The sequence below is a fragment of the Ursus maritimus genome, unplaced genomic scaffold, assembly GCF_017311325.1.
Source record: "Ursus maritimus isolate PB19 unplaced genomic scaffold, ASM1731132v1 scaffold_4, whole genome shotgun sequence".
In the NCBI taxonomy this organism is placed as follows: Eukaryota; Metazoa; Chordata; class Mammalia; order Carnivora; family Ursidae; genus Ursus; species Ursus maritimus.
The window spans coordinates 7,053,472-7,197,650 of NW_024426552.1; the positions used below are offsets into that span (position 1 = coordinate 7,053,472).

At 44.4% G+C, this 144,179-nt stretch overlaps 1 protein-coding gene across 4 annotated transcripts; it reads right to left on the reverse strand.

Annotated features, from left to right (window-relative positions):
- Nucleotides 1-16,071: 16,071 nt before the first annotated feature.
- Nucleotides 16,072-90,043, reverse strand: KCNJ15 (potassium inwardly rectifying channel subfamily J member 15). 4 transcript variants are annotated; one of them, XM_040621902.1, is made up of 4 exons: nucleotides 89,137-89,497; nucleotides 64,435-64,540; nucleotides 23,118-23,218; nucleotides 16,072-20,633 (listed from the first exon to the last, which is right to left on the reverse strand). In XM_040621902.1, exon 4 carries the CDS (start codon nucleotides 20,624-20,626, stop codon nucleotides 19,499-19,501), a length of 1,128 nt encoding a protein of 375 aa, XP_040477836.1. In that variant the 5' UTR covers nucleotides 20,627-20,633; nucleotides 23,118-23,218; nucleotides 64,435-64,540; nucleotides 89,137-89,497; the 3' UTR covers nucleotides 16,072-19,498. The 4 variants fall into 4 exon arrangements, 3 of the variants coding, with proteins under 3 accessions (XP_040477836.1, XP_008700126.1, XP_008700129.1); XM_008701904.2 differs by lacking the exon at nucleotides 64,435-64,540 and having other exon boundaries at nucleotides 89,137-89,492; XM_008701907.2 differs by lacking the exons at nucleotides 64,435-64,540; nucleotides 89,137-89,497 and adding an exon at nucleotides 30,761-30,879.
- Between the last annotated feature and the right edge of the window lie 54,136 nt (nucleotides 90,044-144,179).

Below are 144,179 nucleotides of genomic sequence, written 5' to 3' on the forward strand. Positions count from 1 at the left end.
TCCTTTGCTCAGGAGACCAGGGAATATGGTAAGAAAGGAGTAGTCACATAATTAAACTCCGTGAACCTGATCTATGATGGATCACTGAAGCCCCTCCCCTGCAACCTTAGGTACGACACATTGTTCCATTCCCCTCAGCTACCCACAAAGCTGTCCTGAAGTGTTGGGGTGGGTGTTGTCTAAAATATGGCCACAGGGGCGCCTGGGTGGCATAGCGGTTAAGCGTCTGCCTTTGGCTCAGGGCGTGATCCCTGCGATCTGGGATCGAGCCCCACATCAGGCTCCTCCGCTAGGAGCCTGCTTCTTCCTCTCCCACTCCCCCTGCTTGTGTTCCCTCTCTCGCTGCCTGTCTCTATCTCTGTCAAATAAATAAATAAAATCTTTAAAAAAAAATAAAATAAAATATGGCCACAGATCCTTTGACACTCTCTTGAAAAGGTGGAGTCTATTCCCCTCCTCTTGAGTGTGGGCTGACTTAGTGACTCACTGCTAGCGAACAAGGAAACAAAGCACAAGTGACAGAGGGTAATGTCAGGGGCAGGGCAATTGAAGGCGTGGTGTCTTCTTGTTTGCTTTCTCTCTTGGATCACTCTCCCTGGAAGATGTTAGCTTTCATGTCATGGGAATCACTATGCAAAGGCCCATGTGGTGAGGAAGTGAGAACTCTAGCCAATAGCCAGTGAAAACTCGAGTGCTCCCATCGATGCTGTCTTCTTCGGTCCCAGCTGAGCCCTCAGATGACTGCAGCTCCTGCCAACACCTTGCCTGAAACCTCATGAGATACTTGGAGTCAGAACCACCTAACTACGTCACTCCCATATTCTTGACCCTCAAAAATATTGAGGTAATAAATGCCGGTTGCAATAAACCACCACCTTTCAAGGTAATTTGTCATGGAACAGCAGATTACTAATATAAGGCACCATTACATTTTCAAAAACTTCTAAGAATCTAGCATAAAATCACCAGTTTTATTAATGTCAGCGCATCATAATGACATGTCTTAAGTCAGAAACTCGAAGTTTACAGCTTGTGTTAGTCAGGCTAGTTGTTACCAGCTATTATAACAAACAAGCCTCCCCCGCCCACAAATCCCAGTGACTTATCAGAATAAAGGCTTAGTTCTCCTTTGCAAGAAGTCCAACGTAGCTAAGCCATCTGCACAGCCATCTGCAGTCCCAGATCACTGATTGAAGGGAAGGAAGGAATGGAAGAATTAACCGCCTTGCTCAGAAAAGGAGACACATGATTCGTGCTGGTACTCTGTTGGTCAGAACCAATCACATGTCCTCAACCCAGCTACAAAGAAGACTATGAAATGCTGGAAAGTCTAAGAATATTGATGACTGCTATTGCCACTGCAGCATGGCCCTGTTGGGGTCTTCTAACTTCAAAGCTGGAGTAAACATGGTTTTAAAGAGGTATGTAATCTGTATTTGCTCTTTGTACACAGCCTGGGGATTGAAATGGGGGACATATTAACCATAATAAACCTTATTATCTTATTCTTTGGATTTTGTCAGTATTCTTTGGATATTGTTTCCTGTATAAAGTCCCCACCACAAATTGTTTTTCTGAGAATCCCGTAGGCACTTGGGACAAACTTTATCAGATACCCAAGGAGTCTGCCATTGCTTTCCTTTCTCCTACTGGCAGCATCCAGCACTCCACGATCTGCTCAGGCCAGTAGGAACAGAAGTAGGTGCATTAGGGCTTGGTAAGTACTGTACCTTCAACAGAAGGCAAACCGACTGTTCCATGAAAGGGGGGACAACTGCCTGTCTCCCCTTTGTGTCATACTTGGTCTCTTGGAACCTCAAACTGAGCTTTAGATGAAAACAGCTCTTTAGGACTTACATGTGAGTCTTCGCTTGGAACCACATCTCTGAAACAAAGATGGTGCTGGCATTCCCCCTGCACTCCTCTCCCTTTGCACCCACCACCTCTAAAACATTTTCCCTACCATCACTGGTCATGCGTCCACTCCTAAGCAGTCCATAAGCAACTCTCTTATCACATGTTTTTTAAAACAAAGAGTTTCCTGGAGAATGGTGGAGATCCATGCTGGTGGGTGATGTTAAGATGCCATAGTTCTTTTTTTTTTTTTTTAAGATTTTATTTATTTATTTGACAGAGAGACAGCAGGTGAGAGAGGGAACACAAGCAGGGGAGTGGGAAAGGAAGAAGAAGGCTCCCAGCGGAGGAGCCTGATGTGGGGCTCGATCCCAGGACTCCGGGATCACTCCCTGAGCCGAAGGCAGATGCTTAATGACTGAGCCACCCAGGCGCCCCAAGATGCCATAGTTCTGCTTCATTCTCTTATGGCTGCGAGGGATACACAGCCTGACAGCTAGAGATGAGGGAACCTGGAGTGATCTGACACCACACTTTCTAGACTCCTCCAAGCTTGTCCCTATTGAACTTACCCACATTTCCCTGCACTTTCCAAGAGGTTTTTGAATAGACTCCTTTAGCACATTGTGACCGTGCACCTAATGGGTATGTAATTCTGGGCCCTAGAACTACCTAAAGTGTGACCTTTAACCCCAACCCACATTTTCTGGCATACAATTTTCCCAGACGTCCCCATCGTCTCCTTTCCAGAAGTTAGATATTTGAAAATAAAAGTTATAAAGTATTTCTCAGACCTCCAAGAAATCTTATTAAACATCTTGATGAGTGGAATATAAAGAAGTTGAAATATGCAGATCAAATTCTCTTTAAAATACGCGAAGACTCATATAAATGTGGAGAAACACGCTTTACAGAACCATGATGTTGGTTTTTCTGAACCAAAAGCACTTGAACAAAATAGTTTGAGACATTCAGTAATTCCAAACTGTGGCTGGGCTCACCCATCCCTAATTTCAAGGGAAATTAAATCCATGTGTTTCTCATTCATTTACACTCAGCTCACCAAAATACTGTTCCATAAGAGCGACGGGACTACCAGGAAGCTGCCCAGGCTGTTTTTAAGCCATGTCCTCAGCTGGGAAGTGGGCCTGGCCAACGTCCCCTTGGATCAGCTTCTCCGGCGGCTGATATTCCACTTTGTGGAACCCACAAAGTCTTAACAGACTCAAAACTCTCTGAGGTAGACTCGTAGAAATGTGAGGGCTTGGAGAGGTCAACAGACCAGGTCCCTGCCTCAGAGAAGACAGTTAGAGCCCTTGTTACTCCAGTTTGGTTCTGTCTTCCTTGCTAATCCGTTCTTATCAACAACAACCTTGCCCTTCAGGAAATGCCTCTTTCCAGCTGCCCTGACAGGCTCCTGTGCTATACTGGACACCGTCAAGGCTTCACTCAGATGCCCTTGGACACCGTCCCCAGTTCCCAACTTCTACAAGCTTTGCTGCTAGAGACTCACCCTGGGAGCTTGGAGCTCTCTTACCCTCAGTCCAGGCAGGAGAACCATGTATTGTAAGGAATAGTTATGTCAATTAAAATGGGTTTCTTTGGTGACTTATCTGGGTGGACACAGAATAACACAACAGAGAGGCATATGAAAGTAAAGAGGACTGATTATCCTTGCAGGTCCTGGAGGAGGGAGGCACAGCATGCAGCGGCCACATAGGCAGAACACCCGGGGAGTGGGCTCAACCAGGCAGGTGGGAAGCTCAGAGGGAATGCCACCCATGGACAAATGCCTTTAGTGGGGTCAGGTGGAGTACACCAGGGGGTTTTACTGGTGCATTTGAATGTCCCTAGGACACAGTCAGGGAGGACAAGGAAGGGAACTTGTGGCAGGGGCCAGCCTTATCACCCTGGTGCACCTGATCTCTTGGGTGGGGTACTCACAGCCTATTTGTGGGCATATTGAGACAACAGGAAAACAGGAAGTTTTAAAAATTTACAATCAAGAGGCTTCTTGGAGGGCAGATGATGAGCCCAGGGTGTCAGCTCTCTCCCTAGAAACTGACCCGATGGAAACGTTTGATAGGCCTCTAGAAAGAAACTCCAGAGTTTTCCCTGTCTTCTATCTCACCTAACAGTCTCCCTTACAGCAAGAATCTTTGATCAACACTCCATTCCATTGGTAGCAGGGATTGAAAGATCAGAAGTCCCCAGAATCTCATATCAAGGCTCTCTCACAGCCTGGGCTCTGGTCCGAGGAGACACTAGGGAAAAGCGTGGTGCTGATTCTGTTCTGACACAACACCAAGACTAGGGGAATGGAAGAGGGGTGAGGAATGTCAGTAGGCATTCTCAGCAAACTGCTCAAAGAGCAAACTGCCAACGGATGCCATGCTTTCAGGGGAACATGCCAAGATCACCACCATCTCGTGGATAAAGACTGACACATGGCAAGTGCTCAATAAATATTTGATGTTGAAATAGGAAAGCTCTCCACAAAGAATGACAAAGTGGGAAGATTCTTGGCACAGATCAGCAGCTCTGACTTTCAGGCCAGAACCTGTCACACTTGGAAAATGGTAGTTCTTTTGAGGAGAAGCCATAAAACACAATGATTACGTGAGCAATGCCTGGGGCTCACTCTGCCATTTCTGGGCATCAGCTGGTTGATCTTGGGCAAGTTCTGTAAACTCTCTGTGCTTTGGTCTTGACATTGATTGTGATGGGATAATAATAGTATCTGGCTTTGCACTGAGGATTAAATGAGAAAATTCCTGTGCAGCTGTGAGGACAGTATCCACACTTATATGCGCTTAATTAATACCAGATATGATTGTTATTGCTATTAGAGTCTCACAGATTGATAAGGCTGTATAGGAGAGGTTGTGGGACATGTCACAGCTCTACAAGAATGGAATTGGTGAGCCAATCACACATGAGAAAGGGATTTATAAAATGCTCCTTGACAGTATCTTATCTAGATTTAGTCAGGTAGTCTCAGGCTCCCTTAAGGGTAGAATTGGACTACCAGCTTCAGCATCATCTGGGAGCTGGTTACAAATGAAAAATCTCAGGACCCATGCCAAGTCTAGAGAATCAGAATTTTCATTTCAACTAGCTCCCAAGTGGTTAGCATGCACACTAATTCTTTAATCCTATTTATTGTGGCAAAATTAAGATATAATAACTTCATTCATTTAAGTTGTCCTGGTTGAGGTGTGTGTGTGTGTGTGTGAGTGTGAGTGTGCACGCACACACGCACATGTGTGTGTGTATTTAGCTTATTGAGATATAATTGACATACAAAACAGCATACATTTAATACATACATCTTCATGAGTTTGGACACGTGCACACACATGATACCATCACCACAGCCAAAGTTCTAAACGTATCCATTATCTCAAAAAGATTTCCTTATGTCCTATTTTATGGAGATTTTTTTGTAAGACCACTTAATGTGAGATCTACCCTCTTAACATATTATAAATTTCAGAATAGTGTATTGTAAATTATAGGTTCTATGTCATACAACAGACCTCTAAGACTTCGTTTTGAGATATAAAGACTATGAACAATCATCACAACAAAAATTCTGAATATTTCCATCACCCCCAAGAGTTTCCTCATGCCCTTTTGCTTTATGTTTCTTTATCCACCTTTGACCCCAGGCAGCATCTGATTATCTTTCTGTTAGTATAGATTATTTGGGATATTTTAGAATTTTATATGGAATAAAACAGTATGTATTCTCTTTATCTGGCTTCTTTTTTGTTCCTCACAATGACTTTGAGATCCATCTATATTGTCTTCATCAGTAGATCATTACTTTTTATTGTGTTCCATTGTACAGGTAGGTTACATTTTGTTAACCCACTCACCTATTGATGAACACTTAGGCTGTTCACAGATTTTCTGGCTATTACAAATAAAGCTTCCATGAGCAATGATGTATATATGTCTTTGAGTGGATATAGGTTTTCATTTCACTTGGATAATGCTTAAAAATGGAATGATTGGGTCTCTGCTTGCCTGTAAATTAGGCATTTAACATTATGCTACATGTCCCTGGGCTTTGTTAACTTTTTAAAAAGTCTTTTTTTGGGGCGCCTGGGTGGCGCAGTCATTAAGCGTCTGCCTTCGGCTCAGGGCGTGATCCCAGCATTCTGGGATCGAGCCCCACATCAGGCTTCTCCACTAGGAGCCTGCTTCTTTCTCTTCCACTCCCGCTGCTTGTGCTCCCTCTCTCACTGGCTGTCTCTGTCAAATAAATAAATAAAATCTTTAAAAAAAAAAAAAAAGGTCTTTTTTCTCTCTTTTCTTTAGTTTGGATAATTCTGACATATTCAAGTTTACCTATCCTTTCCTTTTTCACTTTCATTCTGCTATCCAAGCCATTAGTAAATTTGTTATTTCAGATATTTCCCTTTTTCAGTTACAAATTTTCAGCTTGGTTCTTATTTATATATTCTATATCCCTAGTGAGTTTTCTTATTTTTTCATTCATCACCATCATATTTTCTCTACCTGATTGAGCAGTTTTAATATTTTGAGTCATCTTAGGGTCAACCTCTGTTAATTGTCTTTTCTCTTGAGTACAGTTCACGCTTTTCTGGTTCTTCTGGTTCTTTAATTTTTTTTTTAAGATTTTATTTATTTATTTGACAGAGATAGAGACAGCCAGCGAGAGAGGGAACACAAGCAGGGGGAGTGGGAGAGGAAGAAGCAGGCTCATAGCAAAGGAGCCTGATGTGGGGCTCAATCCCAGAACGCCGGGACCACACCCTGAGCCGAAGGCAGACGCCTAACCGCTGTGCCACCCAGGCGCCCCTGGTTCTTTAATTTTGGACTGTATCCTGAACATTGTCAAGGACATGTAGCAGAGAATCTGAATTCTGTGTTCTTCTTATAAGGCGTGCTGATGCTTTTCTTTTAACAGGCAACAACTTGGCTAAGATTAAACTTCAAACTTGATCTCACCAGTGGTCATGCAGTGCCTGTGTTCTCAGTTTGGACTTTTTAGTCTGCCCCATGTGTGAATGGTTCAGTGGTCACCCACAGACTTTTCTAGATTTTATGAACAGAATTAGAGATTCCCATTCCATGCTCTCTCCTTAGATTTTTTTTTTTCCTCCTTAGATTTTTGCCACCCTCCAGTAACCCTGGTTGCCCTGGGCACCTTCTCTTTTCTCCTGGTGACTTTTCATACGAGTTTTAGTTGACCTATGATATACCACAACTGCAGTTGCCTTCGGGTAAGGCAGCAAAGATGGGAACTTCTCCCAAGCCCGTTGCTTCCTGTGAGTTTCAACTCTCTTTAAGAGTTTACGTGCTTCTGTTCACTTTGTAGAATCCTTGGGTAATTGATTTTATGTATTCTTTTCCCAGCATATGTAGCTGTTATCTGTGGGAAATTAAATTTGTTACCTCAAATAGAACTATTGTTTGTGTACTTTTTATTTCATTGATTTCTGTGTTGTTTTTTTATATTTCCTTCCTTCCATTTATTTTGGGTTCAATTTACTATTCTTTTTCTAACTTCTTGAGGCTAGAGCTTAAATCTTTGATTTTAGGCTTTTCTTCTCTAAAATAAAGACCTAAAGCTATAGAATTTCCTTTGAGCACTTTTGCTGATTCTATCTTTATTTAAATTTTTTACAGTTTGTCCATCACGGATTTTTTGCATTTTGATTTTAAAAAACATTGCTTCAAAATATTTGTCTTGATTACTTAGCCTTTCAGCACCTCTTACATTTAGCACCCAAGGCAAATGTCTCATTATCTTACCTCACCCCACCCTAGTATTATCAGAAGAATCCCTGTTGAGTCACTTATCTAAGTGACCCAAGGTCTGGAAACAGCCCAGTTGCAAGGCCTGGCTCTGGAGATACAGCTGGGCAATTGTGGACTGTTATCTAGAGGCGTGGTAAGTTCAGTCACGTGACAGGGAAACCTTCTGAGAGGTGGGAGCTCTGGGTTATGGGGAGTCAATAAAGTGGCCAGGAGCCCTTATTAGGGATATCATAGACATTGTCAGGAAAGCTATTCATATAAGGCAGTGAGCAGACCTAGCAGGACTTGGCCAGGGACATCCCAGACAGAGGGAAAAGCATAACCAAAAGCCTAGAGGCTAGAAAGAGGAGGAAGCATTCAAGGAATTGCAAATGGTTCAGAAAGTTTGAAGACAGAGTGCAAAGCAAAGGGATGACAACGCAGGAGGTTATCGGGAGCCACACCTCAGAAAGCCATCAGTCCCATGTTAGGACACTTGACTTTTATTTTGAAGAGTCAGGTTTGGTGTGAGGATGTAATATGATCAGATTTTACTGTCATGTATTCTAGAATGACCACCCTGAGTACAATGTGGTTGGTGGATTGGAAGGGAAAAAGACTAGATACAGTGCAGCCACTGCAGAACTTTATGGAAAAACCAGATGAGGAAAATGGCTGCCTAAGTGAAGGGTGGAGCGATAGAATGAGACCCATGTCTGGGTGCCGTGGACAGGGACTGGCAATGGATTAGATGCTGGTGGAGAGAGGTGGGAGAAGCAAGGTGGGTCTCAGGTTTCCAGCACTGGAGGAGGAAATGGTTTAGGAATGAAAACAATGTATAAGGTCATCATTCTCAGAACATGTGATGCCACTTGATTCAGCAAAATGATGCAATTCCAAGAACCCAGCAGGTGTCCCTTAGCTTCTAAACTGATGGTCCCTGTAGAGCTGACTCCATTAAGCATGCCTTAATTGAAAGAAGGGTTTTCCCTAGCCTTTGTGGTAGGAGACACAAAATGCCAAAAAATTATAGACACGGACTTATGAAATGCATCTAAAAATCAAGTACTTTCAAGTCTTGGGAAATCAGCAAGCTCTTCGTGATAACAGTAGGGGTGGCGAAGAGCCCAGTATATGATGAACTTGTAGAGGCTACAGCTAGCCTCTGACTATTTGAAAACCAGTGTCAAAAAGTCCTCCTGTGTATGAAGCAGTGGAGACGATTCCTAGGAAGAAGACTTTTTGTTGTCTACGCTGAGAACCAGAAACCCTCTCAGAAGGAGTGTCTAGGAGTGTGCCCTGCCATAGCTTGCACACTGCTGTGATCAAATCACCACAGAACATCTGCCAGAGGTCTGCTTTGTCTGTCTGTCATGCAGCACTGGGAGATCTAGGGCAGCCACTATAACCGAGGGGATCCTTCATCTCATCCAAGGAAGAGAATAAGAGGAGGGTTGAGTATAGACAAGCTGGTGATGAAGTCGATAGGAAAGAATAGTGTTATAGGTTGAATTGTCCCTTCAAAAAGATGTGTGGAAATGACAGTCTAAATTAACCTAAGGCTTAGATTCCAGGATGCATGATTTCCATGAACTTCCTCCAAATAAATAAAATACCTTTGCAAAAAAAAAAAAAAAAAAAAAAAAAGATGTGGCGGTCCTAACTTCTAGTACTTCAGAATGTGACCTTATTTGGAAATAAGGTCTTTATAAAGATTATCAAATCAAAATGAGCTCGTTACGTGGCCCCTAATTCAATATAACTTGTGTCCTTAAAGAAAAGGGAAAGACACACATTGAGAAGAGACAGTATGAAGACACAGGGAGAGGCCATGTGAAGACAGGGCAGAAGTTGGAGAATTGTGGCCACAAACCAAAGAATGTCAGGGGCTCCCAGAAGCTGGAAGAGGTCAGGAAGGAAACTGTCCTACAGGTTACAGAGGGAGCACAGCCCTGACCACTGATTTCAGACTTTTGCCTCCAGAATCGAGACAACAAATTTCTGTTGTCCTAAAGACCAAGTTTGTGAAAGTTTATTATAGAAGCCCCAGGAAAAGAATACGAAGAGCGTGGCTCTTTCAGGAAACTGCTTTTAACTCCTTAGAGCAAGGAATGTTGTCAAATCAATCGTAAGGTGGAGGTCATAGCACTGCAAGGATGTGGCTTTGTAATCAGGTGATTATTAAAGTGTCTGGCTTGGCTGAGCAAATATTAAGTGAAGCAAGGAACCCCTTATTCTGTCAGTAAACTACACACCAAGTCTGGAAGGGTGTGGCTTGCCTTCTGGCCTCCCAGCTTTGCCTTAGGGAGCACTGAAGCATGAGCTCTGCTTTCCAGCTCTGACTCCTCCTACTCAGGGAAAGTGAAGATGTGATGGGCCATTGGGTCCTTGACCCTGGTCCTCCTCGCTTTGAACTCTTCTTTCCGGGGAAGAAGCCACAATATTTTACCCAGTACCATTTCTATCTCAGCCAGCCTCTTTGTGCTGGAGTTCTAGCCTTAGGTTTTTTGTTCCAGAAATAAGATTTGCTTTGCTTTTCTTCTTCACTGACTCCCTCTTAGGGACAGGGTTCTGGTCCTGATTTGGAGAACCTGGGCCTGCTCCTGAAACTTCACTCTCTTGATCTCGTCCTCTGTTGTGGATTCATACCACCCTTCCCTCCCATTTGCCCATGAAATGGGGAGATTTGCAGACCTGTCTTCCCTGGTGTCGGGACCCATCCTTCGGAACTTCCCTCTGCAGTCAGCTTCTAGGAATTCCCTTGTGATCTTGTGCTTCTAGCTTTTCTTGGTGTCTAGGTCCTAATCACTCCCACTCCATGGTCATTATTACAGCAGTGATGGCATGTGCTGGGGCCATTCATTTGCCCCCAACAGGCCCCATCTACTCAGTATCAGATTCCAGAGAGGTCTGCTGATTCTGTAGTGTTTGCTCATATCTACAAAGCTCTCTTTGTCTCTTGCTCAATTAGCCAAGATCTTGAGTGATTACCCCCACCTTACAGTTCCACTGAAGATCCCAGTTTCAATCCTTACAGCTCAGGTCTGTAGAAGTCAGCAAAATAACCACATGGAAACATACTGCTCCATCCTCAGTAGGCAACTCTTGAGCAAAATCCTTGATTATCTGTGGTGTTCTTCAGCATTAATTCAGCACTCATGGGTCAGTTCTGTGGTGATACAGCAACTCAACCATGCTTTTGTTTTCACTTGGCAAAAACACTTGAGGGCCAAGCAAATGCTGCTTTGCTCCAAAAACATCAACCACTAAATCCCCTGGGTTCCTTTGAAGGCCTTGTGTAAGGGCCCACCCGGGATGCAGGATAGAGCCTGGGGAAGAAGACAGGCTTTCACTGTGGTCAGCCCTGGGTTTTACTTCTGGCTCTATCACTTACTAACTACGCAACTTTGGGCAAGTTACTTAATTTCTCTGAGCCTCCGTTTTATCTTCTGTAAGATGGGGCTCCTAGCAATGCTTACCTATGTTGAGATAGGATGCAATTATTCATTATGACAATGAATATGAAGAACTTTGAAAGAAACGAGGTACATTTGCTTGGTCACCATGACCTTCCTTCAGGATTTCTTGATTCTGGCCACTCCCACATCTATTCTTTGGCTGTTTGTCCCTACTTGGATGAGCAACAGGGCTGTGGATTCTGTTTCAGTCTTGGCGAGTGGCATCCATACCCCTCTGTCCTTTCCTTCCAGGATGATTGCTGCATGTCATTCATTTCTGCCTTCTAAATCCTTATCCTGTGTGCTCAGCTCCTGAATAATGGGCCCCTGGCCGCAGGCTAGGCCCTCATGGAATTCATCCAGACTCCCAGCCTTACGCTTTCCCTGAGTGATCCATTCTGCCCAATTTTGACCTATACCCCATAGACATCAGCTCTGTAATGACATTCCATGTTGTAAATTGAGCGGAACGTACACGAGAGGAGGAAGGAAAACTGTAGATGACTGCACTGGCTTGCTAGTCACTGGGTGAGGCTCTGTACCTCAGTGAGCAGTGGGGTCCTTCTCCTGTAAACTATAGGTGATCAGACATGTCCTACCTCCCTCACCAGGTATATAATGGACTAGTAAATGTTCGACATTGTTGAAGTGTTCAGAACTCTACAAGCATAGTATGGTTTGTTCTCTGCAAATTCAAGACATGGCCGGAAGTCATAAAGCATGTGTGTGTGTGTCGGGGGGGTGTTGTATGAGCAGAAGAAGCATACTGACAATAGAACATATGCTATGACACGCTTCATGTGTAGCAGGTCAACCAGATGCACTGGGTGGAGGGGTAAAGAAAAGCACACAATGTTCTGTGTGTCCTGGGATCGAGCCCCGCATCGGGTTCCCTGCTCAGCGGGAAGCCTGCTTCTCCCTCCCCCATGCCCTCTGCTGTGTTCCCTCTCTCACTGTCTTTTGCTGTCTCTCTCTGTCAAGTAAATAAAAAAAAATATTTTAAAAAATCACACGTAAAGGGAGTTTATAAGAATGTGTGCTACCAAGAGCAAGAGTTTCTGACAGATTCAGAAAGGCTAACGAAGAAATACAGAAAGCGGTCCTTGGGTGAAAATACATTTGGGACATTCAGATATGCTACAGGCTAGGCACTGTAAGGGGTATGTTAAACTCAAGTAAAGATATAGAAAATTTGGCGAAACAACTCAAATGAGTAAGAATTTCCAGGAAGAATATGGACTTTTGCATGAAACATTAAACCATTAAACTTGTTTGTCTGACATTTTTGAAGGCAGGTTACCAAAACCCAGGATTTCTGAGAAGAGAAATGACAGCTGCCAGGATGCCTTGTTTTCAGCCCAGAAGCAAAACTTCCCATGCTGCTGTGACAAATGCCCGTATTCACTGCCCCAGGGATATGGTGTGGTGAAGGCAAAGCTATCTTATGTCTTCAATTCTTGGCCAAGGTGACCCCACGAGGGCAAACAAATCCTTGAATAATGGCATCAAAAAAAAAAAATATATATATATATGGGTCTGAGAAATTCAGTGCAAATTGAAATTAGTAAAATGTTTCCTGCTCCCAAGCCTCATTACTTGTTCTAAATTACTGTGCACTTTCTGGAAAACATTTTGTTTTCTTGCCCAGACAGCATCCTCAGTTTGACTTCTTACTCTATGCACCAGTCTTTTTTATTTCCAAGTGTCATGTTCTTGCTCAAAGAACAGAGTCTTGCCACCACTGAGAACACTAGAGTGGATGAACCAAGGTCCCAAAAGAGAAGGTTCCAAAGAGAAACCTGTAGCAGGTTTGGAGCTATGGCTACTACTCTTTTGTGTGTGTGTGTGTGTGTGTGTGTGTGTGTGTGTGTGTGTGTGTGTGGTTTCCCCAGCAAGGTGATTCCAGGACAACAGCTGTCCCCAGTGCCCATCTCTGCTGTGTGGCTTTTAATAGTTGTGTTGTTCCACGGTTACCCCCAGACTGATGCCTTTAAGGATTATGTAACCATGTGTTTTCTTTCTTTTAATCCATCAAAGTAAAGAGCAATGGAACATAAGGCACATTGGTAAGGGATGAGGTGCCGAAAGAACGTTGTTAAATAGCTACTTGATCTTTAATCAGTGACGAAAATGAACTGGTCGCTAGAGCACCAAGGCAAAAGAAAGAGATGAGACAGGGGTTTCATTTTCTTTTCTTTGATTAAAAAGGAAGGAAAATACATTCTTTCAGGCCCTTACAGACAATCCCATCTTCGCAAGGTTTTAGGACCTACTCAGTCCCAAATTAATGTAGTTGCTGTCATCGGAAACAGCCTCTGAGCTCTCCAAGGAAATACTAGATCCTTCTTCACCAGAACCCCCTGGTGACACCATTACCATTCCAGTGAAATGCAAAGCAACTCAAGACCCTAAAATGAGCTTTACTGTATTTGCTATTGTTTCACAGACTAGAAGGATTCCGTATATAAACAGGAAAAGGAGGAGATACCTAGGAAAACAAGAAATGCCTTGACGAATAGAGGTGCGGGTTTCTGGAAGATGAAAGTACATATTTTGAGTTGATTGGTCATAGTCTGTTTGGGCTTGGTGGTGTCAGAGTTTACGTATCAGTTAGTGTGAGATTTCCAACATTCACCAGTAGTAACTCAATTCTGAGAAATGTAAGTCACGATTCTGCTTAGACAAAGCCAAGCGTAAGACCAGTTCAGAAGTCAGAGGGAAGCAAGGGCAATCACCTTGTGACACAGCGGAACAATCGGGCGTAGGGTCGTAGGGCTGTACGTAGCAAGAGACTGAGGCGAGATCGAGATTTCGCTATGCGCGTACTGCCAGGGTTTGTAAGTTGTGGGACTGTTTGCTTATAAAGTCTCCATGTCATTTGGAATTTTGATCTCCATAACATTCTCGTGGATTTGATTTAGTGCTATTTTGGAGTGGGTCCTTTTGGAATGGAGATGTCTGTTTACCAAAGCATACTTTTTGTAACTTACAATTCCATGACACCCTACAGAAATAATTCTTCCAAAATAGATCCAAGTTGGCTATTATCCTGCCTTCCTGTCCTGCCTGCTATTTAATACTCTGTCAGCACACACACACAGCTTCCTCTGGTGATCTGGAAGTTTGTTTTTGTAAAAAGTCCCTGATAGAGTCATACTTCCTGCAATGATTTGATTTAATACAACATCCTTAATCCTAAGATTTGATTGCAGATGAAAGAGTATAGTTAAATTACAGTGAATAAAAAGAAAAATCACTCTTTTGAACTCCCCTCCAATCACCTTCTTGGAAGCTTTTTAGTTTTTCCATAATATTGAGGACATTCGCAATAATAACAATAATAGTAATGATAAGTTAAGAGGTCATATTTCCGAGCTCAGAATCAAGAGCTTCTGATTTATTTTATTATTAATTATTATTATTATTATTTTAGGGAATAGGTACTTTTTAATCAATTGTGGTTGCTTCCTTGAAGTCTAATTTTGAGTGGGTTCCACCTTTACTTGAATATTTTTGAGGGGTGAAATTGGGTGTCTTCAGGGGGTGGGAATGCCTGGATATTAGGTATGGTTTGGCCTCGAATGAAGCAAAGCCCCCGGTGAAGTGAAGTACCCATCATGAAGTGGGGGCTGCCAAGCAAAAGCTGGTGATGGACTCTCCGGTTGACTCCCCCATCTTTGGCTTCGCCCACCCAGCGGTCATTGGGAATCCATCCTAACCATCAGCCTGATTCTCTAGCACGGGTTGGGAACCAGGACTCCTGTATACCATGTGGCAGAGGGCTTTGAACCCATTATTCTAGGCCTTTCCTCGATAGACAGCCTCAAAGAACATGCTGTTTTGTGCTGCACAGACTGTATCAAGGACCTCCGTGTTTTGCTGAAATTTACTTCTTTAATGGAGCAAGCCAGGGAAATATCTTTCTGGAATACTCCCTTTCCTTACTGCCAGCTGTATGAAAACTGTTGCTTCCAAATGAAGGGACATTTGTTTGCTGCTCTTCTAGAGATGGGCATAGCTTAGGATTATGTAAGTACTCTCTGCAGGGGTGTCAGACTTAGCAACTAAAAATACAAGACATTAAATTTGAAATATTTTCTAATTGGCTGTGCAATGTTGTAATTTTTTTTTTTTGGAAGGGGGAATGAATACAGGACATTTACGGCATCTTAATAAAGTCCCTACAGGATGCAGGACAAAAATCATTAAATACAAGACATATCCTGTAGACACAGCATGCTTGGCATTCCTTGCTCTGGTTTTATCATTATTATTGAGAGTTACATGGCTTTACCTACACATATGACGTCTTCGGCTTTTGTACTCCTGTATCATTATGTCCTTTGACTGCCACAATCAATTATTGTAATTTAATTAGGAATTAACTAGCTACTGCAATTTTCAGCTGTTTCTTGGTTTTCTATTTCCTATACACGGGCAACATACCAATTAAAAAATAAAAATCCTTGTCCCTAAATTTTGGCCACTTAAATGTTCCCAAGTTACTAATTTGACTTAATTCTTCTTAATCCACAGGATCATTTGATTTGGTAGAGTAGAGAACAAAGATGAAGAAGGGCCAGTGAAGCGCGTGTGAAACAGAAAGGAAATTGAGCTCGGCAGAACTGGCAGAAGATACAGCTGAAATGGACTGGCTGAAGCCTTATTTCTGCCTCCTGTTTCTTTTCCACTGAGTATTCATCGGAAAACTTTGGTGAAAAAGTTGGACTTCAGCCATCAGTGTTTCTTAAAGGCTAGGAAATTGCTGTCCACGGGCCCAAAGAGGGGTGGGCGGCCCATTCTGAGTAAAGATAAACTGAAGTTCACAGAGGGTGAAATGTAGGTAGTTAATCAATTGGGAGTGAAATGTTAAACTTTAGACTTTCAAGTGTGTCTTCCCAGAGGAAGAAAGCTAAGTGCATCTTGGACCTATCCAGAGTCAAATGCTGGAATTCAAGTGCACACCACGGAACATGGAAACCAGGAGTTGACATGCTAACATTTCATTAAAAAAAAAACACCATCCCAGTAGGCTTTGATAAAATAAATTGCATTCAAAATGACTTGCTTCAAATGTTTAACAGGCAAAGAAAATTCTAGCAAGAATGAAAAACCAAGATTGAGAGACTAGCAGTCTTCATGATGCCACGCGGTCAAATGTCTGACCCTTTGACTATAGTGACAAAATACAGAACCAAACCCGAAGGTGAGGATGATTCTTTACTGAGCTACCAAGGCAAAGGCCTAGAGCCTTCTTTGCTTTTTGACTCTCTTTCCTTCTTTCTCCAGATGACATGAGCACTGAGGATCCAACCAAGGGAGAAAGAATCATACAGGAGTAGAAGTGTCACTTATTTATATATCTTAATTTACATTTAATGGTATCAAAATCACCGTCAATTAAAATAGAAGATTCAATTCAAAGAAAAATCAAATGAATCATTGTTTAAAGTCATCTCAAATCTGGTCCACTGGTTCACGGCATTTTTCACCTTAAGCCAGTTATTTTACATTTCTGGAGTGCCGTCTGCTGCTGTGATTTCCCCTTGTGTGAGGAAGGGAACCAACATGTGACTCCGCCCCAACTCCAAAGGGGTCTTCTTGGGAGGATCAATGAGTGAATCTTGGCTATGCTGTGTGGGACCACCGACGACCAGGTACCAGGCACGTACAATATATTTTCTTATTGAAAGAAGACACAGCTTGCAGATTTACACTGATTTGCTGCTATTTATTTTGCGGTTTTTCAAACGGAACGGGGCATTCTTGAGTGGTCTAACTGAGAAGACCTGATGCATTGGAAATGTTTCAAAATGCAAAAGCCTTTTTGGGTCAACAACATTCCATTAGTTTGATTACTTCTTCGTTAGCTGTTGAGCGTGAGTCTGTTGCCGTCAGAAGACTGCCCAGATGTAATCAAACAAGTTTGCCACCTCCATCTTTTGTGAGTATGTTAACACCGGAGTATTGTGTACAAAGTAATAATAAGTAAGGCAATGCTAACTTTCAAACCAGATGCAAGTTTAGAACTATTTACAGAATATTATATTACAATATGATTTATTGACTTATACAAGTTTTGGCTTTTAAGATACTGCATATTTGTTTTGCATATAGTGCAAAAGATCAAATGATCAAGTCCTCCAGATTTGGCTGAAATAGTTATGCTAAATGAATAAACCAAAGATTTCTCCATCTCACGCTACATCAGTGTACCAAATACAATGTAAGTATGGAGATTCCTAATCTTGATCACATTCAAATTAGCACTGATGTAAATCGCGTAAAGAATTTAATAGTGCAACAGAAAACCTGTAAACATGCCTCTGGCATTATTTTCCTGTCGATTATAGCACAATAGACAAAAAAAAAAAAACCAAAAAAAAAAAACACCCCACATATAATAACTAAAAGAGCTAATGTCTAACTAAACTAACACAATTTCTTTTAAGAAATTAAAACAATCTGCCATTAAATTATCAACAGAATGAGAGAAAAAATTCCTGAATAATAAAAGAAAAAGCCTCTCGTGCATTGAAATTGCCCCTTCAACCTCTAGAACCAACTTTACCCCGGCTGTTCTTACATCTGTGTTAGATGGTCGGCTCCAGGTCAGAGGTATCAGCCACATCTTCTCTTCCATGGAAGGACATTTGAAAATGTGTAAGCATAAAGATAGGACCACATTTGCTTTAATCCATAGCATCATTTCACTGATAACCTGAATCCAGATTCATGTCCCCTTTTTCTGAGCCCCAATGTCCCCATTTTTATAGAATAAAACATATGTGAGCGTATTGTCGAGGACTTGCTCTCTTAATGGCAAATGTCTTTCAACTTCCACAATTATGCTTGAAAAGCCAGGGTGTGCACGCATGTGTGCGTGTGCCTGTGTGCACATGTATGTGGGCTCACGTGGACGTCTATGCAGTGCCGACCCACCTACAGTCACGTTCTTCTTGCGTGAATACACAAGTCTGTCCTGGTTTGAATGAAATGAGAATTCACTCTCTACACAGACAGCCAATCCCCACCCATGTATATTCTTTGCCCTAAAGAAATGTGGCTCCTGGCCCCTAAGCTCTGCCGGGAGCAAAATGTTACCCTGTACCACTTGGCTGCATGAGATTTATTTAAATACTGAGGGCATTCTTCACATAGCATCAGATTTTCAAATTTGGTTCATGCTTCAAGGAATCACCTGTATATGAATTCATTAACCTCAGCTGTTCTTGTTCCTCATGGCCCCGTCCAACCCTGTGGACGTCAACATCTGAGCAAATTTCCGATTATAATGCGACTTCATTTTTCTTTTGTGCTAACTCTAGTCAACAAGCATGTGCTTGGCATGAGTGAGACAACCATTGCTCTCGAGCAATTTTTCTCAATCTTGGGATATCAGTGGCAGTTCCTCGGCAGACAAGGTATTTTAATAGACAAGGAACGAAATGGCTGATGAGACTATTGGCCCATAATAATAAGCTGCAGAGAGAAGGACAGGTCTGGAGGCCATGTGGGTTTGGGACGCAGAGGGCGCTGTGGCTTCAGGAAGTTCCCTGGAAAACTTTCCAGAGTGGACATTTTTCAGACTTTCATTTGTATACATATGACTTGGCGGTCTCGTGAAGATACAGGCTCTGGCTCTCTAAGTCTGGGTGAAGCCTGAGAGTCTATATGGCTAATAAGCTCCCAGATGGTGTTGATGCTGCTGGTTTGTGACCTAAGGTTTGAATAGAAAATGGCTAGCACATTCCAACAAAAAATTACTGTGGACAAAAGAGTCAATTCCATTTGTATATGTTTTCACAACTGTTAAGTCCTGATTTGTTCAATTTCACTGTGTACAATTAAACCTGATGAAAACAGGTAAGAATGGAATTATTATTTTTGTGAGCACAGGGTCCCCTCGACTCTATTACCAGATAGCCTCCAATAAAGATAATATTTTCTGCTTGAAAAGAGGGTGTTGTGAAGCAATGACAAAAGGGATACTGAACTGCATTTCAACTCTCGGCTATAACGTCTTTCATACCTGTTTTGAATAAATACCTTAAGTTATAGCTGATATCCAGTATAGAAATGCATTTCCTTTCAAAACCAGCATTGCTAAATGCCTGTCCACCCAGAATGACATATTTCAATTGTCCTACACCAAGGTTTTGGAAATATAGCCCCATATTAGAAAATAGGAATTTTGAGAGTGTGCTTCAGACAAAGCATTTTAAAAAGGAACCTTCTCAAAGGTGGAAATGCTTGCTCAGGCACCAGATCAAAGGGAAAAAATGGATTTTATATGTCTGCACAGTTTTTTAGAGTGAATCCACACAATTTCATTTTCACAGTGACCTTTGCATTCGAAGGGAGCTCAGACGTGGAAACAGCTCACAGAGTTAAACCCGGGGCGACCACCGCCATCAGACGTTGCTCTGTTGTAACAAAAGTGTTCTCAGTTCCCTCTCCCTCTGATCCTCCTGCCTATACTTCTCCTCAAGTTTCTGCTTCTCGGAATCCGCGCAGTAAAAGGTACAATCTGGGCTCTTTCGGATCTGTTCAAACTGACTGAAATCAGCCACATACTTTCCATTTTTTGAGAGAGAAACCACAGGCACGAACTCGAAGCCCCAGTAGATCTCCTCTGGAATATAAGACGTGCGGCTCTGGCATACAGCGCTGGTGGATTCCACAGTGGCATTGAGGAGGACCACGAGCTCGAACTCCTTCTCCTTCAGGTTTTGGGGTGTGAGATCTCTCAGGGGGCTTGTCTCATCCAGTACGTGGTAGAATGTCATGGGCAAAATGAGGAAGGGGCTCTCTGAAGAGGAGTCCACGTGGAATTTGACGGTGGCTTGGTTGAGCAGAATCCGTTCCCCCTCCTTAGTGACGTGGGTCTGGAGGAGCTTGCCGGAGAGCTGGCACTGAATCAGAAGGCTCTTCCTCATGTTGGCCACCTGAATCACCAAGCACAGCTTCCCATTCTGCTTGGTGATGACCGCGCAGTGGCTGAACTTGATGGTCTCTGCCCGCTTTTTGGGTCTGGCGATCTTGGCCAGAAAGGTGCCCGTGATGAAGATCTCAATCAAGGTTGTGATGACCAGCTGAGCAACCAACAGGAAAATGGCATGAGGGCATTCTTCCGTGATGGAACGGACTCCGTAGCCAATGGTTGTCTGGGATTCCAGGGAAAAGAGAAACGCTCCAGTGAGAGAGTCCACTTTCATGATGCAGGGGGTGTGATTCGAAACATCCTCCCGCAGTTCTAAATCCCCATGAATAAAGGCAATGGCATAGTAGATCACTCCGAAAAGGAACCAGGTCATCACAAACGTGGCGGCGAACAGGGTGAGCTTGTATCTCCACTTCATGTCGATGACGGTCGTCCACAAGTCTTGAAGGTAGAGTAAGTATATGCCATCCACTTTGTCAATTCTCACGTTGCTGTGCCCACTCTTGGACATGACTCGGGGTCTGCTGGTCTTGAGTCCAGCTCCTGCAGTGTGCTTCACCAGGGGAGCACTGGACATGCCGATGTGAATGGCGTCCATTGTCAGGCTGTGAGAACCACCCAAGGAAATAGCAAAGAAAGATGTTCCATTACTGTCACATGTAGCAGAACATCCAGAAAACAGAAATAGGATAATCACGTGAAATACGTAAGAATGTATACAGACGTATGTAAGACAGGAGTATTTGGAAGGCAAGGTTGGTCTACTAGTACTTGAGGAAGATGGGAGGGTGGAATGGGGAGCATGGATTCTGGAGACAAGCCAACCTGGGCTAAATGCCAACTCTCCAATTTGTTTGCTGTGTGACCTGGGGCAAGCTATTTAACTTGTCTGGATCTCAGCTCCCTAATCTGTGAAATGGGAGTACAACCTACTTCTCAGGTTTTTGCGATAGTTAAATGAGATCATAGCTAGAGAGCCAAACAAAGCCTTATGCTCAAAAAATGATGCCAATCTTCTCATTGCGAAATCACACTCACATGCACCTAATCCACTGAGTATTATGAATATTTACGTATAGTCAGCAAGCACAGATTTCCAATTCTAGAAAATTTACACATAAGTTGAGCATAGGGTCAGTACTGATATAACTAAAATGTACTATCTATAAGATAATTTTGATATAGCAATAGAGAATATTAATACAAATTTTTAAAAGTTCAGTAATATTAATAAAATCTTTAAAAACTTACCCTTTCGTGTGACATTCTCTGCAACAGAAATTCATTCCCCCCCCCATCCAATGAATAATTTAGAACCCATGACCTCTTTAGTTCTTGAAGACATTAGAAAGGACTAAGTTATCAACCAAGCAACAACAAACAGATAGCAAAAACACAACCAATCAGTAGTTGGTTGATATGCTGGTTATCAAAATGTCACATTAGGTATGATGTTTAGGTATGTTACAAAATTTCTGCCTTACTCCTTTCGAACTGACTAGAACCCACATAGGAATCTCTCGTAGGGGCGCCTGAGTGTCTCAGTCATTAAGCTTCTGCCTCCCAGAGTCCTGGGATCAAGCCCCATATCGGGCTCCCTGCTCCGCTGGGAGCCTGCTTCTTCCTCTCCCACTCCCTCTGCTTGTGTTCCCTCTCTTGCTGGCTGTCTCTCTCTCTGTCAAATAAATAAATAAAAAATCTTAAAAAAAAAAAAAAAGCTAAAGAACAAGTAGGTAAGGACAGGCACCCAACATTATGGCAGAACAGACCCACCTAGAATCTGGGCTCCCACGCTGAGTGCCAGGGAACGCTCCCCTCTGCACCAGCAGACAGGAACAGGCTGGGCGTGAGGCCCTCCAGCGTCTTATACTACCTGCCTGGTGACTGAAATCAGTCACCCTACGTTCCTTGAAAAAGATAATGTCAGTGATTACAGGGTAACCCTACCTGGTTGGCATGGTTTTGTTCTGTTTGTTTTGTTTTTTCACCTCATTGGTATTTTAAGGATAAAGGAAAAATCCCCCCTTTAAAAAGGAACTGGATACAGTGGTCTGTGATTCATGCAATAATCTTTGCTGTTAGAGCAGCATTAGCTCAATAGAAGTTTTGGAAGTAATCTTCTGGGCAAACCCTTTCAAGGAAACTGAAACCATCCATCAGAGGCTAACACTTGTTGAGGGTGCAGGCAGTTGTTGTGCTTTTTAATTTTCCTGTTATATTAAGAGCGTGTCATTTACTGAATGGCCCTTGAAATGATTTTTTTTTTTCTTGGAAAGGAAAGTTACTTTTTCATTTGCATTGCAAAGAAGGACCCGAAGCAATTCAGAATTTATTTTCCTTGTTGAAGGCTATTCCACTTCCTTGGAGATCAGTTTAGAAGAAAAACACAGGCTGTAACTGATGAGCCTAGACTTTACCAGCCCCTCAGCAGCATTTCTCAGGAACCAAGAGGAAAGGGCCCACCACGGAAGCTTGGGAACGAAACGCCATGCGGCCATGCCCAAACGCCTAGGCAAGCTCAGAACACGAGCACCGCCAAAAACAAACGCATCTTATGCACAAGCAAATGCATGCACTTTTGAGAGAGAGAGAGAGAGAGAGAGAGAGAGAGAGAAACTGCTAAGGGAAAGTGCATGCCATTCAATCCACTGAATAAAAACAGAGACTTATGTTTTCAAGTGTGAGTGACACACAAGTGTCCTGAGGGCACGAGCGAAGCTCCAAGCTCAGCTGTCTGCCAGATTCTGGAAAACTTGGCCCTGTTTACGTGAAGGCAGTGCCATGAAGCTTCTGTTTTAACCTCTCATTAAAAGGGGCAATGGGCCAGGCTTGGGGTGAGCTGGATCTTTTCCCTCTTTCCGCCGAAAGCTCTTTTGTTGCACTTTTGCACGTCTAGTGTTGGAGGTAGAGACCCCAATAGCTACCCGAGGTTGGTGGTCTTACAGGGGGAACAGACCTAGAGCCTCTGGGGCGGGAGTCTCGGTTTTAGCATCTCTCTCTGTGGAAAAGAGTGGCTGCAGGACCACACTCAGAAGGTAAACACCTTTTCCCTCCCTCTCAACACCCTGTGCCCTCAGACTGTTTACTACCTGGTCACTCCCTCCGCGGGTCAGAAGGCGTCTTCTTCAAGGCAGGTAGGACGTCCTCGCTCCCCTTCACTCACCTGGCTACCATGGGATTCTGCTTCTGCCTGAAAGAAAGAGGCATGTGTGGAGTTCACAGGTGTTTACAAGGAGACCGACCCAGGGAAACTGACCCTTAACCGTTCCCCCAGGGCTAGAGCCCTAACATTCACCTTTCAATCCCTGATAATCTGGCATGCTGCCCGGAATAGACCAAAGGCTCAAGGAATGTTTTAAGAATCAAATTGAAGCCCCAACCACTGCCTTCCCTATAGAATTCCCACCCTCTGGAGGGATCTCAATAGTAAAACACCCTGGAAAGAGTGGGTTAACTCACCCCCATTGAGGCCCACTATCAACTGACCAGCAAACAGGGAGGCAGGAAGGGGAAGTGCAGAGGAAGTAAACAGTGAGCATTGGAAGGGAAGAGTCTAGAATATTTTTACCGCCTGTGGAAATGCATTATTACTGTTGAGTCACAGAACATCAGAGCTGGAAAGACTGTCAAACCCGAGGCATCAGACCCACATTTTTCAAACAAAGAAATAGACCTGGGAGGTTGGAGTGACTGGTCTGCATCACAAAGATGGTTCCAGGCAGAAAGAACAAGGTCCAAAGTCTTTAAAAGGTAGACCGGAGTTCTTGTCAGTACGCCACAAATGCCCCTTCAGCCTCCAAAGTTTAATGTAATGTCTTCTAAATTCAAAAGGCTCTTTTGCCTCCTCCTTAGATCTCCCCACATTTTTGTCTGTCTTACACATAGGGGTACACATACCTTTCACACTTCCTTTCTGATCCACCAATTATTGTAAATAGTTACAATAAATACTCTCTGATCATGCCAATAGTCCCCGTTACCAACCTGGGTAGCCTCTCGCACACTCAATTCCCCCAGTGTGTTTGCGGTCTTTGGCCAACGATGTCTCATCTATTTCCGGCTGCATCTATTATCACTGTAATCCTCATCTGTGAAGATCCAGCATCTCCTTCTATGTGCCCATCAATCTTCCCCATGTGCTTTGTCATTTACACTTCGCCATATGCTCTGAATTTACAGTATTGTGTTCTGCAGCACCCTTCCTTCGTGAAGTCTGCTTCATTGTTTATACACACTCTCATTTCATATAATTTTATGTCACTGCCTTAGATATTTTTTTCCTTAGTGATTCTTCAATCTACCTGGCTTCACTTCTAAAGCGTTAAGAAATAAGAGCAGTTTCCCAAAGCTAAGGATGGAAAGAACACTAAAAGATATTCCCCTCTCCTCTAAATTCCCCGATCCTATCTCCACAAATAAGCAATAGTCCCTAGAAACCATTACAGTTTTCTTTAGTCACTGGAAATTGTATTTATTTCTCCAGTGTTCATTATATTTGTTCCAGCCTGTGGGTTGGGATTGTAATCTTACAACGGTGATATCTTTATTGAAGTGAAGTCCTGGAAACTACTGAATGGAGAGGTCAACATTCCTCTCCTACTTCAAGCCAATCACACACACATGGAATGAAGTCATTGATTGCCTATGCTGTGGAGCATTTGTTTTCTAGAGATTAAGGAAAGAAAAACATATTTTGAAACAGAACTAAAGGGTTGGCACATTGAAAAAGGTATTTAGTTATATGAAGAACCGAACTTCCAGTCTTGGGGACAAAACAATGAGAATGAAAAAATGAACGAGAGTTCCCAACATTTCCTCAGAGAGGACAAAATTCTGTCAAAGAAAGAGGGTCTTAACGAGAAGATGATCAAAGAAATCAGCCACACTGAGCCCGAACACTCTGACCTATCAGAGAGAAATCGGTCTATAAATGACCAGGAAGCCACTGACCAATTAGAAGAAATATGCATGCCAATAATAAGCATGAATAGAATCAGAATAGAGTCAGAAGTGGTCCAATGTAGGAAAGATGTCGATGAATAATAACAATGACAACAATAAAATCAAGATTCTGATAAGTTATCATCATCGTCATTATAAAGAGATAACACTACAACACCGTGTGCGACCATTGTTTTCAATGCCTTCCGTGCGTGAACGTAATGAGCCCTCACCCCAGCTCCATGAGGCAAGTGCCATCATTATCCCCATGAGGAGGAAACAGGCACAAAGAGGTTAAGTGTCTCACCCAAGTTCCCAACAGCTGGTATGTGGCAGCAGCGCCCCTGTGAAGCTCCCAGGCCTACCCTCCCTGCCCCCTTGACAAAGGTGCTCAAGTTTTAGCTGCATCAGAATCACCTGGAAAGGTCAGAGTTTCCGATTTCAGTAGGTTTGGGATGGAGCCCAAGAATCTGTGTATCTAACAGCTTGCAGGTGATGCTGCTGTTCCAGGAACACACACTGAAAACTACGCACTGGGATACACAGTTCAGATGATAGCAATAGCTTTCCCTCTTGCTGAAGACCCTTAGCCCTCATTTCCCCTGAGCATCCTAAAATAGCACTGTTGCACATAGGTACGGAAAACGTCTGGTTGTTCATTTTCAGAAATGTCCTATCTCCACCATCCTTATAGATGAGTGCCAACTACCCCGTGGGCCAGTGATAAATACTGATTTTTTAAAGCATTAAAGAATGATTTTTTTTCCCCCTCCTAGTTAGTACAACACTGATTCCTTCTAAAAACTTAGTGTTCTGTTGAGTCAAACTTTGGGAGTTTTCAATTTGCCCGTCCTGATAAAAACTTCATTCTGTGTTCCCTGATGGGCAGAAAAATAACTCACTTCCATCTACAGAAAAATAGCTAATAACAAACTAGGGAGACGGCAGAGTTCCTCAGCCAAAGCTCGAGACATTATTCCACGTACCTTCACAGGGGTGGGGAGGCACTAAGTGATGAAATCCAAATCAAACCATAACTTTGGATTTCCAGATGCAAATTGCAATTTGAGGGGATCTGACTTTAAATCTCTATCGAAACAGTTTCCTGTTTGTAAGAAAAGTTGCTTAAAAAGCTTCTTTGGACATCAAGTATTTCTAACAAAACAGTCTTGGCATGATCTGTCTCTTAGCCATGGATCCCAAATACCTGGATTAAATTTCACTTTAAGGAACCATGGGTTTAACTAGTAAGTAGAAAAAGAAATGCTCGACAAGAATGTACTTGGGGTTCACTGAACTCAAGAAGTTTAAAAATAATTGAAAATAAAATCAGTGAGGCTTGGCTGTCCTTTCTTTGGATCCTGTGTCTGTGGCCACACAAATCTATGTGCTGGGACCTTTGGCTCTGGCCTCCCGCCATAGTCTTCCCTGCTCTTCAAAAGCAGTCTAAGACTTGCTTCAGTGCGGCTGGTCTGACTGTTCTTTATGAAGTCGTCAACTCCATCCATGTCAGCTGAGGACACGGTTGCCTGCCCAGGTGGCCTCAGAAATGGGCATGTCTACTGAAAACAAAGATGGTGGACAAAGTTGACTTTCAGCAGATTCCCAAAGGGTGGCTCTTGAGTTCTTATCTATTGGGGAAATGACTCTTTTCTTCTACAAACTCATTTTTCCCATCAGGCCATTGAGTACTGAGAATGTCTGGGAGTAATGACAGCTTCTGGGAAGCAGTGGAATCGGTCCTTCTTGTCGATAAGAATCTTAAGGATCTGAGGGGAAGCACCTGTCGAGATGATGGGAAATTTGCAATTGAGTTTCCTCTATCTTGCTCTGTATTTTGAAGTTAAGAACCTGGATCCCAACTGACAAAGTTAGGGTCATTGTTGGTTATTATAGCTGATTGTGGCTTCCAGTTATGCTGCTCTTCTCTGCTGGGTCCATCTATAAGGAATCCTTCCCTGGACCTGCCCTTGGGGGTGGAGGGTGGAGAATCTGTTTCCACCCTTTTGTGTCAGATGTAGTCATGTGACTGTGTTGGCCAATGGGGCATGAGCTGCAGTGACTCACGCCACACCTGAACAGAGGTGTCAGACTCCTGGCAGGGTCTCAGGTGGGTCTCAGATGGGCTGTTTCTTCTTCTGGGGAATGGGGAGGAGGAGGCACTGAAAGCCGAGCTGCAGCTGAGCCAAAGCTGACTTGCAACATGAGTGACAAAAAACTCTGGTTGCTTAAGCCACTGGATTCTTGGAAGTGATTGTTACTGAGGCAAAATCTAGTGAAAGCCTGACCACAAGGACACCCTTGCTACATGTTTTTGTGTCTTAGGATTATATGCCTGACCTAAAAGATACTGTATTTTAAACGAAATATGGAAAGTCTTGAAATACCCTAATGTAAACTCTGAATGTTGGTCTATGACTAAACACTGAATAGAAAAAGAAACTCAAATCTAACAAGATTCAAGTAGGAAGAAAGATCTGCCTGATCTCTAAGGACAACATAGGAAAGGCGAACAAATTCTCACTAAATTACTTCTAAATCAACATTTGAGTTTATCTTGACAAGACAGCTTTGCAGGGCGAGACAGAAGGGCCTTAGATGCTATCACTCTAATATTCTGTCGAACAGGAAGCCCTCAGTTAAGGTGATGAGAGACACACATTATCATTATATCCCTGACAACTTTCATTCGGGAAGGGGATACTTAAAAGGGAACAGGAACTTTCCAAAGCAATTACAGCATTTCATCCTTCTCTTTACCTTGTGAAGAAAGTATTTTCTCAATTTTCTAAGTGAGGAAACGAAGCTTAGAGATATGAGATAATTCACACATTTCGTAGAGTTAATCCATGGAGGGCCTTGTTGGCAAACCAGGTCTACCTGTCTCTATAGCTGTGTTCCTATCTGGCCACTGTACTCCTAGGTCATCAAATTCAACTCAAAAGAGCATCTCTACTCGTGATGAACTTTGGTGCAGCATAAGGTAAGTTCCTGCTCATTACATGTTAGTATCCGTTACAGAATAAGTTGTTATATTTGATTTATTGTTGATACCATGCTAGACATTATAGAGGTGCCATATATTACTTTAATTCTCACATCGATTCTGAAAGAGGTACTGCTACTGTTTGAGGATTCCAGGTTAGGAAACTATGATGCAGCACGAGGTTTGCTGGAGCCTGTACCCCATGCCTCTCATCTCTAATCCATGACTTCTCTAACTTCAGTGGGCGTCAGAATCACCCAGAGGCCTTGAAACAGGGCTGGGTCCCACCCAGAGTTTCTGATTCAGTAGGTCTAGAGTGGAGCCTGAGAATCTGCATTTCTAATGAATTCCCAGGTGACGCTGACCCTGCTGGTATCGAGACCACACTTGGAGAGCATGACCTGTGCTCTACTCCACTTAATGAATTATAAACATACGTAGGAAATTCATAAGCACATAAATTGGGTTGTCTCAAAGTTCAATCTCATTACCTTCAAACAAAAGACTTAGCCCTTTGGTGTAAGAAAGAAGAGAAAGTCAATGGGGTTAAACATACAAGTATGGTAGATGCCCGGTAGAGTTTTCAATTGCCGGAAGTGATCTAAGGGATAGAAGTTCAAGTATGTGATCGTGGGAAAAAATGAGAAATTTGGGGGGAAAGGAAAGCAACTGATTGAAAATTGCCCAAAAGTTTCATCCTTCGATGGTGGGTATCATCCTGGAGTTGGATTTCAGGGTTCACTGGCCAAGAACTCAGAGGCCTAAAGCATGAACCTGGCCTCTATGGCTGAGCGAGCTGGAGCTGAAGGGCGTTAGCAGTCCTTTGTTAAGGATTCTCCCAAGTGTGTGGTGCAGGCATTCCACAAATAAAAAGATTTGTACTCAGATAATTTTGGGAAGCTTTGCTTACCAAACACCCAAACAGCTTGCGGTCTGTACCCATTTGAGATGGATGCCTCATGGCTGTCTATTAAAGGGTCTGAGAAGTCCTGCTGAACTCTATCTGGCATTTATATAACATTTGAGAAGTGCTGATCTGGTCTAAGCTCTGCACTTTATATCTGGGGGAAAAGAGGATCAAAAAGTTGGGTGACTTGTTCAAGGTCACTGAGCTAGTGGCAGGATTTGGGGAGGAAGCAAGGCTTTGTGCTTCTCAATCCTTCTGACAGGCAGCTGTCTGTGTTTGTTGTCAGAAAATACCTTGAGATGAGCTGTCCTTCTCACTGGATACTGATGACAGGGGAGCAGAGAAGAGGGTGAACCCGCCCCCCCCCCCAACAACTGCAGCATCAGTACCACTTAGAAGCTCATTTGAAATGGCAATTCTTCAGTCTCACACTTCGGCTACTGAATCAGAAGCTTTGCAGGTGCTGCCCAAAACCTGTCTTAAAAAGAGCCCAACTTCTCCAAGGATTATGTGGCCAGAGCTTGTCAGTGATGGCTTGGTGGGTTGGAGAGGTCTTTCTTTTGGAAACCGATGAGTACTCCTTTAAAGACAAATCCCACATTTTGCATTGCATGTGAGTGTCTGATGATCCAATTTGCCTCTGCGGTCAAATATTTAGCCTTTTCCCTATGTTTCCATTCCATTATTATTGTTTCAAATTCCATAAGTACGAAAAAAAATCCTTTTCCATCTCTAAATGTGGTTTGCATAGTTATACCCTTTCTTCCTCAATGCAGGTTCTTTTTTTAAAAATTTTTTTCATTCCGTAGAACATCAACCTTTCTCTACGCGGCAAAAATAAGTTTAAACAGACGCAGGGTTCAACAGGAGACTCATTTTCCATTTTCCATGGCAAAGAATCTGAGCACTGGAATAAGGCAGAGGTATCATTTGCAGAATATTTTTGTAAAGACAGTTTAATTTCAAGCCCTTTATTTGTGAAAGAGCTGGCTAACCTAAATAAAACATTATACATCTGTCTGTTGTTACAAGTGACCAATTTCAGCCGAACGTTATTACTTAATAACAGCGAACTTTCCTGTAGAGTAAGAATGTGCAGCAGCTAAAATGGAAATTTCCTTTGGTGTACTGCCCTTCATCTCTCCGTGCCCCAACATGTGAAGAACTTGGGTAATAAGCATACTCTCCCCTCTAATCACAGCATGGCTTGGACATGCATTGTTGTGGAATGACTGGTAAAACAGGAAAATTTATGTCTGAGGGGAAGAAAAAAAAACCCAAGGCGAATTGCGTTGCGTTAGCCGCCCCAACGACACTGCCCCCGATTTTCTTTTCAGGGGACAGAGTTCTTTAACTAGCTCACGGACACTCGCTTACTATTCTTGTCTGGATTCGTTCAAACGTAACACAGAGAAGGTGACTCAACATTGTCCTCTTCAGATTTTAGATAAGGAGAAGAAAAGGCAGAGCTTTGGGATTGTCTGACCGTGACCTAGAATCATCAGAACGGAAGGCATCTGTCTTTGTAGACGGTGCTTGTAGAGGAACAAATATTTTATTTGGTGTATTCTGCTTAATAAAACTCAAACTGAGCGTAGCTGGAGCATTAAGAGAGGAAGAGAAACATGGGAAGCAAGCCAGGACGTTCGTTTTCTCTCACTTCATCTCCCTGCTTGAAAAGTCGCTTGAGACTAGAGCACTCTGTTATCACAACATATCATTATGTAATTTGCAAAATTTCAAGTTGATTTTCCCCTTAATAAATCTCTCACTCACCGAGACATCGAATCCACCACCTTTAGCCCCTCACATCTTGCTTTGCCGCACATCGGTAGTATTTTTTATTCTAATGAAGGCATAGAAATATAGAAAGAATATCACATTATAAATATACATACCGATTTCAGGCTGGCTTGTTTTTCCGGCTGCAAGCTGACGACTTTTTCTTCTGTTTAGAATTAATTTGGAATTGTTGGTCTCCCTCAGTTGGTGGTTAATGGCCTTTGGTGTGACTCACCTGGAGACAAATGTGGAATTCTTGTCCTTGGTGATTTCCATGCTCATTATTATCGTGATTAGAACCTCATCGCAGACAAAGGAAATTAGGACTTTTGCTTGATTTGGAACCAGGTTATTTAACAATGGGACAAGCGTCAAAAGGTTTTGAAATTCAGTTTCACTGTCGTTCTGAACCCTGACCACGTTCTCTGATAGAGAAACCGGCTATCACAGTATCTCAAGGGGACACCGTTTACACCCCAAATCTTGGATCTGTGGTCAGTTTACTTGAAGAACTGGTCATGTATCTGAGTTGTCCGCTGGTCCCAAAGTCGAAAACATAGATGCTTATGATCACTGAGTGATATTAAGAAAATCTCAAACCTCAAAATCCCTTCCCATTCAATCAAAGTCTTTGAGACTTTTGGAGGTTAATGAATCTCCATCAGTAAACAGTGTAAGGAGACATTTTCTAGCCATCCATAGTTCATTAGCTGGAGGACTACCGGCCCAGTTTTGGTGTTTTTAGGGTTGCTAGGTAAAATAGGAGATGCCCAGTCAAAACCAAATTTCGGGTGGACAACCAGTAATTTTCTAGTATAACTACACCCCATGCAATATTTGGTATATACTTATACTAAAAATTATTCATTTTTATCTAAAGTCCATATACATGTACTATATAGATATAGTATAAAGGAGACCTATATATTTTTTTAAAGGTATTATTGATTGATTTGTCAGAGAGAGAGTGCGCACAAGTAGGGGGAGCAGCAGGCAGAGGGAGAAGCAGGCTCCCCGCTGAGCAGAGAGCCCAACGCGGGACTCGATCCCAGGACCCTAGGATCACGACCAGAGCCAAAGGCAGATGTTTAACGGACTGAGCCACCCAGGGGTCCCAAGGAGAACTCTATTTTTATTTGCTAAATCTGGCATCCCTCGGGAAGAGCAAATGTATGCTCGTTAGTAGGTCAGAAGGTCAAAAAACGTAGAGACGGGGTTTCACGTACAGATGACATTCTTAGGAGGAAAACCACCCAGACTTTCCCAGTGCCGGGAACCCTGAAGACAAAGGTAATCACTGTGGGATGAGAGTGTGGCCATTTCACGCACGGCTCACCAGAGAGCTCAGAAAGCATAGCTAGCTAGTCAGTCTCATTTTTATCTTCCAGCTCGGGGTTCCTTGACCATTTTTGTGTTGTGGTCCTTCGGGTCGGACTGCCTTCTCAGAATGGGTTTAAATAGATAAAAATAAGCTCAAGAGGAGTACAAAAGACACCAGTAATAATAAAATGCACTCATTAAAGCATTAAAAAAAAAAAAACCCAAAACTGGGCTTGTCTTTAAGCATAAATAACTAAGGGCGGGCATTTTGAAGGTGTGCGAGCTGAAAGCTTATTTCAAGGTGTCTGAAACACATGCGTTGTGAAGTGGAAAACCATGATTGCTGCTCTGACCAAGTCACAGTTGGGGCTGGTAGGATTGCAGTGTGTTCCCCATTCATAGTAGAAAAAAGGTATACATTTTAGTTAGAGGTGATTGACAACAAACTGCTCCACCCCCTGCCCCAGCCTAGGTCATGGACATGCCTGAATTCTGCCCCCGATCTCTCCAGGCTCCATGGACCTGGGGGAAGCCCCGTTGTGAATGAGGCTCCAGAGTTCAGTGCCTGTGATCCCGTCAGAGAAATAAGGCCAGTGTCCTAAATCCTCCTTGCCTGATTGTAACATTTTTAGTGATCCTTGTTTCTCTTAGAGGAATAGCCGGGATCCCTAACAATTAGAACCACAGCTCGTTCTTTTCCAGTAGGACATCACTGCATGGCCCAGCGCTGGCAGTGACCATGCCACGGGGACTGGAACGACCGTACCCCTGGCGAGACAGCCCAACACCCCCTACTCAGAAGCAACGGTACACTTTCTTCTTCCATGGAAACAAAGGAGGAAAAGACAGCTCAGATACACACACCACCCTCTGTCTTCAGAGCCTGACACGTTGCACTTCTCAGAATTGTGAAGCTGGATTTTTACAGCAAATACACCGTTCAATCGCACCCAGCTTTATCTTGCCGTGATTTCCTCCTCATTCTTACCAGGAAGAAAGCAAGCTACTCATCTACAGAAGTAGTCATCCCGAGAACATTCCCCTTTGTGAATCCTCCAGCAGCCCTCACTGCTGACAGCACCGGTCCTACACACTTCTGCACAGCCAAGGACTCGAGGAAGCCGGGCTCTCTCTCCCTCTTTATCTTTGCTCCCTTCAGAATGTAGCCTGGGTGCATACTTGCCTTTTCCCTGTGCCCTCGATGCCCTCCGACCTCCTTGTCTTGCACATGCCATTCCTTCCTAGAGGTCCTCATTCCCCTTCTCCATTAACTTCCACCTCTGAATATTATGTCCGCTGTACTTGAAAAAACAAAAAATAAAACACAAGCCCTTCTTCAGAAGCATCCTAAAGGTTAAGAGTACAGAGTCCTGCTTCTGTTAATAGTAGCTGTGTGACTTTCGACAACTTACTTAACCCTTCTGTGCCTCAGTTTCTCACCTGCAGAATAGTGACAATAAGAACTCCTACACACGATAGGGTGGTGTGACGTTATAACACACAGAGCACCACGAAGCTGTCTGCTCACGCTAATTATTATATAAGCGCTATTATCATTATGTGTTTGCAAGAAACAAAACATACAAAATTTGACTTACCAAAAGGAATTCTGTTTAACAAACATAACAGCAGAGGGTTAATATTTTGGTTATAGAAATTCTTGCAAGTTAATAAAAAAAACATTGCCCCTCAAACAGCAACCTTTATAAACATACACCTCAAAAAAATTAAAAAGCTGAAAACTCTGAAGATACTTCGACAGTGTTTGTTCGTTCATTTGCACACCGAGAGATTACTGAGCACCTGTTATGTGCTGAGCCCTGCACTGGGTACTGGGGGTCCAGCAGAGAATAAGACTAGTTTGGTCCTTGCTTTTCTGTGGTTTATAGTAGAACAGGGAAGGGAGGTATTAAATAAATCATTAGATGAATTTTTAAAGATATTTGTGGAAAGAATTAGGGAGAAATTCAAGAGTGAATGAGAGAATAGAACATGGGCGTTTAATACATCCTAGTCTGCGGTCCCAGGAAGGCATTAAGGCGGAGACATAAAGAATGTGGAGCACCAGGCAGGTAAGGAGGTGGGCTAGGAGTGAGAAGAGTGTCCTGGGCACAGGGACACATGGCGTTTGCCAAGGCCCCAGGCAGCATGGAGTTCCCGCCTTCTAGGAAGTAGGGAAGGGCGTCGAGTAGGGGGAGTAGAGCAGGGTCAGGCAAGAGCTTGGGGCAAAGCCACACCATGCAGGGCTTGGGGGGCTCCTTGACGACCATCGCCCTCGCCCTAGGGGAACGAGAAGCATCTCAGTGTTTCAACCAAGGAAGAGAGGATCAGACTTGCTTTTAAAGTCATCATTTCTGGGACTTCTGGGTGGCTCGGTCAGTTAAGTGTCTGCCTTCAGCTCGGGTCATGATCCTAGGGTCCTGGGATCAAGTCCCACATCGGGCTCCTTTCAGGGGAGCCTGCTTCTCCCTCTGCCTGCTGCTCCCCCTGCTTATGTGCTCTCTCTCTCTCTGACAAATAAATAAATAAAATCTTAAAAATAATAAAGTCATCATTTCTGGCACAACATGCAGAATGAAGTGGAAGGAGGCAAGCACAGATGCTGGAAGTCTAGTTAGCAGGTGCTTTCAGCAATCCAAACTCTTAAGTCCCGATGCACGCACAAAGACAGCATCAGTGGACTGAGAGGAGTCAGGGGCTCTGGGTGTCCTGTTCCAGATAGTCAATAGATGCCTCTAACAGGTGGGGGGGCAGGTGAGGTCTCAAAAATAGCTCCTGACCTCCTGGCATGAAAATGAGGTGGATGGGACAGAGGTGACGGGTTAAAGTAAACGTATTGATTCAGAGGACACTGGATCTCATTCTGGAATTTAATAATCATTCATATGTTCTCAGGTCCCATCTCAGAACACTGATATTCTATGTGTGTGCAGCCCACTCTGGCACACAATCTCGGTACAGAAGGAGGACCCAGCCCCGCCAGAGGTGAGGTCTGCGGGAGAGCTCTGGGGGAAGCATAGGACAAATGTACGCAGAGATAAGACCTGGGGTCTGGGCTGATGTTCAGAGGAGAGGGCTGGGCAGGAGGGCCGCCTTTATGCTGACGCCTGCAGACGGAATTGGAAACACGTAAGTGGATGAGATTCTCCCAGACGAGGAGAGTGGGAGAGGCAGTCCCAGTCTGAGCCTTGGGCAGCCCCGGCGGCTGGCAGAGTAGGAGAGCCGGGGCCACGGGGCCACGAAACACAGCTTGTCATTGGTCGGGTCATCAGAGATTTGTAAGGACATGTCAACAGTCCATACTGACGAGGTTGCCGAGATGAATGGATGAAAGGCTTCATATACGGCTTCCAAGGGCGTCATTTGCCCGCTTTTTCTGGTACCAACTGACAATACGTTCAAAGTTTAAAACTATTTATTTACACTGTTCGACCCAGTGACTTTACTTCTAAGAATTAATAAGCAGTGTGCGTTGGGATTATGTACAAGAATGCCTTCCATGTTAGTTATAATGTTGAAACATTCAAATCAACCCGCATCGCCAGTAAGGCAGAAATGATCTTAAATTTATAAAATATTTGTAATCTGAAATATTGTGCAGGCTTTAAAAACCATGGCACAGATGCTAACCATGTTGGATTAAAAACATGTATTTGAAATCACTTAAAAAATAAAAAATAAAAAAATAAAAACATGTATTTGATAAACCTGGACATACAGTGTGTTTGCTCCGTGTTCCCTCTCTAGGTAAGATTAAAATGAAATGCCTCTAAAATGTTAATAGCAGTTATCTCTTCAAAGGAAAACAAAATTAGGAAGGTTTTTCAACCACACTTTCCATTTTTATGCAGTTAATCTGAAAATTCAATTTCCCTAGTACAGACCATTCCCAAACATTCCAGATTTTACTGTAAATGAGAAATACTTACTGTGCCCTACTGAGAAACTTTCCACACACCGCTGTGGCCAAACCGTATGAAATAATTTATGTTCAGAGACGTTTAGATCGCACAACTCCAAGAACCCAGTGTTCAGTAAGTGTTCAGGGTTGTTATTTCATGTCAACTTAAGGCTTCCTTTAATTGAGTGAATTAGAAGAGTTTGCATTTCACTCAAGAGGCATGCTGATAATGCGGGTCCCTTTAGCCCTAATTCCTGGCAACCTCCTATTCATCCCGCAAGGCCCAGCTCAAACACCACCTCCTTCAGCTTCCAGGGAGAGTTCCTCTTGCTCCTTTCTTCTGCTTTTTGCAAGTTGTTCCTGCCTCACGATGACGTTTAAATGTTGCTCTACTGATGCATTTATGAGCTGATTCTCCTTAAACCCGGCTCAGCGTTAATTCATCTTTTAACCCTAATGCCAACACAAGTCCTGCCACATGCAGGGACCCTGACTGAGGGAAGAACAGGGCAAAGATGTCACGCAAGTGAACTCCCAGCTGTCCAGATTTAGTAACCGGCGAAGCTCGTTTAAAGATATGCGAACTGACGTCGTAGGTCAGAGGGGAGGCCAGTCCAGAGCCAGGCACCTCGGAAAGGAGAGGGTACAAGTACGCCATTGACTTGAATCACCGAACTAGAAATGAAGGTTTAGACTTTCTATTTTGAGTCGTAGCTCAAAGAATATCCTACAGGATCCTGCCTTGAAGAGAAAATGGGTTTTATATTTCTCACACTGATGCAATTGACAAGCACGAGAGGCATCAATATATCCGACTTAGCCTAACAAATTACCTTCTATGGTTTCATGTTCCATGAGGCTCCAAGCACACTGGCCATCGTATATAAAAGGCTGTAAGATCCCTTTCAGCAATAGCTCTCTGTTTGCTTCCTGAGAACGGGAGTCTCTGACGTTTTGTGTCTCAGGAATCCAAGAGCAAGGAAGGCATAGAAGTACTCAAATTGAGTTTCCACTTCATCCTTTTCAGTGTTTATATGTTGCGTATATTTTAAAATGTACATAATATATTATTACAGGACAAAAAGTGTGTGCATCATGCCTGCAGGTCCCAAAGTGTCCGTGTGAGTGTGTGTGTGTGTGTGTGTGTGTGTGTGTGTAGGGGGACGGTTCATTTTTCAATCCTTTGCTTTAGACCAGTGCTTATTAAACCTTAATGTGCAGACAGATTCCCTGGGGCTCCTGTTAAAATACAGATTCTGATTCAGAAGTTCTGGGCTGAGGTCCGAGAATTTGCATTTCTAACAAGCTCCCCAGCGACGAGGTGGCTATACTTGGGGTTGCAATCAGCGTTTTGCAACCACAGTTCCTCATCGGAATGACACAACACAGAACACAGAAAATGATTTCGGGGACTGAGTTGTCTCCCATGGATGGCCATCACCAGCTGTGGGGGCCAGGAAGGCTGATTTCTCTCACACGCCTCTGTTGTGCAAAGAGCTTTACCTATAGGAGAAAGTTCAAGGTCACTAGCTGACCTCATTTAAAAAAAAAAGAGAACATTAAAAAGCATCGTAAGCCAGCCTCGTAGTCAGTGACTGTTTTCCTGTGTTGGCTTATATTAGGAAACCTCCTTTACGAGAAGCAGAGCTAGAAACCAATGCCTTGACCACTCCTATCTTGGTAAGTCGAAGAAGGCTAAGCCAGAAGTTTCTGACTAGTAAGAGCTACTTCCACACACACTCACCCCGATGGGACCCTGGTGTTAGTGGGTTACAAACACTCTTTGTCCAAAGGAAGAGGAGAAAAATACATATAGTGCTCAATGAATATTTGCAAGTGAAAACACACACACACACTCATTATTGAGAAAATGATTCTCTTAATTCGCAAAGTCTACCCGGCCATTCATGGTGGTGTGTCCCAGTTCAACCTTCAAAAGACTACTTTGGTCTAATTTGAACCACATGCCTTAGCTTAATTTCTGAGCCACCTTGTGCTCGGCAACCGTGGTTGTGAACCCATTTTCAAGTATCTGCATCTTCTGTACTGTGTGGCTGGTGTCAGGGAAAAGTGACATGTGATGAAGACGATGCTTCCTCTGAGTCTAGGCCCACACCCCACAGACATAATGCAGCCCAGCGGGACTCAGACTCGAACACCCCGATGCCTGGGAGCACGTGTTCAGGACTAACAAGGATGGTGGAGAGGACGAAAGAGGAAGTTCTAAGGGGCAACGACATTGGCCACTTGACATGAGTTGCCCCTGAATTACACCTAGTTTGGCCAATTCCTAATGTTCTATCTTGGATCTGTCTTCAGCCCTATTTTCCAGGAGAGAGCCCATCTTCAGAGGCTGGAACTGGGAACGGGACGCTGGTTGTGAAGCCCAGACACAGCACCCTTGTGCCCCCTGTGCCATCTTTTGTCTCCTCCGATCACTGGTAAATAACCCTCATGGAACGAGAAAGGCCACATCGCTGTCTTTGGATTGTGGGGAGGGACAAAAAGTTCGGCTTGGGAGAACGCCTTGCATCACACAGCCAAGCTGGGAATAACCCTAGTTTATCTCAATGTCCTTGAAGCTGCCCCCTCCCTTCTCACCTCTAGCACCTCGGTTTAGAGGCACATACTCTCTTTCTTTGGCGACCACAGCAGGCTCATAACCAGGTCCCTGTCTCCAGTGGCCACCCCTCTAAGTCATTCCCCGTGGTCCAGCCTCGTGATCTCCCGAAAGCACTCCTCCACTGCCCAGCTCAGGGGCCCGGGTTGTCTACAAACCAAGACCTGAGCTCCTGACCTTCTGCACATGCACGCATGCCCTTCAAGAGCTGAGCGCCTACGTCGGCCTTGGTACCAGCGGCGCCACAGCCCGCGCCAGCCGTGCTGAATGACTCACTGTTGCCCCAGTGGGCCGGTCCTCTGTTGACCGATTTGATGCTTCCAGACATGCCAGGCCACCTGCTAGAAAGCTCTCTCCCTTTCCTCGCCTGCTTTCTCATATCTATTCGAGACACTGCTCCTTCTGGGCAGGTGTTTGCCCTGTTCTCACGGTTCCGTGATTTCCTTGTACGCTCCCCGGTCGGTCCCTGTGCTTCTGTCTCTCGGAATATCTACCTCGGTATGGTGGAACTGTTTGCTTCCTTCTGTATATCTCACCGCAATGACACTTATCAAATTATCAACAACCACTAGCCGCGAACATACACGTGACCAGCACTACTTAACTCCCAACGGCAGAGTAGCTCGGGAACTCCGGTAAAAATAAGGGGCTCGGACAAGTTAGAAAGTTCGCCTAAGGCCACACAACTCGTCAGTAGTGGTGACAGTATTTAGATCCTGGTCTGACTCAAAATCCAGCTCATTGTGCGTCGCACTCCATTGTCCCTCATTGGAACAAAAGCTGTCATACCTTATATCACATGTGCTGATGCCAAGGTTCCAGGAGGGGCTTGATGTTGATGAATGAATGAATAAATGAATGAATGAATGATGGAAGCAAAGGCAGCTTAGAGTCTGGCAGTTCTAGAAAAGCAGCCACGGGTCTCAAAGTGAACACTCCTGGGTACTGGTGTATTGACGAACGGAGTGGACAAAGAGTTACTGTGCCTCTCGGTCCCCTGTACCACACAGCCCCGCTCACTGGCAGAAGACGCAGGAGCGATCCCACCTACGATGTCGGCCTTCTCTGGAAACACGCTGTGCTGAGGGCAGCGCCCCCACCCCGAAGTGCTGCTACCCTTGTGTCCTTTCTGGGAGTGGCTCCACAGTCTCCCAAGCCCGATGCCAGTCCACCTCCCTTCCCCCCTCCTTCATAACCACAACACAAGGTCTTTAGTTCTGCCTCCAGGATAAGCCCTGTTTCCATCCCCGGCTCCACTGCCCTTTCAAGGCTTTACCCTGCCCCCTGCGTCCCTGGCCTCCTTTTGGCCCCTCTTCACTCTGGCTCCCTCTTAGTGCCGATCTCCCTTTCAAAAATGAGAATTTGTCTATGTCAGTTCCCTGTGTCAGCCCTCGAACTGTTTTTCGTTTCTTGCTGATAAAATTTAAGCTTTTTACCCAATGTCCGAGTATTCCAAGTGAGAACCCCTGGCTACCATTTTGGTGACATCTCTGGATGTTCTCTCCATCGTCCCTGCTTCCATGATGACGAACTGCTGTCCCTTCTCTGCACACTGCATGCTGCCCCAAGCTTTTCTACTTGCCTTTGGCTTCCCAGCGTCTCAGCTGCCCGAGAAGCCCATCCTCGCGCCAGATCCCCCAGCTGAAGCCCCATGGTTCACCCGGCTAACTCCTCCCACTGAGGCTTCATTGAAGACCCTGTCTCTCCTTCACCACTCTAACACGTGCTGGTAGTACCCCACTCCAGCATCATGACTTTCTCTTAATGCATCCATCACCCTTCTGGATGGTGAGTTCTTTGAGAGCAGGGATTGAGCCACATTCATCTTTGTACCCAGAGTAACACAGTCCCTGACATACAGTAAGTGCTCAAAAAACGTTTTTTGATGACTTATACTGACCACTTTATAAATGAGTCACAAACGAATCAAAAAAATGGATTAATAATCCATCTATAAATTAAAGAATGAAGGTCAAAGACATGACCCAAAACACGTGGCTGTTTCAACCCATTTATCAGTACACGTGATGTTTTCTGAATTCCTTCTTTGAAGTGACTTATAGTTACACATTGTTCTACTTCTATGGGAAGTGAGTTTCCACCGTGCTACAATTCTCTGGGTTAAGGAACACTTCCCTTTGTCTGTCCTGACTCAGATGCTCCCGGAAGCTGGGCTGACCACTTCGGCTTCCTCCGCTGATGACCCTTACGCTGTGATTCACGGGTGTCCTCAAAGAGTACGTGGGGGTTCAGATATGGCTCTTCTCCCCGAGGATGCCTTCCTTTTTAGGGAATGATTAATCATACCTGTAGTTACTCAAGGGCTCAGAGGTTTCCACGAAAGAAGTGTAATGACTTTCACATGTCCTCTGTTTCCTCCCTTATTTACCCCACCCACCCCATACACACACATGCACACACACACACACATTCACACACACACACACACACACACACATACACGCCTGAAAATTGCTGCCGAATCCTATTTGCCTTCATTAACTTGGTGACCATTGTAGCAGATTTCTCAATAATATCTTTAAGAGGCCCGAGGACTTAAGTTGAAGACTGTGGTAAGGTCAGAAGGAAAGGAGGGAAGGCTCATTGGACCCATAGGGTGGGCGGCAGCTGTTTCTTCTAATCTCCTCCAGTTCTTCCCTTTATCCATTAAACCATCACATTTGATCTCTAGGATTTACTTATTAAAACCAAAGGAGCTGGGGCGCCTGGGTGGCACAGCGGTTAAGCGTCTGCCTTCGGCTCAGGGCGTGATCCCGGGGTTATGGGATCGAGCCCCACATCAGGCTCTTCTTCTATGAGCCTGCTTCTTCCTCTCCCACTCCCCCTGCTTGTGTTCCCTCTCTCACTGGCTGTCTCTTTCTGTCGAATAAATAAATAAATAAATCTTTAAAAAAATATAAAAAAATAAATAAATAAAACCAAAGGAGCTAAGTATTAATTTTGGGTAGACCATTACCCCCTTCTAGGTCATGAGAAATGGGACCTTGTTTCTAGTGCTATTCCTATTACTATTTTAAATAAACTATGGAAAGGAAGATTGAAGAAAACTGTAAAACTCACACATAGCCTAGGATTAAAAATGATGACATGGCTTTTAAACTCCAGTGCGACAACACCTCCATCCCGGCCACTATTTCCTGGAAGCTGTTACTATCCCCCAATGATGCCTAATCACCAGCATGTCATTCACTCACTCACTCGTTTACTCACTCACTTATTTAGGAAACAGTTAACATATTATAAGAAAATGCGATCTTATGGCTGGTCTTGGTCCTCAAATTATACCATCTATAGAGGAGATGACATATACGTGAACTGTTATAACACCAAGCAGAATAGAATCCTTTATGGCTAACCGTTATCTTGTGGACACTTACAGACTTCTATCATAAAACTTATGTTATTTACTGGCTCATGTGTTTCTCCTATCCCACAAGACTGTAAGCCACATAAAGACAGGGACTTTGTCTTATTCTAATACTCTATGTTGTCCTTATCTAACTTTTCAGTGTCTCCCCAGCTGACATGAATGAATGTAATATATAGAAACATACAGAAACTTCCAGGAAAGGATTGATTCTTTCCATCTGAAAGAGTCACAGAAGTCTTCATGCATTTTCTGTAGGAAGAGGAAATAGAAGAGAGGGAATTGTCTGTGAGGGGAATTGCCCAGGCAAAAGCATGATGCGGTGACAAAGTACTTTCCTGAGTACGTTCGTTTGATTGGATCATAGGTTATATCAATAATTCTCAACAGTGGCCGAATCTAGGAAACATCTGGGGAAATTTTGAAGGGCCCTCCTACCTTGGCTTCCCCACATATCAATTGCATTAGAATCTCTCATTAGGAGGAGGGAAAGGAGGGACGTATTATTTGGAGCCCGAGTTTTGGCACTTTTTCAAAATTCCCTCGTTTCTTCTAATGTGTATTGATGGTTGAGAATCTCTGTGGTACTTCAAGAAAGTTAGTGTGAGGCTAGATTAAAAGCTACACTGGCAATAGATTTTAAAAGGCCATGGAAATCAAACTGAAGAGTTTGAACAGGTAAACAGAAGTCAGGCTCATGTAGCAAGACAGACGGGGACGGGACAAGAGCTCCACAGAGATCATTCACGATGCTGTTAAATTCACGTAAGCAATGCATGAACTCAAGGGCACCACCACCTTGGCTTCCTAACAGGTGAAACTCACACAACTATTAGATGCCGAGTGGTGGCAGGGGAACTGGAGCCGATAGGTCTCTGGGGTTTGGTCCCTGGGTGAGGAGGAAGACTTACACAAAAAGCGGAGAGTATTGAAGGCAACATGGTGAGGTTGATTCTCATCACGTTTGCATCGAGGTGCTCATCTCTAGGAAATAAATTTGGGGCTAGTGATGAAGATTTGGGAATCACTGCACAAGGAGCAGACGTTAGCCACATGAGTCCATGAGATCTGTATTAAAGAAAAATACCAAGAGCAGAAGGCCGCTGAAGACAGTCTTGGAAACTGGCTGCACTGGGGAGAAGGAGAGGGGACTTGCCGGCAAAGCAGCTGGAGAAAGAGCAGCCAGATGGTTGGACAGCCATGTAAGTTTGTCAGAGTGGACAACTAAGGAAATGAGATGTCAGGAAAAAGGACATGATCTAGAGGTCAAAGATTTGAGGGTGGACAGGAGACACTGAAGCTCCCAGGGGTTAAGTCCTAGAAAGGAGGGGGAAACCTGTTTCCCTAAGACAGGAGGGAAAGAGGAAAGGTTATACCCACTGCACATGTATTTATTGAGCACCTACTATTTTCCAGACTATTCCAGACACGGGGGATGCCAGTGTACAAACCAAATGCTTATTCTTGTGAAGCTTCTGTTCTGGTTGAACGGAAGGGGAAGAGAGATAAGAAAAGCTATAGAAAAATATGAAGCAGTAGAGGATGAAACTTGATGAACTGTGCTCTTAGTCCAGGGAATGATGATATGATCCTCTGGGGTAAGATGAGCAGGGCTGAAGGACGTGGAAGGATCTGGGCTGGCTCCCGAGAAGCCAGGAGAGCAGACAAGAGATGAAGAAAGGTGTTCAACCAGCTGCCGGGCCCATGAGCCCCTCACACAGGAAATGGTCTCTCGGGTGCACCTGCTATGGCGTTGCGGGTACTGTGCAGCCTGGGAGCCCTGGCTGGGTATGGAAGAGGGGAGGTGCCCAGAACTGGGGACTGGCAAGGCCTCCGCGGTAAAAGGTTACCGGGCCTTGGGATTACAAATACCACGTTGGAGACATAAACATCTGAAAACCACAGAATGTAAATGGTTAAGGTCACAGCACACTCATCAGCTCGTGGGATTCGTATGGTAATTGAGCACTTTAAGAAGCCTACTAACTCTGCTATTGAGTTTTAGAAGGGCTATAATTTAGTATTGCCAGCTATCAATTAGGCCTGTTTTCCTCATCTGTAAAATGAGAGGGTTGGACGAAATGGCCTCCAAGCTCTCTTCAGCATGGGCAGAGCTGAACGTCAGAGCGCACGCGAAATTCTGAAACTGCGCTTACTTTTTAACGTGTGCAAGGAGTGTGTCTCTGTTGGTGCTCAACAACACAGCTGCAGGGCTAACACAGCTCCGGGCTAACTGAGCCCTTGGTCTGATGGACCATCTTGGTTTTAAAAATACATTGCCTCGTGAAAATACACAACCTAAATTCTGGTGGGAGAGATCTCAGGTGTCACGGGTAATTGATAAGTTATTCATAGGACATCGGAACAGACTGACTAGAAAGTTATTAGAGATGAATAGGTTCTAATATTTGCAAGAAATTGCAAATTTCTGGGGAAATTGCTTTGTTAATATCGGAGAAAAGGAAACACTGGTTAAAAGATACCAAGAAGGAAGGAAGGAAGGAAGGAAGGAAGGAAGGAAGGAAGGAAGGAAGGAAGGAAGGGAGGAGGGAAGGGAGAGAGGGAAGGAAGAAAAGAAAAGGTGCTTTTCAGTATTAGAATGAATAGCTAGGGATATTAAATACAGTTATACACAAGTGAGTCGTCTCTCAGAGCTAAGACGGATCTGTAGCAATATACGTAGGATCTTTCTCACTCTCAAAAATTGTGGATAAGAGTTATTCAGCCTTAAGTAGGTCCTAAAAGCCCAGGGTAAAATGTGATCCACCGGACAGGCAGTAAGGATAACTAGGTTACTAGCTAGCTACTGTCACTTAATATTTTAAGCATCTTATCACTTTTCACATGTAATGTGGTTTGTGGATAATATGATACATGATATTGAAAGAAACAAACCCAAGAATGTGTTTGTTCACACAGCTGCCTTTGTCACATACCGTGTCACTGAGATCAAGATCTTTAAGGCTCGAGACTCAGCAGTAATTCTGCAAGTTATTTATTTGTAAATTTAATCTGAATTAAGAGCTAATTGCTATTTTCAGAAGCATGCTTGATGCATTACTAACAGTTTTATACCCAAAGCCTTTGTTTATGTAAGTAAACTGGGGTTTCAGTCTTTACAGTATAGAATACAAGTATTACTCACTCTTTTCCCTAAAAAAGTTAATGCTGTATTTTATTTGCAATCTCATAGCATCGTACTAATCCATATTTAAACACTAGAAATTTCAAAAGTGGAAGTTTTCTTCAAATCAGTAAGATCCATACTGGTGGAAATGAAATAGAATAGAGAGTAGGGAAAACATCATGCCTGAGGTCAAGATGAATCATTTTGGTTGGACCTTCCAGAAATTCCCTGGTCTTTTGAGGTTTGGGTGTTTTATTTTTCCCTTCCTTCTGTACCACCCTGGGTGACCAGTGGGAAGCACTCTGGGGATCTTACCTCACTAGAGTCCAGGTGCTGGGGCCCAGCTCAACTGAAGGTCCCAGAGCTCCAGGGTGGTAATGACGGGACCTGGCTCTGCAGGAAAGAATCCTGGGCCTCCCAGAGGGCATGTGCTGTCCAGAACTTATGCTCCATGCTCACGTGGTAGCTGAGAGAATGGGCGGGAACCTGCCCTCTACCCCAGGAGGCAGAAGCTGGGCTTTTAAGCCGTCCTCACCCACTTCCCGTGGTGGATGAACAGCAGAGCCCTTGGGCCACAAGGACTTCCAGCACAGGACTTTAGTTTTTATGGGTAAATGACAGCCCCTTCACCAAAAAAAGGTATCTGTATCTGATTTTTTTAAAAGCTATCTGGCCACAGGAACTGCCAAGCAGAACTACCACGTGTACGGCAGGACGGCATTTTCTCAGTCTTCACAGGTGCTGGGGGGCACTAGAAATTCCTTCTCCCTCTTGAATTCTTTCCGAAGGCTCTGGAACGTTGGACAATTATCTGATCCAGAATCACATTTTAGGGGACGCCTGGGGGCTCAGTAGGTGAAGTGTCTGCCTTGCCCTCGGCTCAGGTCATGATCTCAGGGTCCTGGGACTGAGCCCCGTGTTGGGCTTCCTGCTCGGCGGGGAGTCTCCTTCTCTCTCTCCCACTGCCCTTCCCCCCATTTGAGCTCTCTCTCAAATAAATAAATGAAATCTAAAACAACAACAACAACATGAATCACATTTTAGTAGCTCTCCAAGCTGTCATGGGCCTCACACTCCGTCATGGGCCCGATTCTGGTCCCAGGTCACAGGTTTTATGGTTTGTTTTTAAAACACCAGGCTACGAAGCAGCCCGTTGTGGTGGATAATTATGATAAACGAATGGGAACACACTAGAAAGTTCCCTGACATTGGATGGATCTCATGCACCTTCGTTGCCCATGACCCCCACATGCACTTCCACAGATGTTTCTTCTCTGCCAATCTGCTCCCATAACGACCTCTGGACAGGATGTGGACTATCTGCATGAAATAATAATGGCCAGGCCCGCAGCCAGGGTGTGGACGATTACACTGTGCAAGCAGTGTAGCCCACAGCCTCACTGCTTTCCCACTAGAGAAATACCGAACGGTGCTCACCTCAGTCCTCAGGGGTTTTCCTTATAGGACCACCCTTAGGAATGACAGTTCAGGGAAGAAACTACTGAGAAATGTCAACAGTCTAGGGACAGTAGGGATGGTTCACCTGTGTTAAACCTGTCTTCTCTCTCTCTGTACACACACACACACACACTCACACGTTCTGGTCCAATTTACAGATTTTTGTCACCTTCCCTTGATTTTGACAAAATTGGATGAATCACCATGTATTCATTTATTATCATCCCATGCTCAGCTTTGTCTTGAGCATTTTGGTGCTAGGGAAGCAACATGACAGAGTGGAAAGGTATAGGGTTGGAGCCAGACAGACTTGGGTTCAAATCTCAGGTCTTCTGATACCACAGTGTTGGGGGTGGGCAAGTCCTTAAAGTCTGAAAGCTTGTGCCAAGACCCACCTGACGGGCGCATCCTGAGGACGGAAAATGCCCCATGGAAGATACTTGGGCTGGTGACTTGGGACAAGCATCCAGTCTTCCTGATTTTCAGCATCCTCCTTTCAAAAAAGGGAGATAAAAGAGCTCGCCTCGCATGAGGCTAGGATCACAGAGAGCTGGCTGAATGCACCCAGTGCAGAGTGCAAAGCAGGACTTTGAGGACGGTAGCTGCTTGTCACCTGGTCAAATGTGATGCCCACCCCCGCACCCCGACCCTGCCGTCAGGGGCTTGTCATCTGATTGGGGTGGGGGGCAACACCTGCATTGAACAAATGCACACCCAGGGACCCAATATATGAAAAGGTCTTCATGGCACAGACACATTCTGGATCTGGATCTGCCCAGAGAAAAGGAAATTCAGGGAGACTGGAAGCGGTGAGGCTCCATGGAAAGGGAAGCTGAGCCGAACGGGCCTTGAAGGAAGGGTGTTGAAGGTGGATGACAAGACTGGGAGGATAAGGAAAGATGTGCTGCTTTGAGGAAGGAGACCACACAGGCAAAGGCAACAGGTGAGGACGAATCCAGAGCAACCGAGCAGGGGTCCTTGGTAAGGGAAGGTGGGGGAGGAGCGTGAGAACCTGAGCTCAGGGATGGAGGATGCCGGCTAACAGGTACCCTCGTTGATGCTTATGATCATCAGGGTCCATAAATCCAAGCAAGACCACTCCTAACTGCAAACATCCCCGACTCCCAGGGACACCTGGTGTGTTGGTGCCAAACTTCCTCTGTCGCCTTTTCCCTGATTTTAGAGAGCACTGTGGTTACTTTCCATACCAGCCTGTGCAGTATGTACTCAATTTATAGTTTACAGGGATTTCTCACACACCCATGTATGTTTTCCACTGAAGTCTGTACTTTTTCCTAGACCCACCCGAATTCCAGAGCATGGTTCATTTGTATGCCAAGTTCATAGTATTTCTCTTTGTCACTCTCCTCTCCTTATAAAACCTAGGGGAAAGTTACCTTTTTAATGTGTTGCTATGTGTTTTTGACAACAACAAAAAGAAGCGTGTCAAAAAATAATTACAAGGGTAATTTCTGATTGAATTTACATTGAGAACAACCCAGTAAATCAGCTTCTGCCAAATCAAAATCGTGTTCATCCCAGTTTGAGTAGCTATAGGAGTAGAATCCCTTTTATAAGTAAAAGAATAATAAAAAATCTGTTTGAAGATTTTGTAAGGGTAGTGACCTAGACTCTGGAATTCTGAGTTCCTTTATAAAGTCGGGTTTTTTTTTAAGATTTTATTTATTTATGTGACAGAGAGACAGCCAGCGAGAGAGGGAACACAAGCAGGGGGAATGGGAGAGGAAGAAGCAGGCTCACAGCGGAGGAGCCTGATGTGGGGCTCGATCCCATAACGCCGGGATCACGCCCTGAGCCGAAGGCAGACGCTTAACCGCTGTGCCACCCAGGCGCCCCTATAAAGTCAGTTTTTAAAACACAGGACTGTATAAAAAGGGAATTAAGTCCCTAAGGAGGAAAGTAAGCTCGTCCCGGTCATTTGGAGAATGCTTGCTATCTGTTGATTCCTAGAAGACACAAGAGCCTTCCCGACACTTTCACAGAGAGCATCTCATTTAACTCCCCGGTATCCCTGTGGCAGGAATTCCTCCCAGTTTACAGATAAGAATCTGAGAAGTCAGATAACTGGCGGAGGATCACACAGCCCTCTAATCTAGGGCTTCTGCCTCCAAATCTACCCTTTTACTCTCCAGCCACCTTAAGGAGAAGCCTCTGTTCACCTTGGGCTGGGGCAGGGGGCGGCGGGGATGCTGAGAAATCCATGCGGGAGGTGGGGACCTTGAATGGAAACAGAAGGAATCAGTATCCCTTGATTGATGGCTTCCCATGTGCCCCCAAATGTGCAAAGACACCGGGGCTCAGAGCGTCAGTGAGCCTTACCCAAGGGCTCTGTGGCTGGGAATCTGCATGCCTGGAATTTACATCTGGGAATGTCGGCTTCCAAAGTCCAAAGTCTCTCGTCATGAGCTCAGCCTGCCTCTCTTAACAACTACCAGCCTGGGGCTTGTTCTCGCTCATCTTCTGTTTCTGTAGGGCTTCAAGAACTCTTATCACATATGTATGTTCTCCTATCCAGAAGTTTCCAAAATATTCCTCACTTGACTTTTGCTAAGAAAACGAAAGCTTCCATTCTTTTAATCCCCCTATATTTTTCAAGATGACTATAATACAGCCCTTTACGTTGTGCTGAAGTTTTGTTTAATCACAGCACAGCACCAAGAAACCAGAAGGTAGTCCCAGCAAAACAAACTTTAAGCTGTCTGTTCAATGCCAATAGCAGCTAATTGTTCCGAGGGAACTGGCATTGCTTGCTAGGACTGTCTTTGTCAGATCCTGCTTGTGTTCAAAAGGTCGCTGATCTTATGAAAGAATAAACTTGAAAAGTCTTGCTTTAATCATCGCAGTAATTAGCAAATTTGGACACGGCATTATCTTTCCCTTTTTACTGGAAACACATTCAAGAATGGGCTTGTCGTTTATCCAGAACGGCTCAGGAGAACTGAAGCTCGTAACTTGCAAAAACCGGGTGTTCACCCAGGTGTGAAAGGGCCTGAGCTGCTAGAATCTTCCTTCAGGAGCACATGTGAGTTCCCCTCCACACTAAGCCTATACTTCGAAAATCGTGATAGAGGTGAATTTATTGATTCACTTGGTTGAGTTTCAGGAGGAAAAGGAATGGGCTAGCCACCTTTAGAGTGGAGCATGGAGGGAAAGAAACTCACTCTCAACAGTCTCAGAGCCATCCTGCAGGCCTCTGAGGACTCTGATTTGCCATCCAAATGATAATCTCTCAATCCTCTGATTTTTTTATCTGCAGTGTAAGTTGGGAAGAGGCCATCAAGTCCTCTACACCATCTGTTCTTGTTGGTACTATCAGACCACCGGAAGCTTCTTTCTCTCAACTTCCAAACCTGCTTCTCACCCGCTATGATAAATGAGTCAAGGTGGTGTCAGCAAGAGCGTCTCCAGAAAGTTCCTACTGTTGGTTGCTACTTTGGTCCTCTATCTGCTTCTCTGATGATTCATTCTCTTTCTGCATGGTAGACTTTCCCTCTTCTCCCCCGAGGCCCCCACCAGCTATGTTCCCCCAAGGTCCTATGCTCATCCTCCTTTATTTCTCTTTATACTGTCCCTTGTGTCCTCCACCTGACCCTCTGGACCATGCCTGGTCCCATCACGTTAACTCCTGTTGACTGACAGCACTTCCTCTGAGATCTACTCTGTGTTTCCAGCATCCCCTGGGACACCTTTCCTAGAGAACTGCCCAGAACTGACTTGTCCCAAACAGAAATCATATTACTCATTCTCCCTAAATGCAGTTACTTCTCCTGATTTTTGGTTCCAAACAATGGCATCCTCATTCCACCACCTGTCTGTAAAATCCTTCGCTCCTGCCTTATCTAGTGTGAGCCCCGAGATTCTGCCTTCCAGTGCACCTTGTGAGCACCTTTCTTTCCCCTTCTGCTGTCACTCTGGGCTCCAGGTCTTCATGCCTTTTAAAACCTGGTCTCTCGAAACACCCTTCCTGCAAGTCACGTGGCCTTCACTGCCAGGCTGATATTCCTAAAGTGCAGCTCAGATCCCCCAAAACCAAACTTCGGTGACTCCTCACTGCTTACCAAACCTAACCCCAAACAGTCCCTGGCAACCAGCCTGCCTTTGAGTCTCATCTCTGGAGGCTTGGCACTGAAAGGCATGGTCTCTAGAAGCCAATGACTTTGCATCGAAGACGGCTTCACCCCTCCTGAAGCAAGTTACATAACCTCTGCGCCCTCCTTTCCTCGTCTCGAAAAAAAGACTCATAGTAAAGCCTACTGGATAGGATGGACCGTTGTTGTTAGGATTAAGGCAGACCTAGAACCAAGTGGCCTTCAGTGAGCACTCAGAATCACCACCTTGACTACTGCCAGCACGGCCCCTCCTTCTCTCCCTGGTGCACCTGCCATTCATTCTGATGGCTTCTCCTCCCATCCTGACTTTCAAAGTCCTGTTCATTCTCCAACACTCTCTGGAATGCCCTAGGCCTTTGCCAAGTGTCCCAAACATACCTAGTCTTACCTCTTGACTATCTCCAGCTGTTTGCCATGGCTCCTCGTGCAGTTCTCATGTTCTGCCTGGTACCACAGATGTTCTGCTCTTAGAGTGGTTTTTACTATTTCTCCACCTCTGTTCCCACACACATGTCCTCACAGAAGCAGACTGGGGGCTTCTTCAGATCAAGGACTGATTCTTCTCCCTCGGCCACCCAGCTTCCTGCCAAGCAAGCTGCCCGCACACATGTGCTAAGCAAAGGGACTGGGGCCGGAGGCCAACCATCCAAAATCCTGATCGGATTTGATTAAAAACTCATTAAATATGCATTTCCACCGACTTTAGGGCTAGTACATCATAGACCGTTTCTTCAGATATTGAAAACTAAATGAAGTGTGCTACAAAATCATAGTTTATAGAACATCCCTGGGAGACTGGATTAGACAAGCTAATATCCATCGCTATAAAATTTATTTTTCAATATACGTATGCTCACATGGCCTTAGACTCTGAAACACCATGTGCCGGCATAGACTGCTCCCAGTCGGAGTGAGATGCCTTTGATGGCGATCCCAGAAAGGTGGCTCTTGTAAAGTTTTAGTCCTAGACTATTTCATCCTTAAAATGGGAAATCTTAGAAAATTCTCTTGAACTTAAAATTTAAAACACATTGAGAGCCAAATACCTATATTGCCCCAGGTATGCTAACACAGGCCAGATCAAAACAGAGCACTTGAGGGCACTTGAATGATGTGAGGTTAGGGCCTGGTTCCCTGGATTGGCCAAACCGGAGATCAAAGCACCCTCTTCTTCCCCGGGATTGCAGCAAATTCCTCCTATTCTTTCCTTCCCTTGTTTTCATCCCCAGGATCAAACTTTCAGTCCACACTCCCATGCCAAAACCATGGAGTTTTGTTTCAATTTCCTTCTTCCCAAAATACTCTGCATGCCACCTATTTTCCCTACATGGGGTTTACTCAGCTACTTTTGTTGTAGGTATGGGGTGTCCTGTAGAAATTCATAAAAATATGTCTCCCTTCCATAATAACCCCATTTAAGCAATTCTAGCGGTCGATCTATCACTTTATAATGTTCACCAAGGGGAAAAAAAATGCACCAGTTCATAGTTTTCAGATATATGCATTTTTAAAACACTTTGGATACAAAGTTCTTTGTTGGCATAAATGCAGGTTGTGGTTCAGCTGAAGACGTAATTATAGCAAAAATTCCACCTTCATGTCAATGCGTGTTGATTCAACAAGCATTGCCCGAGGAATGATTTGGGCCAAGCTCTGGGAGCCCAGAGCAGGCTTCCGGTAAAATCTCCATCGTCATGGAGCTTGCAACTCCGTAGGCAAAAGACACAAGTAGGTGCGCTCTTGTAATGTGGGGCCAAGTGGGATGAACCAGCTAGCCTGGGGTGGGGAGGGACGTCTAACAGGGCTTCTAGCCTGGATGTGGTGGGTCATAGATGGCTTTCTGTTGCTGGTGCCAGACCTGAGTCTAAACCAGTGGAGAACGTTTGTTTCCTCACTTGTGGACAATTAAATTATAGACGTAGTGATGCAAAAAAAAAAAAAAAATCCTAAGAGGGAGAATAGACATTGTCTTTCAAAGGAATTATAAAATATGGCGCATGATAAGGCTAGACACAGCAAGAGCCTGGTTGATTCTCAGGTTCAAATATGAAGTGTTTTACAACTCACATTTAATTCTGAAGTCACAAACAAGACTCTGTCCCTGTAGGCCTGTGTATACTTAGTTTGTGTTTTGTAAAAAATAAATAAAACTCATATAAAGCAAGCAGATGATTTAATCAAATTACCTCTCTGAGGCTTACCCGTATTTTTCTTTCTCATCTACTTTTATGTCATGTTGTATTTGTGTGAGGGTATGAGGATGTGTCTTTGACAATCCACTTAAATCCTGTGGGAATCAGATGAATGTAGAGAAACAAAGAGTCGAAAAGTAAGTACATTCTTAGGGGCTATCTGTGGTCATGTTGCAATCCCGAAGCCTGGCCAGTCACCTGCAGGGACAGCTCAGGTCCCAAAGGTCCATCTCACAGCCAAAGAACACATGAACATCACAGCATGTTCTTTCTTGGAGCATGTGACACCTTGCCACCCCATACCAATCATGGCCTGGAAAGGTGTCCCCGGTGGGGCTGCACGAAATATTAGTCAGAGGAGTGAATCATAGTAGTAAGAAAGTAAGAGGAGATGGGAGGCAGTTCTGTAGTCCAAAATAGTTGTACGACTTGGGACTCAAAGTTAAAGGATGTCTCTGCTGTGGGATGTCTCAGGGGTTTTGCATGCCAGTGACGACTGTGAAGGCCGAGTGGGAGTTAGAGACTATGGTAGATTCCTATCCAAGGACAAGCCGCCTTACTTTTCCCTGGGTGAGAGTGCCTCTCCCAGGAAAGAGGGTGCTTTACTAGCAAGTTCTATTGTGGTTCAGAAGAGCCCCTCCTGCCTTTTGGCCAGAGGAACCACTCTTGCCCCCAGAACCATGAGCCAGGAAGTAGAGGGCCAGCACCTAAAGGGTCTCCCCAGTTCCCAGGAGATGGAGTCATGGAGGCGCTGGAGTGGTGTCCTCACCTCCCCTTACCTCCCAAGGCAGCTTTGGCTTGCCTGGGAGAAGCAAGTTCTTCTGTTCATAGGGGCCAGGTGGGTTGTGGTGTCAGGAACTGGACCCTGAGTATTTCTTGATCAGATTATCCCAGCGTTCTCCTTAACAAGAATCGAGCCATGTGACATAATACCCAACTCCTTTGCTAAGGACTGTTGTTAAGACCAACATCACGGGCTCCTGGGTGGCTCAGTCAGTTAAGCGTCTGTCTTTTGCTCCGGTCATGATACTGGGGTCCTGGGATCCTGTGTCCAGCTCCCTGCTCAGCGGGGAGCCTACTTCTCCCTTTGCCCCGCCTCCTCCCACTGTGCTCCCTCTCTCTCTCCCTCTGCTCTCTCTCCTTCTCTCAAATGAATAGATAGATAAAATCTTTAAAAAAAAAAAAAAGACCAATATTACTATGACAGCATTTTTGGGACACTTTTTAGATGGCAACTTGGGGGCTGTTTCAGCTTTAATATGCAGCTCAGGTGGAAATTACAGATTTGAAATTCATTAAAATAGACAAGATGTTGAAAATAAAGCAGCACTGTGATCTTGTCAATACTGGACTATTCCTTCTATACCTACACGGATTCATTCTTAATGTTGGGGCTAAATGCACACCCTTGCCTCATTTGTCACTTGCATGTCTATGTCTGTATGTGGTGTTGCTCACTATCTGTTTATGTATAAATTCTTTCCGTGGACTTTTGAAAACATGAAGAAGACAGGGCGGGTTCTCTTTCCTTAGTATTTAAAGAATTCTAGACAAAGGAACCAGGTGCTCTAGGGTTATAGATTTTTCTTCAGCCTCTAGCAGCTAGGTGGGGATGGGGTTTTTAGGAAGAGTACAGATGATGCCAAGTTTTGTGATGTTTCAAAGCAGAGGATAAACTTTTCAAATGTGCTCTTAAACGGCAGGAATAAAGGGTAACTCAGGAAGTAAGAAAGCCAGATTTGGGGAGCTGACCTTGTGTCCTTTGGCAGAGTGACGTAGGATGGGGCAAGATATCCATCTGCCAATAGTTGAAGGCATCAACATCGCTGAGTGAGAGCATTCTCTGGCTTGGTAGGCATGGGTTTTGCAAGCATCCGTACCAAGAAATGGCACAGTTACCTTGCCTGGCCTGGAAACAGCATTAAGGGAAGAGGCTGTCCCTTGTCAGACCCGTGGACGTTTCATGGACATTTCACGGGGGCAAACCCTCCAGTCTATTAGAAGAGAAGCACGTTCTCGATGCCTTTATATCATGCTAGGTTCCAGGCTCATGACTAGCACGGTGTTCTTCTGGTTTTAACTTGAGTGAGGGCTTTCCAAATGGAAAAAGTGCACCACTAATTTCAGTGCCCACACAGTCCGCTGTAGGAAAAACAGACCTTTGATAGCATCTTGCCCTTGGGCCTAGTTATGGCCCCAAGGTTTGGCCACAGCACAAGGATCTACATTGCACGGCAACCTGCCAGTGAAATGAGAAACATTCTACGTATCGCCCAGATCAATTTTCCATATATCACCGATCATTAGATATGTATAAGCACGATGGTATTTTTGCTTATCATTTTCCAGTTACTCAGAGGGCAGCCAGCAGCTAAAATTTACATAAGTGAATGCAACCATTCTTGCAAACAACAAGGACTGGGTCTTTATTATGTATGACACAGAGTGGATTTATCATGAAGGTGATGAAACCAAGCTTCAGGGAGCCTCGCTTATGCCCATACCCGCCCTCTCCAAACTTTGTACCTAATTTTCTAGTCGTGATTTTGCATTCATTTTCCTTAAACAGGGCCCCCAGATTGTATATTCTTCAAGCTCCAGATGCTCTTGATCAGACCCCAGTGCTGGTACTGGAGGAGAAAGCACCAGAATCTCAGAGTTACCGGCCTGATACCAGGGCAACTTCAGCTGAAATAGGATGTAGATGGAAACCCAAACCTGCCTACCCGGGTCCTCAAAGCCCCCTGAGAATTGGATCCGTACTGCAGGAGTCCCCCTCGGAGTCCCCTGTGTATTCCCATGGCCCCACGGTGAGCTGTGATCCCAGGGACATGGTCAGGTGGAGAACCCGGAAACGTGGGTGGGGGCATAAGTGACCAAAGGAGCTGGTGGCTGTAGACCAGCAGGCTCCCCGCTGAGCAAGGAGCCCCATGCGGGACTTGATCCCAAGACCCTGGGATCATGACCTGAGCCAAAGGCAGCCGCTTCACCAGTTGAACCACCCAGGCGCCCCAAGGATTTGCTCATTTTCCCCCTTTCACCTCAACCAAGTAACACTTACGAAACACAACTTTTAGATGATATGTTATTTTCTCTCATTCTGTGCCCTCATTTCTCCCTTTCAAGGTGGGGAAGCAGGCTACCCTTTTTTCCTTTAATTGAGGGAAGGTTTGGTATTTCAAGGGCTGCTCATTTCTGGCTACACAGTTCCCTTTACCTGCCTGTAAAATAGGCACAGGAGAGCTACCCGAATGGCAGCAAAGAGCCAGGTGGTTGGGTCAGAGCTGTCCCCTTCCAGGGCACTGCATCCTTGAGGGGCACACAGCAAGGCCTGGTTTGGTTTGCTTTGCTCCTCTGCTACCCCACTTCCCAGGCCTGCCGCACCCCGCTCTCCAGCTGCACCAACAACAACCCCACAGCCTAGGGGGCTCCATGAGACGGAGGTGAAGGGCGGGGGAGAGAGAAGATGGATAATAATAACCTCTGCCTGATATGCCTCCTACATTTACCCATTAATCCGCAACAACCTTGTCTTTGCAAGCCTACCAACTAACATTAACTCGGCTCCTAGCTTCCTATTTTTGGAGTAAAGTTCCTTTGACTTGAAAGACGAATTAAAACACATTTGGAGATGCCCCCATTTCCTCCAGTGTGAGGTGCCTAAGTCGTTGCAGACGGAAAGACGGTCGCTGACTGACTTATATATGAAAGACGGCGGGAAATGATTAGGGAGGTCGCTGCGTCCCGAGCAGGGGCTCGTCATCCGTGCGCCGTCACGTTCACGGCCCCGTCCGTGGACTGCTGTGTTGGCTCTCAGACACAATCCACAAACAACGAAGGACTCTGAAGTGGGGCATGCAAGGAAGTCAGAGGATTGCTGCACGTCTCTAACCGAGGAAGGGGTGAGGCAGGAAAGGGTATTTCAAGTGCTTGACATTTACTGATTACGTCTGAAAATGTTTGCCTCTGCACAGTCAGTACCACACATCGGTGGTTGCTCTTGTACCGAGCATGTTGCTGTCTTGCAGGTATATAATTACACGTGCACACACACACACACACACACACACACACACACACTGAAACAAGAAAGCGCAGCCCTTCCCTGATTTCCTCCACGCAAGGGCAGAGCAGCAGTGGGCTGAGCCCTGCATCGAGGAGCCAACAGACCTGCTTTTGTTGGCTCTTGGGACTGCTGGCGTGGGAAGCCTGGGGTCTCGCTCTCTTTCCCCCCAAAAAACGGGCTGTCTGCACTGGTTTTAAGTGTGAAGAGAGGAAATTGGGGAAATAGCACTTTCCGTAAAATGACCACAACTGTTGGTGGAGGAAGGAGTGGTAAGAGGGTGGGAGGGCTTTTTAAAAATGTGTTTTCCTCAAGCGACCAGAATCACAACATTCAACCAAGTCTATTCCTAACGACCCCCCAAAGTACTTAGGCGTTTACTCAGCTCAGTGAAGACGGGTCAGCTCCGTTGTTTGATTAGCATTTCTGAGATACGACTCCCTGATCTGGTTAAGCTCTTCTACTTTCTAGCCTTTTCTGAAGACTGGCCGTGCGACCTCTGGGTGGCTCCCTGCATGGTCATTGATTCTATTCCCAGCTAGAAGAGGAGGAAAACTGCTAAAAAATCAAAACTAAACAACACAAAGAATAACCACCCCCCAGAACCCAGGGACGGAACAGCAGAGGGAACCATGGGTGAGGTGAGTGCTCACTCCTTCCACGGCGAGCCTCCTGACCCGGTTCCACAAGGGGACGGCGTCTAAACTCGCGGGGTGGCCGCAATTGACAATTTTCTTTGGATTCTTCGGACAGCTTTAAATTGAGAGAATGTGTCACCTAAGGCTATTGTCGATCGTTACACAGTTGTTAAAACATTTACGAGAGAGGACAAAATGGGGTAAGATCCGGAATCACTGTCGATTGTGCGTGTGTGTGTGTGTGTGTGTGTGTGAGTGAGTGATTTGGAGGTTTCAGAGAAAGGACTTTACAGATCAGTTGTCATTTTTATTTTCAAAATTCTTCCTTTAGGTTCAAAAAAAAAAAGAATGAAAATATTTTCCATTCAGAAGACATAAACCTGCCTGTGTGCACTGAGTGGGGCAAATCACGTTTCTCCTTAATTTTCCCCAGTTGAACACGGCGTTTGTTGTCCGTGTCCTAACCCGTGGCTTTCAGAAGCTGAGAGGTCACGAAACACCTCATCTAACGACAAATTCTTATTTCCTTCGGGCGACTGAACGCGGAAGTGCAGAGACGAGATAAGAAGCCAGCTCCACGGGAGCAGCGTGTCAATTCCACCCCGAGTAACATTTCGGAGCTGAGAGAGCTAAACTCACAGGAAATCACACACAGGTTCTAAGACACATTCCCCACAGGTTGTGAACAAAGGTTCATAATGTTTCCAAAGTCAGAATTGTTTACCTTCCTCCACCTACCGCGGAAAACTTACGTAACTTTTTTTTTTTTCCTCCTAAGGATAGGTAACAGATTTTAAAATATTCTGGTGAGGTTTCGCCTTACGGCAACCTACCCTGACTTCTCCCCGGACAAAGGAAACTGACTGCCAGAAAAAGACCCAAGAACTCTGGAATCACTGAAAATCAGTAACAAACTTGCTCTGACAGCCACTGCGAGAGCAAAACACTTGCAAGGAGAAGTCGGAGTCGTTCCTTCCCTCCACCTAGATCACTTAAACCCACAGCAAACAAGACAACATCTGGATATTGTTTCACAGGCAAGAATAAAGCACTTTTTTTTTTTGCCCCATCATTAAGTAAAAAACCCGTTTTCCACATGCAAACAGCTCTTGTAAATTTCCCCCAGATAAGCTTGGAAGTTTTGAATGATTTCAGTGAGTGTTAAGAGAATCACCCCTCGTTCATTGCCTGGGAATACAGTGTTTCAGAAATCTCTCCAGCCGGCTGAGTGCTACGGTGTTGACCGAAGCGCATACCTCTTACCTGCAGAGACGGATGCACGGACGCCTGCCTAGATGGGAAGTTATGACCAGGCAAAGAAACGATCGGCCGATGCAGGTTGCCTTGGGAAAGATAGGTGTTTAGGTTCTCTCAAAGTGAAGAAAAGTCTCTCGCTGTTCGCTGTCAGTCAAAAACAAGTTGGTACAAGTTTGAGTAGGATTTACCTGAAGGAACTGAAGAGAGGAGGAAAGAGATTGGGAGAGATTGAGCAGAGGGAGGAGGGACGAGGAGGGAGGAGGGAGGGGGAGAAGGAGAGAGGGAGAGGGAGAGGGAGAGAGGGCTCCATGATGTCAGCAGTGTGCCTTAAGGAAATCTACAGACCAGCAAAAAATTCTAGTGGACACCCAGTCCTGAGCTCTGTGAACACCTGTAGGAAAGAAAACTAATGCCCTTTTAAAGAAAAGAGCCAGTTAATCTTTGAAGACTTTTGGCCACTCTTATCAAAGCCTTTTTTTTTTAAGGCCCCTTTGCCTAAATAAACCATAAATAAATAACCAGATGATCTCTTCTAACCAGCTCTCCTCTACCCCAAGTTCCCTCCTCCTCTTGCCTCTCCCCACTGCAAATGAATGTTACCAAAACTCCCTGCTCCTTGGGAAAAGCAGAAAAACCCATACAGACGATATACATCCCGAATATATATGAGCCAAATGTCACAGAGAAAAACTTCTGTGTTTTTAGTTCAATCTCCCTGTAGCCTCCGTTTTCCCTGACCAAAAAAGCATAAAGAAGTTAGACAGGTAAAATTGGGTTCTTCTGGATCGTGGAAGTTGGGATTGAGGCTGGTTTCCAGCATTTGTGCCCAGTGTCCGCGGTTTTATGAGAAACGGTCAGACTTCCATCCCTGAAGCAGAAGTCTAAGGAGAGGTCTTGGTCTCTGGAAATGGAGGCAGAGTTTCTTTCTGGACTATAGCTGTATGTCCTCCCTACACCAAGCCATTTCTTGTGGCCACCATGCCCAGGCCTGTGTGGGTCGCCAACCTTCCTGTGGCCAGGGTGCACACAGACCCTGACAAGCCCTCAGAGGAAGGTGGCTTTCCCACAGGTGCCTTCCCCAGTGAGATCCCCTGCACGAGTCCAAAGGCAATGCCAAGGGAAGCTTAGGGTCTCTGTCACAAAGGTGGTGATGACACCTCACGTGTCTTCTGCACAGGGACCGTGGCAGCGTCAGGGCTCTTCAGCGCATTAAGCTGGAGGGAAGAAGAGGTGACTCGACTGATGTGTTGGCAGCAAATGATATGTCCCCTCCCCTGAGTTCTGGGTTCCACACTCCCGTGCATTCCCTCCACTTCACGCTGGGGGCAGCCGCTGCTTTCCGGGAGCTCGACCTAAATGGGGGCAGGGAGGGTGAGGGACTGTTCTTTTTTTTTAAGGGGGAAAGTCTTCAAACTGCCTACTTTATCCAACCTTCTCCCTTGACTCCAAGCCCTGGCATGAATCATGCCCTTTTTCTGGTTCCCGGGGGGGGGGGGGCTGGTGCATCAGCCTTCCCTTTTGTCCTTCTCTTTCCCCAGGGAGCAGGGGCCTCCTCTTCAGCCTGCGAGAATAGGGTGGCCCCTGGGAGAAGATGCTGGGCTTCCGGGGGCTTAGGGCTGAAGAGAATGAAGAAGACATTAGGGGAGCAGACATCTTTAAGCTGCTCTTACTCCAGAGCGCAGAATCAGACACACGTCAGAGGAGGACGTGATGAAAGCCCCATAGAAAACAGGGAAACACAGAGGTCCAAAATAACGAGAAGGGGAAAACCCAGCTTCAAGGCCTGACCGTATCCTACCCCAGGTGCTTTGCACAGGCTGTCCCATCGGCCTGGAATGTTCTCCCTCAGGTCTTCATTCGCCCAGATGACCTGGTCAAGACTTGGCTCAATGACACCTCTTCAGGGGGACTGGGCCCCCCCCTCATACGGCCCCAACCCAACTGGGTGCCTAGTTCTCCCTTTCACTCTGTATGCCAATTTGTACTATCTAAATTGTCCTGACTCTATCATTTGCTGTCGGTTTCATTCAGCACTTGACTGCACCTGTCTTGTTCACTACGTGTCCCTCGAGGGACAGCTGGCCCATCCCAGTCCCTAAAACAATTAATCATCAAGTAGATTGATAAAAGATTATAAATGGACAATGTGATTTGTTACAATTGAAATTTAATTCCTATTTTCTTACTTTTAATGAATATTTCCAGTCTCAGCTTTAATTAGTAAACTAACATTTGAATACTTTTTTTAATTTATTCAGTTCTTTCAGAAATGTTATTCATTTGATGCCCCGACCAAAAAACCACAATTAGCTTAACAGCAAAGAAGTGGAAGCCAGAGAGGTTAAGTGATGTGCTCAGAGTCACAGAGCTGGAAGGGGGTGAGGGGTGAGGCTCAAAACAGCTCTTCTCTCTCTCAGTCCATGCATTTTTCATTAGGCCACATTTTTCTCAAATTAGTCGATTGTGGGCATACATATGCACGTGTCAATTCCTTTGAATATCAAGTCATACACTACGTGAATGATAATCACGGCCTAATACTCCCGCAAGTTTTAGTTCTTATAGGACCGTACACGGCAGAGCTCATCTTCCTTCATAACACACTCTTAAAAACGACAAAAGAAGAAAATGAGTTCAAAATAGTGTGGCTGCATGAAGTCATTTAAAGGTTAAGACAATATGCTTCATGTTGGTGATGTTTACCTGTTTTTGTTCATTTTCATCAACTGGGGCTACGTCAACAATCAGATGTCGAGGTTGTAGATACGACAGAATTCACAAAAGGAGGCGAGGTATTACGCATGCATGACGAAGTGTTGAGTCATGGGTGGGAAAGCTCTAGAAAAATATCTATGAGATTTCTGTCACAGGCGACAGATTTTCCTTGGCATGTTTTAGTAACTGAATGATCTAAGTATTTCCAATGTTGCATGAGAGACAGACAGGGGACAAATTATTAATGTTGACAAAAACCATTTTCTGTCACCCAATCTCCCTCCCATCCAGTGAGTGGAATCTGCTTTACAACCCACTTCTAAGGAGGAGGGTCCAGAAGCTACAATCAGATTACTTCAAAAAACATAGCTAATCATCTTGTAACTGATGATGGTCAATGTGATTGATCTTTTAGCCTAAAATACAAAACAAACATGAATGAATATTCAGTAAATCTCCCTTCCTTCCTTCCTCCCTTCCTTCCTTTTTTCCTCCCTTCCTTCCTTCCTTCCTTCCTTCCTTCCTTCCTTCCTTCCTTCCTTCCTTCCTTCCATCCTTCCTTCCTTCCATCCTTCCCTCCTTCCTTCCTCCCTTCCTTCCTTTTTTCCTCCCTTCCTTCCTTCCTTCCTTCCTTCCTTCCTTCCTTCCTTCCTTCCTTCCTTCCTTCCTCCCTTCCCAGTTAATTGAAAGCAAGACTCTTAGGGGTGTCAAATTTTAATAAAGTATACATCTAAAATCTGAAGTTTTATCCAAATTTCTAAAGTGAGTTCTGAAAACTGGACAGAAAAGACTACAAGAACTAGCTCTTTCAAGAGAGCCATTTCCCAAGAATAATTTCCAAAAAAGAAAAAAAAATGCCATAATGCTTCCAATTCCCATCTTGGCTTAAATTGAGACATAAAAATCCTTCACGTGTGGTAAGAGGAAGAAAGTACATTTTTTAACCTTCGACTAGATCTATTTAAGTTGCGTTAGATGTGGGACTATTTACAGAGGATTATGTTAGTTTTTAAAACTTCCTGGAAACCTCCTATGACCCCAGTGCCTTCGAGTGTCCTCCACAGGCCAAGCAGGACTTGGTCAGGTGTCTTGTGTGCTCCCACAACCCCTGCCCAGAGATACGTAAAACATCCTGTTGGAATGCAGATGAGCAGTGGAGAATGAAGAATGCCCATCTCAATCCTTTCAAGACTCTGCAGGCCAGAGCTGGGGGCCTGCTTGCCTTTTGACCTTGCCAGTGGGAAGCTTGTCTCAGGAAGCCATGAAGTTGAAATCTCGTCTTGGAGTGGCTCTCTAGAAGCAACTATGGCAACAAGGATGCGTGTGCCATGTATTAATGTGCTCCTGGGAGAAATCTGAGGGAGAGGAGAGCAGGCCAGCAGGGGAGGGATGAAGTTAAGTTAGGAGGAGGTTTCAGGCTCAGGCTAGTTCCCTGCTTGAAACTGGGACGGGGTTTTGGAGAGAAAGTAGCATCCTAGATGAGGAAGCTGGACTTCCTTGCTCCTGCCCAGCCACCTTTGCTAAAAGTAGAAGGGCTGACAGGGTATCCCACTGGTGCTCTGGCTTTCTGTATCCATAAGGAAGTGACTCTTGTAGCCCAAGGGCAGCCTTACGAAAAGGCGTGGGGGGGGGGGCGGCGGCAGAGCATCAGAAGTAGGAGGCATGGAAGCCTGCGAATGCACACCCAGAACGGGGGAAGGAGGTCCAAGGGGATCTGCACAGACCACCAGCGGCGTAGCTCATCCCGTGAACACTGGTAGTGTTCCCTCCCACTAGTACATGTTCTTTCCTTACTGTGAACCCTCACTCCCTCAGCACCCTCTGCCCTCCTCCTCCCCGCCTCTGCTACACCATTTTCCCACTCAAAATAGAATTGGGCAGGGGAATGCCTGCATGGCTCAGTAGGTTAAGTGTCAGCCTCTTGGTTTGGGCTCAGGTCATGATCTTGGGGTTGTGAGATCAAGTCCCCCATCGGGGTCCACACTCAGCTTGGCATCTGCTCGAGATTTTCTCCCTCTCCCTCCCCCTCACCTCCTCCCCCACTCACATGCGTGCACACACACTCTCTCTCTCTCAAATCTTTCAAAAAGATAATGAAAAAATAATAAAATAATAAAATTGGGGATCTCAACACTAAAATTTGGAATTTGACTTAAGATGCACATGGTCTTTCTATGCACATGGTCAGTTCCTCCAAGTGCCAGGAGGATCCCAGCAGGGCCTTCTAGCACCAATAGAACACTTTGTTATTGATATCATGTCAATCTATTAGATTCATCACTAAACTGGGTGTTTCTCTTTGCTGGGTTTTTACAAAGACCCCACAGTCCCAGGACTGGAGTAAAGGGTCGTTCAGCAGAAAGATCGGGAATAGCTGATTATAAACAGTGTGATAAGTGCATATGATGGAAATATTCTAGAAGCCCACAGGAAGGGCAGTGGACTCTGCCCAGGAGCTTGAAGGTAGGCTTCCAGAGGAGGGAATGATGGAGTTCAACTGACAAGGTTTTCACAGGCAGGGACAAAGACAGGCTGTAGGCATTGTAGAGACAAGGAACAGAACGAGTAACGGTGAAGATGAGACAAGCCAAGTGAGCTCCCCCCGGGACAACTCAGCAACGCAGCTCTAACCTTAGCCTCGTGAAATCTTGTCCAAAGAGCAAGAACCACAAAAACAAAAACTGATTCCGTTATTCATTAGGGTGTTTCATTGAGTATAAAGCCTATATGTCAGGTTGGCCTTAGTACGACATCATTAGCCTGAAAGTTACCTTCCTTTTAGTAACATCTGAAGAGTAAAGGCCACATTTTTTATTTATTAAGGTTAACATTTTGTTGATATTAATTTTTTTAACTAGATGATCCGAGCTCACATTTGTTCTCTATCATTTCTACCTTCCATTCGGACATTTCAGTCACCAAAGAGAAATAAGCTTGCCCAGAACTAACCCCATAAATCCCATTTTATCCAGGCAACTCACCAGCTTTCCAAGCCATCTCATACTTGAACACCTCGTCTCTCCCCTTTGCGGTCCCGCCTCTCCCACCGAACATCTCTTCATGATGTGGCTTTGAGGCAGAGGGAAACTTTCACCAGCAGTTACATTCCAAAAAGGAAGCAAGGAGAAAAGTCAGCAAGGCTTAGTTATAGCTTGAAAGATCCTACAGGTCATCCCATCCAGTCTCTTAATATTTGAGTTAGTCTCAGAAGACCGGAGAATAACCTTCACAGTGTCCACAGGGCCTGAAACCCAGGATCTACACCAACATCGCATTGAAGGTTCTCGTACACTGCGCTATATTATGTTAGTCCCTACTTTTACACATGTTTGTACACATATAGTTTATTCAAGTGGCAGAAACCCACATCAAAGCTTGTATTGGTGTAAAAAGAAACGTGGGTATCAGGTTGACGCTGTCAGGAGGTGAGAACATGCCGTTTGACTCATTCCCTTCCCAGATTTGGCCGACGGGCTTGGAGGCTCACGCTGATGAAGTGTTAGTGAAACAGTAAGAATAATTACTCCAAAGGCGCAGGCACGAGTATCCTAGTGGATACTACACCAGATCAGGCTAGAAACAAAACAGTGTCCCCAGGCATTTGACGCAAAATGGAAGCAGGTGGCAGCCCTTCCCCCAAAGCTCACCCTTCGCTTTTGGGGCTTCATTGATGACGCATACAACATCTCCGAAGAATACAAAGATTCAGAATCGTTTCATTTTGCCTTTCAAGGATTGTGACCAGTTCTAGCATTCTCTATCTTTGCTCCTTCTTCCCAAAACATGCCATATGGCCCAGACAAGATCCCTGAGGCATTAACTTCCTCCTGCTGCCTCTTGCCTCAACCCGGAACTCACAAGCCACTCAATTTCTTTTTTCTTAATTGAGGTTGAGACAGATAGAGAAGCAGATAAACACACAGGTCTGGCCCTCTTCTGTTGAATACAGTCATGATCAAACATGCCAAGTTTTAGGACATCCTTTAGGGCGAGGAATGTGGCTGTTCTGTGTTCCATGAAGGACCTCAGAGATTTTGAAATTATAACGATGACAACACATTCTGAAAAGGAGCTTAACAAGCCAACTACTCAAGTCATAGGGGCTACCAACTGAAAGAGTAAGGCAAAGTAACCAACCGTCTTTCTGTAAACCTAGGGGACAAGCTGGCCTTGTAGGTAAGCTGGCCTTAAAAGATTTTCAGCCCTTGTCAAGGCCACTTACTCCCATCTGATGGAAGTAAGTTTGTTTTTTTTTTAAGACTTTATTTATTTATTTGACAGAGAGAGAGACAGCCAGCGAGAGAGGGAGCATGAGCACGGGGTGTGGGAGAGGAAGAAGCAGGCTCCCAGTGGAGTATCCCGAGGTGGGGCTCGATCCCAGAACGCTGGGATCACGCCCTGAGTCGAAGGCAGATGCTTAACGACTGAGCCACCCAGGCGCCCCATGACGGAAGAAAGACTTCTTGCACAGAACGGGTGAATGGCCCTCCCTGAATTACTGAAAAGGTCATATGTTCTTGAACTTGATATCATGTACTGGTTTTTAAACCAGGTCCCATAAGACACAACCCTTCCAATTAGTAGATCATTTGCCCTGTTCACTTTTCCAGAAGATTTCCAAAATTACCTGCCTCTCCTTGTCCTTCATGCTCCTGGGGGAGAAGCAGATGGGACTGACAGCAATCTCCAGTTGGTCACTGGAGGGTTCTCCATATTCCCACCACCATTCCGAACAAAAAAGAATTCCTCCTCAGGACAACACGGAGGCTTTCTCACATGCTTCTTTATTGGGACGGCACAAAAATTATCCTAAAATGCGAAAGTTACTTAACAGAAATGTAATCTCCAATTATTCCTCTGGGGGTGGGCAACCATCCTGGTTTTCCCATCATTCCCCGAGGTTTTGCTCTGTAAGTCTTGTGTCCTGGAAAATCCCTCAGTCCCAGAAAAACTGCTGCGGCTGGTCACCTATTCCCACGTGTGTCCTCAGCTCTTTTGGAGTCAACTGCTAAATGTTTAAAACTTGATTTGATCTGATTTGAAAATAGAAGTGGTAGTATAGGCATGATACCCTCATTTGTCAGCACCAAACTGACCCTTGCTAGGGCGTGTGTAAAATCCAATTTTGTCAAGGGCGCCTGGGTGGCTTAGTTGTTAAGCGTCTGCCTTCGGCTCAGGGCGTGATCCCGGAGTCCTGGGATCGAGCCCGACATTAGGCTCCTCTGCTGAGAGCCTGCTTCTTCCTCTCCCACTCCCCCTGCTTGTGTTCCCTCTCTCGCTGGCTGTCTCTCTCTCTGTCAAACAAATAAATAAAATCTTTAAAAAAATCCAATTTTGTCAAATGGGAAAATGTGTAAATAAAAAGACACAAGAAGCGCTCAGCACTCTGTTTAGAGGCTGGACACCTGCGTTTAAACCCCCACCGGTGTGAGTTGGTGATTGTAGGTCCCCACCTGTAGCATGGCTTGAGAGTTGGTGAGTTACAGAGCAGTGGTGACATGAACCCAACACCCCTTGCCTTATTCAAGCTGGACTTTGTTGCTTTGGCTCATGTTGGTGCAACCTTATACCTCATGTTAAATACACACAATTTGTTTCTGGTTCACTTCAGAGCCACTTTTACTAAGTGAATCGTGGCAATTCCCACCAGTGAAAGGTATAGCATAGTGTCTGGTGCTCAGTGTTGACAGTATGGGCCGGTACACAGAAACACAGCTACAGGGTAGACTCACCATCTCCAGGTCATTGCAACCGATACGAGGCCACCTTCCCTTCAAGGCCTAACCGTACACCGATCTGGCAAAGTGTTACATGCATTAATTCACTTCTTTTATTGCTAGCTTATTGTTTAATCCTGAACCGACCACGCACCAACTATGCAGATAATCTGCCAGTGAGTGATGCGTGGCCACGGCCCCAGCTCCACCAGATGGCCAAATGCAGTATTTTACACATGGTAGGTTGAATCCGTGTCTGAGACCCCAAGAGCAACATTTAGAATATTTAAAATACAATAGTACAGAAAATGTTAGTATCCCCCTGAATAATTTCAATGATCCATTGGGGAAGATAAGAGCAGTGAATTATTCTACTTTCCCCCGTTTTCATATTTTAGCGATTGCCCCTTGGTTAGTGACAAGCTATATACTTCTGCCTTAAAAAGAATCACCAAGTTGATTGAGGGTGCATCTTTCTTTGGGGGCTGGAAATACCGAAGGACAAGCAAGGCGTGCGGCTCCATCGGCTGTTACAGACACGCCCCTTCCTCACCACGCTGCGTCAAACTGGCCCCTCGCTACAGGCCTCATTGTTCTGACACTTCTAGCCCTGATATTTGGGTTTCCTGAGCACGCACAGAGACTTTTCCATTTCTGCCAAGTTCAGGCCCTGGCTTCTGGCTCAGCCCACTGGGTGCGCATTGCATGCTTTCCAGCCCTTTATTTGATTTAGCAGTTAGTGATATTATTATGCTGTAACTCTTTCATCTCTAATGCCCCGGGTTATTTCCCTGGGAGCCCATACAGCCCCTATCTCTGATAGCCACACGAAAGAATGTCATAAAACGTTCTGCTTCTGCCTCAGTACCCCTATTTCTACATGACATAAATGCAGGAGGGCCTAGGAGAAGTCTCAGGACTCATGTTAGGTATTTACTGTTAGTAGAGCTGGGTAAACAACGAAGGTTTTGACTTTGGGATCTTTCCCATTGCAGAAGCGTACCTTTTGCCAAATATTCTAGTTATTGTGGAAAAAGTGAGTGATGCAGATTGGCTAAATTATGCAAAGTGCAAGATCCCAGCCGAGTTGTCATCAACTCTGAAGGACTTCACACCAAAGATGTAGTATGAGTGTAGAAAGAGGGTGTTGAGTGCTCTTAAAACATCAGCCGTAAACCCCATCCGTTCCTTGTCAGCCTCAGCAGAGGGGCTGTGCTGCTCAGACGAACGCTACCCGGAGATGGTGCCCATGTACCCCAAACTACACACGTGCGTGAAACAAAAAATGGGCTCAAAGGGAAGGCTGTCCTCGGTCACTCGTGTCCTTGCGTGGCACTTCATCTTATCAAGTGCCCCTGCAGACACTGCCGCATCGCCAGCAGAACAAAGAAATGATAAAGACGGCCAATAAAAGGATGCAATTTTTTTTTCTTACTGTTCTCCTTTTTGATGGTCCAGCCTGAATAAGAGAATCTGGTGAATTCTGAGGCAAGCCTGGGCTCCTGAAAGCCAGCTTGTGTTACCTTCGATTTCCACGGCGGTTGCCAGCCCCTATCCAGGCTTGAAATGTCACGAGTGGATTTGCTTTACTCCCCCACTAAGAAATATTCCTGGAGTTATTTGTCATTCATGCATTTACTTTTGGCCACGGGCTCCCTCATCTCTTCTGTCCCACGTGCTTGGGTTCAGCGCTGTGGTCACCCGCGTCCAGAGAGAGCGCTGACTGATAACTTGCCCCTCATCACTCGACTCGCGTTGTCGATTTTCTGCTAATCGCTGAACATGTGCTCGAGCCCCTTCCCTTCTGAAATCCGTGCGTCCTTACTAGGCAGCGGTGATGGCCAAGGCACAGCGTCCTGGTCTATCGGTCAGTAAACAGCACTTATCACTCGGCGAAGCGCGCACACCAGCACGAGGACTTGGACTATCAGCTTAACTCGCACTGAGCTCCCGTGCGAACATCGCCCTGTTCTGTTTTTCAAATTGCTTAATCCTGTATCTTATCTTACTTGTCGGGTCTCACTTTACAGCACGAGACTAACAGAAGAATGGAAGGCAACATGTCATCCCTGCCTCGGAATGTCGAGTTGTTGAATTATTTCTTTCTGGCAAGCAGGACAATGTAATGGGGGAAAGTATAGGTTTAGTCTCAGACGGGTGTGGCTTTGGTTCTAGAATGGCTGTGTACTAACAGCATGACCAGGGGGAAGTTAACTCACTTCTCAGAGCTGGTTTTTGCACTAGGAAACTGAGAGAAGCAAATTTACCTCCTGGGTTCTTGTGCAGTTTACGTGGGGGAGGGGGTGGGAAGGGTCTGACTCCATGAGCACTCTCTCGGGGGACACTGGGGAGCAGAGTTCTCTGGCGAAGGTGGCCGGTATCAAGACACTCTTCCTGCCCCTTGCGCTTGGCCACTGTGACGGATACTCATTTGTTTTGCCGGAACTCACACCCACTAATGGTCCTGTGCAAATCCCTGTTCCAATACCTAGATTGTCCTTTCTTCTGTGTTTGCACTGTGGAACAGATAAACGGGATACTCTAATTCCTTTAAGATCTATCGTGTTGGGTTTTTTTTAAAGATTTTTTTTATTTATTTGAGACTGAGAGAGACACAAGCAGGGGGAGCAGCAGGCAGAGGGAGAGGGAGAAGCAGGCTCCCCAATGAGCAGGGAACCCAAGGTGGGGCTCGATCCCAGGACCCTGGGATCATAACCTGAGCTGAAGGCAGATGCCCAACTGACTGAGCCACCCAGGCGCCCCAAGATCTGCTCTGTTTTTACCAGTCCTTATGCAGACACCTTGAGCTGGCTCAAAATACCTTAAATGACTTGCATTCCCTAGAAGTCCTGCTACTTCTTCCAAGGGCATCAGTGTAGGCGCGAGGGTTTTCTGAGTATTACTCTTTTTTTTTTTTTTTATCGAAAACCACTTGAGTAGTCAAATAGTTTAGATTACTTGAATAAATAGAACTTAATTAGCTCATTCCTAGGAAACTCGAGTTTTATCACACCAATTTTCCTGAAGTGCCTCGCATTGCAATGATAAGCTATAAGGTTTAGGCCACTTAGTTAAGCATTGTTCCTTGACTTTCATGGGACATCAGTATTCCCAGAAATCAAGCATAGGAATCTATCTCCTATCTTGGTTATAGAACCTAAGATAATATTCAACGTTGCCCAAACACCCCCTTCTGTTCCTTGTTTGCTTCTGAAGTGCTTACTCTGCCTGATGTTGATTCAAATACAACGAACTTGCTGGCGTGTGTAAGCAAGGAGGGGCGGAGATTAAGGGGTGGGGAGTGTATGGATGGTGTCACCTGTCCTTACGATGCAATGGGCTCTTACCCGCAATGTATACAGGGAAAAGTGGGACTGTAGAAATCACATGGGCAGGGTCAGCGGGGGGCAAATTTGGAAACAGGGATGCTTGTCAGTTCACTGAGTCCTAGAGATGGAATTTCAGTTAAGAGGGAAGCCTGCATCAGCAAGGTCCTTTTTGGTGTGAGTTAGGGGTTGGGTTCCCTCCTCGGAGTGCAGTGAGAGGGTGGCAGGCAATGAAAAGCTTCTGTTGCATGCAAAACCACGTGTGCGTGTCCCTGACGCACATGGGGAGATCAGCACGAGATGGAACCAGAATGAGAACAGCGACATTGTCCTTCCACTGAGAGGCTAAGTGTACGAGTAGCCTGGGCAGCATGGCGTACAGAGTAACAGGGATTTCTTTTAACTCCAGTGTTTTATTAAATCTACCTATCATCTGTCTATCTATCTACCCATCCATCCACCCATCTGTCCTTCATTTTCTGGTTTTATGATGGAATTTTCTCTTTTTCTTTAAACGGAAGCTCAGGATAACTTCCCACTTTAAATGGCTCCTGTCAAAAGGACTGAGTTCAAGCTTGGTTCTCAAACATGCATGTTCACATACTATTGTGAACAGCAAATCCCAGATGTGAAATTTGCGGAGTAGGACTGGTTCTACCAGTCTGATAGAGAAGTAGGTAAATACATGCCCCTTCAACACACCACACCACACACACACACACACACACACACACACCATACTGGCCAGGGAGCTAGTATTGGGGTCATAAGGTAGGGCTACATGAAACATAATTTATCTCCTAAAGATTATGTTCAACTCCACTTGCTTTGTAATATATTTCTGCTTTATTTTTTTTTTTATAATTGAAGGCACTGGAGAGGTTCATACTTCGTCTTAAATGATCAACACTTATTTTAACCAAGATTTTAGAAACACTCCTTTCAGGTCACTGTAACTCATCTCGTAACCCCCAGCAGATAGTAGGGAATATGGAAATAGCCTCATCCCTCGTATGAGTTTCTATGAATTCGAAGAACGTCAAAGGCAGCCCTGGATGCCTTATCTTTGGCTTGCATTCTACAGAAAGATGCCTCCAAACGTTTGTCTTCATCGTATACCGACAGTAACCAATACTCCTGGATCTGACTGAAGTTGGCAACACAAGCCAAGTCCAGTGAGCTCACTGCTCAAGAAAAGTCGAGACTTTATTAGTGGGCATGATTCTCATTCTGGAGCCATTATCCCACATGACAAGAAACTGAGACTCTGGCCCAGACACACAATTCATTTTGGTTTTAATCATAAAAACTGCCATTTATGGAAGCCTTACCTTGAATTAGGAATTTGATGTAGGTGTATTATACCCACTATCTTGTTTAATTATTATTAACTATTAAGTCATTTATTCTAATAGTACATTTACTACCGTATTTAACAAATCAGTGTCTGTAAGATAAAGATGATTCTTTCTACTTTATGGATGAGAAAACCAAGCCTTAGATTAAGTCACTTGCCCAAGACCAAATCGCTGGTAATTTGAGGCACAGAGATGCAAATCTTGGTCTCACTTCAAAGCTCACACTTTGACACACTGTATTTTACAGCCGCCCGTGAATTCATAACCCACATGGGTCATCTTGGGGCTGACTGAACTGCAGTCATGGGTCACACCGTAAAGAAGACAGAAATGGCCAAAATGAACTCATGACATTAGACCAGAGTCCTGTTTGATTTCTAGCTATATACTTCCTTCATCTTTTTAAAAGAATATAGAAGTGTAATCATTCACAAGGTGATCTCATAGCCTAGTTTCAGATGAGGGGATTCTCAAGTGAAGGGACCATGGGGCAAATGGGAGCCCTTGGTAACTCCCTTCCGGTAGTATTTTTACCATCGTGATGATAATAAAATAGAACAGTGGTCCCTAATCCCGACTACACATTAAAATCACCCAAAGACACTTTTCAATGGCCAAGGGATTCTGATTTAATTGGTCTGGGGCGAGGCTGGGACATCAATATTGTGCTTATAACCCTGGGATGATGAGAATAAAACCAGGGTTGAGAAACAGGGAAGCAGACAGAGAGAAGATGCTGGGCACAGACCCAGCATGAGGTAAACTCAAAATTCCAGTCCAGGTTTCCAGCCCACTACCTCTTCCCACTGAGCCTCCCCCTGTGACTTCCTTCTGTTTTCAGACCTTGCCTGTGATGGGGCTGCCTATAGAACCCTTCCATGGCCACTGAGAGTCTTTCCCTGTACCTTTCCCAACCTTGAAAAGAGCATCTCAGACCCACAATGTCCATGAGGTCATCTGCCTCTGGATGTGTCCAAGCCCCTTAGCTGGCCCTTTGGTCTGCTCCCAGTGTGCCACTCTGGCTACTTTGATGACCTCTTCTTAAGAATGGAAGCTATTCAGGGGGCGCCTGGGTAGCGCAGTCGTTAAAGCGTCTGCCTTCGGCTCAGGGCGTGATCCTGGCTATCCTGGATCGAGTCCCACATCAGGCTCTTCCGCTGTGAGCCTGCTTCTTCCTCTCCCACTCCCCCTACTGTGTTCCCTCTCTCGCTGGCTGTCTCTCTGTCACATAAATAAATAAAATCTTTAAAAAAAAAAAAAAAGAATGGAAGCTATTCTTAGTCTGGAATTCCTACTGGCTCCCATTCGCTCTGCAGAAAAAATACTTAAAAGTTACAAGACAGGGGCACCTGGGTGGCTCAGTCGGCTGAGTGTCCAAGTCTCGGTTTCAGCTCAGGTCATGATCTCAGGGTTGTGCGATTGAGCCCTGCCTTAGGCTCCGTGCTTAGCTTGAAGATTCTCTCCCTCTGCCCCTCCCCCCACCTGCCATTTTTCTCAATCTCAGTCTCTAAAAATAAATAAATCTTGGGGGGAAAAAAAGCTACAAGACAAATTCCCACTGTCTCGTTAGCCGCCAGTGCCATTGTCCCTAGGGCCTGGATGAGACACAGCTTTTCCAGGGGTCAAAGGAAAATGTTCCTCTTCCCCTACTTCCCAAAGTCATTTTGAACTCGGGGTTGTGCAGGGGTGGGGTGAAGCCAGAGGTAAACATCTTATTGGCTGGGCTTAGATCTGTTTAGAGGGGGCAGTTGGAGACCAGGGGCCTCTGGGTGTCCCCCTGCCAGGGGAGTTAAAAGCTCTACCGACAATCTCCAGCCTGCCCCAGATGAAACAGATGGAGCATTTGCATGAAGCGGAAGGCACAGCTGTGTAGAGGGTGGTTTGGTAACCACCAGATGAGGAAGGACAATGGTCTATGATCAGGTCCTAAGGTTCCGTTTACGTCAAACGTCTGTGCCAAGGCTGGAATGGGACTCATCTCTGCTTTCCTGGTATTTTTAGGGTCTCAACTAAGGGACCAAAGTCCATCTCTCTGTGCTCCCTGTGTACAGCTGTGTATGAGAACTAGTTGTTGTCAGGCCCAGGGAGAATGAGGAGGTGCGGTCTGGTTTATATTACATATCAATCCCTCCTCAAAATACATCGAATCTGGTACAGTCCTTTCTTTCTCCCTCCCAGACTCTGGTGGGTGAGAAACCAGTTTAACCACAAAGAGCTTAGTGCGCCAGCGCCGGGAGCTTTGTCTCAGGTTCGGTTTGTGTAAACAAGATAGTCACAAAGATGGGGTATTATTTAAAAGAAAAAGGAGGAAAAAAAGAAAAGGTAGTGCCTTGGTGCATTTCTGAAATGGGTCAAGCTTCATACCATCTAAAAATGAAATAAATAAGGATTCAGGCTTGGGAGTCACTGAGCAAGTCTTTATTTAAGTAACAAATGGATAACAATAGAAATGCAACGAAAAAGATCTCACATAGTTGAAGTCCAATTCAACACAATAGAACCAAACAGTTTGCTTTGCTAATGGTTATTTTATGGTAAGAACAGTTTAGCACAGGGACCGGCAAACCACAACCCAGAAGCCAAATATGGCCCACCCTGTGTTTCTATAAATAAAGATTTATTGCAACGCAGCCATGCCCCTTTGTCTACAAACTGTTTATGGCTGCTTTCATGCAGAAGGGGCAGTGTCACAGAATTGTGACAAGGAAGTATGGCCCACAAAACAGGAAATATTTACTGTCTGGTCTTTTTGGAAAAAAAAAAAAATTTGCCAACCCTTCATCCCGGAGATCAAACAGTATAAAATGTATCATTTGAAACAACCTTTCTGGTCACAGTAAGTACAGGAAGTCTCCAGAAAGAAAAGGGGGTTCTCTCCAATAAGTAATTACTGAGCACCAAGTACCAGGGTTTGTGCTATGAATATAAGAGAATAAAAAGGTGCTCACTTTATAATCCTACCCTACAGTCCAGTAGAAAAAGTCAGAAAGAAGATAGATGGTCCCAAAACGTTGTAACTTGAAAACTCATCCAAAATCTTAACTTTCTCAAAGTTTAGCCAACTCTCACGAACGGTGCAGACAAGGGCAAGAGACGTTCAATGTTTCTGAGTCAGACACAAGCTACATCAGCTACTTTGAGCTGCACTTCCGTTGCTGGCCATTCATTACTTGAAAAAAGACTTGGTAAAGTGACTCTCAAGGGCGAGTCCTTCTTTATTTCATTTTTAGGCTGGACTGGGGTCCCAGAGCCAGGTGAAGGGCAGGGAATCGAATCTCTACTCTTTGTTTCCTCCTCATGCCCTGCACTGTTTGGCTCGACAATTTTGTTCGTTCAACATTCACCAGGTTTACTGAAGCAACTGCTACGGGCTGAAGACAGCAGCAAATAGAACAGACCCTTCGTGCGGTCGAGTTTTCTTTCCTCTTTCCTTGAAGCTTCTAAGTGAGCATACAGATGCCTCATTTGTCAGGAGGAGAAGAAGACAAAGAAGGCAAGTGACGGTCGTGGGGATCGATGAGGTGGCTGGGAAGCTGGGCACGTGCCCCTGCAGAGGTTAGGTTTGGACTGAGACCCGCAGGGCTGGAGGAGTTGGCTGAACAGATGGAGAGAGTCCTAAAGGGGAAGCAGGGGAAGGGAAGGTCTGAGTGTGTGTGGAGGAGCAAGGATGCCAGTGCCGTAGGAGGGCTGAGCAAGAAATCCTGTAGGGCCTGCAGGCACGGTAAGAATTTGAAAGGAAGCTACATGGGCACTTAAAATGATAACACGTGTTGGATGGGGCCCTTTCTCTTTAAACTCCTTGCCCTGGGTGTTTGGTTTGGACTCAAAGGGTGTGTGCTCACATGTGTGTGCCGGTGTGTGTGTGTGTGTGTGTGTGTGTGTGTGTTGTGTGTACGGGGAGGGAGTCTTTTCCGCATGCAACCCCATGTGAAATGCTGGTGCTCGGGTATCCCCAAATCACTGTCCGGAAGAAACAAGCAGCAGTGGGACAGCATGGATTTCGGAGCCACTTTGGGTCAAACTGGGAAGTACAAAACCATAGTAGTGTTGGCTCCCTGATTACATTCTCCGTTTGGGTAAAGAACCAAGAAAGAGCATGGAAAATGCACCATTTGGGTCTTGCCTGAACAAAACAAAAGGACCAAGGCACACAGCGTGGGGGTAGAGGTGACCGCAGGTCCAGGTACGCTTGTGCTCGTAGAGGATAATCCCTCCCTGGACAGAAGGGAGCGGTTTACACACAACACTGGGACCAAGAGAAAAAAGAGAGCAAGTCTTTCTTGAAACGTTTAGACTAAAGCAAATGGGATAATCCATGGAGGGTGAAAGTCCCTTCTTGCTCTGCCCAAATCTATCTAGGCAGTTGCCTCAGCCATACACATTGTCACAAATTTGCTGTTCGTAGCAGAGAGTCTGGATCTGGAGAGCCAGTTCATTCGTACAAGATGAAAATTCCACGGGGCTACCCCCATCCTTGCCGCTCAGCACGGATGGGGAGGTGTCCAGCAGGTCTCACCGCAAAGGCTGCAGGCTCACGCTGCCCACTGGTGAGCTGGGCTCCAATGCCCCAGCCCTCGATGAGACACCGGGAACTAAAGCCAGGCCCCACTGCATCGGAAGGTGACCTGGCTGCCTTGCACTTGGGGAAACTGCAAACCTGAAAATTTTCAGCAAGAAAAACATGTCTTACCAAAGCGCAAACCAGACACTTGGCACCCACTCTCTGTGACGCAGGGCTCCCCGGCTGGCAGGAAAACCACAGTAAAGAACTGATTAGGCTGCTAGAACACATTCCATGGGCTGTCCAAGGCTATTTTTATTTTACAATAAGGTACAATATGTTCCATGATGCTGTCTATCCTGGACTTCTTTTCTTCTTTTATTGCATTTGCCATACTCATCAATCCTGGTAAATCACAGAGGATCTGTCAATCATTTGAACAAATTAACTAGTTTGGGTGTGTTTATTAAATTCAAGAGCAACAATGATACACGCATATAACCTTTACTGTGAGCAATGCACAGATGGCTCATACCACCTGTTGACCATGGAAATCTTTTGTGGGAGATGGGCCTTTCTAGAAACTCGGCCCCTGGAAAACTCTTGAGTTTACAGACCAAATGCTTGCATTTTTTAAATCTTTTTTTTCTTTCTTTCTTTCTTTCCTTTAAGAGAAGTCAATTGTGAAAACAATGTTTGGTCAAGTGTTATTTGGTCAAGAAATGTACTAACTCTTTGTAAGAGAGCATTCCAAGAACTTTACCCATAAGAAAATAAATGTGCCTGTTTTCACTTAGACTCCATAAAAATTACAGTTGTTTTGGAAGAAGGAATGGCTTCCCTGTAACATAATGGATATTCAACAACTCAGATGCATGTGGGGAACGACTTCCCACCCACCTCTGAAAGGAAAACAGACAACCGGTGTAAGATTACTAGTAAAGCCCAGACCATGCATTAAGACTCACGCTCAAGAAAAACTTCCTTGCTAATGCTTAACTTGTTATCATAACCACTTTTGATTTTTCAGAACCTCTTAGCTACTTTTTAACTGTTTTCAATCAGGAAAACTGGACAGAGTGCATCCAATCCAGTCGTCAGGCCCTCTGAAGAAGGTCTAGCCTCGACACGCTTTGAGAATTCCCCATTTTTTTTAACTCTTTGCCAACTTTGAAAAATCTAGAGGTCACAAGAGTTTAACCATCACATTTCTTGATGGCTGTTAAAAAAGAGGGTGGGACACAGCAGTCCCTGTGATAAAGTGTATTTTAGTACAGTGGTCCTTGGAGATACAAGGGTGAGGGCTGGTAGAAATGACGAGTAAATTTATTCATAACAGGGAGAAAGAGTAGGCAATATACCCCAGAACCAGAAGCTCTGCAAGGGACCGCGGTAAAAATAATGCTCCTATGCGCAAATTTACACCTAAGAAAACATACATAAACCAAGAGTCTTATTCTAATGTTTTAGCATCAATTTTGCTGACAAGATCAGAAGACGTGAGCCAAACATCTGCATCGAATGGTAAAGTCGCGGCAAAAATGTCCTTTTTCCACTGTCAGTCCATCACAGAGAAGCAGACACACAGAATGTTTGCTGCTTTCACCTCAAGTTGAGAGGAGAGCCCAAGGAAAGCTCTTGTGCTGTGAGCGTTGGTGCTGGTGTTTCCCTGGTAGCTCTAATTTGTATTGTGAGATAAGGCTGGAGGAATGGACTTTTCTCGTACCTTTGGTTTGCTCATTAGCCTGCAAAGATCTTGCACATCTATGCAGGACCTCGTGCATTGGTTAACTACGATTTTTTATTTAGCTTTTATAGGCTCCCAAAAATGTGGTTGGAGTTAAGTACCTTTTCTGCTTTTCCAGCTACAGTGGAAATTATTTTTGTTTGAAGCTCTTCAAAAGAAAAAAGTGGCGGGGGGGGGCAGGGAGGAAAAACATAAAAATAAATCAGGACCCAGAAGAGGTTTTTCAGAACCCATTGTTCAGATTCCCTGCCAAGGGAGTCCTGTGGGTTGCCCATGGGTTCTCTGGGAAAGCGGGACGCCTTTGCTGAGCGCCCTAGGTGGCTATTAAATTTGGTGTACTTTCTGGCTTGGTGGCTTTGTGACCTTGTGCTGGTTAGATAGCAATCTCGTGGGAACTGAGCGATGGCTACAAATATCAAAGTTGTAAAGTAAATGTTGAATCAAAGAGATTTCTGGTTGAATTCTTGTAGTAAGTGTGAACATACCTCCAGGAACATCTGACTCCCCGAAATATTGAAAACAAAAACAAAACCAAAAAACTAGTTCTGAGTTCTTCGTCTATGTCATGTGGATAGGTCACTTCTTCCTCCTGTATCAGCAAGCCAGGAACCACAGCTTCTATGGTTCCGTGGGAAGTGACTTGTTACCTTCATCCAGGAACACCCTAGATGTCCACGGTCACAGTTACGAACCTCCTGTTGAGGTTTGAACTTACAGACCTTCCCAAGGGACTTGCCTTCCAGTTGCAGGGTTGTCTTTAACCAGGGAGTGACCTCTGAGTACAAAAAATGCTTTGTAAGGGAAAGACAGATAAAGAGATTTAGAGAGCCAAAGGCAGAAATGTTTTTCTCCTACAGTCTTGTTTTTCCATACCAAACCCTGGACAATATAGTATTGGAAAACACTTTTATCTAATTATTCTATTCTTTCCTCTTTTCCTCCCAGTGGGGAAACTTTCTTCCTTTTATGAATAATCTTCCAGAGGACTTCTTCCTCAGGATTAAAGCATTATAGCCTTCAACCCAGAAGTTATAATTAGACTGGTTTTTAAATAATGTGTGTTCATTTTGTCTTTGCAATTAACAAAAGGAGATATCACTGTGATCAAGCTTTAAGATGACTGTATTCATATGCTTGCATTTTTAACTGAACACACACTGTGGGTCCAGCTATGGCCCAAAGGGTAGCTTCTCAGAGTTGCCCTGTTGCTCCTCCAAGCCTTGGGAAAGCCCGAATTGCTGTAGTTCACTGCATCTGCTCATTTACCAAAAATGAGCAGAGTGCCTGAACACCACTGATCTTGATGGAAAGCCAAGATCAATTTTCATGTCCAAATGAAGGACAGCAGGAAGAACTATTTCAAGAGTTGTTGAATGAAGACAATAGGAGGGAAGAGACTGCTGCTTGCCTAACTCACCAGCATCTTCAACTCTTTATGCATGAAGAATCAAGCCTCCATTATAGCAGCTAAAACACTACACTTCTCAGCTACCTATGAGAAATAAGCAGAAGATGGTATAATAAAGGGTCTGACTCCATTTCCGATATCTGACTGCTTTCAAGCCCCACCTCCCTCCTCTTCTGCCCCACATCTAGGAAGCTGATAAGAAAGCCTAGGTCCTCCCTCCTTTGGTGTGGTGGAAAGTGTCAATCCCACAAGCTCCTACCCATGTGCGGGAACTCTCACCCTGACTTCATCTCCTACCATTAATAAAAGACAAGGCAGTCTCCTTTCTCTGCTGTCTTAAGCTATTTTTGAATCTTCTTGGGAGCCTGCCTTGCTCACCCCATAAAGCCTCATTATGTCAGTAGTGAACATTTCCGTACCCTCCTGGGGCATGCACATATGGTATCATCAGTTTCAACACCTGAACCAAATTCTGGATAGGGTGTCCATCCACCTCTGGAAGACCTCATTACAAGAGTTTACTTAACCGGATGTGTCATTTTTGCCCTTCACCCCTTCCCTATTCCTGCTGGTGGTATAACAGCCAGCCCTCTTGCAATGTGGAGAACAAACCTGTGCTAAGAATGGCTGAGTAGAAAGAAAGAGCGAACCTAGGTCCCTGGTGACCTTGTTACCCTCCCATCCCTACACTGCCTGCTTCTGAGTCTCTCAAGTCATGAAAACAAGACAAATTTGTTCAGCTGCTTGTAGCTGAAGACCATTCCAAGTATAGGACTGTGACTGAGTTGTGTCTCGACGTCATAAGTGGAAGTTAGTACTTTTGCCAGGATGTGAACAGGTGAAAATCAAAATACTTGAAACACCTATGACTAAATCATTCTCAGTGGAGTGCCCTTGTAACTAAGGACATTCACTGGGTATTTTCTGCACCAGATTCCTTTGGGGAGAAACAAGCCTGCATAAGCTCACAGAGAGGACCTGTTTTCATAGCTAGAAAATGGTCTGGTTATTGGCCTACAGTAGAATTTGGAGAGAGGTTCAGAACCCAAGCATTTTGGTTGGGAAGCCACCCATGTATCTAGCTCATACTGTGAATGTACCTAAAAGAACCAAAGTGTCAAGAAGAAAGGGGACAGCTGGGGCACCTGGGTGGCTCAGTCGGTTAAGCGGTTGCCTTCGCTCAGGTCATGATCCCGGAGTCCTGGGATCGAGCCCCACCTTGGGCTCTCTGCTCAGCAGGAAGCCTGCTTCTCCCTCTCCCTCTGCCTGATGCACTGCCTACTTGTGCTCTCTCTCTCTCTCTCTCTGTCAAATACATTAATAAATAAATAAATCTTAAAAAAAGAAAAGAAAGGGGACTGCTTATTGAGTACCAATTCTTTTTCTGATTATATGTTAGATGTGCAAAGAGAAGAGAATATAAGTTTCCTTCCCTTAACACTTGGTGGAGGAGTTAGTGCAAGCATGCTGAAAGGTCATGAAGGGAATGACAAGAGGCTTCTTCAAATATAATTAGAATTTGATTTGAATAAATTGACACATGAAGCCAGTGCAAGTGATGATGAAGAAAACCATGGGAGCCAGATACAGGAAACTGACTAAAGCTAGATCCCCATCACTGCCCTCAATAAGCTAAACAGTATGTCCCATCCTGACCTGGCAGATAATGCAGAAAGGGGAGAGAGCTGGAAGCAGGTCCCCTGATGGTGTGGCTTTTCTATGTAAGCACTGTGATGAAACAACATGACATTTATTTTTTGAGGAAATGAGTAAATACCAAGTTTATAGGCAAAAGGAAGTACCAATATAATTGCAGAATGGAAATGTTAACGTAGTCTAAATCACCTATCTTTACAAAAATGACATACTTGTTCTAGAGATAATCATCTCTGCCTGGAGCTCATCAAAGATCCAAGTATTTTATCTTCACATTTCTCTTTGTTGCTGGTAAAAGTTAACAGACAATTTCCAGAGTGCATCACAGACCAATAGCCGCTGACGTGAAGCAGTTTTTAAAAGTAGTTTTAAATACTCACTATCTTAGCATTTTTGATAGTTCACATGTCAAAAACAAAATGCTAAACATTCATGCTGTTGATCGAGGAAGCACACAATCAAAGAAAACAAGGAGGAAAATCCCCCTCACAAGGCTTCCACCACAGTCCTGCCTGGGGTAGCAGTGGAAGTTTCTATACCTTCTTTTTCAGGAGTAACAAATAAGCTCAAATTCCAGCTCAGTTCTTTGGGCAAAAGAAGAGAGAGTTTAGTCAAAACCTGGAGCGGTTTGTTGACAGATTTTTCTAACAAACAAAGGTAAAAGGAAAAGGGAGGAAACTTCCTAAACTACTTCAAGAAAGGCCCCAAACTAGAGTCTCGGTGTCCAAAAACCTGTTAAATCTACTGAAACCATTTGCTGACCATATTGATTTTTTCTGGAAAGTGAAGGTCTCAGTTAAATTCCCAGCGTTTCTTTATTTTAGCAGGAAACTACTTTACGTGGGTGTCTGGACATCACCCTCTGCTGAAGCATGGAGAAAGTGATCCAGCAACACGCCCAGCCTGCCTGACGGGTACGACCTCTACCTGGATGGCTTAGTCATGAGTCAGAAAACACCTCTGTTGCCAGGCCTGCATTTCATTTCACTCTTAAACTGGTCAGACTTGGGATGCTGAACAAATTTTGAAATTCAGCAATATGAATCATTGTAAAAACCAGTCACTCACTACTCAGCTTTCCAAAATAGCAGATGTCTTTATGCATAAACTCCTATTTATTGAAATGTTTATATAAGCAAGAAGGAACCCTATAATAATACTAATGACAGCACTCAAGCTGGGTGTCTATACCCACAGGAATATCAGACATTGAAGCTTTGGTTGTAATGATTTCGGGGCATTGATGGCCCGTTCAAAAGAAGTTCCCGGTTGTGAAGCACTCTTTCACGGACAGGAGATCTTTAGACCCAGCCTTAGTCAGTCCTTCAAAGAGATCACAAAGTCATGGATTTCCTTAATTGTCATCGTTATATCTTGCTGGAAAGAACTTTAATTTGGATGTTTCTTTTTCATCTACATGGGACCCAGGGCTGCAGTAACTAATCACTTCACCATATTGTGTAGAACTTTTATTCAAAATATGATTCAGGGCTTATTACATATATTAATGTAATATATGTGACTATGACAGCGTGAAGGAGGTGGAAAGGAACAAAGCTGGGTTACAGAGAGGAGATGACACCAGATGGTAACTTGAATCTACAGGAATGAATAAAAAGAACAAGAAATGAACAATACAAAGATTGATATAACAAAGTCTTTAGATATATACTTTCTCTCCCTTCTTAGCTTCCTTAAAAGATATAAAATTATATAAAGTAATAATTACAGCAATTTATTCTTGGGTGTGTACCATATAGAGAGATAACATGTATAACAATAATATTACCAAAATGGCGAAAGAAGAGCTGTGTAAGAGAAAAGTTTCTATTTCTCACTGGTATTAAGTTAGCATAAGTCTAAAGTCAATTTCGGTAAGTTAAGACATATACCATAAACCCTAGAAAATAACTCACCCTAAGCCACTAAGAAAATTAAAAATATAGTTGAAAAGTCATTGGAGGAATTAAAATATTACACCAAAATATGCATTTAATACAAAAGAGAGTAGTAAAGGAGGAAGAGAGGAACAAGATGTGACAGGAGACTTACAGAAAGCAAAAAGTAAAATGGAAGATGTAAATCCAACCATATGAATAACAACATTAAATGGGAATGGATTAAACAGTGTAATCAAAAGGCAGAATTGTTAGATTGGATAAGAAAACATGATTCAGCTATATGCTGTCCACAGGATGCAAACTTGAGATTCAATAATACAAACAGGTTGAAAATAAGAAGGATGGAAAAAGATATAGCATGCAAAGAGCAACCAGAAATGATCTACTCATATCAGGGAAAACAGATTTGAAGACCAAAAATATATATATTACTAAAGATAAACAGGACATTTCATAATGATGAAAGTGTCAATTGATCAAAAAAATATAATAATTGAAAACATATATGCAACTAGCAATAGTGCCCCAAAACACATGAAGCAAAAACTGACAGAACCAAAGAAGAAATAAACAATTCAACAATAATAGTTGATGACTCCTTTATCCCACTTTGAATTGTGCAGAGAACAACTAGGAAGTAGGTCCAAAGGATATGGAATTGAACAACATTATAAACAAACAAGAACCAACAAACATTTATAGACCATTTTACTTAACAATAGAATATATATTTTTCTCAAGTGCACAAGGAACATTTTCCCAGATAGACCATATGTTAGGTTCAGTAAATTTCGAAGGTTGGAAATCATGTAAAGTATGTTCTCTGAACCACAATGGAGTGAAATTAGAAATCTATAATAAAAAATAATTTGAGAAATTAACAAATATGAGGAAATTAAACAGCACACCCCTAAATAACCAAAGAATAAATTGCAAAGGAAATTGGGAAATACTTTGAGATGAATAAAAACTGAACACAGCATATCAAAACATACAGGATACAAGTAAAGCAATGCTTATAAGGAAATGCATAGCCATAAACACCTACATTAAAAAGGAAGAAAGATCTCAAATCAATATAACCCAAACTTCCACCTTAAGACATTGGAAAAATAAGAGAAAACTGAAGCTGAAGTAATCATAGGGAGTAAATAGTAAAAATTAGAGTGGAAATTAATGAAATAGAGATTAGAAAAAACATGTAAAAAATTAATTAAACCAAAAGTTGGTTCCTTGAAAAGACCAACAAAATTGATAAAGACTGACTAAGAAAAATAATTAAAAACTCAAATTATTAAAATCAAGAATGAGAGCAGATTGGCCATCATTACCAGTCTTCTAGAAATAAAAACGATTATAAGGGAATAATATGAAGTGCTCTGTGCCATGGGCATATATGACATGGACAAGTTCTTAGAAAGACACCAACTACTGCAAGTGACTCTAGAAGAAACAAAATAGGAAAACACATATAACAAGTAAAACAACTAACTTACTAACTTAAAAGCTTCTTGCAAAGAAAGGCCAAAGACCCAGATAACTTGATTGGTACATTTTACCAAACAGTTGAAACAAAAATTAATAGCAACAAGTCAAGGGGCACCTGGGTGGCTCGGTCGGTTAAGTGTCCGACTCTTGATTTCAGCTCAGGTCATGATCTCAGGGTCATGCAATCCAGCCCCACGTCATCCGGCTCTGCACTGGATGTGGAGCCTGCTTAAGATTCTCTCTATCCCTCTGCCCCTACCCCCCCAAATAAAAAATAATAAATAGCAACTATTCAAAAATTATTTGAGCAAATAGAAAAAGAGGGAACAATTTTCAACTCATTCTATGAGACCAGTGTTACACAGATACAAAAACCAAACAAATACATCATTAAAAAAACTCTTAAAACTACAGACAAATGTCTTTTATGAATACAGACCAAAAAAAAAAAAAAAAATCCTCAGCAAAATACTAGCAAGCCGAATCCAGCAATATATAAAAAGAATTATCCACTATGACCAAATGAAATGTATCTCCAAAATACAAGCCTGGTTTACCATCCAAAAATCAATCAATGTATTACACCATATCAATAAAATAAAGGACAAAACCACATGATCATTCCAAAAGAATGGAAAAAGCATTTGACAAAATGTAATACCCATTCACGATTTAAAAAAAAACAAAACACTCAACAAACTAGGAAGAGAATAAACTCTCCTCAACACAATAAAAGGCATCTACAAAAAATCTATAATACTTAAGGATGAAAGATTGAATGCTTCTTCCCCAAGATTGGGAATAATACCAACACGTCCCTTCTCTCACCATGTGTGTTTGACATCATACTGGAGGGTCTAGCCTGGGAAATTAGGCAAACAAAAGGAAGAAAACCCATCCAGACCGTAGAGGAAGAAGGAAAATAATCTCTAGAGAGGATTTTCTTATATGTAGAAATAATCTCTAGACAGGATTGTCTTATATGTAGAAAATCCTAAGAATCCACTAAAAAATCATGAGTTCAGCAAGACTGCAGGATACAAGAACAATTTACAAACCTCCATTGTATTGCTATATGCTAGCAATGAGCAACCTGAAAATGACATTAAGAAGGCCATTTTTAATAGCATCAAAAATATTTAGGAATAAACTTAGCAAAAAATAGTATAAGACTTACACCCTGAAAATTACCAAAAAGAATGCTGAAAGGAATTAAAGAAAAGCAAAATAAATGAGAAAGTATTTCATGTTCACGGACTGAAAGACTTCATATTGTTAAAATGGCAGTATTCCTCAAATGATCTGCAGATTCAGTGCGATGCCTCTCAAAATCTCAGCTGGCTGTGTTTCAGAAATTGACAATTTATATGAAAATCCGAAGGACACAGAATAGCTAAAAGAATATTGACAAAGAGCAAAGTTGAGGAACTCACATTTCCTGATTTCAAAACTTGTTACAAAACTACAATAAACAAGACAGTGTAGTACCGGCATAAGGACAGACAGATCAATAAAACAGAATAGAGGCTCCAAATAAACTCTCACATTTTTGATCAATTAGTTTCACCAAGAGGCCAAGATAGTTCAATGGGGCCAGAAAAGTCTTTTCGACAAATGGTGCTGGCAGAACTGGATGTCCACTTGCAAAAGAATGAAGTTGGATGCCTTCGTTACACTACACAAAAAAATTAACTCAAAATAGACTATAGAGCTAAATGCAAGAGCTAAAATTATATGACTCTTGAAAGGAAACATGAAAGTAAGGCTTTAAATATGATGTAAAAAAACCCATAAGTAACAAAAGGAAAAAACAGATAAATTAGAGCTTAGCAAAATTGAAAACTTTCACGTTGCAAATCACACCAAGAAAGTGAAAACACGACCCACAGAATGAAAGAAAATATTTGCAAATCACAGATCTGATAAGGGACTTGTGTCTATATTTTTAGCAACTCAATAATAAAAAACAAATAACAGAATTTAAAAATGGATGATTGATCTGAATAGACATTTCTTCAGAGAAGATAAGCAGCTGGTCGATAAGCACATGAAAAGATGCTCAACATTATTAGTCCTTAGGGAAATGCACATCAAAACCACAGTGAGTTACCACTCGGCACCTGCGAGCAAAGTTATCATGAAAAAGACATGGGATGTGAAGAAATTGGGACCTCCTATGTTCCTGGTGGTGATGCAGAGGGGTTGCACTGGTTTGGAAAACAATTTGACAGTTCCTCAAAATGGGAAACGTGGAGTTATATGATCTAGTAATTCTACTCCTTGGTATGGGCCCAAGAGAAATGAAAACACACATTCACACAAGAACTTGTACATGAACACACAAGTAGCACTATTCAAAATCGCCACAGAGTAGAAATAACCCAGATGCCATCAACTGATGAATGCATAAGTGAGATATAGTTTATTTATATACCATGTTATTCATCAATGAAAAAGGATGAATTACCGACACCTGCTACAATATGGATGAACCTGGAAAACATGATGCTAAGTGAAAGAAACCAGACCCAAAAGGTCACATACGGTATAACGCCATTGATATGAAATATACACAATAGGCAAGTCTGTAGAAATAGCAAGTCGATTGGTGATTGTCTAGGGCTTGGGGATGGGAAGGGCGGTGGCATGATGCTGAAAGTGGATGAAAATGTAACTTTTGGGGGGATTATCAAAATGTAAAATTGATTATGGTGATTGTACAAGTCTGTGAACAAACTAAACGTTGTACGATGCACTCCAAATGTGTGCGTTTTTTGATATGTGAACATCTCAATAAGGACGTCAAAAAATCTAATCTATACACATCAGTCATGTAGTATGAGTTTTGGTTTCCCGAGAAAAATTATTACAGTAGCATTTTTCAATGTGTTGCCACTATTGACATTTGGGGCTAAATCATTATCTGTTGTTGGCGAGTGTTCTTTGTCCTGTGCATTGTAGGATGCTTGGCTGTATCCTGGGACTCTACCCACTGGGAGCCAGCAGCGTCCCGTCCCCTAGGTATGACAACCAAAACTGTCTCCTACCTTGACAAATGTCCCTGGAAGGTGCAGAATAGTTCCACTGGAGAACCACTGTGCGGAGGGCTTAACAGCAGTAATTGTATGACATCAACATTTCAGCTCTTACTAACCCTTTAGGCTGCTAGAAACTTAAACACTTGCCCCTTATTTCTCACAACAAAACTAAATAGATTGTTTTCATTACTTTCCACTTTTGTCCTGGAGCTCAAGGGGAAGCCAGTGAGGAAAATGGTCTAGGTGCAATCATAACTTTCCCCAGACCGGTGCCTGCATTGTCTCTACTTAACGGCTATACCCGGGGTTGTAATGTAGCCTGTGTCTAATGAAATGTTAAATTTGCTTGCCACACGTTTAGTAGACAGTCCTCCTAAATAAGAAAATATTTAGAGAGGTAAAAATCATTTATCTTTTATTCTATTACTGGTTATGGAGTTAATAGCATGACTGTCTATGCAAAGTAAGAAAAAAAAGACAAGCAGGATTCCATGGAGATCTAGATAAAAATGTTTCACTTGAATTTAATTCTTTTTGGCAACTCAGCCAAGTGAACTTCTCAATCTGTATTCAAGGAGTCCCACAAAAACTTCAGTGATTGGAAAACACGAAAGTTGATTTCCAAGTAAAGCAAGAAGGCATGTGATTGATTCTACCACTGCTTAACACAAAGCTGAAAAGGAAGGAATGAGAAAGATTAATCATCTTGAAACCCCAGGAGAGGCCAGAATCAGAATTGTGAGTCCCGGGGAGAAAAAAAAAATGAGAAAAATGTGACGAATGTGACAAGAGGGTGTTGAATCAGTCACTGATAAAAGGGAACGGGTCGCTCCCTCACCAAGTTGCAGCAATAGAAACAAACAAGGAAAGCCAAAAGCCAATGCAATGGGAAAACATGTCGGTTTTATGCACACATCCTCACAAACACATTACTCACCACGGAGTAGTAATGCTCCTCGTCATGTACTCACTTCATGCTACGAAAACTGGATGTCTCCCATTGACTGACTTTCCCTGCACAGCAAAATCATGCAGTCTTTCCATTACGGACCTCCCATGCTAATGCAATGCCCCACCGTGTCCTCCCGGACGTCTAGAAAGGACATCAGGATGGGGGGTGCGTGGGTGGGAGGTGGTCGGAGGCGTGCACTCTGCCTTTCCACATTGCCCGGGATCAGCCGGGAGCACAGCCAGTATTTTCCAGCTCGTTTGTGTTAGTGATTTCTTGCTGTGCCCTGCACTGATTTCTTTTTCCAATCTATCTGATTCAGAGGAACGGACACCATCATCGTCGTGCTCCAGTACTGCCCTTTACACTCACACCCTGATCTGAATATCTGGCATGACATTTTTTCCTCTCCTTGTGACTACATCTTATCCTGGACTTTTTCATCGTAAAGTTCTGCCCGCTCTCTCATGCTGAGCCCCCAGGTCCAAAAGCCCGAATGACCACGGCCACGTGTTAGGAGAACGGGAGGCCTCTGGCCACCAAGCTGGCTGTCGTGCAAAGCCATTCTGCACCCCTCTTGGCTTTAACACTTACCACTCGGACTGGTCCTGTTTTGTTCCTCGGGGAAATCCCGGACTCCAGGGTTGAGGGCAGGAGAGGACGAGGAAGCCCTCCGCGCAGAGCGTGTGTGAACGCCAGGTGTGCGCGCCCTCACCTGCGCGTGTCCCTGTTGCTACGCGTGGAGTGCGAGGTAGAATGAGAACCTCGAGTCACCTCAACGAAGGCACCAGGGCCGTGGATGTTCAAGCTCTTCTCCACAGACTTTCTAGTCTCACAAGGAATTTCTTCCACGTCTTGGAGTTGACAGGAATTGGACAAGCCTTGGTCTTACCACAACCCAGCGCATTGGGCAATCTAAGGGCGGGACTCTCCCTCAACGTTGGGGTTGCCAGTTCAGTAGGGCCTGAAGTTCCTTTTCTGAAAAGGAAAGTTCACGCTGTGGCAAAACTGACTAAACACGGTTTTTTTGTTTGTTTTGTATTTGGTGGGGGTTCCAGTTTTAATCAATCTGAGTGAGCAAAAAAAAAAAAAAAAAAAAAAAAAAAAATCAAAGGAAGAATCACCTGGTGAAAATGTTCCATAAAATGCAGACTTTCCTCAACTTTGGATATTTTCCCCTCTTTGTCCTTCTGCTCTTCTGTTGGGACAACCACTTTGTTGTTGAGGAAGTTGAACAAAATGTAAATGGAGTTGTGCTGGCAGAAGGTGCTTTCCTATGTTGTTTGGGAGAGATTACAATACATCGACTTTCCTGACTGCCTCAAGCTTCATACAACTTCAGCCTTCCACCAAAACTCTCCTTTTAATGATAAATGGTTCTCCTATGATTCTGAGCCTCACAGAGGACCTTCCCTGGAAGCGGTTTGTATTTACGCCATCTACTGGGTGTTGGTGGAACTGCAGATACTGCTGCTAACAACATTTATCCTTGTTCTGTGCCCAAGGCTTCCAAGAAAATAGAGGTCTCTCTCAGAAATGATGAACAATTTAGGAAACACAAATATACGGTATATCACTTAGATCATCAGGTGTCCCTGAGATGTTAATTTTATTTTTAGAAGTGTTTTTTTTTTTCAGGAAAGGAAATGTTCCATATTTTAACTCTCCAGTTCTTCATGCTCCAAATATTTAAAAATACTGCATAGCATTAAAAAAAAAAAGCAACGCTCAAAAGAGGTTCCAGAAACATGTGACCTGATATTAAAGCAGATGGGAGGGAGTGGAGTGGATTTTGGCTTTGGAAATGCAGGAAGCTAAGTCTTCAATACCCATACAGGGACAGAAGTTGAGGTCTTGGAACCAGACAAAGCAAGAGCAGGAACTGAGATTACCCCATTAGGACTGGACTGTGAAAGCTGGACTGGAAAATCACCTACTCATTAATAAAGGGTTACAACAAAGAAGGCTATTTCTTTCTGTCCGGATTTAGGTGCAAAGGTAGAAATATCCTTAAGAATCCAATAGCATAGCCCTTTCTGATCACAAAGTTCAAATTTGCATTCCCCCACTTTGTCCAGGAATTCCCTAGCTACGAAATAAGCACAAAACTTGTTCCAGACCAATGTGTCCCTTTGGAATCTTAGCAGATAAGCAAAACCAAAACCAAAAACAAAACAAAAACAAAAACAAAAAAACCCAAAAAACTCTCTTGAGAAAAACTCTGATAACCCAGACCACATGGAAAAAAGACAAACCTCAATGAAGATTAGTTCCCATTTAAAAAAATTAAAATATTCAAGGACACAATACACCCCACAAGGTGGTGAGCAGGCACACAGTGCATATCAGAATTAGAATTCTAATAGCAGATATATAAGAAGATAATTGAAAGAGAATATCAGATAAGAGTGTTTAAAATGATTGAAGATACAGGTTAAAAAATGGTAGAGAAAAGGAATAAACAGATTAGGAAAAACCAAGCTATATCTTTGTGAAATAAAACACAGTTACTGAAATTAAAATCTCAGTTGGCAGGCTAAGTTAACAGAAGAGATATGGCTGAAGAGAATATTAGTGAACTGGAAGACAGGTATGAGAAAATTACTAACAATGCAGCAGGGAGGGAGAAAGAAATGGGAACTATGAGAGGATAAGTAACTCTAACATATGTTTTATAGCTGTTCCAGAAAGAAAGTAGAAAAATTAATGCAGATGTAAAATTCAAGGTAATAATTGCTGAGAATTTTCTAAAACAGACAGAGAAAGACAAATACCATATGATTTCACTTATATGTGGAATCCAAGAAACCAACCCAACAACCACACAAGCACAAACTCAAATATAGAGGACAAACTGATGGTTACCAGAGGGGAGGGGGGATGGGTAAAATAGGTAAAGGGGCGTAAAAGGTACACATCTCCAGGTACAAAATAAACACGTCATGGAGATGAAAAGTACGTATGGGAAATAAAGTCAATAATATTGTAATAAAGTATGGCGGCAGACATCAGGGCGAGCACTGAATAATGTACAGAATTGTCAAATCAATATGCTGTGCGCCTGGAACTAACACAACATTGCATGTCAATTATATTTCAAGAATTTAAAAAATCAGTTAAATTCTTTTAAAAAAGGAAAAAAGAGAAGGACACTCAGACTCAAGAAACATACTGAGTTTGGAGCAAGAAGATATGAATTTAAATCTACCCCTGGACACATTGTAGCAAAGATCAAATACTAAAAAGTACCAGAGAGAAAAGCAGATGAACTATAACCAAACAACAACTAGTGTAGTGTAAAGCAGAGTTCTTGAAGCAATACGAGAGATCAAAAGATGGTGAGGTAATAGAGTTAAGGTCCTGAGGGGAAAATATCAGCATAGAACTTTATATACAATCAAGCTATTGTTCAGGAGTAAGCATGGAATAACATTTTCATTTATTTATTTTTAGGATTTTATTTATTTACTTACTTATTTATTTGAGACAGAAAACACGAGTGGGGGGAAGGGCGGAGGAGGAAGAGAATCTCAAGCAGACTCTGTGCCCTTGATCTCGAGACCCTGGGATCATAACCTGAGCTGAAATCAAGAGTGGGATACTCAGCCAACTGAGCCACCCAGGCCCCCCAATAACATTTTTATTTTTAACTTTTTTTTATATAAATATAATTCTATCCTACATATAACAAATATGATATGTTTTTATTTATATAAAACCTGAGTAAGAATCACAAACTTAGGGGCGCCTGGGTGGCTCAGTCATTGAGAGTCTGCCTTGGGCTCAGGGCGTGATCCCGGCGATCTGGGATCGAGCCCCACATCAGGCTCCTCTGCTGAGAGCCTGCTTCTTCCTCTCCCACTCCCCTTGCTTGTGTTCCCTCTCTCGCTGGCTGTGTCTCTCTCTGTTAAATAAATAAATAAAATCTTTTAAAAAAAAAGAATCATAAACTTAATTGAATATGCAAATAACTACAAGTGATTTAGGGACCATTAAAAAATTGCAACTAAATATAAAGCATAATGACGAGGCTCAACTAAACCAGGAGATGAGCACAGCATAGAAGGTGGGAGGGGTGATCTGGACTTCAGTCAAACCCCTGTGCTTCTGCAGTTCATGAGAACGGCTGAGACAATCATTAACATTAGAACCCAGTGAAGTATGCATACTAAATATTTAAGTGTTACCAGTGAAAGACCAGAAGTACAATATATAACTTACAAGAGTAGACAAGAGGGAATTTTAGAAAATATAAAACAAAACAGAACTTAATTTCTAAAAGAAAGGACTAGAGAAGAAGCCAAAAATTATGGTATGTATAGAATTTAAAGGGACACAGTAGAAATTCATTTTTAAATTGTTAAAATGGGCTAACTTTATGAATTAAAATATAGGGATTTTTAGTTTTGATTTAAAAAATCCAACTATGCTATTTAAACTAAACAAAAAGTAAAGATATAAAGAAGATGGAAGAAAACTAATGGAGTTATTCATGCCAGACAAAATAGGCTTTACGGTAAAAAACAAAATAAAACAAAAAATGTTATTTGAAATCAAGAGGGTCACCACATCATGAAAGAGGCATAATTCAAGAAAAAAATATGTAAAAATTCTGAGATTATGTGTATCAGACTATATAACCTGAAAATAAATACAAACAAGATGAGGAAATAATCAGGTTAAAACTGAAACATCGGCAAGAAGAACTGAAAACTTGAACACATCCATCTCAGAAAAAGATGAGCTAAAAGGAACTGTTAGGTAGAAAAAGAATTTTTAAGTGAGAGAATTAACAACTTGACATAGTTAGTATCCATGGAAACCCTATCTCCTAATGAGAGAACGTAACATTTTTATGCATCCATGAACACGCAAAAGTTGACCTCTTAATAAGTCACAAAGCAAATCTTTAAAATACCAAAGAACTTCTATAATGGGACCATGTTCTTTTGGCACAATATTTTTAAAAATAGAAAATAATTATTTGAAGTTAATTTAAAACATCTGTTTTAAACATTTGGAAGTATAAAACACACTTCTAAATAAACCCGGCTCATAGAATGGGTCAAAGTGGATGATGGTTAGAAAGGCATGAAAATACAACTACTACACCCCAAAAACGGAGCAGTATTTTGAAGGAAATGTATCGACTTCAGTAGGAATATATATCACAGTCATTAGGGAAAAAAAGAGCAAGTCTTAAAATTAATAAGCTTTGCAGTCAGTGTGAGAAGTTAGAAAAAGGACAGACCTAACCATAAAGAAAGTAGTTCAAGAAAATAAAATTTAAAACCCCAAATAATGCAATGACAAATGAAGAAAAAGTAGGTAATGTCAACTATGTTAAAAGAGTATTTTTAACACCAAAAAATATATACAAAGAGAGAGAGAGACAATATTATGTCAGAATAAAAGATAAGTCACATAAATTGAAGAAATGGCTTTATGAAAAATGATTATTACATTTTTCTTATTATCTTACATTTTGTCCTTGACCCTTGAAAATTTCTTTATAGACTGGCCTGAAGTTTTGAGTTGTTTTTTGGAAATGATTGCATCACACCCTGAAGTTTCCTATTTTGTGTTTTTTTTTTTATTAATAATGATTTTTTATTATATTATGTTAGTCACCATACAGTACATCCCCGGTTTTCGATGTAAGGCTCGATGATTCATTAGTTGTGTAAAACACCCAGTGCACCATGCAATATGTGCCCTCCTTTCTACCCATCACCGGTCTATCCCATTCCCCCACCCTGAAGTTTCCTATTTTGATAGCATATGCTCGATATACTTCTGAAAGCCAAGCGATTTTTATATAAAATAACATTTTTGTGACATGCCCATAAACGAGTTAGAAGTTGTGCTTCATTTATCTTTGAAATATCCATGAGTTTAAAAATTAACAGGAGAAACTGTTTAGCTCAACACACCTAGTGCTTGGAAAGGACTTTGATGTGTTTAGTGACCCCTTACGGGGGGCACGTCTAGAATTTAGATCCCGCTCTCTCTTCTCTGACAACCATCTGACATATGCTCCCAGCTGCATGTTAAAAAACCTCTCTTATTCTATGATTTTAGTCGCACAGTCGAGGTGACCACAATAGGTAAACAGTATTTTATTCTTACGCCAACAAGGCACTTTTATGGTCAATCTTTTCTCTTCTACTATTCTAGATTCCCTTTACAAATTATCAGTAGTTTCATTTGAAAGTAAACTCACAAAACCTACTATGGCCAGAAAAGTATTCATGGCACCACATATTCTGAATTAGTAAATGAAAGGCATGAACAAAATCCTCGACTCAGATTATGCTCACGTGGAATCTTCTGGACACACAGGTTAATTGAAAGAGATGCCGAAATGACCTGTGTTCATAGTTCTATTTCTTACCAGTTAATGAGTTACCCTACAAGTCAGTTTTCTCATCTGTGAAAGTGAAATAATAGTGGTACTTCTCCCTGAGGGTTGCCGTAGGTGAAATTATGAGACACAATATTCATAGTTTGCTGTTGGTGCTCGTGACGTATTATACGCACTCCCTCACCTCCACAGATGTTGTAGCAGCATCAGTGAAAGTAACAACGATTAATAATAAAAATAATAAATATTATTATGAAATTACTAAAATTTAAAATTAAAAATAACAGCAACAATAGTAGTTATTATTATATTTATGGAATATTATATAGCATATTATATATGCATATTATATAGCATATTATATAGCATATTATATATGCTCAACAGTTCCAACGTATTAACTCAGCCTTTGAACTACCACTTTGGGTAGGTACTATTATTATCATGCCCATTTTACATATGAAGAAACTGGGGAATCCAGAGGTTAAATCAGAGGTGGGCAAATGGCAGCCTGCAGGCAGATCAGGCCACGCCCATTTGCTTCCCTATGGCGGCTTTCATGCTACACTGGCAGAGCGGAGTACTTGCCACGGGGGTGCATATGGCCCACAACGCCTGAATACCTACTTTCTGGTTGATCCTTTACAGAAAAATCATGTGGGCTCCTGAGTTAGATAATTGTCCGAGTTCACACTAAGATCAGTCTTTAGAGCTAAATAGTTCCTTCAAATTGAGAGCCTTCGTCTTAACTGTGGTTTTATGACATAAAGAATGTATTGCCTCTCTCCTGTTTACTAACTGTGACATTCCCAGTATTGAGAGCCTCTGTAACAAGTGAACCTGGGAATCTTGAGGCTGACCGTGATAGAAGGGTATCTCACAGAGTCCACAGATGGTCGGTGAGGGGGTAGCTGGGCTGGGGGTGGGAAGGAAGGACTCTACTCCTCGCAGTCATTCTGGGGTTGTGGCTTCCACAGTTGCGAAGGCCCCTTGAAGGTCAACATCCAAGGCAAAGAGAGAGTGGAGGGTTACATAGGAGGTGTCTTGGGGCCGGGCCCAGACGCTGCATGCATCACTTCCATCCATATCTCCTTGGCTATAACTCAGAAATATGGCCTTATTTATGCAAAGGATGCTAAGAAATGCAGGCTGTCAGGAAAAGGGAAATGGGATTAGCGTACAATGGGCCAGTTTCTGCTAAAGGATGATTCTACAACTTCTTTTTTCACTTGACTATTACACCTTCCACATTTTATCCATGCTGATGGGTGTAGATGGAATTTGTTCGTTTCATGTCCACGTAGTATTCCATTGTGTGGCTTTCCCACAATTTATGTGTGCATTCTCCTGTTGACAGGCCTCTGGATGGCTTCCAGTTTGGGGTTATTGCAAACAATGCTGCCAAGAATGCATCGAACTGGTCTCCTCGGACACGTAGAAAGGTCCCCTATAGTAATATGAACAAGGAGAATGGCTGGGCCCGTGGTTCATTGACCTGTAGCTTTTACCAGATATCACCATACTGCCCTGCACCGTATGTGAAACAATTGACGTGCACAGCAGGAATTAGGACTAGTTTCTCACTTGCTTCTCATGTGTTTTAAATTTTGTCCATTGGATGGGTATAAATAGCTCATTATTATTTCAATTGTTTCAAGAAATTTTGAAAAGTTGACTTGTATCCAGCCTCTATAAAGAACTCTTCCAATTCAACACTAAAAAGATAAATAATTCAATTGAGAAATGGAGAAAAGTTGTCAATAGGCAGTTCTCCCAAGAAGGCATGGAAATAGCCACTAAGCCCATGAAGACAGGCACGCCTTCGTTAGTTACTGGGGGAAAAAAGTAAAAACTATGACAAAATGTCACTCCCCCTCTAGGATGCTTCATTGTCCAAAGGCAGGTAATGACGTGGGCTAGTGGGGTTTTGGAGAAATTAGAACCCCCGTGCATTGCTGGTGTGATTGCAAAATAGTGAAGCTGCTTTGGAAAACACTCTGGCAGTTTTTCAAAATGTTAACATGGAGTTACCATATAACCCAGCAATTCCAGTTCTAGGTAGATACCTCGAGGAACAAAAATATATGTTCACCCAAAAATGTGTACATAAATGTTCACGGCAGCATTATTCATAATAGCCAAAATGTGGAAACAACCTAAATGTCTATCGACTGATGAATGGACCCATAAAATGTGGTCTATCCATGCAATGGAATATTATTCAGGCTTAGGAAGGAATGAAGTGCTGATACATGGCATAGCATGGATGAACTTTGAAAACATGCCACTAAATGGAAGAAGCCAATCACAAAAATGCTATGTACTGTATGATTCCATTTATAGGAAATGCCCAGAATAGGCAAATCCGTAGGAAGAGAAAGCAAAGTCATGTTTTTCTAGGGAGGTGAGGGCAAGGAGGAATGGGGGGTGACTGTTAGTGGGGACAGGGCTTTTGGGGGGAGAGATGAAAATATCCTGAAATTAAATAGTGCAACACATACAGTTGCAGAACGTGAATGTAACAAAACCCACTAAACCGTATGCTGTAAAAGGGTGAATTTGATGGTATGTGAATAAAGTTCAATAAAGCTGTCATTTTAAACAGTCTGGAAAGGTAGACAGTATTTCCCTATATCATTCAGCTTTTCAAGTTGCTCATCTGTGATTTACCTATAAGTATTTGCCAAGTTTGATCAGTTATTTGTCCTCTTTTAATTGATTTTAGGTGTTTACTTAACATTCAGTGGAGTGAATATCAACTCCCCTTCTTCTCTGGTCTCTGTTCTTTTGCTCTTCTCCTTCCTTTTCAAAACTGTCTTGATAATTCCCAAACTCTTCCAGAGAAACATGGAGATCAGCTTGTCATTTTCCACCAAAAACTCCTGATTGGATTTTGTCTGAAATTAGATTAAATTCAGAGATCAACAGGGAATTCTCCCCTTTGAGAAACGAAGTCTTCTCATTTGTGACCATGACATGTCTCTCCACCTAGAATTCCTCTGTACGTCTCTTGGTGGGTTTTGTTTTTGTTTTTTTACTTTTTCCACCAGCGCCTCTGTGCTTCAATGTCTTTTATTCCATATAGGTATTATTTCTGGGTGTAATATAAATATAATGTGTGTTTGTACACAGATGTGTCTATACAGAATTGATCCTCATTGTTCACAGATTCCATATTCGTAAATTTGCCTACCTTCTAAAATGTATCTGTAACCCCCAAATCTAGACTAGGGGCAACCGCACTGTCATTTACAGACACACACGCCCGAATCAGTGAAAATTCTGAGATGTAGAGTTTCAATCTCAGTGGAGTTTAAGCAAGGCAACGCCCTGCGTTTCTGCTTCGGTGCTTGCCCTGTACATAAGTGTCCTTGCGGGCTATTTAGTGTGCATTTTCCACATTTTTGTGCTTTCCGTGGGTGATTTCACTGTTTAAAATGCCTCCCATCCCCAGCGTGGTGCTGAAATGCTGGCTGGTTGGTGTTCCTACGTGTAAGAAGGCCATCAGCTGCTTTATAGAGAGAATATGTGAGTTAGATAAACTTCATTTCGATAAGAGTTACAGGGCTGTTGGCACAAGTTCAATTTTTTTTAAGATTTATTTATTTGAGAGAGAGAGAGAGTGAGCATGAGCAGGTGAAGGGGCAGAGGGAGAGAATATCCAGGCAGACTCCTGCTGAGTGTGGAGTCCAACGCGGGGCTGGATCCCAAGACCCAGGTCGTGATGTCTGAAACCAAGAGTCAGACGCTTAACCGACAGAGCCATCCAGGTGCCCCCCACGAGTTCAATGTTAATGAAATAATATATGTTAAATAAATACAAAATTATGTATCTTTAAACAGAAACACACACAAAATAAGTTTATGCATCTATCTATTGACGAGAACACCGTGACCAGAGGTTTCGGGGATTTTAATGTGTATTTCCCTAGGAGCAATGACTCAGGATGGACTAATTCAGTGTTCATGGTGACTTCATAGAATGTAAGTACTGTGAATAACTAGGATCAACTGTGTGTGAAAATACGCTTAAGTACATATATATGTATAATTATAAATATATGTAATAAAAACATCTATGGGAATCTTAGAATCTTGTAAAAGGACTATTTTGATAAATTTAAATGAAATATTTTAAATATTTCATATAATGTCTGTTTCCTATGTAAAGGAATGAGATTTACTTTTTTGTACTATTCTTCTCCCTGGCAAAATGTGTTTTCTCTAAAATCTTCCATGCAATATTGAACAGAAAAGAGCGAGCACCTTTCCTGGTTTTAAGGGAAATGCTTATAAAGTTTCACCATTAAGCATCATATTTGCTTATGATCAATACCAGACTTCTGTTAGATACATTCTATTATTTCAACTTCATTAATAGATTTTTTTAATGAATGAGTCCTAGATTGTTGAATTAATTTCCTACATATATTAAGATAATCATGTTTTTCTCCCTTAAATCTGATAATATGGTGAATCAGGTAATAGATTTTCTAAAGTTAAACCATTAATACACTCCTGTGATAAATCCTATTTCGTTATGCTGTATTTATATGTGAGTTCTATTTGGCTTGCTGATATTTTATTTACATTTTCATATGCACTATTGCTTGTTCCTATCAGTGATATGGATCTTACCATTTCCTTCCATGTACTGTGCTTATCTGCTTTGTTATCCACGTGTTTTGTTTTATTTTTTGGTGTCATAGAGTACATTGTCAAACTTACTCTGTCCATTACTCTTCCGAAAATGTGATGTGGAAGTATCTATCTCCTGAAAAGTTGATTGAGGTTGAACTATATAATACTGTGCCTTTTTCATGTAGGGACAATCTCGCTATCAATTTTATTTCTTTAATTGTTCTAGGTCTATTGACATTTTCTTTTCAGTCAATTTTGGTAATTTATTTACAAAACTACTACCATGTGATCAGTCATAAAAGACTTTATGATCAGTCATAAAGGACACCATTGTGGCTCCCTTCTCACTTGCCCTTGGGTCCCTCCTTGGGGGTGAAACCACCTGACATATCATGAGGATACTCAAGCAAACTTATGTCTGAAGAGGTCCACGTGGTGAACTGAGGCCTCCTGCCAACAGCCGAGCGGGTGAACCGTCTTGGGAACAGAGCCTCCAGCCCTGGTCAAGCCTTCAGCTACCTGCCGTGCCAGCCAGGACCCCGACTGCAGCTCTGCAGAGATCCAAACTAGAGCCCAACAGCCAAGCTGCTCTGGGATTTTTGACCCGCAGAACTTGTGAAAAAATAAATGTTTCTTGTTTTCTTGTAATTTGTTATGAAGCGATAGGTAACTAATATAATCATAGAATTTTTTAAATGTCTACAAAAACTATTTATATCATATATGATAAACACAGGTATAATATCATCGAGGCCTTATACAAACACCAAGAGAAGCACTAAAACTGGAATAGAAAAATAAGAAGCGTACATGAAAAAATAATTTGGTGAAAGAAGTGTCAATGACCAAAATGCACATATATTCAACTTCCCTAAAAACGCAAAGAAGTGTAAATAAGAAAAACTGTTACAATTTTTACCTATCATATTAGCAAAGATTTAAAATATTTCTAAAGAAAAAGTGAACTATGGCCCATAGACTTTTTTTTTTGGTTGCATTTTCTGATTGCTTATTTTCTTCTCTCTTAATGTACCCTAAGTTCTTCAGATATTGTTTGATCTTACATATCTATATGTCTACCATCAGCAGTAAGACTTGGCAAATCAATTATCCAAATGAATTATCCAGGCTTGGCTTTAATTTCTATTTTAAAATAGAATGCATTGAATTAGAGGTATCAGCACATGAAAATATTGCCTATGCTTGTTGCTAATTTTAAATGGGAATATTTCAAATTCACACATAGTTATAGATATTCAAACACATTTTCTTTTTTTTAATAATAATTTTTTATTATGTTATGTTAGTCACCATACAGTATATCCTTAGTTTTTGATGTAGTGTTCCATGAATCATTATTTGTGTAAACACCCAGTGCACCATGCAATATGTGCCCTCCTTAATACCCATCAACCCCACCCCCCTCCCCTCTGAAGCCTTCAGCTTGTTTCCCAGAGTCCACAGTCTCTCCTGGTTCATTCCCCCTTCTGTTTACCCCCCCCTTCATTCTTCCCTTCCTCCTCCTACCAATCTTCCTGCCCTTCCTTCTCCTATCGATCTTCCTGTATAGCCCAAAGCCTTAATACCACTCTTGAAACTAATATCTCTAGGAAACTCCCCTTAGGAAATTATGAAGTCAATCAATCAATTGATTAGTTTACCAATAATTAATAAATTAAATATACATTGAAAGAAAATACATCTCAGCATAAATGGTGATTTTCACTTGGTGATTTGGGGGATGTTTCTTTAGAAATTTCTGTATTTTCCCACGGTTTTCCTTTAATATTATTTCGAAAACAGAAAAATAAGCAAGTATTAATTTTCAGTGCAAACCGATTATTGCCTGTATATAAGTATGAAATTGTCTGGGTGTTACGAAGTCAAGAAACACTCAAGACACGCACAAATGCACAGTGCCCCCGTTTCCTGGTTTTTTAAAGGTACATCTTTCTAGGTCTCTTCAAGGCTCAACACATAAAAGTTAAATTCACTTAGGGAAAAATGAATTTTGTGCTTCATACGTGCCAGCCACTCACCTCCCCTGGGGGAGATTTCATTTTCCCACGTTTCAGATGAGGAAAGCAGAAATCAGCAATCACTTGATTATCTCAAGATTAGATAGACTGAGAGCCGCAGAGCAGGGACTGACCTTGGAACCTCTAAATACAAGAGTGGAGCCCTTTCCAAGACCCGCAGACCCTCTCAGGCCCTAAATCCTACAGGAATGGCCTCCATTCATAACCACTGGTGGTCACAGGCTAGAAATTTTGCTGCAGGACAAGGGGAAAGCTTGAACTAACCGGGAATGAGGCCTGTTCATGGCAACTGCCAGGTGCCTCTTGGTTTACCATCGTTCATCTTTATGCTCCAAACCATGGGCTTCTAGTGCTGTTTAGTGCAGATTACCGTTCCTGACCCCAGACTTGTTGCCAGATTTGTAGAACATATATATATTTTTTTAATTTTTAATTTAAATTCCATTTAAGTAACATATACTGTATTATTAGTTCCAGAGATAGAATTCAGTGATTCATCAGTTGCATACAACACCCAGTGCTCACTCCATCCCATGCCCTCCTTAATGTCCATCTCCCAGTTACCCCATCCCTCCACTCCCTCCCCTCCAGCAACCCTCAGTTGTTTCCTAGAGTTAAGAGTCTCTTATGGTTTGCCTCCCTCTCTGTTTTCATCTTATTTATTTTCCCTTCCCTTCCCCTATGTTCATTTGTTTTGTTTCTTAAATTCCACATATGACTAAAATCATATGGTATTTATCTTTCTCTGCCTGACTTATTTCGCTTAGCGTAATACCCTCTAGTTCCACCCACATCATTGCAAATGGCAAGATTTCATTCTTTTTGGTGGCTGAGTAAGACATGAACAGACATTTCTCCAAAGAAGACATACAAATGGCCAAAAGACACATGAAAAAAATCCTGAACATAATTTTTTTAATTCAAAATTTTATTTTATTTATTTTTTGAGAGAGAGAGAGCACGCAGGTGGAGAGGGGTAAAGGGAGAGGAAGAGCGAGACTCCATGGTGAACGTAGAGCCTGATGCGGGGCTCGATTCTTCCTGAGGTTTGGATTGTTTCCAAGACTTGGATGGTCTGGAGGAACAAAACTAAGCTTTGTTTCCAGATACATTCGAGTTGTATGCAGGGCTGTCTCCTCCATGTACGCGCGCACACACCACACACACACACACACACACACACACACACACACACACAGAGTCTGGATAAGAAACCTCACCTTACTGGGCAGGTGGAATAAATGAACGCGACTTCTTGGGAATGAGTCTTTCCAGTAAACCTGAGTGTCTCGAGGGAAGAGAGCTCACCCAGAGTGGAGACCATCACATTTCAATTTGTGCCCTGGAGAACCTATCCAATGTCACTGATTCTGAGCACGTTCCCGAATATTTGGGCAATAGTAAGCACATAGTCCTATATTAGAGTCCTAAGCCTAAGGTCTGTTGCTTTAATGCCTTGCTGCCCAATCTGTTCCAGCAATGCCCTGGAGCAGTGAGAACAGCCCACCCTTCCCCAGGCTACCAGGAGTTGAGCTGTGGCCTTGTATGCCAGAGGAGGTCCATCATGGCGCCAGTACTGACCTGATGCTGAGGGAGCAGATGGCTTCATCAACTGGTCCTGCTGGGAAAGACTTCAAAGGAAGGATACTCACTATTCCTGAACATGAAGAGCAATACTCACGGGAAGTCGATGAGGTACGTTATGATAGGTGGGAAATTTCACCTCCCAGTGACGGTTAAAAGTCATATTCCTTTTGGTTTCCTCTGAGGTGACAAGAGGGTAATTCTTCTTCTTCTTTTTTTTGGTATAAACAAATTTTTAAAAAATTAAATCCTGGCATCTTAAGGATGATGGCTGCTATCACTATTATCATCTTAGGTAAAGATGGTTCTGTGAGGAAAGTGAACTCTTTGATCATTGGGTATTTGAATTTTAACCTTTTATTGGACAAGACCTGGAGGCAAGATCCAAATATCCCTTCAGAGGTACGAGTATAATTGTTTCTAAGATCAGACACAATAATAATAATAATAATAATAAATAATGATTTAATAAAAGTCACAGTAAGGAGAAATCTGGTGAAATTAGACTCTGAAAGACCATCTGGGGCTCACTTGTCAGTTTTCTAGCTTGTCGCGAACATCCGGTTGAGCTCTAATTTCTTTGTGCCCCTGCTGTGATTAGCTGGCTTCACTGGACCCCCATTAGTCACCGAGCAGTTACCGGAATCCTTCACGGGGCTGTGGGGGTACCGAAGAGAGGTGTTTGCTCAGCTGCTCAGAACAAAATAGAGACCCAGGTACAGGACCAGGTGCTGTCGCCAGCCACCAAGGGCACAGGGAAGCATGGCTGAGACAGACCCAGGGGAGAAAAGGGTTATAAGCTGAATTGTGTCCCCAAAAGATGTTGAAGTCCCCAGTACCTGTGAATGTGACCTTATTTGGATGAAGAGTCATTTGGTCGCAGTTGATCATGTTAAGACGAGTCCATTAGGGTGGCCCTAATCCAACAGGACTGATATCCTTATAAAAAGGGGAAATTTGGGCACAGGACAGTGACACACAGAGGGAAGATGGTGTGAAGACACAAGGAAAAGATGGTGATTAAGCCAAGGAATGCCCAAGGCCACAGAAGCTGGGGGAGAGGCCTGCAACAGATCATTCCTCAGGGTCCTCTGAAGGAACCAACCCTGCCGACACCCTTGATCTCCGACTAATTTCCAGAACTGTGAGATGATAAACTTGTTGCTCAATCACCTGGTTTGTGGGTTTTGTGTTATGGCAGCCCCGTGAAATTGACGTAGGAGGCAAGTAGCTCCTCCCACCATTGGTCTCTGGCCTGGTGAGATCAGCTGAAGCACCCTCAGAATTGGCTTAAAAACAGCTGGCCCCGGGCCACTCTGTGGGGGCTCACGCCTGAGTGAAGGACGGAACTTCGGGTGGGTGGTAAGGCTTAAGTTGTGCCATGTAAACCCCATCCTAGATGAACAGAAGGGGACAGAACGGCCCAAATATTTGTTTTTGTCTCTTCACAGTGCATTTATTCCAAGTACACAATTATTATACCCTCTCTGAGAAAGCACTTCATAGATGACCACTCCATGAAAAATCTGGCTTGTTCAGTGCCCTGTCCAGACTCCCCTTTGTCCCTTAGTGATGGTCACTGAATCACTCCCAGAGATCATTAAGTATCTCCTCTACTCTCAGAAAAGATTCATAAATGCAGTCACAGTTATTGGTTCTCAAATACTAATGTTCATAGAAATCTCCTGGGGGGCCTAAAGTTCAGATTCCAAAAGCCCTCCGCAGAGCTACAGAATCAGAATCTCTGGGGGTGGGCTTAGAAATATCCAATTAACCATGCTCCCTTCTCCCCCTCTCACCTCTAGGTTACTGGTGCAGGCAATTCAATCATCCCTCCTCTAGAAACACTCTGGCAAATGACTGATGAAAGTGTATGACTTGGCCTCTGTGACATCTGCATCTTTGTAAGCAGTACAACCTCAGCAGTCTAAAGCCAAAGGTATGAAGATCTGACTGTGGCATGTTGGGCTTTGGTGACTTGGATGGTGGGGACATCTTCTCCAATAGCGCCTCAGCTGGGCTGGGCTCATTTGTAAGTTACTGGGTAAGGAGTTGTTTCTGCATACGTTTTTTCTGTCGCCCAAATACATGGGTGGTCCCGACGGTGGTGACTATCAGTCTAAATCAGGTGGCACAATGGGGAGTTATGACATTCTGTAAAATGAGTCATGAAATATTGACACATTTAATTCCATCTTCGAGGCACCATGCCTGCGTCTGGTGAGAATGTGACTTTATCGTGTGCAATAGAATGCCGCAGCCTGGAGAATATGAGGACAGCAAGCTGCCTTGTCAAGCACGAGTGACACATTCATGGCTCATCTTTTGCCATATGGTGATTCATTTCCTCATAGGCCAGCAGGAAACCAAAGAAACTGCATGACATTTAGTGGAGGAAAAATTTTAAGTAGAAAGTTGTGACCCACTGATGTTATTTTTTTTCTTATAAATTGATAAATTTATGTGTAGTGAAGGGGTACCTCAGACCAACTCGAGAGTTGGGTTGGAGATTCTTTTTTCTTGAGGAAATCCACTTCCTCCAAGCCTTGGAATTATGGCCAAGGAGTCTCTAATTGGATATTAGTTCTCCCATGTGTATGTGTTGGCAGGGTGGGCAGGGTTACGGATAAAAATTACCAATGAGTTTTTTCCAGGGACATAGAGTATTTTAAAGATGTTATCTAAAATTAAGCAAAAAATATTCTTGAGTGTGTATAAGTGTTTATTTATTTATTTACTTATTATTTTAGTGTCTAAATGGCATAACCTAAAGTGTCAAAGAGTACAAACAGCAGCTTTCATTTACATAGATCAAACCATTTTTTATTTTTATATCTTTTATATATTATATATTTTATAATTTTATATTTTCCAAAATATATTACATTTTATGTTATGTATGTTTATTTGCCTATAATAAAGTTTACATTTCATATTTATATACTGCATATTAACTATTAAAACAAATATAGATATGTTTTAGAGTAGACTGTGAAGTTCAAATAAATATTTTAGAAAAAAACTCTAGATTTCAAAGGACATTACATGTGCAATGGGTGTCCTAGGGATTCTGCCACTCAGATACCAAAATGTAAAAATATAATTAAGTGAAAAAGCACAAGACAAATATGTATAATTCATGAACGCAATTTTGTAGAAAAAGAAAAAATGTGTACATCTCAAAAAATGGTTATCTTTCATGGCAGAATTTGGTAATTTGGATGATTTTTATTTTCGTCTATATGCCATATTTTTATTTTTCATATTTTCCACTAAGAACATGTATATTACTTACATAATCAGAAAAATATATAATTCCCTGCCAATTGTCCCATGCAGTTTTGTATTTACTTAATTCTATTTGTAAATCTCTTTTCTACATGGTGTTGTAAGCTCCTGGTCAAACCATGAGCAGAGCTCTTCAGGATGCAGCAACACTGGCTACTGGGTCGCACCACCACCCCTCTTCAGAGCTGCTATTATGCTCCCTTTTACAATCTGGCTCTCAAGGTCTGTTGCACTATTCCCAGCAGACCCTCCTCTAGCTAAGAGAACATTCGTGTATGTGTGGCTTTTTCATCATAGAGTAAGTAATTGACGTTAATTCCAAGGAACTTTGTGAGGCAGTCTTGGAAATATTTGCTCTAGCGTTTCAAAATAACAGTGTTTGCTCTCTTTTAAGGTTTCCAACTGTGGGACGGACTGCAGAGTTCAAGGGCATGTCTCTCTTTGGCGGGGTGTAAAATGTGAGCTCACCCAAAGAGTGAAGAAAAGTGAGTTGGTTGGAACCCCCAAAATTCTGGTGCCTGTTAGTCATGCTAGGTGCCATGTCCTGATTCTCTGCACCCAGGGAACTTGCTAGAAGTGGCAGCAGTGGCCATATTTGACTGAAGCATTACAAGGAAGGTAACCTCAGAGACCGCCTCCTACTTTGGAAAAGATGGTTAAAATCGACTGGAAAAACAAATTCCTTTATACCTCCTCTTAAGACTTTCATTAAAAGTGTTTATTCTTGGATGATGGGGATTAGGGGAAAAGGTATTTCAGATGTTGGTGTGGGGCCGAGTGCAGAAATGCCGGCTTTCAGCTTGTGACGAAATTATATAACGCACACTTCTGTAAGAGCTGTTTAATCCCTCCTAGTTAGGGACCTTGCTAACTAAAAACAGACTTCCTTATTGATATTTATGACTAATGCTTTGGTAGTCATTACTTAACTTTTTTTGTCTTAAAAAATTTTTTTTAAAACGTCTGTTTTCAACATTCTTTACAGTGGTATGTTGAGAGAGATGATTTCCTTCCATTTGGAGGGCATGAATCCAAGCACAAAACGAGAGGTGAGTTTCCAGAAGGCAGAGCATGGTCAAGCTTGACAGCTTAGAGAACAGCCCACCGCCTCTCTCCCCAGACACTCATTCGTATTGCTGCACACCCACTACGCCCCAGCACGGCCGAGCAGAGGGCTCGCACACTGGCCGAAGTTTGCAAAGTTCAGCTTTGCCACTGGAGCCCGGTGCCAACCCTGTTCCCAGATCAGAGTCTCCCAAGAGGGGAGAGAGAGCCTGCTACTGCTGGGTAATTCTGTTCCATGAGAAGCTTCAAGCCTGCTGCACGATGTACGTCATTTCTTCAATCCTCTCAACTTGACTTTGAGGTTGACATTGCAGGTGAGTAAACTGAGGCTTGAGAAATTAAGGGAAGAGCCTGACATCATGTTTGTAGGTGAAAGAAGTGGATTCAAGTGAGGATTGCTCTGGAGCCTAAGTTATTCTCCATATACCATGCTATCTTGTTGTTGTTTTTAATTAGAAACAAATAAATATTTATTCCTTTTCAATAGAAACAAAAGGAAAACAGAGAAGGATCAAGGCAAGAGAGGAGTTCACTGGGCGAGACAGTTGGTTTTCTGTTACAGAAAGATTAAATTCTGAAGATTCCTCTCGGTCCTTTGGAGAGCCTTAAACAAGGGTATGAGCACATTGTTTATACCTGTGCCCAAACTATGTACGTACGGGACCATGCGAGAAGCAAAGCAGCAGGACCGTTTCCTCATCTGTACACGAAGCTGGCCCCTCCGTATCTCGTGGTGCAGGTTCTCCCGAGACCATGCCTGGAACAGATTTTTGATTACCAAGCACCAGAGTTACCGTTACCATCACTGTTGTTTTTACAAACTCTGGCCTTTGCGTAGGCCCAAAAAGAAAGGCAGCCAGAATTTCTTCTACGCAGCATGAATGGGAAAACCATTAATTTGCTTCCCCTGGGCAAGTAGTCCTAATTGATCAAGACTCAAAAATATACAGTCTGGATTTTTTTTTTTTGGTCAATCAAATATGCAAGTAATTAACTTTTCTTTATCATAGAGCCAAAATAACTAGAACGAGGTTGAACAGAAAAATGCAGTGATTCTGAGTAACTCAGCAAGGCCTAGTCCTCTGTGAGCAACAGAGAACCTGGGAGCGGGCACCCCCACGTACCCACCATGGCCATTCTGTAACCTCCACAAACAGGGCCACACAAATCTTTCCTTTTTCAGGATCCTGTGTAGAAGCCACACGTGGAACACGCGCTCTGTTTAATACGCCCGGGCTATGGGAGCCAGTGTTGGGTGTGCAAGCGGCATATTTATCACTGGAGGCCGTGGAATACAGAAAAAAGAAGCTGAAAGAGGAATGGGGAGTTTCCTGGGGTGGGGGAGATTCTGAGAGAGCCCTATGCGAAGGTAAAATCTAGAATCAAGAAGAGACAAGACAGACTCTTTATCTTGACGAAGTTGAAGCCACAAAGCCCCCTGACCCTCTAGACATTCTCGTGTATCCCCGCTCTAGTACGGTGACCAAAACTGGAATTTAGCATGGACACGATGTTTTCCTTTCTTTTTTTTTTTTAAAGATTTTATTTTTATTTATTCGACAGAGATAGAGACAGCCAGCGAGAGAGGGAACACAAGCAGGGGGAGTGCGAGAGGAAGAAGCAGGCTCATAGCAGAGGAGCCTGATGTGGGGCTCGATCCCATAACTCCAGGATCACGCCCTGAGCCGAAGGCAGACTCTTAACCGCTGTGCTACCCAGGCGCCCACGACACGATGTTTTTCCAATCCACTGTCCATATTCCCATTTTTTCAGTTTATTAAATACTATGACCTCTAGCTGCTTCTTTCCCGTGGTCCAGGATCTAACCCAGGATCATGGCTTGCATTTAGCGGTCCTGTCCCCGGAGTTTCCTTGACTCTGAAACAATTTCTCAGGCTTTCTTGGTCTCGGGTGACGGTCAGAGGTTTGAAGCACGCGGGCCCGTCATTCTGCTGGATGTTCCCCACCTCAGGTTTGTCTGGGATCTCTTCATAATGGGATCCCTGCTACGCACGCTTGGCAAGAGAACCACAGAGGTGACGCTGTGCTCTCTTCGGTGCCTCGTATCAGGAGGTACGTCAGGTTGGCCTGTGCCAATATTAGTTCTTTTTTTTTTTTTTTTTACTTGCAGTTACATCATTAGTTTTTGATGTAGCGTTCGACGATTCATTAGTTGCGTATAACACCCAGTGCTCATCACCCCATGTGCCCTCCTTAATCCCCATCACCCAGTTACCCCATCCCTCCACACCCTCCCTTTTGTAACCCTCAGTTTGTTTCCCAGAGTGATGGAGAAACTTCCCACTGTGTGCAGACATATGAGCTCCATCTGTGAGACGCACAAGCTCTACAGGAGGATGACCCATGATTTGGACAAAGAGCTGGAGAGAAACACCTGTCACTATCGCAAGGCTGTCCTCTTCCATCGGGACAAAGCAGCCAAAAGCTGTGTGGCAGCTGCGTCCAGCGAGAGAAAGTTCGAGGAGCTAAGGAAAGAAAACGATCGCGTGAGGCAGATGCTGGCCGGCGTGGAGTCCCACTGCCCGCCTTTCCTGAGTGACCCTCTGGCTCCTGCAGCTCCGCCCGCAGCCCACAAAGGCTGGCAAGTATCAGGGGGGTCCCTGGGGTCATCAGGACGCCAGGAAGGAGGGAGGTCCCCCTAGGAGGGCGCAGAGTGGGGAGTCCCCTGCAAGTGGGGCTCAGCCCTGTGTAGCCAGGCCTTGAACAGACGCATCCGAGGCACAGCATGTGCGTGGATTTTCTCTCATTAAAATTGATTTTTCTCTTTTTAGTTTAGCTACTATCATTTAACTGATGCCATGATTCCTCTTATTGAAATTTGTTTTATAACTTAAATTAATATTTTTAAAATATAGATTCAGTGAAAAAAATTCTCTCGAATACAGATTTCCTCATCATGGACCCCGTAGAATTAGATAGTTCAAGTATTGTGTTTTGATTTGAATGACAGGTCCACTAGGACAAACCATCATCCGAGTTTGGCAGGAGAGAGACACCTAAAACAATGAATCCATTTCTGTGGGCTGGAAGCTATCATTAGGAAGTGGTACAAGTAGAGGCGCCTGGGTGGCTCAGTCGGTTAAGCATCTGACTTCAGCTCAGGTCATGATCTCAGGGTCTAGGAATCGAGTTCCATGTTGGGCTCCCCGATAGCGGAGAGTCTGCTTCTCCCTTTCCCTCTGCTCTTCCCCCTGCTCTTGCTCCCTCACTTTCAAATAAATAAAATCCTAAAAAGAAAGAAAGAAAGAAAGAAAGAAAGAAAGAAAGAAAGAAAGAAAGAAAGAAATCAGTACACGTAATTTAATATTTGCCAGGAGGAATTTTGATGTGCTTTAGAATTTCGATTTGTTTAGAAAGTTTTATTCGTGTAGCCCCACATTCTTTCATTACTTTAGAGGAGTTCATATTTCCCAACCACTATTTCTTATTTTGTAATTGTTAAACCTTTGTTAATCTGTTTAAAATATTATTTGTGGGGCGCTTGGGTGGCGCAGTCGTTAAGCGTCTGCCTTCGGCTCAGGGCGTGATCCCGGGGTTCTGGGATCGAGCCCCGCATCAGGCTCCTCTGCTGGGAGCCTGCTTCTTCCTCTCCCACTCCCCCTGCTTGTGGTCCCTCTCTCGCTGGCTGTCTCTCTGTCACATAAATAAATAAAATCTTTAAAAATAATAATAAATAAATAAATAAAATATTATTTGTTCTTTAAATGTTTCTAATATTTATCAGACAAAATAAAAGTTTCCCTTGATAAAAGTTTCCCCTTGATGGCAAATACACACACACACACACACACACACACATGCACACACATATAAACTATTAAATACACTCTCACACACATACACATGGGAGGGAGCACAGTTCAAAGGTGACCCTGCAGTGGAAAGTGGAAATGTAGGCAGCCTCTTTCATTCATGATTTTATTTATTTGGGTCTTTCTCTTTTCTGATAAATCTGGCTAAGGGTTTATTGATTTTGTTAATTCTTTCAAATAACCAGCTCCTTGTTCCGTTGATCTGTTGTTTCGATCTCTATCTCCTTTATTTCTGCTCTAATCTTTGTTATTTCCTCTCCTGCTGGATTTAGGTTTTATTCGCTGTTCTTGTTCCAGCTCCTTTAGATGTAGGTTTAGCTCGTGTATTTGAGGCTCCGCTTGCTTCGTGAGGAAGGCCTGTATCGCTATGTACTTCCCTCTTTGGACCATCTTTGCTGCGTCCCAAAGGTTTTGGGCTGTTCTGTTTTCATTTTCATTTGCTTCCATGTATTTTTTTAAATTCTTCTTTAATGTCCTGGTGAACCCATTCATCCCTTAGTAGGATGTTCTTTAACCTCTATGTATGTGGGGTCTTTCTAAATTTTTTCTTGTGGTTCACTGCAAGTTTCATCGCATTGTGGTCTGAAACTATGAATGGTATGACCTCAATCTTTTTGTACCGGTTGAGGCCTGATTTGTGGTCAAAGTGACACCTGCACCCCACTGTTTACAGCAGCAATGCCTACAACAGCCAAACTATGGAAAGAGCCCAGATGTCTATCAAGGTGAATGGATAAAGGAGATGTGGTGTGTCTATATTACTCAGGCATCAAAAAGAGGGAAGTCTTGCCATTTGCAATGATGTGGATGGAACTAGAGGGCATTATGCTAAGTGAAATAAGTCGGTCAGAGAAAGACAAATACCATATGACTTCACTCATATGTGGAATTTAAGAAACAAAACAGATGAGCATAGGGGAAGGGAAGGAAAATTAAGACAAAAACAGAGAGGGAGGCAAACCATAAGAGGCTCTTAGCTCTAGGAAACAAACTAAGAGTTGCTGGAGGAGAGGGGATGGGGTAACTGGTCAACGGGCATTAAGGACAGTACTTGATGTAATGAGCACCGGGTATTGTATGCAAGTGATGAATCACTAAATTCTATCTCTGAAACTAATAATACACTATATGTTAACCAACTTGAATTTAAATAAAATCTAAAAAATGGCTAACAGACACATGAAAAAATGTTCAAAATCATTAGCCATCAGGGAAATTCAAATCAAAACCACACGAAGATACCACCTTCCGCCAGTTAGAATGGCAAAAATTGACAAGGCAAGAAACAACAACTGTTGGAGAGGATGTGGAGAAAGGGGATCCCTCCTACATTATTGGTGGGAATGCAAGTTGGTACAGCCACTCTGGAAAACCGTGTGGAGGTCCCTTAAAAAGTTAAAAATTGAGCTACCCTATGACCCAGCCATTGCACTACTGGGTATTTACCCCAAAGATACAGACGTAGTGAAGAGAAGGGCCATATGCACCCCAATGTTCATAGCAGCATTGTCCACAATAGCTAAATCGTGGAAGGAGCCGAGATGCCCTTCAACAGATGACTGGATTAAGAAGCTGTGGTCCATATATACAATGGAATATTACTCAGCCATCAAAAAGAATGATTTCTCAACATTTGCTGCAACATGGACGGCACTGGAGGAGATAATGCTAAGTGAAATAAGTCAAGCAGAGAAAGACAAATATATGATTTCTCTCATCTATGGAACATAAGAACTAGGAAGATCGGTAGGGGAAGAAAGGGATAAAGAAAGGGGGGGTAATCAGAAGGGGGAATGAAGCATGAGAGACTATGGACTCTGAGAAACAAACTGAAGGCTTCAGAGGGGAGGGGGGTGGGGGAATGGGATAGACTGGTGATGGGTAGTAAGGAGGGCACGTATAGCATGGTGCACTGGGTGTTATACGCAATTAATGAATCATCGAACTTTACATCAAGAAAATAAATAAATAAAATAAAAAATTAAAAATAAATAAATAAATAAAATCTAAAAAGAAAAGAAAAGAAAAAGCAGGCAGCACTCTGCGCAGAGCAGGGGAGGCTGTGATCTGCCTGAGCACGGAGACCCAAGAGGACATAGAGCCCATACTCCAAGTGCTGCAAGCAGGGGCTTGAGGCTGCTCAGGGGAGTGGTGCTTCTGTCTGGGGTCACAGGGAGCAGCTCACATGCAGGGGACAATGGGGACAGACCTCAGGAGACACTGTATGATCTGGGCGATCAAATCCAAACCTGGACATGTGTAAACTGTGAAGAGTTACAGATTATATGTGTTTATACTTACAGCATAAAACTTTGAAAAATACATTTTAAAAACTGCAAAGAAAGAAGGGAAATAATAGGATATAACAGAGGAAAGGAGAGGAGGGGGAGTTGGGACAGGACAGAAGAGGCACAGAGCACAGCAGGGAGGGGAGGGAAGGGAAGGGAAAAGGCTCCTCCCAGCTTCTTTAAATTCCACTCCATGGAAGGGGGTTGGGAAAGGGCTACCATTCCAGAACATTCTCTGAGTCCTTTCTCTATATATTTTCTTGCACCTGGTTATTTCAGTCCATAAAATATCCTGGACTTCTTCAGGGCTCAAAGGGTTAACTTTATTTCACCTTTTCAGGGCTGGTATATGGAAGACTAGTGTCATTTTTTTCCTAACCTATTCTCATCCCTTTTAAAAGACCAACCACTTGTAGTTGGAGAGCTGGCTTCTACTGCCCTGAAAGGGATCTGACTTCACTCAGGAAGCACCACTGCCCCCACACTCACTCTATGTCCACTGGCACCTCCAGGACCCTCCCACTGGAGTGCAATGACCATTGCCTTGTTCCCTCTCCAGTAATGGGGTTAGGGAGCAACCTCAAGTGGCAGACTCCCAGGTGTTGGACAAGAGGGCTCTGAGCTAGGCGCTGTCACAGAGATACCAGGAGAGCCACCTGTGAATTAAAGAGATAAAAGGTGGCAAACTGAGCCAAAAGACGAACTGTCCCCTTCTCAGAGACCCATTTCCGAAGGTGACTCTCTGGACCGGGAACCTTCCACCGCGCACCTTGGGAGGCACAGGGGGCCCCATGAGGGAAACAGGCCGGGTCACTGGGTCACCCTGTAGCAGACTCATCCCGTTGCAGGGACGCTTGGATTGATCGAGGACAGGCAGGCTCCACAGAGACTATGAAATTGTGAGACCCTGCCAGTTCCAGCTGATTCCTCCTGAGGTGTTAGCATTGGAATGCTGGTCTCTTAGGTAATAACTCTGGGGACATCCTCGGTCTCAGACCCACAGGGACCTGCCAGCCCACAGCGACCACACAGAGGAGGGAGGGAGCCTCGGAGGAGGGAGACTCTGGGAACTTTGCAGAAGGACCAGGAGTCCCTGCAGCAAAGGGGAACTTCGGATCAGGAGAATGGGCCTCGCCCAGGGAAGGAGGACTTAACACTCTGCCCTGACTTCCCTGTGCGCACAGACAGACAGACCCGGCCCTGCTTTGAGCCCCTAGGTTTGCTGTGGGGCCAGGTGTGCCTGGAGTGGCTAAGCTCCAGGCTGGGATCAGCCCTTCCCACCTGCCCCAGTGCTTGGGTGATTGAGACAACTCTCTACTGCACAGCAAAGTCCGGGACAACTGTTTTCTAGAACCTGGCTGGCCTCCCCTCCCCCGGCCAACTGCTCTGCTCTGGTTGCCAGGCACTGGTTGACCTCAGAGGTGGAACTCTCCGCAGGGTTCTGAGCGGTCAGTTGTGGCCACAGGATGCTGGCACTCGCAGGCATTGCTGTGGAGCCCGACGCAGCCATGGAGAGCCCGCCTTCGGCCAGCGGATCCGCTTTCCAGCTGGTCCTGGAGCACCTGTGGGGTGCGCTGCAGCTGATTTCTCGGAGCTGGAGACCCAGCCCAAGTCTCCTCTCTGTGTTGCCCTGGGCGATGCTGGTATGCACCGTGCTGCTGGTTTTCCTCGTGAAGAGACGACTCACTCTGAGAAGTGCGAAGGCGCTGGGCCAGAAATGTTCTGCCCGCCACGACGTCTGTGCAGCTGGCACTGAGGACACTGGCCCAACCACACAAGCCGATGACACCCTCCAGCCACCCCGGGTGGTGGCCAGTCCTCCCACATTACAAGCCTTGTGCTTGTCCACGATGAACACAGACCTGGAGATGTTGCTACGTTGTGACACTGTTGACTTTCTGAAAAAGGCATGGAAGAGCCAGCCTCCTCCACTCCCCCAGGTCACTGGTGAAGAACCCATCCTAAGAGACGCAGAGAAGGATGGAGAACAACTTCTGAGGGAAAGAATGAATGACTGGAGTGGAAACTCTCCTTTTCCAGAACGACCAGAACTGTTCAACCCAGAAGTTTGGAGATGGAGGCAGAGAGGGCAGGAGAAGGAGGGGGAAGAAAGGCTGGAGCCGTCGAAGGCAGGCATGGAGCCGGTCCCCGAAGATCAAGCCAGCCGGTCACCGTCCAGGGCAGGACCCGGGCTGCAGGCCGTCCCCTCGCCCGACCTTGCTGCACATCACGCCGGGGCCGGGACCTGCGGAGTCCAGCCGAAGAGGGGAGCAGGAAGTGGCCATCACCCCACCCATCGGGCCGCAGTTCATCTGAAGGGTGTCACTGATGATGCTGGCTTCCCTGGGTCCCCTCCAAGTCCCGACGGCCAACAGCAAGCCAGAGCCACACAACCATGGGCAGAAAGGGCAGAGATCGCAGTGCTGACACGACAAATACACAGTCGGCAAACCCAGGAAGCATCTTTGCAGGAGGAAAATTCCCAGCTGGACCGTGAGATTCAGCAGCTGAAGCTGAAAGTCCAGAATGTACCGGATGAACAGGACCAACACATCCTGCAACTTCACAGGAAAATGTTTCAAGGGGAAGATCAGTGCTTGGCACTGAAGAAGAAGCTGGCCGGCCTGTATAGGGAGATGAACTTCACGCACCAGTTTCACAACCTCTACAAGAAGAGGGCCCAAGACCTGGGCGAAGAGCTGGAGAGAAATGCCTGCCACCATCACAAGACTGTCGCCTTCCATCAGGACAGAGTGGCTAAAAGTTGGGCGGCAGCTGTGACCAGCAAGAGAAAGTTCGAGGAGCTAAGGGAAGAAAAAGATCACGTGAGGCAGATGCTGGCCGGCGTGGAGTCCCACTGCCCGCCTTTCCTGAGTGACCCTCTGGCTCCTGCAGCTCCGCCCACAGCCCACAGAGGCTGGCAAGTGTCAGGGGGGTCCCTGGGGTCATCAGGGCCCCAGGAAGGAGGGAGGTCCCCCTGGGAGGGCACCGAATCCGGGGTCGCCTGCAGGAGGGACTAGGCTCAGGGCAGCCGGGCCCCGAACAGCCACAGCCCGGCTCAGCCTCTGCCTGGAGTTCTGTGAATCCCGTCTCCCTGCTCTGTCTCTGCTGGGGCTGCTACTTCTAAACTGATGCCACAGTCACTGTCAGCGGTAGAGCCTAGAACTCTATGCTGCTGGTACAGACAGAGCTTTGTGCCTATTCTCTTGAATACAGAATTTCCCCATGAGAGGATTTAGAATTATATACTGTAGGTATGGTATTCGGATTTAAATTAATGCCACAATGACCTAAGACATGTCTATTGTTGACATGGATAGAGACGTTCAAAACAAGACCGTTTCCGTGCGCTAGGACCAGCGTTACGATCTGCAGAACTAACTCAATATTGATGTGAATAAAATGGGATTGGCTTTAAAAACAAAGAGAAAAAAAACTTAAAACAGCATCCCACTCAAACTGTATAAAGTAGTTAGTGTAGTCGTAAATTAAATTTTACTCCTAACTTATATTTAGTCCTAAATTCAAATTTTGTTCTAAATTCAAATTTTAGTCCTAAATTCAAATTTTATTCCTAAATTCATATTTTAGTCCTAAATTTATAGCAGTAGGTTAGTCTTAAACTTATAGATAGGAAAATTTAAGAATTTGCAGCCATTTCTTTCTTATTCTGTAATTTTTTTCCTTAATCTTTGTTGTTTTGTTTAAGGTAGTATTTATTGTTTAACACTTATGAATTCTATACAAAGTACAAAGTTTTCTCTTGACGACACACGCACACTCCCGGGCACGTGGGCGTGCACACACGCACCCCCCATGATACAGAATCTAGACTATTGTAGTTGTTTTGTGAGTACCTGAAAATGTAAAAATAGAATTGAAAAAATGCTTATTGATAAATAAATTACTGAAAAGAAGAAACGTGTGTGTGCAATGTGTAAGAGAGGAAAGCCTCCTCGGTCTCCCTCACAGAGAGCAGAGTGCGCTGATGGACCAGGGACGACCCCAGGCAGGAGCACTTCTCCCACGCGGTGCAGAGGAGGGAGGAGGCCAGGGGACAGTCCCCAGCTGGAGCAGGGAGGAGGGCAGGACCAAGGAGGGGGCTCCCAGACACCAGCCAGAGGGGGAGGTAGTCCCACTTCTGGTCCTGGAGGGAGGACAGGGGAGTGGCATCAGCTGAGCCCAGTGGGGGGCTGTCCCAGGAATGGGACAAAGTGCCCCCCTCTGTCATCCAGGCCTCCGTGGACTGCTGGTGCAGGGCAGCCCCCGAGGGCCCGGAGTGCTGGCGGGGAGTCAGCCTCAGGCACGGAGCAGGCAGAGCAATTTGGAGAAGCACCCGCACACGTGACTCTCTGACCCGAGGTGGGCTTGTGTGTTATGCCTTCATTCGCACCCACATGTGTAGTGAGTGTCTCTGCAGCTTCTCCCATGTCTTTGGTGCTGTTCTGGTGCGTGGGGGACAGTGATGGAGAAAACAACCCAGTGAGGCCTGAGGACCCCCAGTTCTTATGCCCTACCTAGTGAGGGACAAGGCCAGGGAATCAAGAACAAGGGGACAAGGAATAGCAATCTCTGCTCTGCGGAGAATTCCAATAGGGTGATGGTGAACGGGGTCAGAGGCCACACCCAGAGGTGACCTTCAGCCTGAGATGAAGGTAAGAGGAGGTAGTCTGGGAGGGCAGGGGGCAGAATGTTCCAGGCAGAGAGCACAGGAGTGTAAAGCCTGAGGGCTGTGCTCCTGGGGCTGGGGAAACAGGACAAAGGTGACAGGGAAGGGGGCAGGGAGCAGGGCCGCTGCACAGACTCTCCCTAGTGCAGGGTAGAGACACCAGGGGCGGGTGTAGACCTGGAGACGGTGGGTGGTGGCTGGGCACGGGTGTGATGTGTGTTCTGCACAGATCTGTGTGACTATGGGGACAAGGGAATGGGGGGGGAAACACGGGTCTGCATGGAGCACTGGGGGCTGGCATTGGGGTGGTCATGATGGAGATGGAGGAGGAGGACAGATTGGTGCTGGGTTTGGGCAGTTGGGGGGGTCAGAGGACAGGCAGGAAGAAAGACTCCTTCCTTTTGTAGGATTGCTGTGTGTTCTGGGCGTCCTCAAGTAATCCTTAGAAAAATCTCTGCGTGGGGCCCTGAGGAAAGTCAGCAAGACACGCAACCATTCCACGCACTGGGAGGCCTGCTTTCTGAGGAGTGGGGCATGGAGTAGGCCTGTCCATTTGGGCTCCCACCAGGTGTCCACCGTCCCTGACGGCCCTCGTGAGCAGGTGGTGTCACCTCCCAGATGCTCCCTCAACAGGGACCTCAAGGGCAGCTTGGGAGGGGCTGGAGGGCAGGGTGAGGATGCCCAAGGGGGCGCACGTCCTACCTGATGCAGCCGGTGCTGCTACCAGTGGGAACCATGACAAACAACACGTGTCCTCCCACAGAGTCACAGGCAACAGGAGAGAGAGGCTCACGGACTGGACGTGCTCGTGACTGTGGCATGTGCCCTCATTGCTGGGCCACCCCGGCTCTCTAACTGTCCCTGCTGTAGGCTGGGGTGGGGTGGCAAGGCCGGAGGGCTCCCTGGAGGAGGCAGCCTCTGAGCTGAATACTGACGGATGTGCATGAGTTACCGACGGTGCTTTCACACTTGAAGGAGCGTATGAATCTCCTGGAGACCTTGTCACAGAAAGATTCTGGTTCCTCAGGTCGTGGAGCTGAGACCCTGCACGGCCCCCGTGTGCTGTCTATGCTGGGACCAGACATGGAGAAGCAAGGATCCTTAGATGAGGTTGGGATAGAAGTGGGGAAGTGGGAGGGGTGGGAGCATTTCTGGCAGAAAGCACCACACAGGCAAAAACACAGGGCACAGAACAGCCTAGTCTGGGTGAGCGAGGCACGTGTGTGCAGTAGCGTTCTGGAGTCCAGAAACTCAGCGCTGGGAGGGCGGGAACGGGGATCAGAATAGATACAGGCCTTGTGCATGGTATTGCACCCGCTTCCTCTGTGCAGGGCTCCTATCCTCCGTGGGCAATCTTGTCCCCCTAGGGAACCTCTCCCCTGAAATCACCAGCATCTAGAATCCTCTAATTGTGGGGTGCCGACGGCCATCATGTCACTTTGGGAGCTTCTGTGCGAGAACTGAGGTATTACAGAGAACGAAGTCGAGTCAAGAGACAGAGCCAGAGTCCTGACACCTGGTGCCTTGATCCAGTTGTTCATGAAGGCTCTTTCCTAGTCTCAGAAAGGACCTAACCCAAGTCCCTTTGGAGTCTTAAGCAGGTTGAGATGAGTTTCTACGACCTCCATGTGAAAGAATCCTACTGGTTTTCTTTTGTAACAATTCTGCTGATGCGCGAACACTGTCTTCAGTAGAAGGTTCTGCCCAGAGTCACCGAGTCCCTCAGACCAGACAACGTGAGACAGCTCACAGGTTCAGTTGGCCACACTTGGGCTCCTACCTTACCAGTGTAAGGACAGTGACAAGCTTCCCTGTTTCTGAGGTTGCAGGGCGTTCTCCCTCTGGGGTCCCCCACTGCCCATGATGGTAGTCCTCTCCCTGGGTGGGCATGGGGGCGTCAGTGCTCAGCAGGGACCATGAGCTGAGGGCTCTTCATTGGCCGCTGACCCATCCTGCCCACAGTGGGCTCCTCCTTGAGCAGGGCCTGGGCTTGGGGTCCCCGAGCTCCTGTGTGTGCAGGGGCACCTCCCTCCTGGGTCAGCTTCTGGGAGGTGCCACCACTGCTTGGGGAGGAAGGAGGCTTCAGGGGCAAGACCCAGGCCTTTGGGTCCCCAGCAATGACTCCCTGCATTTCTGACCGAGGATTCTTCCTGGGCCTCGGGATCCCAGTGCTGGGGCCACGCCTGTCCCAAGGCTGGAAGGGGCTGCACAGACACGGCTGCCCGCACCCCGCAGTCCTCCTCCCTGGGCACCTCTGCAGGCCCGGGAGGGAAGAGGAACACTGGCCCTGACCAGAGCCCCCATCCTCAGACTCCCGAAAATATTATCCAGGCCTGAAGGAGAGGGGCCTCGTTCACAGATCCATGGAGGGCTCATGTCCACCATGAGGCACGTCTGAGCCATGCCCCCCACACCAGCCTCTGATCAGCGACCTTGGCAAATACTCACGGGTGTAATTGTATCATTAGTTTCAATGGTGGCCCATTTGGGGCTCGTTTAATATTTGACTTTTCTCTCCTGTCCCCACTGCTGATGAAATTTCCAGTCTGAATCCCAAGGTCAGGATGAAGGAAACCTGATAGATGAGAGTATTTGTAAGATGAAGCAGCGGGCACTTCTGTTCCCTGCCCTTCCTGTATGTCTCACTTCAGGCCCGACACAGAGTCTGCCCCCTGAAATAAAGTCTCAGCCTGGGACCACTGGACCCTCTGAATGGGATGAGACAATAAGGGAGCTCTTCCCATCTGTTAGTTTGTGAACCAGAGGCCGGAGAGAAGGCGCTCTTCTCCTCCCGAGCAACGTAGATTCTGATTCTATCAGCTAACTATCTGAGGGAGCCGAGGCCTGGGGGGAAGGGTACTTGTGGAATCGGGGACGTGCAGGAGGCCCCGACCCCCGGGCGCAGACCGGACTGTTCAACCACACATCCCTCAGGAGAACGTCCAGGGAGATGCTCCCGGGCACAGGTCTCAGAGCCACACCCCGCCCAGTCCTCAGGTACATGACGTCACAGTGAGGACACAATCCCCAGGCTCCGCCCTCCCTGACAGAAAACCCCACCAGAACTCTTGCCGTGGCACCAAAGGTTGACTCCCGGGAAGCTGTGTGAGTGGCTGTGTCCTGAGTTAGGCTTTGAAGGATCCTCCATCCGTTGGTAGGGTGACAAATCCAGCGTGCTCCCTCACCCGGGACTCCTGGGCAGGACACCCTCCTGCAAGGGCAGGCCGTTCCTACCCCTCCCAGAGCGACTAGCCTCCTCCCAGGCTCCATGATGGACCCAAACTATGGGGGGAGGAGGAAAGGCTGCTGGCCACCCACAGGCTCTGTGTGTAGGATGCACTGACAGTGAATAACCCAGACCTGTTGAGGGAGGGACAGGACCCTGTGGGAGCTGGGAGACCCTGGTGGACACAAGACACAATCCCCATGACAACATGCTCTCTAGCCCTGGCCTCCGCACCTTTGCTACGTCCAGACCGCTGTCTTTTCCGACGTGTGTCCTGAGGTTCTCTCCAGGGTGTGGTCACAGGCAGGTCTTTCTGCCACATGCAGAGCGAAGTGACAGACGTACCCATCTGGTGCTTGGTGCCCGTGCTTGAATAGCATTCCCCCAGATTCATGTCCTCCTGGAACTTCGGAAAGTGAGCTTATCTGGAAATAGCGTCTCTGCAGGTGTAATTAGTTGCGATGAGGTCATACCGGCTGCGGCACCCCTGATCCCCCATGACCTGGGTCCTCACCGGCGGAGAGAGCAGACTCAGACTGGCAGGAGGGAAGCCGGGGAAGCCAGGGGCAGGGGCTCCAGGGAAGCAGCTACGAGCCCAGGAACGCCCCGCTGGGCAGCAGCCCCCAGAAGCCAGGAGAGAAGCTTCGAACGGATCTCCCTTTGGGCCTCCAGAAGGGATGCACCCTGAGGGACCCTGACAGCAGAGCTGTGGCCTCCAGAAGAGCGAGAGAATAGCGCTCTGGGGTTGTGAGCGCGGCTTGCGGGGCGTGTTACCGCAGCCCAGCAAACTAACGCAGCCACACAGCCCTTCAAGCGCAGGCCGGGCGAACCCTCAGAGCTGGACTCCTACGAGCCCGAAGCCGCCGGGAGAGGAAAGACGATCGTCTGTCTGACGTGCACCCCTCGTGCTTCTACGGGACAGACGTCACCAGAAAACCAGCCCAGAGCCATTTAGCCCCTCCTCTTGGCTACTGATTTAAAAGTAAGCTCCTAGGGAGCATCCTGGGCTGGCAGGAGCCCATCATGGACTGAACCCCTGACCCCGGGCGCACTGTTGGCCTCCGGGAGTGACCCCGCGGCTGCGGGGTGGAGACCTCCGCAGTGGGATGCTCTGCTGACTGAGCGAGAGTGATGGGCAGGAAGGCAGGCTGGAATGCAGACCTCTGTCTTACTCTTCCAGAAGTTTCTTTGTCGGGGGCGTGCTCCCAGGAGGAGTGGAGACTCTGTCCCATGGCTTCTACTTCTGCGCAGCCCCCACTGTCGCTGGTGAGGGCGCTAAGTCAGACCCACCTGGCAACGGTGCTTGTGGACCTGCCAATCCACGCACGACATCATCCAGCACTTGGCGTAGCAGCGCTTCACATGCAGTGACGGGGGAGGGACAGGGACATTTCTGATGGGACTCCAGCCCTCCACGACCACGTGAACCATAATCCCAGCGCGTGGGAAACCATCAGACCATAACTGAGAGTTGCAGGCGCCGAGTGTGGCTGACGACCAGAATCACCTGTTACGGATCTCTCACACTGCTTCGAGACCAGAGGGGGCAGCATTCTCTGTCCTTCCTTCACGTCTGTGACCCTGAATCCACCAGCACCCTGTGCAGCTCAGGGTGGGGGCCCTTTCCTGTCTGGGGCATGTCAGGGTTTCTGGTATCTGCTCTGCATGGTCAGGCTTGGGTTCACCTAGAAAGACCTTGGCCCTGTGTCCTTGTCTGCCTGGATACTGCTGGGACAAGCAACACAGAGTCACATTCACCTTTGAGTGAAGGAGAAGGCTGTTGATTGTCCCCAGTGCATAAAGCAGTGTCAGCCTGGGCCAGTGGTTCCCTCACTGGGCGTCTTAAGACATGTCCCCATCAGAGATCAGGCTGGGGAGTCAGGTGAACACGGGGTTAGTCCCCTCAGCTTTGGGGAAAGGGGATTGGTAGGGAATGGGGAGGTGAGGATATGAGGAGGGCATAGGGAGGGGAGAGAATGGGTTACTATGGAGGATTTTAGGACAGATGCACAAATACATTCTGAAATTGCTTTTTCTGATGGCAAAGCCTAAAAGGTGTTATAGTTTGAATTTAGTTAAAACTTCACCCAGCAAAAGAGAAATTAAGAAACTGTCCCATTTATAATTGCACCAAAAAGAATAAAATACCTCAGAATAAACTTAACCAAGGAGATGAAAGACTTGCACTCCGAAAACAATAGAACACCGATGAGAGAAATTGAAGAGAACACAAACAAATAAAGATATTTCATGCTCGGGGATTGGGAGAAAATATATTATTAAAATGTCCATACTGCCCAAAGCAATCTACAGACTTAATGTAATCCTTATCAAAATATCAACAGCATTTTTCACAAAACTAGAACAAATAATCCTAAAAATGTATATGGAACTACAAAAACAAAAACAAACTAACAAAAAACCAAATAGCCAAAGCAGTCTTGAAGAAGAACAAAGCTGGAGGTATCACAATCCCAGATTTCAAGATATACTATAAAGCAATAGTAATCAAAACAGCATGGGACTGGTACAAAAACAGACACATAGATCAGTGGAACAGAATAGAGACCCCAGAAGTAAACCCACATTTATATGGTCAGTTAATCTTCAACAAAACAGGCAAGAATATCCAGTGGGAAAAAGACAGTCTCTTCAACAAATAGTGTTGGAAAAAGCTGGACATCGATGTGTTACAAAGTAAAACTGGACTTCTCTTACACCATACACAAACTAGATTCAAATGGATTAAAGACCTAAATGTGAGACCTGAAACCGTAAGAATCCTAGAGGAGGGCACAGGCAGTAATGTCGCTGACTCGGGTGCAGCAACAATTCTAGATGTGTCCCTGAGGCAAGAGAAACAAAAGCAAAAATAAGCTATCGGGACTACATCAAAATAAAAAGCTTCTGCACAGCAAAGGAAACAACCAACAAAACTAAAAGACAATCTACTGAATGAGAGAAGGTATTTGTGAATGACCTAGCCAACGAAGGGTTAGTATCCAAAATATATAAAGAACATTTACAACTCAAAAAACACCCCCAAAAAACAAATAATCCAATTAAAAATGGGCAGAAGACATGAACTGACATTTCTCCAAAGAGGACTTCCAGATGCCAACAGACACATGAAACGCTGCTCAACGTCCCTCGGCATCGGGGACGCAGATCCAAACCACACCAAGCTACCCCCTTACCCGTCAGAATGGCTAAACTGAACAAGACAAGAAACAACAATGTTGGTGAGGATGTGGAGAGAAAGGAACCTTGTGCACCGTTGGAGGGATGCAAACTGGTGCAGCCACCGTGGAAAACAGTATGGAGGCTCCTCAAGAAATTAAAAATAGAATTACCATATGATCCAGTAATGCCACTACTAGGTAATTACGCAATGAATATGAAAAAACTAATTTGAAAAGATACATGCATCTCTATGTTTACTGCAGCATTATTTACAAGAGCCAAATTATGGACGAATGGGTAAAGAAGATGTGGTATGTATGTATGTCCCCCCCACCACACACATGAATGGAATATCATTCAGCCATAAAAAGAGTGACGTCTTGCCATTTGCAACAACATGGATGGATCTAGAAGGTATAATGCTATGTGATATAAGAGGGTCCGAAAAAGACAAATATGATTTCACTCATATGGAGAATTGAAGAAACAAAACAAACAAAGAGAAAAAGAGACAAACAAAAAACCAGACTCTTAACTCTAGAGAACAAACAGGGTTCTCAGAGGGGAGGGGGGCGGGGGGAAGGGGGAAATAGAGGATGGGGATTAGGGAGGGCACTTGTCGTGATGAGCACTGGGTGTTGTGCGGGTGTCGAATCACTGTGTTTTACACCTGAAATTAATACAGCAATGTGGGTTCACTAACTGGAATTAAAAAGAAAAAAACAACTGCTGGCATAAGGTTCAAAGCCAAATGGATTCCCAGTATTTTTTCTTTACTATTTTTACTCTGTACTGAGATATACATCATTTCTACTGCAGGTGCTCAGATCTTAGGGGCACTTAACTATTCAGTGACGTTTTACATACGTCTACAGCCGTGTAAGCATCTCCCCGAGCAAGATGCAGAACATTCCCAGGCCCGGAAGGCCCCTCCTCAATAACTAATCCCCCCACCCTAGAGGCAACCGCTGCTCTGACCTTTGGCACCACGTGTCACTAAACTTAAAATTCGGAGATGGGATCATACACGCTGCATTCTAGGACCTGCTTTCTTGTGCTCAATACTGTGTCTGTGCCATGTCCTTGTGTAAAGTAATAGTTCGGGGTTTTGTTGTTGCATACGGTCCCGTTACGTGACTATGTCACAATAATTTCTTCTGCAGGTGGTGACCATGTGCGTTGTTTTGTGCTCGGGGCTGTTAGAAACAAAAGTGCGATGACCATTGGCGTGCATGTGTCCTGGTGGCCGGAGCCCTCGCTTCCCCTGAGTACACGCCCAGGGACGCTGGCCACGGACATCTGCGTGCTCAGCTGTACTAGACACGGCCACGCAGTGTCCGAACGTTGTGCCACTTCACCCGTAGACGTACGGAGCTGCGGCCGTCCCCCTTCATGGTCACACTTGGTGCCAATCTTTTTTATTTTAGCCATTCTGATGGGTGTGTAAGGGTATCTTACTATAGGCTTCATTTGCATTTTCTTGGTGGCTAATAATGTTGGGCACCTTTATGCTTATTGGCCTGTTGGTTTCCTCTGTTACCGGGGTCTGCACGTTTTTCTGTCGGGGTCTGATAGTAAACATCTTTGGCTTACAGGTCAGATGGTTTCCACTCCAGCCACCCAGTCCTGCTCTTGTAGGGGAAAGCAGCTGCTGACGATGTATGAATGAACGGGCATGGCTGTGTTCCAATAAAACTTTATTTATAAAACAGCCTGAGGGGTCGGATTTGGCCTCTGGGCTCTTCATTTCCCGACCCCTGCTCTAGGGTAAAGCATCAGCTCAGGACGTCTGCCTATGGCTAAATGGGTTTGTTGAAATTCTCTTATTGATCTGTACATGTTATGTGTAAGTTCTGTATCCCAGTCTTGTGCTCCTGATCATTTATCATGTTCTGGAAATGAGAAGAAATCATGGTATTACATCCGACCATTTCTATAGCTTTGTCCTCGTTGTTTCCACCACGAGGGCCCTAAGGGAGGAGATGACAGTCGTCGCAGGGAGGCTTCCTCCTGACACGGGGACCCAGGAGAACTGTCCACTGCTGTGTCATCCGAGTGGCAGATGGTGCCGCACAGCAGCCCAGAGCCCTGTGTCCTCTGTGCCCCTTACTGCAGATCACCATGCCGTGATGGCTACAGTAAAAATGGCTCTGCCTTGTTAACAAGCACACATTTCCCAAAAGGAACAGAAACTTAGTATGGATAATAAATGTATATGCCCCAGGACTTTTCTCATCTGAAGGAAATTTTCCAGTCCTTCAGATTGAAGATAGTCAAAGTGGGGGAGCTGGTAGGCACCCCCCCTTTACATTATTTGCCAAAAGCTTGACAGGTTGGGCATCGGCTGACAGACGGCTGGAGGGGAAATGGGCCCCCATTCGAAGATTGGGCTGGAAGGGCTGCTCCTGGAAATCTGGTCAGGTTCTGCCCACCAGGACGAGACCTTGAGGTTGGGGGCGGGGGATGGCATTGGTCAGAGGACTCATCACTCAGTCCCCAACAAGCCAGCTGCACAGCTGGGATGAGAGCCCAGATTTCCCAAGTCCAAAGTCTTCCTCACATCTCCCCTTTATCTAAGTAACTTTGACTTTGCCAGATGAACCATGATGTGAGCTGCATAAACACTGCCATGTATTTTGTCTTTCTCTCCACCATACCTGCGTCAGTAAGAGCATCGAACGACCGAGGAGCCCCATTTGCAGAACAAACGGATCATAAGGAAATGAGTAGTAAGTGATTTGATTGCATCTTGCAGAGACGTTTTGGTCCTAGTCCCACCCATCCCTCCCTCTCAGTGTCTCCTCAAGACAGACAGGATGGCTCGATGCCCAGCGTCAGTCAGGACCCGGGGCCAAGAGGAGACTCACGGTATCAGGCCTCTTTCCCTTGTAAGTTACTAATGCCATGGAGGTACCACAGTCTGTGTCCTTCACAGATGCTCTAATCACAAAGAGATATATCAAAATACGGGAGCTGCTCTCATCCAACCTGGCCTTGAATGGCCAACTACTCTTACCTTCAGTTTTACCTGATTCCAGATATACAGCTCCTTAGGAACAGAGGAAAGCTGTTCCCAGTCCCTCAATGTGGGATTTATCAGTCATGTATTGTTTATTCTTGTGCAATTAGGGACATAATTTCTGGAAAAGGACTTTCAGGACTGAATAAATCTGTGTCATTTTCTTAGCAGCAATTCTTCTTTGGGCATGCCCTCCTTTCGTACCAAACTGGGGTTACGGGAAGTTTGGGTAAACAAAGCTCTTATGAGTAATTAGCATTCAATTAGGCCAAGGTTTCGTGTCTGTGGGAGCCAAGGCCTCCTTCTCCAACCTCTGGGAAGAATTAAGTAGGTCAGACCTCTGTGTAGAAGCAAGGCCCATGCTGACTGCCCGCCCGTTTTACTAGTTGCTGTTAGTGGCTGGACGTCTACAGAAAGCTACTCAGTATTTTTGTTGGCCCTGGCTGCCGATGAAAGTCAAGACTGGCCCTCAGTGACCTAGGTCCTTCCTCTCTTTGTCTGTCTTGTAGGAGGTTCCAGGATCACCAAGGAGCTTCATCCTGACCCAGAGAGAAGGTCACAACACTGCTCTCTGGGTGAAAGGTCATGACGTTGTCCTTCCCATCATCAGCCGGTTTCAAATGATGAACCTGGTGTGAGAACCTCTCTACTGACAAGAGTTTGTGTCTGGTTTATCTTTCCCAACTTTGTATTATGAAAATATTCAAATATACGGAAAAGGTACAAGGAGAACACAATGAACATTTGTATACCCTGCCCTTAGATTCACCAGTTGTCCAAATTTTTCTGCACCATTTGTTTTTTGTTTTGTTTTGTTTTTGTTTTAATAATAATTTTTTATTATGTTATGTTAGTCACCATACAGTACATCCTTAGTTTTTGATGTAGTGTTCCATGATTCATTATTTTTGCTGCACCATTTGAAAGTGAGTTATACCTTAAATATTTCTACATGATCTCCTAAGAATAATACATTCTTTAATACAACCAAAGTAACATTATGATGAAGAATTTATCTATTTCTTTTAACTTATTGAATTAACTGGAGTAAAATTGCTCATCATGTTTTCTTCTTATCCTTTTAAAATCTATAGGATCTGTAGTGATGCTTCTGTTTCATTCCTGAGGTGATAAGTTGTGTCTTCTCTCTCTTTTTCTGAATGAGTCTAGTTAGATCAATCACTTTCATAGATATTTTTTCTCACAGAAACTGCTGTGGGATTCTTTTTCTCTTTTTTAAATTTTGCATCTCATTGATTTCTCTTTTTGTGTTTATTATTCCATCTTTTTTGGGAGGGTTAGTTTTTTTCTTTTTTTCTTTTTGTCATTTCTAACATCTTAAGGTAGAAGTTCAAATTTTTAAAAATTGTATCCTTATTTTATTTTTTACTTAGTTCTAAATATTCTTAGTCCCCTTGTGATTTCTTCTCTGACCCGTGGGTTCTCTAGAAGTATGTTGTTTAACTCTCAAATATTCAGGAGTTTTTGAACTATTTCACCATATCCTTGTTCAACACTTGTCATTGTCTGTATTTTCTCCTTTTATGTTAGCCATTCTAGTACAGGTAAGTACCACCTCATGGTGGTTTTGATCTGCATCTCCTGAAAGACTAATGAGGTTTAACGTGTTTTCATGTGTTTATTCCCCATCTGTGTATCTTTCTATAGAAATGTCTATTCACTGGGGTGCCTGGGTGGCTCAGTTGGTTAAGTGTCTCCCTTTGGCTCAGGTCATGATCTCAGGGTCCTGGGATCAAACCTGGAGTTGGGCTCTCTGTTCTGCAGGGAGTCTGCTTCTCCCTCTCGCTCTCCCTCTGTGTGCTCTCTCTCTCAAATAAATAAATAAATAAATAAATGTCTATTCACGTCTTTTTTTAATTGAAGTATGTGTTGCTCTACTGTTGATTTACAAGTGTTCTTTGTATATTCTGGACACAAGTCTTTTATCAGATATATGATGTGTGAATATTTCCTTCCATTCTTTGGGTTGTCTTTCCACTTTCTTGATTTTGTCCTTTGAAGCACAAATTTTTTAGTTTTGATGAAGTGCACTTTATCTGTTTTATTCTTTTGTCCCTTGTTTTTTGGTATTGTATCTAAAAAACTATTGCCTAATTCGAAGTTACAAACTGCCTTATGTTTCTTTCTAAGAGTTTTATCATTTTAATTTACATTTAGTTCTAATTTTGAGCTAACTTTGGTGTGTAGTATAAGGAAAAGATCCACCTTTACTCTTTTGCATGTAGACATCCAGTTGTGCCCTTGATCATTCATCATCATGCCAAGAAAAAAAATTTCTTCTAACATATAAATGAAAAACTTTCTAATTTTTTAAAGTCATAGGACATTACCTCTAGAATTCTGCTTACAGGTACTTAGTCCAAATGCCCTCAAACAGGTCAGCTGATCTATCCAAGGTCATCCATGCACCAATTCTGGTCTCAGCTTATGCACCCAGGGTCTGCACCAACACTGATTCTCATTGTGCGGTATTTGGAGATGGGGCCTTTGGGAGGCAATTAGGTGGAGAGAGTGGAACAGTTGTGATGGAATTAATGCTCTTATAAGAAGAAGCGGGAGAGATTTTGCTTCCTATCTCTCTCCACCATGTGACTACATAGCAACGAGGCCACCATCTATAAATCAGGAAGAGAGCTCTCCCCAAGAACCTTATTATCCTGGCACCCTGATCTCAGACTTTCAACCTCCAGAATAATGACAAATAAATGTTTGTTGTTTACACCACCCATTCTATGGTCATTTGATATGGCAGCCTAAACTAAGAGCCAGCTACATAAAAATGTCTTTGCTTCTCTTGAAGACATTTTCCTTATCTTTAAAATGGGGTAACCACATTTACCCAAGGTTTGGGAAAGATTAATTGAAATGAAATATATCAAGCCCTGAGTACGCTGATATGCTTGGTTGATGGAGCATAACCCTGGCATGACCCAAGGGTGGAGACGTTGCTCATGAGCTGAATGACAGACCGTCACTGACTGCTTAGCTCAGGGGGGCTGCTTCTTGAAGCATCCACCCACCCCCAGGGGCTCTCTAAAATTGGCAAGATCCCAGTCTTGCCTGATAAAGCCTGAAGCTTCCTAAGTCACACTCCCTGCCTCCTGAGGACATAGACAAATAACCCTGAGACATGTCATTTTAACCCTTCTGCTCTTCCTGCTGGAGGGGCAGCTCGGTCAATCCCACTACGGGCGATCATTCACTCTGTGTAAGCTCTTTTCTGCTGCTCTCCTCGGGTCACCATCCAGCTCTGCAAGTACTCTCTCCTGTCTGTCTAGACTTCCATACTCACGTGGCCAAGACCAGGCCCAAATCATTATCCACTTGGCCTTTGACAATCATGTCTTAGCTGGTGACCACACTCTCAAGTCCTCCCCAGTTTCTAACCCCTTGTTCCACTGCCACTTGAGTAACCTTCTGAAAGTCTGTGTAAAGTGTGATCCTGATAGCTTCTGCTCTAAGAAGACACCATGCTCCATTTCTATCATTGGAAATCATTATGAGGCCATTATTCTGAGAGAGAAACTTGACACGTCTACCAGGGGCTCCCTTTTCCTTTCAGTCCAAAATCTAAGCTTTGTGGTAAGTCTTTCAGGTCCTTGGTGCCCTGTCCCTGCTGTTGTTGCAGCTCCACCCCTTGCCACCCCTCATGGAGTCTCGGGCTTTTCCCAAACTAAACTAGATGGACCTTCCTCATGCACCAAGCAATACCCTGCCTCTTGGCCTTCCCTTGTCGCTTTCCCTGCACCTAGTTTATCCTTGCTTCTCATCTTCGCCCACATAACACGTATGCTATTGTCTCGACTCAGGGTCTCCTGGTTTCAGAAGGCCCTTCTTGGGACCCCAACAGACTTAAGTGCCCCTCTCCTCGTCCCCCAGTCTGAGCCCTTGACAGGTCCTTACTAGCTGGCCAGCTGCCTTATCAGAGGACAAACTCCTTGTGCGTTACTGCTCACTGCAATGCTAGAGCTAGCACCCACTGTCAGCGAGTGCAACTCTTCTTAAATCTGTGTCAGTAGGTGGGGGAACCTTAGTTTGGGAGCTAGCTGGGTAGAATGCAGACATGCTCTCCATGTCAGAAGAACTGTTGAGTGGGTGGGAAGGCAGCCAGGGGGACAGATCAAAGAGTCTCCTGGGAGAAAACACAAACTATGGGAGAGTTTCCAGCTACAAGCTGTTTTATGCTATTGTTTGCTGACCTGCTCACCTTCTACTTTCCAGAAATCTCAGATAAGAGGATGCGGCTGGGGTGAGGGAGAGCACCAAGAGGAAAGCCATGGGATGGAAAAGAATTGCATGACTCCCAAGGTCTCTGAGGATAAAGGTTTTCCTGCTAGGTCATGTGGTCCACACCACACACACTACAAGCCCACACACACAGGCACGCACCCTCAGTTCCAGCACATTCCTAGCCAAGTTGCACAACCTCTCCAAGTTCCATTTTCTTGGCTAGCATGGAGTGGCCAGCATAGAGCCTAGAGCATAGTAAGCCCACATTAAGCAGCATTATTGTTCTTTTTATTATTATTATCTTACTTTGAGGAGCCAGAGGCATTGGTGCTCACATGATGAGACTCATAATTTGTTAAGCAACAGTGGAAGTAGGTGGTTAAAGTATGTGCAGAGATATGCCCAGACACTTGGTGTGACTGTGGAGAAAAGAAAGCCAAGACCACACCAAGGAAATATCCTTTGCAGGCACCTGCAGCAGTAAAAGCAACATCTTCTCCCTTTCCGGGAGCCTGCCACTGTGATAAAGTGTCCTTTTATCCAGGTCAGTACAATATCCAATCCCCACTAATCTCTTCATGACAGTCTTTGGGGGAAGGCAGTGGTTGCTGCTGTTTCTGTTGTCAGAAGACACGACTCTCCATCTCTACCATTAGGGATCATACATGGAGCTATCAGTCTGAGAGTGAACACACAGTAAGCTCTGAGAACAAGAAACAGTGCTATAGAAATGCCAAAAATGGCATTCCACGTTCCCATCAACACTCCTGTCATTGTATTAGCCAATTAAAAGGCAATTCCTGGCTTAAATTGTGATTCTTGTCATCACTTTTCAAATTTTAATCTATTTCACGGAAAATCTTCCTTAAAGTAACTTGAGGAATTTCATTGTAAGAAAATTCTTAAGTTATGCTGTAGAGGGAGAAATAACATTATGTACCCTTCAGACAATGGAAAGAAAATTATTGCCCACATTTTCATTTTCTAATGGCACTTTGCTTTACTATTTCGTTGTTGTTTGAGATCAGAAAAAATCGTCCTTACTTAAGATTAAGACAACTTCATTGTGTATATAGAAATTGAAGAATGGATTCAAAACAACTTAGTTTTCTAATGGCTTGTTTGATTCAGCCATCTGTCAAAGGAGATTATAATTTTTAATTAAGGAGCCATGCAGTCCTTGTGTTAAAGTTCAAGTTTGGTCATAATTATATGGTCATTTTAGTTGGTCATATTATTTGTAAAACTTGTAAACCTTCTTTACCTTGCACATATTCAAGTGCTTGACTGCCTCTTAGAGAAAATATCATGCATGGATAAAGCAAAAGATGCCAACATGACTGGAGCTATTAATAAAAGGAATAGGACTTGTGCAGGAACAACAAGCTAGAAATAGAATTTAGGGGCACCTGGGTGGCTCAGTCGTTAAGCATCTGCCTTCGGCTCAGGGCGTGATCCCAGGGTCCTGGGATCCAGCCCTGCATCAGGCTCCCCTCTGCTGGGAGCCTGCTTCTTCCTCTCCCACTCCCCCTGCTTGTGTTCCCTCTCTCTCTGGCTGTCTCTATCTCTGTCAAATAAATAAATAAAATCTTAAAAAAAAAAAAGAAATAGAATTTATTTACAAATACCTACCTTGTCCTTCTTTGCAATTCTTTTCTATTATAAGCAAAAAAGAGTGTAGTGTTCAATCATTTGCTTAAATATTTGTTTCTAGAGAGGAAATGCCTAAATCATTAGCTAGAGGAGGAAGAGTTCACTTTTCTCTGAGAAAAACAAAGCAACAGACTGTTGGTATGCTCCTGGAGTTCAGGAACATGAGGAAGGTTGGTCTGAAAGCATATGGTATAAAATTAAGCAATCAGGAGTGCTGTGCATGGCCATTCCAGAACGCAATCATTGCAAAGGCACTGACAGACAGTGTATGAAGCATCATTATTTCTGTTACCTCTGTGACTTTTTTTCACAAGTGGATATTGGCTGCCTGCAACAACCAGGCGTTTTACATGGAATTCTGCCCATTGTTCTGTTTGGTCTGGAAAAATCTTTCCCATCCTTCTATTTTCCTTTCAGCTTATACTGAACATCTGTAAGAAGGGAAAAAGGCCAAGGTGCTGGTTCTCCCTTGTGAAAGATGTTTTAATTCCCTAACTTTTTTTTTTTTTTTTTTTTTTTCAAAATCCAATCTCGGTCAAGATCTACCATCTGGGCACCTGGGTGGCTCAGTTGGTTAAGCATCTGCCTTAGGCTCAGGTCATGATCCCAGAGTCCTGGGATCGAGCCCCTCATGGGCTCCCTGCTTAGCAGGGAGTCTGCTTTTCCCTCTCCCTCTGCCCCCCACCCTGCTCGTGCTCTCTCAATATGCCTCTTTCTCTCAAATAAATGAATAAAATCTTCAAAAAAGATATATCATCGGCATTTAGCTTTTATACTTCTAAAGTGTGAGGGGCGTCAGGGTAGTGTCTATATAAAAGAATGTATAACGAAAATGACCCTACCAGTTTGTTGTCGCTGTTACTATTTTTAGAGTAGTTTGAAGTTCACAGCAAGATTGAGGGTAAGGTGCAGAGATTTCCCAATACTCCCTTGCCACTACACATGCATAAGCCTTCCCATTAGCAACCTCCCCCACCAGAACGATACATGTGTTCCAACCGATGAATCTACAGAGACATCATTATCACCCAGAGTCCCCAGTTTACATTAGAGTGCATTCGTGATGTTGCATGTTCCATGAGTTTTGGCAAAACGTATAATGACATGTATCCATCATTATAGTATCATACAGAATAGTTTCACCGCCCCGAAAGTCCTCTTCCCGCCACCTATTTATCTTCTCTTCCCCCTCGGCCACTGGCAACCACTAATCTTTTTCTGGTCTCTACAGTTTTGCCTTTTCCATAATGTCACATGGTTGGAATAATGCAGATTGGTTTTCTACACTTAGTGATATGCATGTAAGGTTCCTCCATGTCTTTTCATGGCTGGATAGCTCATTTCTTTTAATCGGTGAGTAATATCCAATTTTATCTACTCACCTACCAAAAGACATCTTGGTTGCTACCAAGTTTTGGCAATTACGAGTAAAACTGCTATAAACGTGTCTGTGCAGGTTTTTGCGTAGACATGAAATTTTCACCAATTCGTTGTAAAATGTGGGTTTTACTATTATTCAGGGGCCAAAACATCAGGAAATGAGAGCTTTTACAAAGATCGGTTGTTATTTATTGTTCCCGAGAAGGGAGGGCACGCCATGCCATGCAGAGTCACATGGGGAAGCACCAGGATCTGTCAGGAGGCAGAAAGAATGAGGCGAAAACATGGGCAGAAGACTTTATTGTGTCAAGGTAAACAGACCAGGCAGGTTTAGGATTGGCTATTTTGGTGACTTCATTGGGCTCTGGGGTATAGGGACTATCTCTAGTTGTCTGGTATCTGGCCCTGGGGTGATTCGTGCAGAGAAGTATTGCCTCCTGAAATGCAAGAGCAGGATAGAACTGGTGTTTGTAGTGTGGGCTGGGTTCTGGATTGGTTAGTTTGCATATGAAAGGCACACTCCCAGGCAAATTCTTTGTTATCTGTAAGAATTACCAGGCCCTGGGAGGGGCAGTCTTTTCCCAATCAAAAAGGTGTCATATGCCAGCACATCAAAATACAGAAAACAAGAGCATATAACACATACTTTAGCAACAAAATAAAATGACAGTCTATTTGTTTTCTACTGTTATATAACAAGACTCAGTGACTTAAAACAAGAGAAGTCATTTCACATGGTCATGTTTTAGAGAGTAGGTGGAGAGTAAAATCAGTCAGGCAGGGCTGTGATCTCATCTGAGACTTGGGGTCCTCTTTCAAATTCACTGGTCATTCACAGAATTTAGTTCCTTGCACTTGTAGGGCTGAGGTCCCCATTTTCTTGCTGGTTGTTGGCCTAGGGTTGCTCTCAGCATCCACAGGCCACACTTGGGTCCTAGCTACATGGACCTCTTGATAGGACAGGCAGCTCAAACATAGCTGCTTGCTTCTTCCAGGCCCTCAGGAGTATGTCTCTCTTTGACTACTTTCTCAGACCTTATGTCCCTAAGAACTCACCTGCTTAGGCAAAGCCTACCTAAGAGAATAGTTTTTTCATTAACTCAACTGTTTAGGGATTTTAATTACATCTGCAAAGCTCCTTTCTGCCACGTCTTGTCACACAATCACTGAAGTGACATCCTCTTATATCCACAGGTTTTACTCACACTCAAACTCAAGGATGTGGGTCACTGTGGGTTATCTTAGAATTCTGCCTGCTACAGAACAAAATTACTCCTTTGGAACCAAAATTTAAAATGAGCTCAGAAAGATTTTCTCCTTCCCATTTGGGATGTATTCTGCGTTTGAAATGAATTTGTTTACTGAAAATGAGTATCAAATAATAGTCTCCCAATAGACAGAATAGAGATTCCCTTCGAAAGGTCACCTCAATTCCATGGCTCATCTTTGGGTCTAGCCTTAAGACCACGAATATGCAAATATCCCAGAGGGTCGGTGACAGCCCTCAAGGATATTTATCCAGTGGCGTCTGAACATCGGTATCTAAGCAGCAGATTAAATGTTCTCCCTTAAGAGAGCTGGGTATTGCTATGAACTGAATGTGTTTGTCTCCGTCAAGTTCATATGTTAAAGCCTAAGCCCCTCAATGGGATGGCATCAGGAGGTGGGGCCTTTGGGCAGTGATTAGGTCATGAGATCCCTCTCTGCTGTATGAGGGTACAGACCAAGAAGCAGACCCTCAGCAGACACCGGATCTGCTGGCGCCTTAATCTTGGACTTCCAGACTCCAGAACTGGGAGAAATAAGTGTTTGTTGTTTAACCGCCCCCCCACACTGCACCCCCCTCACCCCACCCCAGCTATAGTATTCTGCTCAGCAGCCTAAGCTAAGACAGGTGTGAAGGGTGGACTTAATGGGACAGACATTGGATGGCACGTGAATGATGTGGTCTGAGCAAGGCAGCTCTTCTCTCCCTCTCTCTCTGGGGTTCCCGAACATGCATCCTTAAATGCCCTAAATAATCCAAATTCTGGAGTAATCGGATGGCCAGTCACCAGGGTGACTGCGGCTAAGAACACTGTAAGGGTGATACAGAGAGAAGCACAGAAGGAAGGGGGGCGGTGGCGGGCCGGGTCCCCATTTGTTGTGCAGGTGATTTAGGGTTTACTCTTTCTCAGCTGTGCTTCCAGAACTCCAGGGCCTCACTGTGACTGCTGCATTCAAAGCATGGACTGCTATTGTAAGCTATTTCTGAAACCTCTCATAAAGAACACTGGGCGAGGTAGAGAAAAGCTGTGTTCACTTCCTGGGCATGTCTGATTGTCCCCCTCCTCCATCCTTGAGCCAATCTGCCAGGCCATTTCATGACTGGTCTTAAATCACTGGGAGAGATTAGGTCAAGGCTGGGTCCAATCCAGAGATCGAGGAGGGTTGAGTTCAATGTCAGAAGTTTTTATTGGTTCTGGAGTTATCCGACCAAACCGAGTGGTTCTCAACGGGGGTAATGTTGTCCCCAGGGGGACATTGGGAAATGTCTGGAGACATTTTGAGGTGTCACAACTGGCATTAGTAGTGGAAGTCAGGGGGCTGCTAACATCCTACAGTGTACAACATGGCCCTAGAGACAAAGAATTATCCAGTTCAAAATGTCAATAGTACCAAGGTTGGGAAACCTTAGGCTAAACTAAACCCATGAGCCTGTCCAGCACTGTGTTACTTCCACCAAGGCAAAGTCCATCCTGTGTGCAAGGACACAGGGAAGCTGAGCTCCCAGAGCTGTAGATGCTTCTGCCCCTCCTCACGCCCCTTCCCCAAGGAGGTGCAAATGCTCCCTGCTCCCCAGTGTTGGCTGCCCAGGGCCCTGCCCGGTAGAAAGCTCAAGACCCTAGATCTAGAACCCAGCCTGCCAGAGGCGCTCCAGGCAGGACACAGACAAAGCTGAGCAGGGGACCCCAGTGCTACCTTCACCCCTGGGTCTGCTGACTTCTAGGGGCAGGTGGGAAGGAAGCAACAGCCCAGTAGTTGAGCCGATTATCGTCTTTTTCGGGACTGCATTTCCTGTCTCTTGGCAAATCCTGAATAAACATAGTGTGTGTTCCTGATTTGTCCTTTCAAGAGAAAAAGGTAGAGATCAGTCAAATGAACTGATAGGAGGGATTCTGAAAGAGGACAGAAAATGTACTTCTAGGTTATGACAGAGGTGAGTCAATGCTGGAGGCCCAAGCTTGACTCCAACATGCCTTACAAATAACCCTATTCTGTACGTTCGTGTTAGGCAAGTTCCAGGATAAAAAGAAAAGATATAGATAATATTTAACTTTCGGTGGGGAGAGTGTGGGGAGGTTGTGGACAGTGAAAGCACAGATCCCGTGTTCGCATTCCTGCGCATTTCTGGGCAGGGGCAAGGCTCTTAGCTCTGTGACCTGGGGGGTGCTCTAGCGGCTTGCACGATTCCTTATCAGCTGTGTGTCCTTGGACATGTTGCTTAACCTTTCTGTGCGTCTGTTTCCTTGTCTGTCAATTGGAGATAATGACAGTAGTATACATAGGGTCACGGAGGAAATGAAGAGAAGAAATATTTATAAGGTGCTTAGAACAGAGCCTGACCTCTAGTTAATGCTGCATCCGTGCCTGTTTTTGTTGTTTTTTTGTTTTTTGTTTTTCCAACTGTAACACCCTGTGTATCAATGATCTTCTTCCATTGCTGCCTGGAATATTATGTCATAAAAACTCTGGTCCCAAATGCTGACCCCAGAGGCAGTGCCTCATTCAGAACCAGCAGACACTGCTCCGATGTATCCTCTCTACTGGGCTTTCTAAGCAGCCCACACCTGTAAGGGTGAAACACAGAGACCTTTGATTAGCCTGAGCTTTGCCAGAAATTCCATTCACTGGACTCTGGTCCAGTGGGCTTCATCAAGATAAAAAGCTTCTGCACAGCGAAGGAAACAAGCAACAAAACGAAAAGGCAGCCTACGGACTGGGAGAAGATATTTGCAAATGATATCTGATAAAGGGTTAGTATCCAAATCTAGAAATAATTTACCAAACTCAACACCCCGGAAAACAAATAACCCAGTGAAGAAATGGGCAGAAGACATGAATAGACACTTTCCCAAAGCAGATATCCAGATGCCAACAGACACATGAAAAGATGCTCACCGTCACTCATCATCAGGGAAATGCAAATCAAAACCACAATGGGATAACCACGTCACACCTGTCAGAATGGCTAAAATTAACAATACAGGAAACAACAGGTGTTGGTGAAGATGTGGAGAAAGGGGAGCCCTCCAGCAGCAGCATTTTGGATGAGATTTTCCTTCAAGGCTTTCACGGGACCCAATAGATGGCATGCCACTTTCTTTACTTGTGTTTCTGCTTCTTCCTGTTATTTCTCTTGGGTATAGTTTAATGCTCTTGGTTTTTTGGGGGGTAGGCTGGTGCTGGAGAAGGTTCTAGAAGGAATGTGGAGATAGTGATATCAAGAGCTCCATTTAGCCCTGGGGAGACAGAAGCCTGGGGAGGTGAGGCACCCATCCAAGGACTGGCCAGCCTGGAGTGGTGCAAGCAGGGCCCTCCACTCACGGGCCACACAGAAATGACAGGTTGATGGTGACCAGCCATTGGTCCTGCTCCCTTCTTGGTGAGAAAAAAAGTCGCCCCATGAGAATTACAGAGGACGCTATGGGCAGTGGGAAGAAAGCTCATTCTGCGGGGTGGGGGCTGCCAGGAGTGAGGACTGCCAGCTTCCGCTTTCCCAACCACATAAAACCAGGCTCCGATCTGTCTCCTTTCAGAAGAAAGGGATAAAGAAAGGGGGGGTAATCAGAGGGGGGAGTGAAGCCTTTCAAAATACTTGGTGCCTGCCCCTTTTCTTCTGTCTTATGGTCTCATAGCCTCCTCTGCTGGTGGGAGGTGACAGGAGTTGTCCAACAGGGAAGATGACGTATGCCTGGTTTCCACCTGTTGGCCTGGCACAGTTATTAACAATACCCCTTTACTCTCAAAAGTGCTCCAGTTCGGAAGATGTTATAGGATTCGTCGTACACTTAGAATCTCCTGAAATTCTGTCGCTGGGAGGCACATTCATGTATCTTGGCGTATGGATTTTGGGGGTGTTGGGTGTGGTCATGGGTGGGGTGTGCTGAAGCCTGGGTGTCTCCACCAGAGTAAGATGGTGAACAAGTCTCTATTCAGAGAGCTCCATGTGAGCCTGACTGTGGAACAGCACCTAACACCCCCTACCCTCCTTTCCCCACCCAACATTAGTACACTGGTATGGCCAGCAGTGAGCCCACACAGGGCAGGTACAGCAGGTTTTCCCCAGGCTGGCATCACAGTGAGGGAATCATGGCAGGCAGGGCTGGGCACTAGGTGTTGCTCAGAATATGATGAGCCAAAGGGCGCCTGGGTGGCTCAGTTGGTCAAGCGTTCACCTTCAGTTCAGGTCATGATCCTGGGGTCCTGCGATCGAGCCCCGCATCGGGCTCCCTGCTCAGCAGGAAGCCTGCTTCTCCCTCTCCCTCTGTCTCTCCCCACCACTCATGTGTTCTCCCTCTCTCTCAAATAAATAAATAAATAAAATCTTTTTTTTTTCTTTTTTTAAAGAATATGATGACCAAAACTCCATGAGAAAAAGAAAAGAATGGGAGATCTCCCTCCAGGCAGGCATGATGGTGAGGGAATCCTGATAGATCTCTGCAGTGTTTGGGGGAAGACTAGGGATGAGGTACGTATATTGTGCCCCGCACATCCAACAGCTCAGCCCCTTAGTTGATTTACTGTGAGGCAGCCTGTGTTAATATCATTGTACCACTAATATTCTTGCATGGCTGAAAATGGGCTCTCAGTCTTCGAGATTTTGGTGGGACTTCAAGGGTCCCTACATGGGAGCAGCATAAACCAGTTCCTGCGGCAGCCAGCTCTCTGTCCAGCAAGAGGGGAGCTTAACTGGGCACTAAGGTGGTCTCTACCCAAATGGGCCATCTAACCGCACGCCTGTAAAGCAAGCACCTCTTCCCAAATGCCCGCTTCCGTTAAGTACTTTCATGGGGCTGATGAGGCTCCACAGAATGAAAAGTTTTAAGCATCTTTTTACCTTTTGGATTCATTGCAACCTGTCTGAGGGGTGTGGGCAACGTCCCCAAACACATGCTGTCGGAGACACAGCCACGAGTAAAGGCAGGGTTTGAGACGGAACGGTCCAGGAAGGAGAGGGGGGTCAGGCAAGCTTCCCCAAAGCCAGCGCAAAGTCCTAAGAACTGGAAACATGATTTTTCCCCAGCTAGATATAATGCAGCACCGTCCTCAATCGTTAGTCATTAGTGGGTATTTTGGTTACTGTCCTACCTCTACCCGGCCAGACCCAACCCCCATGGGGGGGGGGGGAACCCTGTCTTCTGTATCACATATTCTCCCTCACCTAGTAAAGGGCCTGGTAGCTGGTGGGCAGCGAGAGCACTGTGGGATGACTAGGTGGGCCCTGCACGTGGGCAGAAACAGACACCTTTCACCTGCTTCCCTGGTCAGGTGTGTGGCCTCCAGTGGAGCGGTTGTGGGGAGTGAATTCAGATGACCAGGGTCCTACTGGGTGCATAGCACAAAGGAATGTCTGGGGAGCCCACACCACCAGTCCCGGATGGCCCAGGGGCCTGGGTGGGCTCAGGTACGAGTTGCCCTGTAAGGAACTGTTAGCAATTTGTGCAACCGGAGGTGTCTAGCGGCAGGTGACAAGTAGCACCAGAGATGACCAGGAATATTAGAACAGCGGGCTCTGAAAAGGATGAGATTTCCTCTAGGATTAGTGTGACTCATAATGTGATAATCATATAGTGTTACTAACATGTAATGTGTGCTAGTGTGATATATTATCCGTGTAATGTGTCCTGTAATCATATATGTTATTAACATAATATACAATGTATATAAACGTAATGTAATGTTCTAATCATGTAATGTGGAAGGTGTTAGTATAATATGCAATGTGCATCATTGAGATATGTAATTGGTATTAGCGTAACGGGTCATGTGCTATTAATGTAATATGAAGTGCATTAATAATGTTCTATGTAATGTGTTAATGTAAGATGTCGTGTGTATTAACAGAACGCATACTGTGTGTTATTGTAATACTGTGTTAATGTAATATGTAATGCATATTAATGTAATATGTAATATAGAAATACTGGAATGTATAACGTGTAAATGCAATATGGAAAGTGTAATAATAGATAACGTGCATTGGCGTGGTGTGCAATGTGGTTGTTAACAGGGTGGGCAATGTCTGCAGGATGTGGTCAGAATGACTGAGGACACGGCACATCCCAGATGACCTGTCCTGGCCCGGGTCTTTTCTCAAAGGCTGGGTGGGGACAAAGTCACAGCTACGAGGTCTCAGGGAAAGATCTGGACTTTCCAACGCCAAGGGAAAGTCCACAGGAACTGAAATGGGAGCCGGTCACACACATGCATACACACCCATGCACACATACATGCACACAGACACCACTGTATTTTCAAGAGACAATAACTTGTCACATACTTTGCTCTCTTTGATGAAAAGCATTTTCCAAGGCTTTCCAAATAATCAATGCTTTAAAAGCCCTTTCAAAAGACTAAACTTACTAGTTGTCTTCTAAAAGCAGAGGGAGGACAAAGACTCATAGTTTAGAGATAGGTAGATAGACAGGGAGACAGATAATAGATAGATAGATACTCTATTTATATGTCTGTGATGTGTGTGTGTGTCCTGTGATTTCTCTTTACTAGATTTCTCAACATCAGCATTACTGACATTTCGGGGCAGGTGACTCTTTGCTGGGAGGGCATCCTGTGCACTGTAGGGAAGGTACCAGCATTTCTGACCTCCACCCCCTAGATGCCACTAGTGCACCTCCAGCTGTGACAAACACAAAAGTCTCCAGAAAGTGCCAAATGTCCCCTGTCATATACAAAATCGTGACCAGTTGAGAACCCCCCTCTGCATTCTCAGGGAGAGCATAGCAACAATAAATACGTTTAAGAGCACAGATTCCAGAGCTCCCTGACTTTCTGGTTCCAAGCGACTCCCTCTGGGACTGGCCACCTTGGGCAAATTCACCATTCTGTCTTCGATGTCCGCATCTGTAAAATGGGGCTGATGATGGCACCTCCCGCACCATCTCCTTCCTCTCTGCGCTCGGTGAGTTAAAGCGTATAAAGCATGGGCTACAGATCCCGGCACAGAGTAAGAACTAGCTCTAGTTATTCTAAATCCCCAAAGAAACAGAATGGAGAGGAAAGCTGAGTGTGCTCTGCGTCCACAAACAACCAAGAATAAGGAACATGGGAACAAGAAGATCCGGACATGCACTTTGATTCGTAGCCAGAAACCCCTTGTGCCTGCAATCTGAGGGAGTTTATGTGAAACGACGTCTTCCTTAAATTAGAACAGGATTCATGAAAACACGAGTATTTCAATAACAAGAGAGTGCCTAGCAGACAATAGAGATACAGGGCTTGGCACATAGCTGATTCCATTCATGCTGTCTTTTGATCATTTTTTATAATTACTGGCATGGCATTTATTGCGGGGTCTGTCTTTTCCCAGACCTTCCTCCACCCGCTCTGGCCGGGGGTCTCCACCGCCCTCCCCTGATAACTGTTAGCAGAGTCAGACACTGAGAGGAACCATACTCGGCCACAGGATGGCTTCACGGCTTCATTTTCACCGGAAAATGGGGGAAGTCTGATAAGGTAAGAATTGGGCTCCATGTCAAGGTCACGGCTATCTTTTTCTAACTGTTGCACCCGGTGACTTTACAAGGGAAAACCCAGCATTTGGTGAATCCTGAGTGACAAGAAAAGTATCCCCAAGCCTGCGAGATGGCTGGGAAGTCACAGGATCCAGGCCTCCATGAGATGCTCAGAGGTCCCCTCGGTGCTGGCGTCACCCGCATCAGATCCCAAAGAAGAGAGAGGGCGCTGTGCATGCCTTCGCTCTGGGGAGGCTAAGTGACAGAAGCGTAAAGGATTGCCTTCCTGCACGGGGCTTTTAGTTTTCTTTGGGTACAAAATCACAACCCTCATTATTATCTTTAGATGAGACCAAACAGGATGTTGCAGGCTGTGTGTGTGTGTGTGTGTGTGTGTGTGTGTGTGTGTGTGTGTGTCA

What these genes read in the sequence shown, in the direction of transcription:
- KCNJ15 (XM_040621902.1), bottom strand. Translation starts at nt 20,626, where the DNA reads ATGGACGCCATTCACATCGGCATGTCCAGTGCTCCCCTGGTGAAGCAC.